Source organism: Rhododendron vialii, chromosome 3a (genome assembly GCF_030253575.1).
Source record: "Rhododendron vialii isolate Sample 1 chromosome 3a, ASM3025357v1".
Taxonomy (NCBI): Eukaryota; Viridiplantae; Streptophyta; class Magnoliopsida; order Ericales; family Ericaceae; genus Rhododendron; species Rhododendron vialii.
Genome location: NC_080559.1, coordinates 10,738,695 through 10,851,045, shown reverse-complemented (window position 1 = coordinate 10,851,045; position 112,351 = coordinate 10,738,695). Strand labels below are relative to the sequence as shown.

Sequence of the window (112,351 nt, the reverse complement as noted above, 5' to 3'; positions counted from 1 at the left end):
AAGTAATGAATTTTATCCGAATATTTTGCAAAAATTATTTGACTCAAAAATATTTTACAGATACCCCAACTTATAGGAGAACTTAAAAAATCACTCAATAATGTAACTACTCTTAAACTAAAGAATATGTAGAGCATTACCAGTTATGTACTATTAAAATCCTCAAAAAAAAAAACTCACCAAATATACTATTATTGAACCTCACATGCACATAAATCAAATGATGGTTGCAAAAATTCAAAACCCTAACATTTAGATCTCAATAACATATAGATAAGAGATGGGGAAAAAAAAGTAATGAGGGATGGTTAAATCGACCTCTCACCTTGTCACCATCGGGAATGGCCTGAGGAAGAGGTAATTGTTCAGCCTTGTTGAAAGAGTATGTGAGAACTGAGAAGGGTTTCTTTGCTTTCGAGGAAACAAGGAAGAAGAAACGTCATAATAGAGGATCACGAAAGAAGAAAATGACTGAAGTCTCAGTTAGATTTTTATCATGTAAAATGGTGCTGTTTTGTTTGAGAAATAGTGAACGCTATTGTGGACCATTAGATTTCTCCATTGATGTGTTGTAAAGCCCACAACAAAGCCTCGCAAGATCCTAACAGAGGATTTGAATCCCTTAGATTCTTCCAGATTTTGTTTTTACAGGGATTATACGGTTTTGAAGAGCCACTTCATGAGTCTTTTCCGGATTTATTTAAGTGATAAAGAAATCAGTAATAATACACTTTCTATAGCTTGTCAAAAAAATTACTAAATACTTTCAAAAAAATAAACTACCAATCTTTTTCCAAAACAATTATCTCAGAAAGAACCATAGTAGTCAAAACTGTTGTTGCTCATGTAAATCTCAAAATGCATTTCTAAGAACCTAATTCACATTTTTTTGGTAATGGAGTCATTCACTTTTTTTCTTACTCGCCAATTATTTTGGCTCCACAATGGAGAAAACTTTTCCCGTGATGCAAAATCATATGCTAGCTTTTGGCCGAATCACTTTTGCAAAAAGTAAATCTTGTAGGAAAACATGAGTCTTACTACTTTCCTTAACAACTGAACACTATAAAAGTTATGAAAATTCCATCATTTCTTTTACTTTCCGGGCCGGGTAACTGAACGGGCCCTAAGAACTTTCAATTACCTAGGAATCCACCTAGAGTTTTTCTAAAATAGGTTTACGAGATGATATTGAAACCTCTTGGAGAATATTTATATACACTATAAATATATATCTTCAGATTTTAATTGCAAAATCATGTTGCTCTATATTTTAGGGTGACGCTACAACACTACACACTCCCTTTTGGATGCATATTGTAACGGCCCTGATTTTCGGTAAATAAAAAATTCGTTCAATATTTGAATTTTATTATTTGAATTTCTTTTAAATCTCTTTTAAATTCCAATAATCCGTCATAATTAGATTTTAGTCCTTTAAAAGTATATTTCTTAGCTAGAGGACCTACTTGGCAAGTCTAGTTAGCTTCTAACCGACTTGTTGGAGAAACCGAACTCCCAATCCACCTAGTTACAATTTTCTAATCCTAGATGGACCTTTTTAATCATCTTTGAGCCTTGTGAACCTTTCCAACCCTAGACTGGAAAATCATTATTTATGTTAGTTTTCTTCTTTAACCATTGGACAATAAAAGTTAGAAAAACTTTTATCCATTGGATAATAGAAACCCTAAATTTTATATTTAGGGTATTCATTGCTAGATTTGGTTAAGTACTAATATATAGTAAAAAAATAGATTTCTATGCATGCTTAAAGGACATTTTGGTTATTTTAATATGAAAAATCTCCTTATTTCTTTTGTCCATTGGTCAATAATTACTAGGGGATTTATTATCCATTGGGTAATATGGTTAATCTTTCAACTAGTACTAGGGTTTATTTAATAATTCATTTTCTAGATTTTTCATGTGATGTTATACCTATATTATATTATGTATGTACTTTTGGACTTAAAAACCCTAGATTTCCCTAGGTACACTAATATTATTTAATATTGGATTTTTGTACCAATTTGGATTAATTTAATAGGAAGTCTTGATCTACCTAGATTACATAGTACCTATGTGTATATATTTATATTTGGATGAATAAATAATTACTAGTACACATGTGCCTAAAAAAATTCTTTATTTAAAAATCTTGGCATTGGAAAATCTCCTTTGATCACTAGTACCATAAGTACATATTATTTTTATGCTTACTTGTACATGATAGTATATATATGTGTGTGCACTAATGCAAGAGAGAGAGAGAGATAGAGAGAGAGAGAGAGAAGGGCCGGGAGAGAGAGGGGAGAGAGAGAGAGAGGGCCGAAATAGGGGAGAGAGGGAGAGAGTGTTGTGTGTGCATGTGTTGCTCACTCAACCTAGTCAAATTCTTTTGGTCAATTTCTCACTCAATCTTGGTACAATCCAATCTAGATTTTTCCTTACTCTTTCATTTATTAACTAGTCTTCTATGAACTAGACAAGACTAGAAACCCTTTAGAATAACCTAAACTTGTCCTAACAAGGAAGAAGAAAAGAGATTGATTGTCCTCACCATGATCTTCTTACATCCTTTCAAATCTAAGATGATATATTTTCTTAAGTAAATTTATTTTCCAATGTCCTATTGTACTCTTTTGATCACCAAATCTTGCACAAACTATTTTTCTTTTACACAAAATCTTCCAAACCAATCCAAAGGACTAAACCTAGCCATGCAAGCCTAAGACTAGACTTTGATCTTCCAAGAAAGCTTGATTTCTTGAATAAAAAAAATGAGATATGGAGAGAGAGAGAGGGGGGCCGGCCTTGAGGGGGGAGAGGGAGAGTCTTGCCTAGAAATAGCAAGCTCACTCCAAGCTTGAACTCACACCTTCACTTCTTGCTCTCACTTCTCTCTAGAAATTCTAAGTGTTCTTAGTTCAAAAGCTCAAAGTTTCTTGAGTTTCTTGAAGTTCTTGAGAGCAACTACCAAACCACTTCCAAAACCACCACTAGATCTTTAAAGTAGCTTAGTTTAGTTAGCAAGTTGTTTCTAGGAAGAGAAAAGTCTATCTCTCTTCCTTTCGAAGCAATCCGGAGCCGTTACACTGCTGAATCGCAAAACCGAAGACCAATTCCCCTTAGCCGACCACTACCAAGAAGTAAAGTAGGAATCCTAGCCCATTAACTCTACGTATAGTATGGAATCGTATGTTGAAAGTAAATCGACCCTAGTTCAAAGTAGAAACATCTTTTATCGTTTTCTCTTAAGTAGATAAGGTTATCTTTTGTTTAAGATGTTTGAGTTGCATGATAGTTCGTAAACTTATTCTTGCCAATGAAAGTATAAGTATGTTGAAATAATCGATTTGTCACTCGGAACAAACAAGTGTTGTTTTGAACTTTCCGTAAAGGAGTAAAGAACGTTTTTCAAAAATGAACACTTTATCGTTTGATTAGAAGTATTCGTATTTTATTCAAGTGGTAATTTGAGCATGTCAAGTAATATGGAGTTGGATGATCTTGCTAGTTAAATTTCAAGATTTTGACGAATGCTTGTTTATGTGGAAAGTCCTACCGCGAAGTTTATGCATGAAAACGAGACACGGAAACCGAAGAAGTAGAAACATGACACCTAGGGTGTGGTTAATAAAGAGTTGTGTTTTGAAAGGATGAAATGTTTTAGAAACCGCAATGTGGCCAGACGTGGTAGCCCATTGTGTGGTGTGGATTTTGTGTGTGTTCTAATGGAAATCCGGAATAGCGGAACCATTGTGAGGTTGTGTGTGTTCCCATGGGAACCCGGACCGGCGGAACCATGGTGAGATATGGCTTAGTTATCCGTGGAGAGGAGCCAATGCAAGTTCTGTGTGCCAATGGGAATCCGGTGCAGCGGAACCATTGTGAGGATACTCGGGAACCGAGGTTGGGTGTGTTAAACAAATGATTTTTGGGAAATGTTGATTGGTATGTGAAAATGGTGACACGGTCTACGATAAGTCGCGTAGGAGAAACTCAGAAAATCACGAACACCAACGGTAGATGAATATCGAATGTGGATGTGTGATTGTTATACATTGTTATTTACTGTTTATAAGATTAAGGTTGGGGTAAAGATTTTCCTATTGAGCGATGTAGCTCACGGTGTTACCTTTTGGTGACCCTGACATATTATATTGGTGGTGATGCCAGTATAATGTGTCAGATCTCATAGATGAACAGGGGGAACTGTATGCGTTGGAGGCTTTTGGAGCCGAGGAGCTCGCTAGGATGGAAGAGCAGACGGAGCAGTAGTTAGGAACCCTAGCCCCCCCCCCCCCCCCCCCCCCCCCCCCCCCCCCTTGTTGAATAAATGTACCCCTTTGTTGATGATGTAATAATGAGCCAGACTCTCTTTATTTATATAATAAAATGCCTTATTAACGTACCCAAAATTTGAGGCGTTACACATATAGTGTACGTATATCCCTTTGTGTCTCATTTTGTTATAGAATTATGTGGTGATATATGGATTTTTGTGCCAAATATAATTAGTCGAATGGAATTTATTGAGGGTGAATAATAGTTTACATGACTCAAAAAAGGAATAATTCTCGTAACCTAAACATACGAGAATAAGTACTAGCTAATGGTTCCATCTACTTCAATAAATGCAATAGCAACATACCAAACCTGAGTTGCCCATGTTAATTATTGGAATGAAGTCTGTAAAATTTTCAGATTTTATGTAAGTTCCATTTAGGGGGGGACATTAAGCTGGAGTTGATCCATTAACTTGGAATTTTTTTTCAAATCCGGAATCGATGGCCGATTACAAGTTCCAAAAATGGAAAATGAAATGAATTTTTAACACTCAGTTGCTGAAAGGTTTAGACATCGATTAATAGAGCAGCGTTGACACCTCTAATAATACTTTAAACTGTTAGCGTTGCGTATGACAAACAACAAAAATGTATTTTATTGGGTGACCATTAGTCCAACATCATCTTGTTGATGTGAGGAAGCAAGACCATGAGTAATCAAAAGACTATGGTCACGAGGTAGGAATATCCATATAATAATAATAATAATAATAATAATAATATTATGCCCTTAGCAAAACTGCAAAACCTTACCTTGAAATAACGGTAGGCTTTGTTAGCATCCTAAATTTATGGAAGGATTTATAGAGGAAAGAAATTAGGGGAAAATATCGTAATCTATTTATCTTCTTCGTTATTTGGAAAAGAAACAAAAAAAAAAAATCTGTATTAAATAGTGTATGGTATTCCTCTTAAATTCATTCTCTGAAATAATCTATTCTGACGTAATTTTTTTTAATCATGAAATAATATGTACTATATACATATTATCAAATTTTGCTCTACAAGCCGACCACACATTGCAAAATAATTGACACTCATGAAAACTCAAAATCCATACCCCTAATCCTTTGTAAAAAAAACAAAAGATTTTGTTATTTAAAAAGCATTCTTTCTAGATCAGTTTCCTGGACTCAAGGAAGTTCTTCTTCTTGGGCTCACAAGATGAAATATACTTGAGAAAAGAACCGAAATCGGTGTCCATGTAACGCCTTGGATTTGATTCGTCTATGAGTTTCAGCGATGGCCGAACCACGGAGTTGTGAGGGACAGTGTGCAAAGAAGCCACAGAAATGCGAGGTTTCACTGAATTGACTATTGTTCTATGTAACACACTCTTGTATCGTCCATTGCTGCATATCTGCCACAAATTTAACCAAGTCAAATATCAGCATATATATATTGAGGATAAATAGAAATATTAGTATATTCTACACATAAACACTTTGATTAAAGTGTCCAAGACCACTAGCAAATTGCCTCTGCTTACAAGCTTTTAGATTGTGAAAAATGATGAGGTAAGAAAGGGGACCCTTTTGTCACAGAATCTCCCAAGAAATGTGAGATTTCGAGATTTGGTGAGAAAAACGAAGAGGCCAATAACAATTTTCATTTTGATACTTTTCTTTTCATTTTTCACCAAATCATTCAATCCAAACGAGAGATTTAAAGAGAAACACTTTTATTTTTTTCGTTTCTTTTCTCACCATTCACTCAGTCCCAAGAGGTTGTTAAAGATTTTACATCTTCTATACTCTCAAACAGCAATTTCATGCTCTTTCTCTTCGTAATTGGTGGTCTTTTTTAAATAGTCATGCCAACGTTTGGATAAAAGAATAACACAATTCATCCCCTTAAAACTATACAAATCCTAGATGTCAAAGATGGCGCCAAATAAAAATCACAATTTACCCCTTGTCATTCAATCATTTGCCCACTATATTCTTTTCACCTTAACCTTCACTCATAACTTTCATAAAGCCACCGCATTGAAAACCAAATTCAGTCACCACAATTCAATGAAAGCTATTCCAACCCCAATCAGATCGTCCGCGACTTCCCAATAATTGACCTCAATAGCCTGGTGTTATTTTATTCCCTTCTCAGTCTCTTTTAATTTTGTGAAATTACCCTTAGATGAAGAGAAAGGGCAACTTCGTCAAAAAAAATTATTTATCATGTCATGTTTTGGTCACACAACAAATTCCGCCAAAATCCTTTCGTTTTGCTTACGGTAGGAGTTTATTGTCAATAAATGAATGCTTCAACTGCGTTAAGTTTCAAAATTTTGAATTTAATGGAGGTTGAGTGAAAATAGGTCATGATTGAGATACTTCAAGGGATTATGTATTGTCATTAGATGAATACTTCATATACTACTGTAGATTCGATTTGGATATATTTTGATAGAAGCAGATAAGAAATATTATGGAGTTATAATTAAATTGTAGTAAAAACTGATAATATTTATAGATACCTGTGAAGAGTACATATGATTAAGCTGTGGTAAAAGCTAGGAAACATTGAAGGACGCTATTATCTATTGGAATGTATAATGGTAGGCATATGTATATATACCTCAAGGTGATCGCCGACAATGACAACAAATGAATTAGGAATGGGTTCAACCGTGACCCAATTTTCTTGAAACTGAATCTGAAGACCCGCCACGTCATCTTGTTGAAGGAGAGTGAGGAACCCATAATCCGAGTGAGGCGGCATTCCGAGGGTCAAGTTGGGTTCAGGGCAAGGTGGGTAGCAATTCAAGACCATGAGCTGGCTCCCATCCTCCAATTCTTCCAGAATATCAAACTCATCCCCTTTTGTGGTGGTGCTCTTGTTGGTTCTTGTGTTTATCAGTCCAAGGCTCTCTGTGATGGCTTCCATTAGCATTAGGAACAAATTTTTGTTCTCATTTGCGTAGGTGACCACCAATTTCCTATTTAAAAGTGTTAAAACCCCAAATCAATATTCACACTAGCTAGACCTATGTACCACAGAAGCAAAACTAGACATGGACTTGGATACTCTGCAGTCCTAAATCAAGAAGTATCAACCGGTTCGCATAATGTTCTTCAACTACTAATGATTCACATAAAGGATTTGAACTGTCCGTCGTACATGGTGCTCGTCGCTGGACTATTCATTTAAATGTATCAGGATGGTCTTACGTACATGCATTGGTAGCATCTAGCTCAATCTTAGTGCATTTATCCTAAAAGAAAGATGTGACTCTCCATTAGGTATATAAGTATCAGTATGCATGTTACTCGATCAACTTTATTTTTAGATGAATCACCTGTGGGGCATACCTATATAACAAGATGAATGACTGATCTCGTCACGTGATTTGGACAATGTAGTCCTGATTTAGAACGCTCTGAGTTATCCCCAAAAAAAAAGGTACTTGGTTTTCCAGGAAAAAAATGTTAGTATTTTTCTAAAATGTCATATAGTAATTTCAAATTACGGCATTTTAGTATATTACATGCCAGAATTTAGCTTGGCACCGTTGTTTTGGTACCAACCATCAAGGCAAGAGTAATTCTTTAACGGTCATAGAGGTCACTACTATTTTATTTTATTTTTTTGAACTGCCATTTTCACTACTCAAAAAAAATTACTTTCGTTGAATAATTGAGAGAGAAAGATAATCAAAAAAAAATTTGAGAGATAAACATGTGACACAAATGATATGTGTTGCCATCATTCAGTTAATTATTTTAGAGTATACTTTCTCATTCGTGTGGTACGATATCTGGACGTAAACTCCTATTTTATTTGAGTTAATAAACTTTAGCTCAATTTTAACGATTTATTTTCAGTGTGAAAACGACACATACATAAATAAATAAATAAATATATATATATACATATATATATACGGGACGGTTCAAGGGACACCCAAAAAAACACTTAAAAAAACACCCCAAATCTCAAACTCATAGTTTCCGATCAAATTTTTATGATCCGAACCGTTCAATGTGTGCAGAATGTGATTTTAAAAGTGCTTGCGAAAAATTAACAAAAAAAATAATTGGAAAATACTTGATTTGAACAGTTTTTATTTGAACCGTTCAATAAAAAACTGTACGTAGAAGTCAGAGAAATTAAACAACCGGTAAGTACTATAAAATTGAGTATGTTTGGTGAAGTGTCTGACCTGAAGTCGGAGGGTGAAGAAGGCCAGTGAGGAAGCATATCAGACAAGGGATGGCACATTAGCTTCAGAAAGTCCCTCCAACAGAAGACAGCATCCTTTGACTGGTTAAGGCTGGTTCCATACCGGACAGGGGAGTAGGTGTCCGAGCTCATGTACTTCTCCCTTTCCTCAAAAGGCAGCTCGAAAAACCTTTTACTTACATCCATCGTACTCCGAATCACTTCACCGGAAATTCCATGGTTCACCAGCTGCAGCCAGCAATCCAAGTCGTTTAATTCCAAAACTCGTGATATCGAAAAAAATACCAAAAAATTGAGCCAAACTTAACTTGGAATAACCCACCTGAAAACATCCATAATTTTCACAGGCATTAGCAAGGTACTTGACGGCTTGGGCCCGATTGAAACCTTGCAATTCCGAAAAATCAATGACAGGCAGCTGAATGTTACTACTGTTCCTGAATCTATACGGCTCCCCTGCCTTTGGGATATTTGGCCGGTCCGATTCCGGCAATATGTACTTCTTCGGAAGTTTTGCAATGCCTGTTTCACACAAATGCTTCACTCCTTTGTGGCACTCCCTTTCTGATATTGAATCATCATCCGCACCCTTGCTTGCGGCCGCCATTGCCAATGCAGGAGAGATACGTACACAAGTACTGCCTGTAACAAATCGAAAGGTAAATTCAGTGCTATCTGTCCTGTCCTTACGATAGTTCACCGCAACTTGAATTAGAAATTGGATTATTCGTGCAGGAGAGAGAGTTTTGAATTCATATAGTGGTAACGTGGCAACACTAGACAGGCTGGACATTAAACGGAATAGATCGACAAATCCCTCAAAATTATAAGGGCAATGTATATTTTTGCTCTCCCTTTTTATCCGATTGCACTCTTCTTCTTGTTTTTATGGACATGAAACTATACCAAGCTATCCTTACTTATTTGCTCACTTTTCACACATGAAGGGCATTTTTGTCATTTCATGTGGATAAAGATGGAATGCAAAAATCATTTTACTAATTATATTAACGGAAGAAATGGTCGGAATCTTCTATCCCTGACTCTTGTCCTACAATTACAACATGCGTCCAAAACTTGAATTCAAAAAGTAATGCGGGGAAATTTCTCTCGTCCCAATCTTTACAATATGGTCCTCAAAATTTGCATTCAAAAAGTAATCAAATAGACGCCATTAGTTTTGAATTGCAATTATGGCGACGTTCCAGAATTTAAAGAGTTCGATAAACTTTTGAGATAGAAAATGGAGTGTGCGTGTGTGTCTATATATATATATATATATATATATATATATATATATATATATATATATATATATATATATATATATATATATAGGATGATGCTATGGTGTTTCCGGTCATTTTGGGGACACCGTAATTTTTGGCATAACTTTACCATTAGAAGCATAACTAAAATCAATTACAAACATAACAGAACCCAAATAAGGAATAACCAAGGAATATCAAAAAAACCAACCAAGACGTAACTAAATCCAACCAAGGCATAACAAATAAGTTATGCCTTGCTATGGTTTTGGTTATGCCTTGCTATGGTTTTGTTATGCTTGTAATGAATTTTAGTTATACTCATAATCGTTTTGTTATATCAAAAGTTACGGTGTCTCCAAAATGACTGGGGACACCGAAGTCATTCCCATATATATATATATAGGAAATTTCCAATGAGGGATCCCGCACGGGCTTACCGTGCGGGACTCCCCTTTTTCGATCAAATTGCGACGATCCGAGCCGCTCAATGTGTTCAGAACGTGATTTTAAGGGTACCCGAGGGAAATCAGCAAAAAAAATGATCGGGAAGAACTTGATCCGAGCAGTTTTTTACTGAATCGTTCAATAAAAAATTATTCGGATCAAGCCCTTTCCGATCATTTTTTTTTGCTGATTTCTCGCGAGCACTCTTAAAATCACGTTCTGATCACTTTGACCGGCTCGGATGGTTGCAATTAGATCGGGAAAGGAGAGTCCCGCGCGGTAAGCCCGTGCGGGATCCCTTATAGGATCTGGATTTTATATATATATACTCCGGCTCTTATGAGAACCACCTTATTTTAATAAAATGCGGACCTCTGTTTTCTGATCGAATTTTGATGATCCGAGCCGCTCAATGTGTTCAGAACGTGATTTTAAGGGTATTTGTGAGGAATCGGCAAAAAAAATGATCGGGAAGGGCTTCATCCGAGAAGTTTTTGTTTTTTTTTTTATCGAACGGTTTAAACAAAAACTGCTCGGATGAAGCCTTTCCCGATCAATTTTTTTGCCAATTTTTTACAAGTACCCTTAAAATCACATTCTGAACACATTGAGCGGCTCGGATTATCGAAATTCGATCGGAAAATAGGAGAAATGAGGAGGTCTGCATTTTAACTAAAATGCGGACTCTCTCATTTGAGACTGACTATATATATATATATATATGCGTGTGTGGTGATGGGAGTAGTATACTAGTATATAAGGGAAGCTAGCTCAGAGAGTTTGGGGGAGTTGGAAATGTTTAATTACTAACCTTCTTGTTGTATGAGGAACTTGTAGAGATAGACACAGACTGATTCTAAGATCAAATGGTAAGAAGAAGTGGGGGAACTTGAGAATTGGATGGCTGTATTTATAGGACCAAAAAAATAAACCAAATGAAGTCCAGAAACCAGCTTCGGATTTCTAAATCCCAAGCCAATATATTAAAACCATTGACAAAACATGTATAGTCAGTATCAGAAAGGTGTGTAGGGACATGAGACATCCCCCATTTCCCTCCTACGAAATTTTCAACTCTCTCTCTCTCTCTCTCTCTCTCTCTCTCTCATCCACATAAATATATAGATGTGGTAGGATATCTTTCTATCTCTATTCTCTCATGCATGAATATTTCTACAATACCATGGCTGACTTTTGCAAACCATGTCATTGTGTGCAAAAAAAATCTTGAGTCATCCAACCGTGTGGAATCGTTAGTTGCATAATTTTCTACTCCGAAATTCTAATTGTCAACCATTTGCTAGTGAACCGCTGGTCCGCTGCTTATAAAAAAAAATGCTGAATTTGAAACAACTATCATTTTTGTTACTCGAAGAGATCGTACGTCTTTTAAAATGGAACGTAACATTGATGTATTTCCATGAGATCGATCGCAGTGCAATTCAGTGTAGGTGTACAGGTTGTAGTACTGCACTTGAGTATGGTTCACTTAAGTATTATTCACCGAGTGCTGCTATTGGTACATACAACATGTACATATAAATTTTGTGGGACCCAATTCGGGTCCCATAAAGATGATCCGAACCGCTCATTATTTTTAAAACATCTTTTTATGGCGCCCTGTAAAAAATCAGCTCAACCCGATATCGGTAAGGATTTTTTTTGAATTTGTAGAGGCGAAACTAAGCAGTTAAGTAGTTTTGCCTCCACAAATTAAGAAAAAATCCTTATCGATATCGGGTTGTGCTGATTTTTTACAGAGCTCCATAAAAAAATGTTTGAAAAATAATGGGTGGTTTGAATCATCTTTGTGGGATCCGAGGTGGGCCCCACAAAATTGATATGTACATAATATGTACATTTCATATGTACCCCTAGCATTTTTGATTATTCACCTAAATGCTTGCTTGGTTACGTAACTATCAATGTGTGAGGAATCTAGATTGTTCGAAACGAATGACTCAAATAGTAGTAGGTTGAAACAATTGATTGGTACGAGAAAAATCCTACCACCAAGGCGGCAGTCGAGTTGCCAAAGGTGCAAGCTGAAATCTTGTTCATTTTCACACGGTCACGGGCTTGAACCTCCTTGCACTAGTTGTTATCACGAGGGCAACTTTATTCAACTTGTATCTTAGATGGGCTGTTAAAAAACTCTATATCTAATCAAAAAACTTAGAGTCCGGTCCAGAACACTTTCTTAAAAAATAAGTTCTTATTTGACACTTTCAAACTAAAAAATAATGCAAATGAAAAATAATTTTTTAATTTTTTTTGCACCGTATTAAAGATCTCAATGAGATCTTTCAAACAAGATCCATATTACATATTTTTAGATTTTAATAAACTTATCATTTTTGAACTTGAAATTGCCTTATTAAAAAATAAGTTCTTATTTTGCGTTGCGGAACGTGGCCTTAAGCTATATATGAATAGGTTTGACACAAACTAAGCTTTCACATATTCCATACCCAAATAACGTGAGACCGGGAGCGGATTCAACAAAGGTCCAGGGTGGGCACGTGACCCCTGGACTTTTAGTTATTACTATTAGACTCCCAAATATTAGTATGAACCTGGCTCTAAAAAAGGAATTTTAGTTGTATTGTGCATCGCAAGAGACTAGAATTTCTAATTAAAACCTAGCTCTAAAAAAGGACTAACATGAAAGTTAAACTCGAGTTGTAGAAGACAAAAAACAATCCGATGGCGTTTTAGCACAAACATCATTAATAGAAGACAAAAATTAAAGTCAATTCTGTTTGTATATGGACAAAAATTAAAGTCAATTCTATTTGTATATAGGCTACAACATAGGATGATATTGAAAGAGGTTCAATCTTAATTGCCTTATAGTTGACCAAATAATAAAAGCATAAGGCTTGTCTGCGGTCCACGTTTGGAGATGTGCAGTTGGAGTGTTTATAACCGTTGGATAGTGTTTTTAACAATCGAGATCTATAAAAAAAAAATTCGATTAAACTATTGAATGCAAAGATGAACGACTGTGATCGAATTGCAGGGACTCTCTGCAGTCCAACCTCACAGAGAATCCGCCTCCATAATAAAAAGAGGTTGGTATGTCATCATTTATGAATCAGCACAAAAAACCAAGATTGTCCATGCTTAATTTACAGCCTTTGACCTTAATATATAAGGTTTAAGCATAAATAATACTCCTACTTAGATTATTTGGTAAATCGGCGTGTGCTCATATATAGCATGTGTTAATATATACTCCAGAGTTTCTGGTCTTTAAATAAATGTTCGGCACGTAAATTTAAATTTTTAAAAAGATACATTTTTTTAAAAAAAAATCAAAATTTTTCATAGGTTAAAATAACTCAATGATATCTATTGTTTTGTGAAATTTTTTTTTGATTCTTTTTACGAAAAAATGCATCTTTTTAAAGGCCTAAGTTTGCGCGGTAGCGCGTGACATTTATTTAGGGACAAAAGGAGTAGTGCCTATATATCTCTACCTTCAAATTCAGTAAACCTAATAAATTTTACATTGTAATGCTTAGTTGTTCATGGTAACAATTTTTTTTTGTGATAACTTGATTTCTGAACGAGCTTGGACTCACCTCGACTAAGTCTGAGGCTGTGAGTTAACGACCAGACAAACCTCCAGTGAACCCTGAGATTAAAGTGACATTATGGTGACTACATTTAGATACAATCTAATGTTGCATTTTACATGAACATATCCCACTATTCATCGGACTCCTTCCACAAATCACACATGATTGGTCGTAAAATGACATATCAAGTAACACTTAAATATGTTACGTACACATAATGCAAATCTCAGAACCAGCTAAGGAGTGATAAGATTGGTCCTCCAACATTAATAGAGGTGCGCGTGCATAAACTAACTCAGCGACCTGAGAACAAAATGCAAATATAGAATTACCATAACCATTATTGAGGTTGTTCTCATTCATGGTCACATGGGTCTTGTTTCCTAACTTATTTCTTGAACCAAGGTGCGCGCCCTTTTTTTTACTTCAAAAAAAGAAAAGAAAAAAAGTGGTGCATTCTAACTTAGGGTCAATGTTGCCCTAAATTACATCAAGGATTTGAGGCACAAGGGGCTACACTATTTAGAATCACATGAATGTCCTTACAAGATACAAGAATTAATATATACATAGGTATAATTAATGTCTCAATAGTTTAATTTGTACCTTTTTGTTCATAGGTCACAAGTTCTAACATATTCCTATGATACCCTCTCTATAATTCAAATATTGCAACCCTACCAACAAACAGGCTAGTGGTCATTTAATAGAGGGGAAATTTATGGGGGGGTTTTTTTTTTTTTTTTCTTGGCTGTTAGAAATTGTGTGGTTGAGGAGCTGGTCCATAGTCTGCTCCAGTGTTCCATTTGTTTCTTTGCTCTACATTCGTTGCATGTTTCAGCTCCAACGTCAGCCTTGCAATATTGAATGTAATTAGATAGATAGATACTATTTCATGTCTTTTCTCCTAGCTAGCTATAATAGTACCCATGAATATATCTAATTAGTTGGTTCTCTTACAGAGAACAGGGTCCAAATATTTATTTATTTCTTATAGAAGGTTTAAGGTAAATGGTAATGTCTATTCATACAATGAACTTCATCATTATATATATTAAGTGTGAACAATGGTTTGGTAAACTCGAAAGGATTAGTCTGGTGATCAAGGGTCTGAGATTGAGATTCTGTTCAGGTGTCAGGAATGTTGTGGGAAAAGTCCATTCTCGACAAAGGTGAAGTGAAGCAAAAAGATAAAGGGTTGAAACTTAATACAGTACTACACAATTAAGTGGCTCGCCACTTACGAGGCTTAAGTTTAATTTAAGTAAAATTGAGTTATATTTAGTGTATATCGGACCCAAATAATACGATGTACGTGGGCTATATGAATATTGCCGGTCGACGACGGATTGGGGCTACGTTCACCGGATTCCTAACACTACCTGCTCTCCACGTGAGGCTTGCTTGTGCATTATTCGGCGGCCCAACGGTGCATATAATTGGTTCAGCTCCAACGTCAGCCTGTATGTGTATAATAGTCTAATAGATACTACTTCATGAATACATCTCTAATAATTGGTTTTCTCTTTACAAAGAACAGGGTCCAATGAAAGGGTTAGCGTAATGTGTCCCTTCATATTCATGAACTCCATTAATATTAATATTAGATGCTAACAATGATTTGGTAAACTCGAAAGGATTAGTCTAGTGTTCAACTGTTGAAGACAAGACCGAAAACTTAGGCTCTATTCAACGTACTATCATGCATGAATGTTGTGTGACAAGTCTATTCACAGCAAAAGCGAAATGAAGCAAAAGGAAAAGTAAACTCTTTTCTTTTTTGCATGTATTGATCATCTTTTGACGAAGAATTTTGCAGGAGAGGTTAGAATTTCCTTTTTATTTTTTTGGACAAAGAGCTTTCCTCTAGTCAATTGCAATCACATGAGCCTCCTCTACTATATATGGCCCTCAAGGTTGTCCCTCACATTTTGAGATCCTGATGAGGGTCCCTTGTACTTTTACGACCAAATAATATGAACAGTAAATCAATCTAAAAACAAAAAAAAAACAAACATATAAGACAAATTAAAATTTTCGGAAATAATAATGATTATAAGAACGTAAATAGTAACACTTAACTATCAATCTTGAATTTTTAGCGGCATAATCAATCTTTTCCATGCTAGCATAATCAATCTTTTCCATGATCTCCTTTTCAATGGGCTCTCATATTTATATGGGTTTATTCATATTGAGCTTATTTCTTGTCCATAGTATAAAATACTACTTCCTCCGTCCCTTTTTAAGTGTCCTGCTTCGTAATTCCAACTTATTAAAAAGACATCATCATTATACTTTTCACATCAACTTTTTCCTCTACTTTCTCTACTTACCCATCATCATTACACTTTTACTCACTTACTTTTCAAGAAGAAATATACTTTTAGGGGTAAAATAGACAATGCACCAACTTTTACCCACTAACTTTACAAAATGGACACTTATTAAGGGACAACCCAAAATAGAATACCGGACTCTAAAAAAGGGACGGAGGAAGTATAAAATTTGGTGGAAAAAATTTTAGGGGCCCAACCCAATTAGGATATTTGAGTAAGAGAACAAAGAGACCATAAATCATGAAAACCCAAAACTTGGAAGTTTCCCTTGCCATATCGGACCCGGAAATCTTGTAGTGCATATCACAACTGTTGGTGAGTGTTTTCAATGATCCAAATTCAAATTAAACTTTTTCAAGGAATCCGGAAAAAATTTCATTTGAATCCGAATCGTTGAAAATACTTACGAACGGCTGAAATTTGCCCTGCCGGATCCCTAGGACCATCCCGATAGTATAATGTGGTCTGGGCGTGATAATTAGCCCCTCTTAACCTGTCCGAGGGGCATAAGAAAGTTTTGGGCCCCTCTCTCTCTCTCTCTCTCTGTGCCTCTGTTTCATATAGTACGTTTTTTATTTATTTAATTAGAAGATGTAAAAGAGTACATGCGTATGAGTTAAATCAAACAGGACTTATAAGTCCACAATCATTATAAAGTATAAACCCAACTAAAAGTTTATTATTAAGCGGCCATTCAGGAGAAGAAATAATGAATCGTTACATACGGCAAGAATGAACCCGGCCCCTGACTTCCTCTGTGGAAATACACAAGGATAACCAACCAAACTAGCCCCCAGATTTGTTTTTTTGGTATGTCGCTGCCTGATGTTTTTGAACTTCTTTAGTAGTCAATTCCGGGATAAACTCGAACTGAGTCCAAGGGCATGCATTTTTTTAAGTCTACTGCAAAGTGCAAACTATAAAAGAATTCTCGAAACGTTACGGTCTACAGACGTTGAGATCAAGTCTTTAGAAATTGACAAAAGAAATCAAATTCATCTGGAACCTAAAGAAGGCATGTTCCATTCCATGGATTCGGAAACCTTGTAATGCAGGGTGCACTACTGTACAGAACGTGTAATGCAGATCGCAATCATTCAAGAGTGTTTTGGACGATCAGGATTTAAATAAAACTCTTTCGGGTAAGAGTTGCCCTACAGGGCGCGGATCCATGTTCCATTGCTCTTGGGATCTGACTTTGCCATGAGAATCCCCTACCATGCATTTTGCTATTGGTGCCAACATTTGTGATAAAAATGATGACCTTTTCCAGCTTTAGAGCAACTCCATCCCATAGCTATTTGTCTTGCTATATTGTTACAATTTGACATATTTATTTGACAAAGTCTAAGTCCACCTATTGTCATTCGTTTGATCCAAAAAAGAAAATATTGTTATTTGTTGATGCCAAAAAATGAGAATGCCATCTTTGGTGTCAAATTTGCTATCAAATTATACAGGACTTGTCATTTCTCCCACTTCATCCAAGCCATTTGATTTGCATTGAAAAATATGATGTGTTTAATCCAATAGCCTATATTTGAGATTGTGCTAAAATAGCACTGAACTGGTGTAGCAACATTGATTTTTTTTTTTTGTGTGGCTATTTCATACTCTAGGAAGCTATATTTGAGATTGTGCTAAAATAGCACCGAACCGGTGCATCAACATTGATTTTTTTTTTTTGGCTATTTCATACTTTAGGAAGCTAAATAAATGAGTTTGACGATCTCATTGGCACCAACTAGTGGACTTGCTTTTAAAAGAATTTGGTTCCCCAATTCCTTCTTTTTTTAGTAAAAAAAAACACGTAAATCTTAGTGCCCTTGTTTGATTGCTTGTTAGTGTCAACTTCACTTCGTGATTGTCATAAAATCGTGTGTGTGTCTGTGTGTTCTTAAGTTTTTGATTTCACACTCCAGAAATTGGGATACCAGTCCATTTGTCAAGCTTGAGCTCGAGCTCAGCTCGTTTACTAAATAAGTCAAGTCGAGATTTGTCAAGTTCAAGCTCAGCTCGTTTACTAAACGAGCCAAAAACTTGAGTTTGAGCTCGGCTCGAGTCTTAACAAACCAAGCCCTTAATGAGTCGAGTTTAGTCATTTACTAAACGAGCCTCTTTAATCAAGTCAAGCCTCCCTTAACGAGCTAAGCTTTTGTCAAACGAGCAGAGCTCCAATCGGCTCGCTTACTAAACGAGCTAAAAATTTGAGCTCGAGCTCAGCTCATTAAGTAAACTAACCGAGCCAAGCTCACGAACTGCTCGGTTCTTTTACGGCCCGGGTCCTGTGCAGAAATTGTGACACCAGTCCTGAAAACTATTACTACTCTATTTACCTACTACACTGCCAAATATTTCGGCAAACAAGGGTCTTGCGCTCCAAGTATGAACAAACTAATCATTCAATTTTGCATACCAGTGGGTAGCTACGGAAATCCTAATCGTAAGGAAGATTTGCATTTTGCATACCAGTGGGTAGCTACGGAAATCCTAATTGTAAGGAAGATTTGCAGGGAATCACGTAAGGAAAAATTGGTTTGGGTACATTTCGGGTCTCATAAAAATCTAGAAAAATATCCAAAAATTTAGAACTGAGCAGTTTCGCCCCTACGAATCCAAAAGTAATACTTACCGATATCCATTAGAGTTGATTTTTTATAGGGCCCCATAAAATAATATTCAAAAATTTATGAATATTTTTTTAGATTTTTGTGGGACCCGAAATGAACCCAAATGCGTTTTTTCCTTGCGTGATTCCCTGCAAATCTTCCTTGTAAATAGCAAAGTAAAATTGAATAAGTCGAAAGATACATAACGAGTGACACACGTTGTCTTCGTCCCATCCCCTCCTTGATCCGCACCTGATAATAGCCGGACCTTAAGTCAGGTTTAGAGAAATCCGTCAATTGTAGCAGGGAAGTCTATATATAAAGATATGGAATAGTAGGCTTCTCTATCATATCCTAGCTTTGAAGACAAAATTAAAAAGTTGTAGTTTTAGAACTTTTTGTTAAGTGGAAACAGGGCCTAATTAGTTATGAGTCATGCCTTCCCGTAATGTATACTACAACACCTACCTATTTGCACAGAGATTCATGAAGAAGCACATTCTGACCTTGTGACTGCTGGACTAATACAAATTAAGCACCTACTGTACTTCAGTATATATATAAGACAACACCAGAATCTATATATTGCTGAGAAAAAGCCAAAACCAACATCATTGGAAGTGTTCATTAACTGAGATATGAATTGGGCACCAATGTAAAACATATTTACAATCATTTCTAGAGCCCTGTACAACTTATTATGTTCCACAGATGAGATCAGAAAACAAAAACAAAGAAAGGAAAAACATTTTATGTTGTGTTTATAAGGGGGTCTATAAGCTGAGAATCCTCCTGTTTCCCTCTCAAAAAGGACAGAATCCAGTAAAGAATCCCAGCAGAAAAGAAGCTACAGAACCAAGCATTGTTATAAATCACCACAAACAAATCAGGCACGTAACTCAACACTCCAGTCTTTTGCAACAAGCCCGGCACCACCGGGAAAATCCCAACCGCCAAAGCCGCCATCGCTGCCAAATTATACCCGCCCGAGTAATAGTACTCCCCACGGGGGCTCAACGAGTACAAATCATTAACGCACAGATTCATTCGCTTAATGAGATAATAATCGACCAGAATTATGCCACCAATCGGCCCCAATAGCGCGGAGTACCCGACAAGCCAAGTGTACACAAAGCTCTCACTTGACTTAAGCAGCCTCCAAGGTTGGAATGCAATGCCAAGCAATGCTGTCAAAAGCGCACCTCGTTTGAATGTGAATTTCGACGGGCTTAGATTGACAAGCGCATTGGCAGGGGCCACCACATTGGCAGCAATGTTGGTTGTGAGGGTGGCTAGGCTAATTCCGATAATCGCGAGGACTATCGTGTAAACTCCCCCGATTTGGCCCAAGAGTTGAATCGGACTCGAAATCACGTGCCCGAAAATCACCTTGGTGGACGAGGTTACGGCCAGGCCGACGAATGTGAACAAACCCATGAATACCGGGAGCCCGATTTGGCCAAGGACTTGATCCTTTTGGGTCTTGGCGTACCGGGTGAAATCGGGGATGTTAAGTGCTAAAGTTGCCCAGAAACTTATGTTGGCTGTAAGAGAAGGAAAGAAGAGGGACCAGAATTGGGAATTGGAGAGTTTGGAGGAGAGAGAGAGCATGTAGCCAAATCCACCAGCTTTGACATAAGCCCAAATTAGGAGACTAGATGTGAGAATAATGAGAATTGGGGCAGAGTATTTCTCAAGCTTTCTAATCCCCTCCATTCCTCTCCACACTATGGCCAATTGGACAAACCAAAAGACAACAAAACAAGCAAATTCAAGTGGGGAAGTACCGAGCCAAGGGAGATTTTGGGAGAGGGATTGTGATTCCTTTATCGATTTGGGCAGGAGGAGGAAAATCGCCTCGCCCCCAATCCACGTCTCGATCCCGTACCACCCGCAGCCCACCAACGCTCTCAGGAGCGTTGGGACGTGGGCCCCGCGGATCCCGAACGAGGATCGGGCCAGGACCGGGAACGGGATCCCGTAACGGGTCCCCGGGTGGCCCGTGAGGACTAGTGGGATCAAAAGGATTACGTTGGCGGCAACGACAGTGGCGATTCCCTGCCACCATGACATGCCAAGGTCAACCAGGCTGCCGGCTAGGTAATAGGTTGGAACACCCACCACAAGCCCGACCCACAAACTGGCCATCTCCAACCCGGAAAAAGTCCGGTCCGCGGGCTTCGTGGGCTTGAGATCATCGTTGGTTAGGGTCGGATCGGGGCGCGATTCGTCGAATTGGGGGCTAATTTTGGGCTGCTTTGATGCCATGGGTTGAAATTTGTGACATCTCTGAAATTTGAGAGTTGGTGTGGTTGTTAGGGGAGTTGGAGTGAGAGGAGTGGCGAGAGGGCAATTGGGTTTTGGTTTTGGGAAGATTGGAGAGGAGAGAGAGTGGTGGGGATGAGGAGAGAGATGGAGAGTGAAACATCTGGAGACCATGATGAGTGAGGATGGTGATGATACAAGAAAGTGAGATTGAGATGAGAATGGAATCTGTGGTGTCTGTTTAGGGGCTTTGAGAATGGAGGGTGAGTGGTTGGTTGGTTTGCATCCGTCTCTCTCACATGTGAATCTTAGAAAAATAGGTTGTCTAATGTTGAATTATTGAAAAATGAGGTGTTCTTTGAGACTTTTGTACATTGGATCTTGAGTGGCTCTTGCAATGACAGAAGATCATGAATGATTGTTTAGGCAGTAAAGTGTATTTACCTAACAGAAAATCTAAGGTTCCCGAAGGAGGGCTCCTGACCGGATTCCCGACGGCACGTCAGGCCCACTTCGGCCACCTGATGGTTGATTCGAGCTGTCTAAAAATTCTAAACAAAATAAAAATCAAGTGTGCCCACGCGAGAATCAACGGCATCCGACGTGTGTAGGTAGTCGATCCAAATACGCCGGAGTGGGCCCGGCGTGTCGTCGGGAATCCGGCCGGGATCCCTCCCTTCAGGAACTGTAGCACCTCTCTTTACCTAAACTAAAGTATTGAAGCAATGCTGAATAAACTTTAGGATTTTAATTTTCGTACTCCACTTTTTATTGATGGCGTTCCACTTTGTTTATGAAGTTATTAGTAACTTCACGTTAAAAATGGAGCGTCATCAGTAAAAAGTGGAGCGCGAAAATCAGTTCCTTAACTTCATTCATGTTGAAACTTTTATCTAATCTAACTACTTTTTTTTATAACTCAGAATATTTGAATCAGTTTACACACACTTCACTTCAACTAATTTGGAGGAATCGATTTTCATTGTCCGTTAGTGAGGCCCGATTAATCATGATAGTCAGATTCAGAACGGTACGAGAAAGTCTTTGATGAGCCACGACACCGAGTCCAAATAATCAACCAAAATGTACCGTAAATACCAAATAAACAAGAATTAGCTATTTTTGTTTTTAACCTTTTTAAGGAGTAGTTATTTCTATTTAGACTATCCAAACTCAGTCTTAGTCTTAGTCTTAGAAGTTACAGACTTAAGTGGATCTCGTGACATTCACTCAATAATACGGGAGCACCACCACGTGATACTTCGGATCACTCTACAATTACATTTTCGTATCCAAACTCAATCTTAGAAGTCACAAACTTAAGTGGATCTCGCGACATTTACTAAATAATCCGGGAGCACCACCATGTAATACTTCGGACCACTCCACAATCACATTTTCATACTGTCCAAGATTAAGTGTATGGGGACATAAATATGTAGCTCGGGACTACTGAATAATTACTTGTGGATTTTAGACAATATAAACTACAACCGTGCTAGAACCACCGCAAGCCATGTGGGGCCAATATTCATAAATTTTAAAATAATTATTTATGGGATCTTGTGAAAAATCAACTCCAACATTTATTAGTAGGTATATTTTTGAATTTATATGAATAAAACTGCTCAGTTTCGCAATTTTAAAACATGCAGCATGTTGTTGGGCTTTATATGCGCTTTGACCCTGTTGTTTGGACCGATGTACTATAATTACAAAACCGGCCTGTATTCGTCAATTTAGGGGTGGGCATGTTTGAAGTTAGTTTGGGTTGGATCTACTAGGGGTGTGTACGGGTCTAGTTTGGCCCCAAATTTGAACCGAACCAGTGGGAATAACCGTTCGCGTGCCCGAAATATTTTTTTGTCGGGTCGGGTCGGGTCCGACCAAAACTGAAGTAATCTATATGAATTGATCGGGTCAGGTAAGAAAAACAGTACCCCAAGCTCTGAACCGAAAACTAATTTTTTTCAAAAAATGTAACCGTACCCGACCGAACCACATGTTCGGCCCCGCCTTCGGGTCGGGTTGGGTCCGTCGGTCCACGGATTTTTTGCACACCCCTAGAATCTACATAATCCAGAACCGATTTGACTGGTCTTCTGGGCCGAACTTGCTTAACCCAACTAAACTCGAGTTGAAAAAAGGATGTTCCGTCCAAAAGCCTTGAACATTGCATAACGTACAACGGTACAACTAAACCGTTGTATTTTTGCACAACGTACAACAGTTTAGTTGTATTTTTGCACAACGTACGTACAAACGATTTAGTTGTATTTTATGTTATGTACTTAGTTTTGACACTAACCAAAACAGTACTCATTTTTTAATCTTTATTCACATAAATGTGTAACAATGACCTTTATGTGTGAGAATTTTAACTAATTGAAGGACCATATTGTAAATTTGTATGGATAATTAAAGACAAAACAAGATAGTACAAAATAGAATAGTGTGTAAATGATTATCATGAGTGTTTTTTTTTTTTTTGATACATGTGAGAAATGCATCATGCAGTGGTTTTGCATTCATAACCTTGTATACTTCGGAATTTGAAGAATCTCTGGCGCAGAAGTGCTCTATAGGACTCGAGGGCATAATTACAACCGTTCAAAAGGATCTTTCATGGAAGAATTTTTCTTTAAATCCGAAACATTGATTATTGAAATAGACAGTTGACATAGTGCACTACAGTCCTGTAATGCATGTTCACTACGGAACCCCAGATCTATATACCATACTTGAAAACAAAAGTTTGTCGACTGGAATTGGGAGAATAATTTTTATACCTTTTATAGATAATATGCAAACACCTGCTCTTTTCTTCCCCTGTAGATTTAGAATAGATGGTAGACTGCCCTCTTAGTTATGGGTGCGAACGAGCGGAGCTAATTCAAGTCGAGCTTTGAGTTGTTCGAGCTCGGTTCGTTTGCTAAACGAGTCTCTATAAACGAGTTGAGCCTAAGCAAATAAGCCGAATCAAATTTTAGAATGTTGAGTTTTGCTTGTTTTATTGCACGAGCCTAATTAAACTCAAGCTCGAGCGGCTCGATTACCAAATGAGCCAAGCCTTAAGGATCGAGCCGAGCGTCAAGCTACTAGTAAGCAACTCGATTCGTTTGCAACGCTATTCCTAGGGGTACTTGACAACTTCCTTGTGCCGCATGATATCTCAAAATTTCAAGTAGTTATGTAGTGTCTTTAAGCACTGTCACGTGGTGCCCCAAATTTCTCCTCCATTATACCCATTGTGGTGAGATTCACATACTTTCGCCAAGGGTCCCAACACAATTTATGTTGCAAAGAAGGTCTGACGCACCATAATGCGAGACCCAGGACCCTTGAATAATTTTTCAACAAAATTCCGATGAGAATTGGCCTCCATGTAACCCCAAGATGAATTGGCCTCCTTAGCTTAAATAATTTCCCATTGCGTGGTCGTGTGCTCTTGTTCGTTTTTAGGTTTTCGAGTCTTTTGTTTTGGGATTTTGAATTTAAATTTGAATGTAATGAGTAGAAAGAGAAATAAAATAATAATTAAAAATAAAAATAATAATTAGAAAGAAACAAAGAGAAAAATAGAAGTAATGATTAGAGAAAAATAGAATAATGATTAGAATTCAAAATCATTAACGGAACAAGGTTAAAATTCTTGAATATGATCTCCAATAAATTTTCTCTATCTACTTATCTCTCCTAATTATTCTAAAAAAATCTTTCTCAAAACCAAAACGGCCAGGTGTCAGCCATTCACCAAGTCAAATTTCTTGTTGCGATTTAGGTAAGTACTAACAATTAACTCGGCCAAACGACGACTCCACCTGTCCTAACATGTGCCCTAAATTACGTAAGCTGAGGTCCATAGAAATCGTCTTTCCCCACGTGTCGCCAGTCCCACTGTACAAATAGCAAAAATGACACGTGTGCGACGACATTTTAAACTTCCGAGGCAAACAATCCCCTACATCCTTGGAAGGACCTAAAGTAAGAGATATTTTTGCAGCGACCACCATAGTTTCATGTCTTTTCAGAATATCACCGACGGAGTCCATTCATTTCACTTACACCCGAAGACGAGAGGTTATGTTAATCGAAAGGTCACTAATGTTAAGCGATACACCGTTTGAGACTACTTGAAAAATTTTATGGCACAGGGTCAATGTATGAGATACATGTGCAGTCATTTGTTTCATTAACTTGAATTCAACAAGATGTTTCATAATTAAGAACTTCAATATAATTACAAGAAAATGTATTGAATGCCTTGCCCATTTCTTTTAAAACCTACTCTAGGTTTTGATAGGAGTATTATAACCAATCAATAATATATCATCGCCAAAGGGGTGGTATGAGCATAGCTTAGTCTTAGTCACATAATTCTTAAAATACCACCTCTGCACTCCTCACAGATTTTTGTAGTTTGAGATGTGACCCGAATTCGCTTTCACACGCGCCCTCTGGCTCTCGCTCTCACATTCGCGTGCAAATTATGTGACTTATGAGCAGAGTGATAAATAGGTATAGGGGGGCCACAGTTTCAGTAGTATTTTAAGAGCAGTTATTTTGTACATATTATCAAATATTAGGTTTATTTCTTATCCTCCCCCGCCCATACCTCCAATAATTGGGGACTAAATAGGTTCTATTGTTGTTGTTGTGACGAGCAAATTGACATAAATAACAACGAAGGGGGAAGATGCAAATTTTCATCAAAAACAAGGACCACATGCAAACTTTAAGACAAATAGACCCAAATAAACAAAAAAAAACACAAGAAATACTCCATTATTGAGTAGTAAAACTGTCCCATAAGGCACTCCACAACTACCACACATACGCACACCCAAAACAACATAAAACCCCCCAAAGAAATCACAAGCTAGCAGCAGCCTGAGACCAACTCGATCGAGAGCTGATCCCCACAGACGATGCTAGAAAAATGGACAACATGGCCACAAACCCCAACTTCTCCAAACAAGTTTCCACTCCCTTGCTCATCTCCCTCATCGGCATAGCCGCCACAGCTCTAGCCATAGCCATCTACAACTTCGTCGTGACCAAGTGCTGTGCCGCCGCCAGGAGCCGCCAACCCACCAACACGCCGCCGTACTCCTCCGACACCGACAGCCCGTCCCGAGGGCTCGACCCGAAGCTCCTCGAAACCATCCCCGTGGTCTCTTACTCGGGCCTCGAATCCGACGTCGACCGGGCCGAGTGCGCGATCTGCCTCGCCGAGTTAGAGGAGGGCGAGTCGGTTCGGCTGCTGCCCAATTGCCGGCACGCGTTCCACGTGGCCTGCGTGGACCGATGGCTCGCGGGCCACACGAATTGCCCCGTCTGTCGATCCCCGGTTGTTGCGCCGGTGGGTCCAATGCTGACAACAACAACGAGCGGTGGTGAAGTTGGGCCTGCGGTTTTCGTTCAGGAAACGAGCAGGCCCAGCAACATCCCGCACAAGCGTCTGGCATCGCAGCACCCTCGCGATTGCGACAGATTAACGGGTCGTGGTGGGGGGTTGCTCAGGCATTGCGCGTCGGTGGATTTGCCCGCGGGGGCGCACGGGTTGGGGTTGTTGAAGCTGAAGCGATCGTACTCGATGGATCAGTCGTTTCTTGTTGTGATTGAAATGGTGGGGAGAGAGAGCCATGAGATCAGGGGTGTTTGTTCGTCGTCGTCGTTGTCATCTTCTTCTTCTGCTTCTTGTTCGAATAAATTTGATCGATCAGTTAGGCATTTGGACCGTGTGTCGGCCAGGTTGTTGAGGTCTTTCTCGCGGTTGAGGATGGGGAGGGGTGGGACCGGTAACGGAATGCTTCTGCCTTACTGAGCTGTTTTATTTTTATCTCTTATAGTAATTTTTTGGGAAATTGTGTTGTTTTGGTACTATGGTTTAAGCAGCACCATGCAAAGCGGTTACGTCGGTCGTCAATTCGGCCGTTCATCTCGATAATCGATGGTTTGGATCTTAACTGAGTAATGAACGGTTCAAATTTGTATATACTTAGATTTCAATCCAAAGTCCAAAATGTCCGTGCCGAGATAAACGACTGGATTAACCGCTCAGCACCGCTTTGCCGGGATGCTGCCCCTCTTTGTTCTTATGAACTTAATTTAAACTTAACTTAAATCTGATAATTTTGTCCTTATTTGAATTTTTTTCGCATTTGTTAGTTTTGTGCCAAATTTTTGTGTGTTATTGATTTGTCTCGACGAGAGGAATCGGCAAAAGTAAATTTTTTTTACTTTACCCAAATATTTTGAGAAATAACTATTTTTTAGCCCAAAAAATCACATTTTTTTGCTAAAAAATGGTTATTTCTCAAAATACTTGGATAAAAGTTAAAAAAATTTACTTTTCTGATTCCTCTCGTCGAGATGAATTAATAACTGATAAAAGTTTTTGACAAAACTAACAAATGCGAAAAAAATTTAAATAAAGATAAATTTTTTAGATTTAAATTAAATTAAAGTTAAATTCATAAAAACACAAAGTTTATGGTGGCTTGTAGAAATGAATGAGTATATTATTAAGGTTATGCTTTAGTTTCTATTTGCTTTATTTCTCTGTGTTTTTCCCCCCTCCTTTCTTCACGCAATTGGGTTGAGGTCATCTCTGATTCTCTATATCTCTATCCAGCAACTCCCTCCAAGCCTCAACGTTTTTTGGTCTTGCCGTAGGTGGGGTCATAACAGTGATCTGAACTGTTCATTAATTTCATACGTCTTGCAAAGACAAGTATATTTTAAAAATCTAAGCTTCATCGATCGAACGTTGATGAATACATGGACCAATTGTATCAAATGGACTGTTTATGTCCAAAATCATGTCGGCCCTGATCAAATTTGCTCATGTATTAATTGACCTTTAATCAAGCTGATTTTTTCCCACTCACGTTCCAAATGAACGACTCGAATCACTAATATTGCTGACCTAAGATGGGTCCTAAAAAATTGAGGTTCGGAGGAATTTCGCGAATAGAGCCACAGAGGTGGGAAGTGAGCTGAATCCATTCCAAAACATAGTTGGAAGAAATGTCCTACAACCAAATCTTTTGTGGAGAAAAATGATGGTCTCATTGCTCTACAAAAACATTGTTCATCTAATTAATAATTTGAAGATTATAATTATCACATCATTTGCAATAACTCTATGATAATTTGAGAGATGTCAAAGTCATTTTTCTCTTGTAATTGATATATAATGAATATTCTTCAATTAATTAGAGCTTGTATGGTTAAAACTAACTTCTACTCTTTTTCTTTTATAATCGGATTGATGTCCGGGCCTTGTAGTTAATGATCTAGAAAAACCCTCTAATGACTTTAAGGTTTGGAATGTTTGGTTTTTGTGAGAATATTCAAACATGCGAACTCATAAAAGACAAACACTTATTGCTTTTCTCATTTTCATTTGACCAAACCCCTTTCAGGCCCGTTTCCTAACATATTTTCGTATTGCTTATTTTTAGCAATAAACAAATAAGATGAATTCTTGCCTGCTGGATGAGCGAAAATTTCCAACACTGAAGGAGAAATATTGGAGTGCATTTATAATGATGTGGCTAGCTCCATTCCATGAAAAGAACAAGGGCACTAATAATACTCACTCCGTCCCGATTCTTTAGTCTTTTTTGAAAATCCGTGCCACTTTTTAATTGATAATATCTTGCAATCTATATTATTTTAGGTGATTTTGAAAATATCATTTAAAAGAGCTCATTGATATCAGTATCAAATAAGATCCATATTTATATATAAATAGTATTACCAATTAAAAGTTATAATTACTTTTTTATCTGATTGGGATAGGACGAATGACAAAATAATGGGGACGGAGGGAGTATTCAGAAAGAATGGAGAAAATCCAAAATCCACCTAAATGTTTTTTTCGATATTTAATTTATTAAATCAACTTCAATTACCCATATCACTCCAGATTTAATAGAGTACGTACATGTGCAAAATGTGTTGCATTCTCCATCTTTCCCGTTAAAAAAATCGGCCTGGGGCACAAGTTTTTTTTTTTTTTTTGGGGCAATAGAACGTTAGTGTTAGTAAAGTTAGATTACTACGAGGGCCAACCTCCTCTTAGATCACTAGAGCCAGAAATTCGGTATAGGGGGGACACTTTTTACTTTTCAGTCATGGTCTCGAATTTTTTTTACCGCGATCGAAGTACTATATGTTTTTTTGCAGTCTTGTTTCATATGTTTTGGAGATGGTTTGTAATTCAAAACGGAAGATCTTAAATTTTAACATGCAATCTACACACGAATTAATAAGAATCAAAAGCTGTATCTTCCATGAAGGTAATATAGGCAATAGATTCAACATAAAAATTGAAGAGACGGAAGCCTAGGTATAGAATATATATTCATGAGAAAACAAAAAATAATAGTAATTGTCTTGTAGAATTTAAAAAGAAAAACAGGAGAGGCGATATTTAACAGAAAAGAAAATGGTGAAATAAATTAATTTAGGGGCTTCTTTTATTACTTTTGAGGGTTGTAAGAGCTGATATGTTATGCTGTGTTCGGATGAGTTTTTGAAATTTTTTTAATGAGAGTATTAATTGGAAATAGGGATAATGAGTGGAGAGATAGAGAAAGAAATGAGAATAATGATTTGAGATATGGGTACTGAATGAAGAGTAATGATTGGAAGTACGAGTAATGAGTATTTTTTGAGTTTGAATTTTTTTTTCAAAAAGGAAAACGAACAAGGCAAATTCTAGGAGCTCTTTTGTAATATTGCATCTGTCTTGTTTGCAGTCCAGTGCAGTCTAAGTGATCGCAACCATCAGATGGTATACAAGACTTTTATCTCGATAAAAATTCAGCAAATCAAAACCATTGATTATCAAGATGAACGGTTCAGATTAAACCGTTCTCTGCAGTCAACTGCAGAGAAGCCGGATTCTGTAATTTTAGGAGATAGTAAATGAAAAAGTATTGCCAATTTTGAACTCTCGTCTACCTCATAAAAACACAAGGGCGTGAGACCACACAAATACAAGTTGAAAGAATGACTGAGATTTATTTAATCCAAGGGCTGATGTGTGCTCTCCAATTCTCTTAAGAAAACACCCACACTCTTACAAATATATTACAAAAATACCATCAAAAAATAGATAGTGCCATAGGCACGGACAAACACTAGCGTAAGTAATAACCAAAGACAGCTCATTTCCTTCCCATCTGAACATCTTAAGAAAGCTTTCTCAAATACCATTGGTTCAGCCCAAAAGTAGCCGTTAGAGACTTAAACGTTAAGCCTACCGTTAGTTGCAACTTACTTTAAAGTCGACTTCTTCTCCACTGGACTGGAGTATTACGCGTAGAGAATCTAGTACTTTCAAAATCATAAGCAATCTCGAGAGAGAGACTTCCTATTTAGTCTATCCCGTCTCCCCCCTACTAGCTGCATCTCTCTCTCTAGCGCTCTCTCTCTCTCTCTCTCTCTCTCTCTCTCTCTCTCTAGAGATCTCTGTCTCTCTCTCACTCATACTTGTTTCTTGTTTCTTGAAGAGAGCTAGCTGGAAATGGGTATGGTAGTGGTGATATCATTGCCATTTATTCTCTTCTCAATACTACTTGGTTTTGGGTGTTATTTCCTTGGCAGAGCCAAAGGAAGAAAAGAAATGTACACCAATGCTCAAGTCTTTGGATCCCCTACGCCACCACCAGGTAGCAGTACTAGTGCTGCTGCAGCCGCTGCTTCTTACCCTTCACCCTATTTCAAACCACAAAACTCAGCCAATGTTTGATTGAGCGATTCATACATCCCTTGAAGCAGGATAGGCTGGAAAAAAGGGTCACATTCTTTGATTTTGTGTTGGATAAGCATTGCATATTAATTTTCTGTTAATCTACAGATTTGTGTCTGGTAATTCGTCGTGATTATAAACATTCAATCTCTTGTGTTCCTCGATGTTGTAAAGCCCAATTGAGATGGGTCATATATATGTGAATTGGTTCTATATATGGTGATCAGTGAGATTGGTTAATTAAAGTTTAATTCTTTTGGGATCTTAGAATTAGCCAATTTTATATTTTGTTTTAGGAACTGGAACACTCTGGAAAAAAGTTGTGAAAGGAGGCAAATGAAGTCATTCGTTTTGGTCTTTAGGGAAAATTTTCCTTTCAATTTGGTTCCTTTCTTATTTAACAAGTTCAAGTGGAAAAATACAGGATTGATGAAGATGAGAAGGATGCGATAGATACAGGATTGAACAAGTTCAGGTTCCTTTCTTATTTAACAAGTTCAAGCAATTCCAAATTAACGTGCAAAATTCGAGACAACTGATCCGTCATTACCAAACATTATCTTGGGTGAGAGCTAAGTTATGGGATGAGAAAGTGTTAGGCACTCATCCCGCCTAACCAAAATGGTTAGTTTCTACTTAAAATTGATGGGATTTTTACAGAATTTTCAAAATGAATTAATCAACTATGGGGATGGGGAACCAAGCAAATATATAAAATAAAAGATTCAAGATGCGTGATGCTAGATGTAAAGTATAGAAATATTACCGAAAATTGTAAAGTAAGCGGAGGATTGAACTTCTTTGAACGATGTCCCGATATTCCTCTCAAAAGCATGAAGTTTGGCGAATGAGTAGAATATCGCCGCAGAATGAAACTTTTCTTGACTAATGCTTCGACGACTTGGATTCAAATGACAAGGTTTTGGGGGGTTTTTTTTTTTTTCTAGATTTAAGGATTGGTTTGAAAGGGATTTGCAATGCTAAAGCTAAAAAGAGGAATAGCCGAATAGGGATTTTATGCTAGGACTTTTTCGTGGATTTTATGCTAGGGAAGAAGAGATTTAGGCCTCGTTTGATAACAGTAATAGATGGATGAGATTTGTAATCGTTTGATAACGGTAATAGATGGATGAGATTTGTAAGGAGATGAGATTATGTTTGGAATTCGTAATGAGAAGGGATTCGTAATGAGAAGGGATTGATAATGAGCATGTTTGTTTGGGATGTGATTAGATGATGAGATTGAATTGATAGAAGAAATTGGTAATGAGAAGGGATTGGTAATGAGAAGGGGTTGAGTTCGGACTATGAATACCAAGTCCCACGGGGTATTGCTAATACCTCATAAAGTCCAGCTTCCTCATCCCAACGGACTACGAATCCGAACCAATTTTGGAAACCAAACGCAGTATTGTTAATACCTTCGGCTTAGTAATCCAATCCTATCTCCTAAGAGCTTTATCAAACAGGGCCTTAGGGTCTTATTTATAGTTTTATAATTTTATAGGAGAGGTCAACGGAAAAAATTTCGTAGCATTATTTTGTTAGAAAATTGGAACTTAGTAGGCTCCATTCCGCTAAGGTTATTATTTTTTAAGTACTTATTTATCGGGAGATATGCCATTCTCTCATAATACATCACATTTAATTAAAAAGATAAGTACTTTTTTTTAGTTAACGGAACGAGCCTAAGAAAACAACACAGAGGTAATTGCTTAGATGTATTAAAGTGTTTCAAAAAAAGCTTTGTTCACTTAAAAGACAAAGATATCAAATAGAGAGAGAGAGAGATCAAACTATGTTTTACTCTATCCGTCCTAATTTACTAGTCTCTTTTGAGAATTCATGTTACTTTTCATTCGATTATATTTTGTAATATATAATCTTTGAGGTGATTTCGAAAATATTGTTTAAAAAAATTGATTGTGATTTATCAGATCCATATTGCACATAAAAATTAATTGAGATCTATCAAATCTATATTGCACATAAAAAATATTACCAATTGAAAAATATAATTAATTTTTTATCCGATTAAGATGCAAGGAGAGACTAAAAAAATAAGGATGGGTAGCATTCTTTTGAAAAATAACATATACATGTTCAAGTTGGAGATTAAATTGTTTACACATGTCACATGCTGTCGGTGTAAACATTTGTTTTTTTCAAATCAATTACATTGCGCTACATCGTTATATTCTATTAATTGAGACTATTATTTTAATGATGTGGAATAATGTAATTGATTTGAAAAATGTATATATATATATATATAGACACACTAGTATATTTGAAAAATGTTTACACCACTAGTGTGTGTGTATACTAGTATATTTGAAAAATGTTTACACCACTAGTGTGTGTGTCTATATATATATATATATATATATATATATATATATATATATATATTTTTAATCTCTTCAAGTTGTTGGAGCAATTAGAACTGCAAAAATATATTTTAATCTCTTCGAGTTGTTGGAGCAATTAGAACTGCAAAAGGGACAAGCTGATGACACATTCCATTTCCAAAACCCAGTTTCAGAGCACTGCATTTGGACTAAAGCAGAGACGCTCTTCTGATCTCTTCCAACTTTCGTTCAAGGTATTATGCTCTCAACTTCTTTCTTGCCTTCATATCTCTTATAGTCTTATGGGTTGTGAAATTAGGTGTATTTTCGTTTCATAAGTGCATGGATTGGTCAACTATGAACTGTTTTTTTTTTTTTTTTGGTTCATTTCCTGTTTTTAATTGGGTCATCATCGTCTAATCTTTGATTCCTGCGTTGGATGAATTTACTTCTCAATCTGGATTATTTCTGCGTTTGACCCAAGTTTTGCATTTGATGTGGGTGTCAACTGTCAATAAACTGTGTGGATGTTAACTTCAAGAAAAAAAAATTTGTGTTGGGCCTGTCTGCTGTACCTCATGCAAACTGTTGTTGGACGAGTTATGATCTCCTTTGATGAAGTGACTGGTAACCCCGGAGTGAAGGATTTCCCCAACACTAGCATAAAAAACATGAAAGTCAAAATTTCGGATGGCAAATACAACAGCTTGACTCACTAGACTCTTATTGTAAAGTTTGGTCCTGGCCTCCTGGGTTGCCACAACTGATAGAACGGCAATAAATGGATTCTATATCAATGAGCTGGTTCAAAGGAATACTTGCCCAAATGAAAGCTTGTTACAGATCTATTTGAGAATCAGAACAGCGATACTGCTTACCTGAACTTTGACCGGAAAAAGGTTGGATTAATGGTAAGTTCGCCCGCATCACTCAGCCTTGAATCTGGGCCATTAGATCCATTCCCTGGGTAAAGCCCTTGGTACACAGAAGGCCTGTCAATGGATCGGACCGGATCCGAAAAATCCGATCCGAACCCGATAACGTCGATCCGATAATCCGAATCCGGTAATCCAAATTCGGATCGGATCGGATCGGACTAAATCCGTTATCGATCCGAATCTGACTTTTAATTTTTTTAATTTTAAATTTTTTTAAAAAAAACAGTAAATTTTTTATTTTGAAAAAAAAAATGTTTTAAGAAGTTGTATTTTTATTTTAAATTTTTTATTGGAAAATATATATATATATATATATATATATATATTTTTTTTTTTTTGCTAAAATTTTTCAAGTAAAAAAGTTTTCGGATCGGATTCGGATCCGGATTACCACTATCGGATTTGAGTCTTATTGGATCTGGATCGGATTCGAGTCTTATTGGATCTGGATCGGATTCGAGTCTTATTAGATTCGGATTTGTCGGATCCGGCCCATTGACAAACCTAGTACGTAGTGTTAAAAATGTGTAAAGTATCGTATATGTATAAGCTTTGTACACAGAATCCTTTCTGTTGCCTCCTGAACTCTTGACTTCTCTGTGCTAGTTAGTCTTTTTCATCTTTGTAGTATGGGACAGCTAGTAACATCACTGGGGAAGGAGAATGAGGATCGCAATCCAGACCTAAGAGTTTTGGGCAGGGGTTTCCCACTGCCGGGCTACCTCTTGGGCTTCAGTTATTTTAAGTAGTGAGATGTTTCATATTCTGTAATTACCTTGCATCCAGCCTCTATGACGGAATTCACTAACGTGATGATGTTTTGATCCATATCTTATCTTAAATATACTAAGTTCTTATTCTGTAATTAGTGAGATGTTTCATATTCTGTAATTACCTTGCATCCAGCCTCTGTGACGGAATTCACTAACGTGATGATGTTTTGATCCATATCTTATCTTAAATATACTAAGTTCTTAGTTTTAGGTTCTCAAGCATACAACTCAAATGGCTCGTTCTGCACTGGACGAGATGTCGGACACTGGTGCCTTTTTAAGAACTCCTTCAACATTCCGTAATTTTATTTCCCGCGACCCAAATTCTCCTTTTCCACCAGAAGCTGGAAGATATCACCTGTATATATCATATGCTTGTCCCTGGGCATCAAGATGTCTTGCATACTTGAAAATCAAAGGTCTCGACAAAGCTATCAGTTTCGCAGTAAGTTAATCATAAGCTTTTTTTTATGGTTGCCATTCGGGACTATGTTTTCCAGAGAATTTTTAAGGTAACTTGTTTATTGACTGATTTCGGAACTTGTTTTAAAGAATACTTTCTTAGGAAAAACAACCACTTTTATGATAGTCGAAAAGATGCTTTTGAATTCGAGAAATCCATGTTTGCCCAAAATTAAACACAATGTGCAAACTATTTTTGTTATGTTCGCAAGACAGTTTTCTTACGAACGAATTGCAAAAGAAAAATGACCAAATAGTCGACCAAGACTATTACTTCGTGCAGTTATCAAACTTTATTTTTACCTAAATTTTTTGTGTATTTTTGATATCTCAGTCGGTCAAACCCATATGGGAGGGAACAAAAGACACCGATGAGCACATGGGATGGGTCTTTCCTGCATCAGAAACAGAAGAACCAGGAGCTGAACCCGACCCTTTGAATGGAGCAAAATCTATAAGAGAACTATATGAAATTGCAAGTACAAACTACTCCGGAAAATATACAGTTCCTGTATGTAATCACTCATCTGCATTTGTAATTTATCTTTTCTCTTGATATAAGATATATTTTGTTCTTGAATCTCTTGGAGTATTTGATAGATCGATATTTGTTGATAGGTCCTTTGGGATAAGAAGCTTAAAACAATTGTGAGCAACGAGAGTGGAGAGATTATCCGCATGTTCAATACTGAATTCAATGAGATAGCAGAGAATGCGGCTTTGGACCTTTATCCTCCTCACTTGCAAGCCCAGATCAATGAAGTTAATGAGTGGATATATGACGGAATAAATAGTGGTGTTTACAAATGTGGGTTTGCTAAAAAGCAAGGGCCTTACGAAGAGGTACTAGTTTATTGTGCTTTTTGGCCCCTTTTCAGGTTTGAGAAAGGGTTACAAAACCGGTATACTTCTGAGATGCTTTCTTGGACCCTGTATTTGAAGAATGCTTTCATTACTTATTTGTAGGCTGCGAAGAAGTTGCACGAGGCTTTGGAAAAATGTGAGGAAATACTAGGCAAGCAGCGGTACTTATGTGGAAACACAGTTTCTGAAGCAGATATCCGATTGTTTGTGACCCTTATTAGATTTGACGAGGTATGAATACTTGTCTTGAGAAGAAATACTTGTGGCTGGTTCTTACCTTCCGTGTTTTCATCCTTTTATACATTTCATGGAGTTTAGTATGAAGAATATGTTTTACACATCAAAAGCAACATTGAACTTGATATCCTTTCATTCTTTAGTTGTCTTGACATGGATCAAAATTTCAGGTTTCCTTCAAAATGGCTTTAACGATTGTGTCGCTTGTGTGTTTTGAAACTATAAAGAAGCATAAAAGGAATGTCCAAATGACAATGATATTGTTGTCATTTCTCTTTTTGACAGTCAGCAAGAAACACTGCACCTTTAGCGATAATCCAACCTTATCAATGAACTTAGCTAAATTGAAATGTGGTAACAACTGTAGCTTGATAGTGACATAATGGAGCGGGTTCAGGGTTCAACTGTTGATCTAAATGCAGGTGGGACCATTTTACGTATCATACTGTTCACGTATGGCCTTAGATGAAGGGCGGTAGAGAGTCGATCTTTGTGTTGATAGCAAAGTATTGCATACTATCCTTTGTTCAGTTTCTGGACATTTTTCATCTCAATTAACTCGTTAAGGAAATTGAATTTTTTTTTTCTTTTTTGCAGGTTTATGCTGTTCACTTCAAGTGCAACAAGAAACTGCTCCGCGAGTTCCCTAACCTGTTCAATTACACCAAAGACATATTCCAAATTCCGGGCATGAGTAGTTCGGTCAAGATGGAACACATCAAGCGGCATTATTATGGCAGCCATCCATCCATTAATCCCTTTGGGATCATTCCTATTGGTCCTGACATTGATTTTTCTGCTCCTCATGACAGGGAAAGGTTCTCCAACTAGAATAATGTACCTGCAAGTTTTAAATTGAGGTGTTTGTTGCTGAGAATAATTTTGTTCACTTGTTTGTTGCTTGGTTTGTATGTGTTGTTTTTCTTTCAACACGAAGAGCACTGAGAGTAATCCCTGAAAGCCAGGATAACTGGGCGATCAAGTGTTTGTGAAATACTGGATTTGATATCGTTATGGTGTCGAATCGGTCAAATAATGAGATATGGACATGCCATGCATCTCCTCTCTCACACACGCTTCAAACATCTACAAATCTGCTGTGTGTTGAATTCCCAATATTTGAGAGCATGTTGATGAAGCTCATATTTTCAGGGTAAATCCTTGCTTTCAATTCGTTCGTTATTTGCCATTTTATTTTTTAAATACCGCGGTTAATATGTAGTTGTCGACCAAATGTATTGGTTTCTTTGGCCTTCCAATAGGAGTACAGCTTTAGTATTCCGGGGACAAAGAGAATTGCTTGTGTAACCATCAAATTTATGATTTTTTTCGGTCCTGGTTCGTAGCTGATGTAGTTGCTAGGGCTTCTCTAATGTTCTGTTATCGCTGACTATGATTTCAAAAGTGATACCCAATTCGTATTGGTTGATAATATGAATACTGTAACTCTAGGATTGTTACTGTCACATCTACGGCTGTTAAAAATCCCGTCTATTTTTGCAATGTTTTTGCATTTTTTTAATGATAGTCTCCTTTAATATGGGAATGAGTGATCAGGAGAGATTATTCAGTGCCCATAGCCTCTTTTGCACGATACAAACACATTGTACGTGGTGGGTTCCAAACACTTCATTTTGTGTCCCACCACAATGTTTGGTGAAAAAGGAGCTTGGGGCACCATGCTGGTGCACATAAAAAGTGACATTTTGGCAAGCTAATGATTAAGGAAAAACGACTTGACCTATTGTCAGTTTTTTGGCAATAAAGAGTGACATTTTGCTTTAATCGGCATTGTTGGTGCAATGCCATTTGCAAAGCTGCAGCTGCTGCTGCTGCTTCTTTTTTTCTCCAAAATTCGTCGGCATCCTTTTCTCAACTAATTTCCATAAACTAAAATTCTCGAACAACGAGGGAGTGAATGAATTGATTGTTGGGTTTGTGGGTATGGCACAAACGGCGAAGTCTGCCATTTTTGGGAGGAGATGGCAAGGCAAATGGCTAAAGCCAGATAATGGCATCACAAATGGAGGACCATTGGGGCACCATTTTTGGCCATTTCTGTCATTTTTTGGCGATGGCTCAAGGCATTTTTGTACTGTTGAACTTGCTCTCAACTCTGAAATGAGGCATTCACTATCGTATATGCATAGTAGAATGTAATCCAAAACAAGACTACCACAAAATTAACGTGTGATTCATATACTTTGTTTTGAGCTGCACATCAATCGGGCGGTAGAGGCGTAGGGCATCAGATTATGGTGTTAGGCTACCCATGAGAGCATTGAATAAATTTTCCCTACCCACACGAAAAAAATATTCTAAGGGTGTTTGAGAGCCAATTGTTTTTTATATTCTGGATTGTGCAGTGTATGGTAAATTATAAATTTCTTTTATTATAACTAGCTAGCTATCGCTAGCGAGGAGCCGAGGACATTGTTCGAAGGGAGGGGAGAGAGGCGGTGGGCATAAATTTCGGTTCCAAGAGAGAGAGAGAGAGAGAGAGAGAGAGGGTTTTATGGGAATGAACGTGAAAATAGGAACCTAGTAGGATTCAATTGGGATTGCCCAATCCCAGTAATTGTGGGAATTACATAAGGGGTATGAATATCTATACATACAATTAAAGGTGTAACGGAATTACATAAGGGGTATGAATATCTATACATACAATTAAAGGTATAACGGGCCAAAAATGCATTTTGAGGATGTAATATAAGTATTCAAACCCATATGGATGGACAACTAAATAAGTCTTCCATTTAGAATGCCCGTTTAATATATTTCTTCTTTTTTAAAATACCTGGAATCAAGATTTTTTAAATTTGATTTGAATTACAGACTATTTCTACGATTCTTAACGAGGTCAGAAGACAAACCGTTGGGAAAGACTACAATACACACAATTTATTTGGGTGTGTATCATATGCACCCCAAAAATGTTACGAATTATAGAGAAAATGTTACAAATCGTATTGCTAAAAAGTTACGAATCATATAAAAGTTACGAGATACACCAAAATGTTATGAATCATAATGAAAATGTTACGAATCGTACTACTAAAAGGTTATGAATTCTAGAACAAAAGTTACGAAACACACTAAAATGTTATGAATGAACCATAAAATAGATGCATATGGTACGACCTTTTAAGGGATATGTATTATAGACTTTCCCTTTGTATTTTGTTGAACTTATTAATAAGACAAACAATCTTTTTATTTTGTTAAACTCGTTAGAAAACCATTCTGATTAGTAGTATATAGTAGGCCGGCCAGGATGCACGGCGAATCGTAATGGATCACAGAAGGTTGAAAAAGGTTACGAAATTTGAGATCGAGTTAGATTTCATACATTATCAAAAAAATGATAATTTTAATCTAATCATAGTTGTCGTATAATTAATATAAATCTTCTGCCCGATAAATAATTGGTATCTTAATTAAACATCAAAGACGTCTGAAATCATCATCTCAATTTTTGTTTTCTCTCCTTCCCATTTAATTAAGATATTATTTTAATTCTGTAACCTTTTGTTGCATCTGATAACGAAAAGTTTAGAAGAGCTATATAAAGTAATTAATAGGAGGCCCCATATTTTTCGGGGTTTTTTTTTTTATCAGCAACAAGAATTTTATATACCCCTTCCCCTAAGGACCACCTTAACTTAATAAAATAAGGACCTCCATTTCCCGATAGAATTTCGATGATCCAAGCCGCTCAATGTATTCAAAACGTGATTTTAAGGGTACCCAAGAGAAATTAGCAAAAAAAAAATGACCGGAGAGGCTTCATCCGAACAGTTTTTGTTTGTTTTTTATCGAACGGTTCAAATAAAAATTGCTCAGATGAAGCCCTTCCCGGTCATTTTTTTTGCTGATTCCTCGCGGGTACTCTTAAAATCACGTTCTGAATACATTGAGCGGCTCGGATCATTGAAATTCGAACGGAAAATGGGAGGAATGGAGAGGTCCTTATTTTAACTAAAATAAGGACCTCTTTATTTGAAAATGACTGTGTGTGTGTCTGTGTGTGTGTATATATATATATATATATATCCAATTTACTATTTACCATTTACTATTTCAAAAGTAGAAAATAGTTATACCCCCTAACAAAGGCCTAGGAAAGTAGTACAATAGTCAATATCAGTGCCTTTTTGGCAACACAAGGTACCGGCAAACGGATCCGGATCCTCTATGACAACATACTTGTTAGCTCCAAGGTTCTTGATTTTGACGATAGCAAACACACCTTGGTTAAAGTTATTATTTGTCTTTGAAGGGACTCATGAGCAATTTCCTCAAGTTTAGAATTCTCTAAGTTGTGTTTGATATTGGGTAGTATTATTTTGGGAAAATTTTAAAATACGCCCCAAACTTTATACTCAATGTCTAATAGACACTGGTATTTCAATAAACTTCAATTGGCCAAGGATTTGTGTTGATCTTGATTTTTATTGGATCAAATATATTCAAAGATCCTGATATGTTCCAACCTACCGTCATCACATCTCGATGAATAGGCAACATGAATCCATATAGTCTATGCAGCCATGCAGGTAGTTAAACTGGTCTCTTCTATCAATGACATGATCTTTCCTAACCAGGTAGCTCATTAGTTTTTATATGTTTCTATTGATGGGAGAGTCGGCCAACATCAGAGTGCCGATCAAAGAAAAAAAAAATGGTATCAGAGTAAACGGCCGGCAAAGTGTTTCTTCATGTTTTAGCATTTTCGGGTCAACGTCAACCAATTGTTTCGTATTTTTATTTGATTGTGTTGTTGGCCGGGCTAACTCCTTTGTAACATATATTTTTTGGAATCACCAACGATATGAGATGATCGATACTGGCTGTTTTTGTGGTTGAGCTTAATCAGATTAGCACTTACCAAAAAAAAAGGAGATCGATAGTTTCTATATAAGAGGCTCTCAAAGCCATTCCATCTAGACACTGGAATGGCATCAATTCAATGTCTCTTGCTTCTTACCTTCCTTTCTATACTAGTTTCCAGTTACCATCGGGTTGACGCAAATCTCCAACCCACTGCTGGGACTAAAGATGGTTCAGAACAATGGGGATACGTTGAAGTTCGACCTAGTATGTCAATGACTTCGAAATATTATTCGTGTTGTTGGTTTTTATCAGTCGTTGAAGGCGGTGGTGGTAGGGGTCGAATTCTCAGTATTTATCGGCTTTTGGGTATGTTATATTCATTGTTTTGCGTTTGTAATGTAGAGGCTCACATGTTTTGGTGGTACTATCGAAGCCCTTCAAGAGTCGACGATCCTTCCAATCCGTGGCCTATAATTTTGTGGCTTCAAGGTGGTCCTGTAAGTAGTATTAATCCCACTAAATGAATACAAGAAAGAACAAATTATAATCGAACTTTCAGAACTGTATCAACTTACAATCTGATTCTAAGAAACGATTTTTTTCTTGAATCAAGGGGTCTTCCGGAGTTGGCTTTGGAAATTTCTTAGAAATTGGACCGTTGGACTTGAATTTGAAGCCACGAAATTCGACATGGCTCATCAAAGCTGATCTCTTATTTGTGGTAACACTTGCACTTGCATGTTCTCTTTTCGCTTTTGGTGTATTAAATTTCGCGGTAAAATGGGTCTTACTACTTTCTTTGGTTTTTTTTTTTTGCATTTTTTTGCATTTTTATGTGCTCTACTTGTGCGGGAGCAGGATAGTCCGGTCGCAACAGGCTTTAGTTATGTGGAAGATGAGAATTTGGTAGTCAAGACTGATGAAGAGGCTGCCACTGATTTAACTACCTTTTTGAAGGCCCTGTTCAACGGCAATGAGACCCTGCAAAAGAGTCCTCTCTTCATTGTTGCAGAGTCTTATGGAGGAAAATTCGCGGTTACGCTTGGCGTATCGGCTCTTCGTGCCATTGAAGCAGGGGAGCTAAAGCTACAACTAGGAGGTAATCGTCCCGTTTCTGGATGCCGGTTTTCCTCTGTTTCTCAGTATCGAGAAACGGAGTAAAATCGGCACAGATACAAGAAAGAAATACCAAAAATGACAGCTTTATTTTGCCTGATTCTGAACTGTGTGCTTAATTAAAAATATAGGAGTTGCTTTAGGGGACAGTTGGATTTCTCCTGAAGATTTTGTGGTACACAATCGCAATTAAATTCTCTATGTTTGATTAAGTTATACTAGAACAATTTGATTTAATTTTAGTTAGGTATCTGAATTGTAAATATAATGCGCGCAGTTTTCATGGGGGCCGCTTTTGAAGGATGTTTCAAGATTGGATAACAATGGCTTGAGCGGATCAAACAGGTTATCTTAAATTTACCTTCGGAAAGTTACTTCTTAAAGGCTCAGTTTAGTTGCCCGTAATCTTTTGTAAGAATAGGAATTTGATTACCAGGTAATTCGGTATCGGAGTAATTTTATTCCGACGTTTGGATTAATTAAGTAATTTTTTCTAGAAATTATTTATTTTGGAAATATCCTAAAGTCAAACGTTTCTTTTTTATATTGATTGAGTCAAGAATCCAAGATTTTCACGGGGGTGGGAGGGATCAGATTCCTCCTGTATTTAGGGATGTGATTCCTCGTGGATTGAGAGATCAGTAATCTCATTCTCATTCCTACTTTTCACAAACATAGGAATGTTAGAGTTTTGGAATCATATTTTCATTCCCCCAAGATACCTGTCATCCAAATACAGTCTAAAAAAATATTAGAATAATTGTAAAATAACCCGGCCCCCATCTCATGCATAACAGATTAGCGCGAATAATTCAGCAGCAGATTGAAGATGGAAAGTACGAAGACGCAACATCCACTTGGGAAGATCTTGAGGGTTTTGTTACTGAAAATAGCAACGGAGTGGTACTACATCAATCTCCTATTACTCTCTTCGTTTCATTTTGATTGTTCATTATTCTTTTTTTCTTTTTTTTTTGCCAAAACGATAACAAATAATATTATAGATCCAAAAAATAATATATCAAGACGAAACTTCATTCCTAAACAAAGGATCAAGAAACCAAAAAGGAAGGGACTCAGTTCAAAGACTACACCCAACTCTAATTAAACCCACCTCTCTAAAGAGACGGAGTACTATAGAAAACAACCAAAAACACCCACACAGGGGTGAAAGAAGCCTCATAATCAGGGAGAAATCCCACATAGGGGACACCAAAGAAGAGAACTAGAGAAAAAGAAAAAGAAAAAGAAAAATCGATGACTACGTCCGGTGTATCAGAGTAGATTTCATCTACCAACCTAGATCTCCCACTTCGGCGGGGGGAGGATGCCGCCAGCAATCACGATCTGCAAAGCACTGCCTCGAATAGCCGTCGGACACACAACGGAGGAGGGGCGACGGATGTTGGTTTGGGGAGCAGGAGGATGGGGGTGAAGGGGAAAGAAGAGAAAACCTCAGAGATCTAAGATCAGGAGATGAAAAAACCCCACAAGAAAAAGTAATCCCTCCCCTCCCGTCACTCACTGGGGTGTAAAACCCTGGGGGAGGGGAAGGAGGGAGATGGGGGCGGCAGCTTCTTTTCCATTATCCATTATTCTGTTTGTCTCTTTTATGTCTTTTACCTATATCTTTTAGTGTAGATCTTGAAAAATATGTAATATGAATCATGTTCTATAGATCTCAATTAGTTCTATAATACAAAGTTTTCAAAATTATGAAAAACATTATAGATTGAAAGATATAAGCAACTAAAAAATGACACGCAATTCAAAATGAACGGTGAAAATGGGACGGAATGAGTAGTATTTTAATCATAACACCACTTTCTGTGTGAAGTGTGAACAACAATTTTGAGGCTGACTCACATTTTAATTTTTTCCTAATTGTGCCATTTTAGCTGCACCCATAAAGTGGATACGTCTTTTCTACAGCTCAAGTAATTGCAACCGTCAATTAGCATTTTCAATGGTCCAGATTTATTTTTGACATTATTACCGGTAATAAAATATTTTTACCAATAAAAGTATTCAACAGATCTGAACTATTAACTGTCAATATGAACGGTACAAATTGAACTATACACCTTTCTTTGCAGACAAGTGCAGAGAAGCTGAACCTAGGCCTGTCAATGGGCCAGATCCGAATCCGATATGACCCAAATCCGATCCGAATCCGATAAGACTCAAATCCGATAATGGTAATCAGGATCCGGATCCGATCCGAAAACTTTTTTACTTCAAAAATTTTTGCAAAAAAAAAAATCATATTTTTAAAAAAAATATTCAATTTTTTTTTCAAAAAAAAATATTTAAAAAAAATAAAAACACAACTTCTTAAACATTTTTTTTCAAAAATAAAAAATTTACTATTTTTAAAAAAAAATTAAAAAAAATTAAAAAAATAAAGTTCGGATTCGGATCGATAACGGATTTAATCCAATCCGATCCGTATTTGGATTACCGGATTTGGATTATCGGATTATCGGATCGACATTATCGGATTCGGATTCGGATCCGGATCGAATCCGGTCCATTGACAGGCCTAGCTGAACCCTAGAGTAAACTGTCACTTAAAAAAGGCATTAAAAATTGTCACTCCCATTTCACACGATCCCACTTTCAGATCTTTAATTTGATTCACCACATATTAATTTCTAGCAATTGAAGATTTTTTTTTCCTCTCCCCATTTTGTGATGGAAATGCAGGACTTTTATAACTTCATGTTGTATTACTCTCAAGATCTTACTGCTTCACAATCAAGTGAAGTACCGAAATCGTTGATGGTGGAGGTGTACTCGAAATTTATTGGCGCGAAAACGTTTTCATCGGTCAAGGGCGCATCGAGTCCCGACCTTGGAAGCTTGATGAACGGGCCTATAAAACAGAAGCTTAAGATTATTCCCAACAATGTAACGTAAGTTAATTATTTTGACAATTTGAACCGTTCATTTTGTAGCTTCATTCAGGCGAAAAAATCAGTTTGATCGGATATCGATAAGTGACTGATTCCAATCAATTGATTGACGGGAAGAATTTAATTACCAACAATTTTTCTCTCAAGAAAGATATAAAATCTTTAAAATTGATACAAATGTCCGATCAACCTGTTTTTTCGCTTGAATAATGTGCTTGTCGAGACTACAAAAAGAACAGATTGGATTGTAAAAATGTGTTGTGAAACTTACTCTATGATTAGGTGGTGTGTATTAGTGGAATTATGTATATTCCTTTAGATGCGTGACTAGATCTATATAAGTAATTTTTTGTGCTTTAGATGGGGAGGACAGGGAGGACTTGTTTTCTCAGCCATGGTTGGTGATTTCATGAAACCAAGAATTGATGAGGTGAGTATACTAATTTTAAAGTTATGTCCGGAAGGACTTACCCTATTTCGCTAAGGTTCTTATTTTTTAAGTACATATTATTCATTTTATGAGACAGCTCATTCTTTCATAATACATCACCTTCAATTCAAAAAATAAGTACTTATTTTCCTTAGCGGAATGGGTAATTAGTTGTCATCTTATTTGTTCCCTGGTCTATTTTAATTTTTTCCTTTATCACCTTGGTCTATTTTAATTTCCCAAAGGTACGTATTTGTTTCTCCACTTGAATTTTAAGTTAAGGATCCTTTTTCAGGTTGATGAGCTCCTAGCTAAAGGTATAAATGTGACTATTTACAATGGACAGGTACTATGGATATTTCATAGTTTTCCCAGACAACAATTAATGGGTATTAGCTGTTTTTTATTTATTTATTGAGAGTATTTATGTAACAAAAGTTATTTAGAGATTAACAGCTGAAACTTCAAATTTCCAGTTGATATGGTTTGATATATGGTTGCGCACGACAGGTTGATCTCATATGCGCGACCAAAGGAACTGAAGCGTGGGTCAACAAACTCAAGTAATAGTTCTATCTTCGATCTCTGTATTATACTTTTTTGAGGAGAATGTATGTGTTTTTCTGACATCGATAGAGCAATGCGCACAACTCGATCTCCAGATGGGATGGGCTGAAAACATACTTGGAGTCGGACAGAACTCCTTTGTACTGTGGGGAAGATGGTACAGTCACAAAAGGGTTCGTTAGGTCCTACAAAAACTTTTTCTTCTATTGGATTCTTGGAGCTGGCCACTTCGTAAGCCATCTTATTCCATCACAATTATACGATCGTCATCCTTATTCTATCGTATTTTGATTATTTTGTTCTAACTTGAAGCGCGATAGTGCTATGGAACTTATATATATGATCTAAACAACCAGAAACAAATATGTACGCAGGTTGCGGTAGATCAGCCATGTGTTGCTCTGCAAATGGTGGGAAGCATCGCTCGATCACCAAATGCAAATTCGTCCTTCTAGCAAGAATTTGGCAAATTTATGAAGTTCTATGTAATAATTAACCACATGTAATCACCAAAGTAGAAACGAACCGGAGAATGAAAACGTTATTATTTTACCCATGAATTTACACATGTAAAATATTTAACCTAAAAAATTTTCATGAGTAATGTTTACATCAAAACAAACGGAACTTAAAGATGTGGGGTTTTTTTTTTTCAAAAGTGAGAGGATTGTATTGATAAACGCCCAGCAGTACTTACAAAACGGAAATCATTACATAGAACTTGGACAAAACCAAACTAATCGTCTAACAAATACATGTGGTTGCTAATTGAAATATCGCTTGTGAGACAAATTTGTAATTAAAGAAGTATTTTGGGCCAAACGTTTTCAATAAATCAGACATGACACTCCTTTTCCAATTTCACTCCATTTCCCATTCAAGATAGGGAAAATGACGGTCCATGGCGTATTTTGATAATTAATACCCGTCAAGAACATTTTAAGTATTAACAAATATTTTCAACATGTTTTTAACGAATATTAATTATCAAAACACGTTCTGAGCCGTCTCATTTTTCCTTTAAGGTACCTTATTTCGAACGTCTTCTCATTGTCTTTTGAGGAAACTATATGCCTTGGATGTTTCTTTAGCACCTGGGGCGTTTGACCAATAATAGTACGCCCTGTGTGCATATGTCTTGTTAATGAATTTTTTTCCCCTAAAAAACATGTGCACCAGATTAGGAAAACCAACTTTATAGCTATTTTCAAAAGAGACAAAATTTGAAAAAAGCACAAGTGGAGTGATAAGTATCATATAATTTTCAGGAAAACGACGGCAAATGACGTATTTTGATATTTAATACCCGCTAAGGACATTTTCAGCATTAACAAATGTTCTTAACTTGTTCTTGACGAGTATTAATTATCAAAACACGTCCTGGGCCGTCATTTTCCCTATATTCTCCTACATTTATGATTACAAATTACTAAAGGTGGAATTCCTTTTGAAATTGTAATTATTATTTTTTAATTTTAAAAAAAGGTAATTCGATTAATATTTTAAATTTGTTACTAATACTTGAATTATTCTAAAAAATTGTTTTAAAGTACGTAACCTATCAATTTAGGAAAAATTTCAAAATACCCACAAAACTTTACACTTATTGTCTAATAGACACTTATACTTTAATAAACTTCAAGTTTATGCTAAACTATTTTTCCGTTAATGAATTAGCCCTTTACCATCAAATTTTGTCAAATTGTAAACAAAATGTTGACATGGACGTAAACGATGGGAGGATATCGTTAGAGAACTAATTTGGCACTAAAATCTTTCAAAATGCCCCCCAAACTTTGACTTCAATGTCTAATAGACACGCAAACTTAAATAAAATTCAATTAGACACCTAAACGAAGTCATTTTTCAATTAACCCCCTAATGTCTACATCCGTCTAATTACTATTGGAAATTGCTGAGTTGGACAAATATAGCCCTTACCCAGCAAGTAAGACTATGAGATGGCTTAAATTGGGAGAAAATATGGATGACTCACCCTTTTTTTTAGAGGAAAATTTCCCAAACTCTAACTCTCTTTTCTCCAATTTTCATTTCCTTGCACTTTCATGAAAACATAGAATCATTCACTCCTTTAAATTCTGATTTATACCTCCATAATGAGCCTCAAATCCTCTTCTACACCTGAACACTTTTATAACCCATCCAAACCACCAAGTTCTACCCTCAATCCCATTCTTCTCCGTATTAACAACTAACACATAGCAGAAGAGAGAGAGAGAGAGAGAGAGAGAGAGAGAGAGAGAGAGAGAGAGAGATCATGTTCCAAACAAGCATATAACGAGAAAAATAACTCAAGTCAATCATTTCTATTAGTGTAATTTGACGGATTTAAATAGTAGGGGGTTAATTGAATAATGACTTCATAGTTTCGTTGCCTAATTGAATTTTATTAAAGTTTGGATATCTATTAGATATTGAGATCGAAGTTTGGGGTTATCTCTAACGTTTTCTGCCAACCGCTTACGTCCACGTTAGCAAATTACAAACGGAATTTGATAGAATTAGACAGTAGGAGGCTAATTGAATTATGGAAGAATAGTTTAGTAGTAAAATTGAAGTTTACTAAAGTATAGGTAGATGTGGCAATTCTAACTCATATTTGTGAACCCGTCCAAATCCGTCCACTTATAACCCAACCCAATCCGCCCATATTGTATAATAGGTTGATATGGATTGAACCCATATTTATATGGATTTAGATGGGTTGAAAATGGGTTTAATATGAGCTAGAATAAAAAGGACCCAGCTTTTTTTCTATCGCTTGTTTGATTTACGAACGATTGTTGCGTGTCAGCTGCGCGTTGTTTGGAACATGAGAAAGCTAGTTTATTTGGATATCAAACTTCTTTCTTCTGATTCCTTCTACGGTTTTCTTTTACGGTAAATTATTTTTTTATTTTAATCTGTAAGGTAAAAGTTTTTTTACATTGTTCTTTTTAATAAATACCAGCGAACTCTATATAATCGTGAAACATGATTTTGACACGTGGGTAAAATCAACAAGTAGTGAAGGTATCATCGGTCCTTGATTGTGGTTTGCAAAACAGAGTATTTTTTGGAAACATCCAAGATAAAGCCCCAAAAGCCGATTGTTGGGATTTATCTTGAATATTACAAAAAATATTAAGGTAAAAATAAAAAAAATTTACTTTTTCGATTCTCCCATCGAGACGAACTAATAGGTATAAAAAAAGGACATTATTGTACAATCAGTGCAATCATCGCCTTTCAGACAATTCTTTGATGCGGCCTTTAACTCCTCGTCAAAATTGCGTTACTATTTGGAAATAAAAAAAAGAAGTAAAAATATGATTTTTTTAAAAGTTTTTTTTGCCTCTAATTGCTTCATTTTTATTCAAAACAAAAGAAAAATTGAGTTTTAATCATTAAAATTTTGAGAAGAGAGGGGAAGGGAAACAAAAACCCAAAAAAAAAGGGAAAACAGGTCAGGGCGGGTGTGTTTGGGTTCGACTTGACACATATTCGACCTGATCCATTTCAACCCGTTTTATTTTTTGACCCATATTCAACCTGCCCATATTTGACCCACGACCCGTTTTTAACCCTCTCAAGCCCGTCTGTATGCCATCTCTAAGTACATTAATGCTACAAGCACAGCAACTGTGCACAGATTTTTTGTGGGGCCCATTACGGGCCCCACACAAATAATCCGAGCCGTTCATTAAATGTAAAACATGTTTTCAAGGCCCCCCACCAAAAATCAACTCAATCCGATATCTATAAGTGTTTGATTCAATCATTTAACTTTTCATTATCCTGAGATTCGAATGAAAAGTTAAATGATTGAATCAGGCATCTATGAGTATCAGATTGAGCTGATTTTTTGCGAGGGCCCTTGAAAAAATATTTTACATTTAATGAACGGCTCGGATTATTTGTGTGGGACCCGTAGTGAGCCCCACAAAAAAACTGTGCACAGTTGCTGTGCGTGTAGCATTACTCCTCTAAGTATAGGTATCTATTAGACATTAAGTGTAAAGTTTTGGGTATTGCAGAAAGTCTATTGGCACAACAAATTTGTGCACAGATTGTGTACAGATTTCTACGTGGGGTCTACTAAGGGTCTTACACGAATGATCCGAGCCGTTCATTATGTTTAAAATATTTTTTCAAGTGCCCTCACTAAAAATCAGCTCAATCCGATAGCTATAAGTACTTGATCTAATCGTCTAACTTTTCATTCTCTAAAAACTTGAATGAAGAGTTAGATGATTAAATCAAGCACTTATAGCTATTGGATTAAGCTGATTTTTCACGGAGTCTCTTGAAAAAATGTTTTAAACATAATGAACAGCTCGGATCACTTGTATATGAGCCATAATGGACCCCATATAAAAATCTATGCACAAATTTGCTGTACTGGTTCTTTGAAAATTTTCCATCAATTTACTGCAACAGGCTCGTTGTTTTCCTTGGGGCACAGACAGACCAAAAGTGCTGTACACACTAAGGTCGTGTAAAACACAGTACATAACCAATCTTTAGCTGTCCATTATCTCAATAAATGGTCAGGATTCATTCAAACTCTTTCCCATAAAAGTGAGGCTTTTCTTTTGAAGAGTTTTTTTAAAATCTAGACCGTCCAAATACATCTAGACGTTCAGAATTACGCACAAGTCCAATAGTGCAAGTAGCATTTTTGCAGACCGACCAAATTATATATTCTAGAGAGAGAGAGAGAGAGAGAGAGAGAGAGAGCGCGTTCCATGTTCTTGGTTTTGATCTCTGATTACTTCCTGATTTTTTCCAAATCGGTTGAATCAATTAACTATCGACGTCATGTTCAAGTCGTTCTGGTAAGTCTTGCTACTTTTAATTGGATCCAATCCTATTCGTTTAGTTGAATTCGACCATTCAGAAACCTAAATAGACGTTTTACGGTAATGTAATCAACTATAGACGTCATGTCCAAATTGTTCTGGTAATTTTTCCTTTTAATTGGTTGCGAACCTCGCCTGTGTTAGGGTTTTCCTTCGTATGTTAGACGTAGAGTTGAATTCGACCATTGAGAAACCTAAAAAAAGAGGGGTTTACTTTTATGTATGTATTGAAACTCTGCTCATGATGTTCTCGAATTTCATATGTACTTCCATTTAGGGTTTTTTTTTTTTGTAGTGAGATAGGTTTGGTTTAGCTGCTGATAAGCGTTGTAATTCGGGCATTTTGTGTGCGATCGTGTCTTTGTTTGGGTTGGGTGGGAACTTTTGTGCTCTGGTTGTTGCGTGAGAATGGAGTTGGATCGGTGTTCTAAAAGTTGGCCGCCTAGGCGCTAGGCGGTGGTCCAACACCTAGATTAGGCAAAGCCTAGTCCTCCTAGTTGCTAGGCAGCCAACTAGTTGGCGCCCCTCTTCCACCTGACTAGGCTGTAGCACTTTTTAGAACATTGAGTTGGATAAATGCCGATAGAGAATGGCCCAAATGGATATGGCCACAGTTGGATAAATACATGGTGATTTTTTTTTTTTCCTTCTTTTAAGATCAGTGTTTCAGGTTTTAGCTTTTGCTAGAGTCAATCTATACATGCTTCATTATTTTTCCTAGATGAAATTTGGGTTGTATCAGCTTTTGAATTTCTGTAGATTGTTGGCCTCTCTATGCACTTTCATATACTGCCTTCTGTTGCTTTGGATTGGAGCAATTTGCATTCTACTTTTGGTAGTTGTACAAGTTTTACACGTGATAACAGTTGAAGTTCTTAAGCATAATCTTGGTTTTCTATCGATTCTTCTTGTTTGCACTTCATCTATGAATTGCAAGCAGACTAATCAGTAATTCAGTTTTGATTTGCTGTTATAAACATAGTATGATTTACGGTTAACTGTATCTATATTAATAGGGGTTCTCAAGAGCAGGAAGCTCAGCCACATTCACAGGGGATTCCTACAAATTCATGGTATCCCCCATCTGTAATTAGCTCTCCAACATCTTCCCGCCCTGCTACACCTAGTAGCACCTCTTCTAGTAGCTTCAGTCTGCAGAGGCCTGCAGATAGGCCCCAGTCACCATCTCATGTTTCGCCTGCAGAGGCTGCTGGCATTATTGTTCTGTTGAAGGATAAGAGGTAAGGCTCATGTTTAGAACCATACTAAAAAATAATAACATTGCTTAGTGTTAGTGTTATTCGTTCATGATTTGTTGCCTATTGTTATCTGGTGTTTCCAGGGAGAGAACTCACAAAATTGATGGTTTTATGTCCCGATTCGTTACCTCTAACTTTTTTCCCCTTTCCAGTGGTTGGCAAGATTCTAACGTATCATCTTTTCTAGACGTGCTAGTTAGAGTTGTAAATGATTTTTTGGAGGACCATGCCGTGGACATGTTGAAGCTGGATGCCATGCATGCTAAATACATGATGCCCAATGAAAAAAAAAAAACATGTCCTTTGTTATCCTTCCACCAGGAAGAAAAGTTCCATTGAGGACAATCTCGGACCATGACTTCGTTTTTTTGATCCTTGTCTTCGACCATGACTTGATGCATGCAATTTTATTTAGTTCGGGTTGCTGGAAAATGAACATCATGTAGCTTAGGATATTTGTGGATTCTAGTTCATCTTGTTCTGGACGGTTTATGCCATGACTTTTGGGTGATACACACTCTGGCAAAGAAATGGCGTGCTTAACAGTTAAACACTGAAATTTCAAAAATTGTCTGGCGTGTCTTTGAATTTTGTTTTATTTAGATTGAATTTGCATAGGTCCCCTGATGATAACATTAAATGATTGTGCTATTCTCATCTTTAGAAAGGAAAATGTCGGAGACATTATTGGACAGAACACTTATCTATAGTTCGGACTTTGGACTCCTTTCAAAGTTCCCCTGTATGTGAGAATATGGCATGCTTATGACATTAATGATAGACACGTGATTGTTGTAAGCGCGTGATGGTTGTTCAGGTACTCCAGTTTTTAGGGAAGTGAGCATTAGATTAGCATGCCAGTGGGATACGTATGTTGTATTTATTGGGAGTAATAGAAATGATCAAGATTGAGTAGTGAATTGTCATTCTTAGAGCATCCACAGTGGAATAAGCAAAACCATAAGGTTGTTAAAGTTAGCAATGTTCCCTCAAAAAAGTGCTCACAGTGGCATAACCAAATTTAACAACCTCTTAGCAACTCATCAAATTTTGGCCCTTGGATAATCAAAACTAGCAACCTTTTGCCAATAACCAAAACCTTCTCTGTCTTTCTCTCTCAACAATGTTTCTAAGAAAAACATTTTTGAAAGAAGTTTTTTTTTTTTTTTTCCTGCAAAAACAGTTAAAAAACTTTTTTTTAGAACTTTTTTTTTTTCAAAAACTGTTATTTAAAAAAAAGTCTTTTTTTCAAAATCTGTTTTTTTTTAAACTTTTTCGGAAAAGTGTTTTTTCAAAATAAAAGTTTTCAAAAAATTATTTCCTATTTCTAATAACTTGTTTTTATTAGTTTGAAAACTATTTAAAATTTTTTTTTTTATATGGTGACAATTTTTTATAGGTTGAAAAGGTGATGTGGCAAGTTTTGATTATTCAATGTTGATTATGTCAATGTGGATATCTACATTGTTAACTTTAGCAACCCTTAAATAGATAATCAAAAGGTGATGTGAAAACTTTTAATTATCCAGTTTTGATTAGTCCATTGTGGATGCTCTTAGGACATACAAATAGGTAGATATATTTTCGTACATTGGTAAGCACCATGGTTTTAACCGTGGTATCCGTTGGAGTTGGTGTAACGGTTGCGGTCGCGAGTAACGGGTATTGGAAGTATCGGTCAATGTGTAACGGGAATAGGACACCGCACTCGTGAATTTTTTCCAAGCACTAGCAAATGTTGAAAAAATCATTGATACACATGCCCTAACCTTATTTATGACTACATTGAATATTTGAATAATCTTTTGACTTTTCGAAGTAGTTTTAAGTAAGATTTTATCAAATGTTGCAATTTAAGAACAAAATTGAAGGGTTTTTTTTTTTTTCCTCTCATTCTCTCTGACCCAGTTTGAAATAATGAGAAATTGGTTCTCAAAATACTGCTTTGTGTGGGCAGAAGAATCTCACAAAGTTACAAAGAATACATTGTAGGATCACATGGAGGTATGAGAAACGAACCAACAAAATAGAAGAAAAGTTGTTCTCAGTGTTCTGCAGGTGTAACGGTCGCGAAACAGGGTGTAATGGCTGTTACGCAATACGTAATGGTCGTAACGGCCAATACGCACGTGAATTTTCGTAACGCCGTTATTTTCACCTGTAACAGTATCGAACCTTTGAAAAACCGTTACATTACATAACAGCCGTTACGTTATGCAACGACTGTTTTTTAAAACCCTGGTAAGAACTAAAATAGACGTGGCATAGTTCCTTTCCCTCTCATGTCCCAAGCTACCCCCTTTCTTCATTTCTCTTTCTTTCTTTATTTATTAAAATTTTTTTTTTGGGGGAGAGGTTCCCAATAGGCTGTGCTGTGGGGTATAAGAATGGCAACAAGGTCTTGGACTTGTTGCTTTTGTTTTTGTGGTGTCTGACGATTTCCTTCCTTTCTTGTTTCATTGATTAAGCATTGATGAGTTGCGGAAGCTTTTGTCAGACAAAGATGCGTACCACCAGTTCTTTCTTTCAGTTGACCAGGTTAAAATTCAAAACAATGTAAGTTGAGTTTGGTTTTTATACTTCTACGATGTCTTGCACCTTGCTTGTTTTTTTTCAGCAGCAAGAACAAAATGCTGGCTCTAGTTCACTCTGCTATTTTTCCGAATTCGTATTTGCTTTGGAATTTGTGTGCAAGTTTAGTTGTCATCTTATTTGTTCACCCGCTCTTATCTCCTATTAGTCTCACCTTCATATTTTTCTTGTCACAAAAATCAGCTGAGAGACGAACTTCGGAAGGAAACATTGCAGCTTGCGAGTGAGTCCTACTATTCTCCTAGTTACCTTATTTCTCTGGCAAACATACAGATGCACATAGAGACATAAAGAGTTATATCTAATACGATGTTGGACCATATTAGGAGATATACTGAATAATCTCTTTATGTAGGGGAAAATTTGGAGAAAGAACCACGCATAATGGAACTGCGGAATCAGGTGAACTTATCTAGCTTTGTTAGTTTTTTACTCTTGACATGAACATCGGAACACTGATTGTAAATATTTATCATCCTCTGTTTTTTATTCTGCAGTGCAGAATTATTAGGACAACTGAATTGGCTGCTGCTCAAGAAAAGCTACACGAGCTTGAGAGGCAAAAAGAAGAGATCCTTAAATTCTACTCCCCGGCATCCCTTGTCCGTAGGCTTCAAGGTAAAATTCCGGTAACTATTATTTGGAGACTTTTCAGGTCACCACTTGGTTCACTGTTCAGAAACTCAGCCTGCTAACCTCTAGGTTGTGGGTTCAAGTTTGAGAACAGCTATTTTGTGCATGTATTGACAAAAGTCAAATATGTACCCAATTTACCCGAGTTCTGGTCTGAGAACGACCCTGTCCATTTAATGCCTGAGGTTTAGTTCTGTACCCATTTTATCCTTCCTAGACACCCATTGGTGAAATCTGTACCATTTTATTCAATGGATGTACACTCGTCATTGAGAGACGGTTGAGAAATTTTGGTTGTGTGGGTAATCTAAAAGACGTGTTTGGTGCTTTCAGAGGCAATGAACACAACGGAGGAGGAATCTGAGGCCTTGCACAGGCAGCTTCTAGATGGGGAGATTGAAGTAGGAGTTTTCTTGCAAAAATACAAGAAGCTTCGTACCACTTACCACAGGCGTGCTCTCACCCATCTCGCAGCCAAGACTTCTTTGACTGGATGACCCCGTGCATTTTGAGAAGTGTATGAGTATGTCAATATACTCACATTTATACTCTTGTTTTTGTATATGGTCTACCCTCGAATTGTAAGAGGGCACCTTTCTTTTATCTCACCTTTGTTCTGTGTAAACTCAATTACAAATTGACAATTTGCCTAATGTGTTGCATTTGTTTGTGTCGTTATTATCTTGGACTTTTGTCTATGTATTAGCTGTCGGATTTTATGTACGGAGTACCTGTTTAGATTCATGGCAATGTTTGTTGGATATAGAGGCATGTTTCTTTTTAGTTCCATTTATTGTACGCCTGGCTTGCATTTATGGGCTTAGATTCTGTCCATTAGAGGGTCCACAACCCATTTCTGTCTGAGTAATGCTAAGCACAAAACTTTAAAACACGACTCCGAACATAATTGTGTCTAGGATTGTACGATGCACAAGGATCCACATGCATTGAACGGTTTCAGACACAGTTGTGTCTAAAATTGTGTTCTAAAGTTGTGTGCATAGACTTTCTGTTTCGGTCATTCTAGTGCTAGAGTTAAGGGGTGGTTTTTTGCACAGCAATTAAATCAGCTAGCAAACTAAACCCATAACTTCCTACCTAGTGCAAGTGTTGATGTATTGCTAACTGACCACATTTGCTTGCATGATCGCAACTGTTGGAAACCCTCTAGCAATGAGAGAGAGAGAGAGAGAGAGAGAGAGAGAGAGAGTGAGTGTGTGTGTGTATTATCACCGGCTGCCAGTGCAGGCAAAGTGAGGAGATAGGAGACGGTATATTTTTTAAGTGGTACTTTTAATATATCACACGACAACAAATTTTACGGATGGAGCATCAACTATAGTTACTATACCCTTTTGTTGGGTTGTTGAGAGATTAGAGGTGGCCCACATAATGCGTGTGGTGATTATTCGTTGACCTAGAGTGTCACGTAAGCGATGTCACATGGTTCTGGTTCTCCAAGAGTACCTAATAACTATTCCCCAATCACTGGTCATGGTGTGCAGCCATATAATCTTATATTATTTTGCTATATGTTCTCTTATTAATAGGAGCATCAACATCAACCAACTACCCTCTACTCTTCATACCTGAGTTTTACAAACATAACATCCATGAGAACCAAAGTCCCAAAGAAGCTAAAGCCACCAAAACCTCACCCTCACAATTTTCATAGACACTGTAATACTACTGTATAGATAGATGAAAGAAGTAGAACCTAGAAGACTCTTGCAACTAATTTTGGAAATGAGGTCTGCTGATGTAGTATTCAAGAGATAAGGTCGAATCCCTGTTGAAGGAGAGCTTGTGCTATGACTTTGTTCGCTGCTTCAGAGGGATGGAATCCATCCCAGAACACATACTGTGTTGCATTTGAGCATGTTCCAACGGACCTGGCATTGCAAAGCATGGATGTTTCGATCGTACCCGTACCACAGCATGCCTTCCTTGACTCAAAGAACCCTAGATCATACCATTGTCGAAAAAATCGAATCAGGAGAGAGAGAGAGAGAGAGACGCATATAAGTATGCATGGCTGTATATGCATGTGTATAGGGTCATAATACCTTGATCACTGGGCTTTGTGATTAAGTCCAGGAGAGGTTGGTAGATATCAAAGACCACAACTTTGAGACCAGGAAAGTTGCTCTTCAAATACTGGGCTGTGGTGCTTAGTTTGTTGTTGAAGGCAACAGCATCTTGATTCAGCCTCCCAATACATTGGTTACTTCCTCCCCCAAACAGTGTGATGGCTGCTGGCAAACATCCAGTTGGTGGTAGTGTTGTCACCCCAATCCTTCTTACTCCCACTCCATACAAATTCTGTCGAAAAGGTGATCTTGGTTTCAGAGAGATGCTCACTGTGGTTTTGGGCTAGACAAGATCTCAATAGTCGTAGCCCGGGCTCAACGAGTCCGAAGAACAATTTTCATGCCCCTAAATAAAAGTACTATTACAAATTATCATACTTGGGTATCACTTGATTCTGTTGTCTTACGCGACACTAACCTCGTTAGTTGATGGGCATTACAGTCGTGTATTTGTGTGGAAGGGTTCTTCAAGATTGAACAGAAATCGGCAGGTTGAGATTTTGTCCGTGACAGCATTGTGAGAACTCATATACTCTCTCTGAAACCCTCTCATGCATTTCTTTTCCTATTGTATCGAATTCATGTTTTGCTCTTTTATGCTTAAAATGAAAGTTCCCTTTTCTGTTACATAATTTTTTTTTTTTTTCCTGTTAGAGTTTTTGTTCATGTTTTCCTGTTTTCTAAACACGAACAGAAGTATCAAGTACCAAAAAAACAAAACAGTAAAGATACAAGTACAGCAAACCATGATTCAAATGTGTCTGTGCAATATCAGTGTACAAGCGGAAAAATTCTTTACCCACCTATGGGTTGCCCCAGTGGGAAGGACGAACCTGCGCCTGCAACATGGCAGGATTCGATTCCCCCCGGAAGCAAACCATGATTTAAGTGGGAGGCCATAGCGGTGGGTTGATATGCTAGTCTCCCCTGACGATTTAGTCAAGATGCGCGTAAGCTGGTCCGAATACCTCGGTTACCAAAAAAAAAAGGAAAAAAGAGAGAAGAAAGTTATATAACCTGGACAAAAGCAGAAAAGGATCTGATGAGGATATCAGAGAACTGATCAGGAGTGTAGGTTCTCTGGAGCATGGGGTTGATGTAGTAGTTCTGAATGAAATCACTGCTTCCTGCACTCAAGAGGTGGATGCCACCTGAGAACATGGTGTTTGCTGAGGCTTTTCCCACCATGCTCACCACTTTGTCTTGGTACTCCTTGTAGTATGCTAGCTGCTGGGTCAGTGAAATTGCTCTCTACAAATTCCAAACACCACCACTCACACTTTCAATAAAATCTTACATAGAGGGTACTTTATTATAACATGGTGTTTGTGCTAACTTATGCACATTTCGATTAATCTTGTCACTGAAAAATCAACAAGGGCCCGGGGGCAAACTTATCCGATTGAGAGTCCCAATCGGAACTTAGTCTATTGCCAATGGCGTCCAATTCAAGGTTTTAAATAACAGTAACGGGACAAGTAACGCGAGCAATATTGAGAGTATCGAATGATACGCAGTGGGAAAGCCATCATGAAGTTTTTAAAAATTGGTTTTGACCAAAAAAAAAAATTGAAGTGTCTAAATCAGTCGTAACGGTCGAATGCCGAGTGCCGTGAACCGGTCTGTGAATCGAAAACAGCGAGATATGTTACAAAAACTGGTCCATATGCATGCGATTTTCGATCTCACCAGTGTATTGGGGTTTGACGGTATCGGAAGGTGCAAAACCGATACAAATCGGAATTCCGTGCCGATATTTAAAACGTTAGTCCAAATTCACAGACTCCCAGCTTTTCAACGACCCAATCAAATAGGCATATTGTAATGGTTTGGTACTACTGCAGCCAGTGCTCAAAACACATGAACCTTGAGAAATAATCGAAGGACAATCAGTAAATGGAGACATCAGAACTGGGAAAACTGGGGACAAGGAATCCAATCCTAACCCATAATGTTTTTCATATTGGATGATCATGCAACTAAGAACGCATTTGAACGTAAACATTTGGGGATACCCACATAAACTTGAGAGAGAGAGAGAGAGAGAGAGAGAGAGAGAGAGAGAGAGAGAGAGAGAGAGAGAGAGATTATTTACATAGAACTGTGCTGTCCTGTCATAAAAACCAGAACCAGCCGAGGCAAAGTTAGCACCAATTAATAGGTTCTTCCCTCTGGCATCCTGGCTAAGGTAAGCTGGAGGGTACGAATCAAACCCAAGGTATTCAGCTGCACAAATCACATCAAAAAAAACAACATACCCACATGAGAGAGAGAGAGAGAGAGAGAGAGAGAGAGAGAGAGAGAGAGAAGACTAGTCTATTAATTTGGAGAACTACTTCTCCATACACAAAAATAACACATGTGCATGCATATGTACATACCAGTGAAGTCAGTGGCAAGCTTTCCATTGCAGAACCTCCCAGTGGGCGTGTGGGTGACAAAGTCCCTGCCGTAAGGAGGGAAGTTTGATTTGATCAAAGTGTTGAGGTGGTTGTTGTTGCCCACATCCACCACCGAGTCCCCGAACACACACAGCATTGGAACCAGAGGGTCCCCTCGAGCCACCGAGGCCACCATAATAGCTACAACACCAACATAGATACTCAGGAGAAACCCCATTGTTGTTGGGTTTTTTGGCCTTTGTTCTAACAGTGATTAAAAACCTCAGATAAGAGACAGAGAGAGAGCCAAAGGGTTATTATAGGGTTGAGGGAGGGAGTAAATGGATTGTGGAAAGGGGGCAGGTGGGAGAATTTAAGGAAGGTCCAAGAATTCTCACTTCCCAATGAATTTGTACTGTTCTGCCCCAGATCATGAGGCAGGCCTGGATAGTCATGAGGATTGGTTCAGTTAAAAAGCAGCCCATTTCCGGGGGAGGAGGCATGTTTAGCACCCCAGAAAGGCTATGTGCCGTTATTGTTGTTGTGCTTTTTTGAATCAGTTGTTGTTTTTAGGCTCAAAAAATAAAGTGCTTCCCAAATTTAGGCTCAAATAAAGTGCTTCTCTTATGGGTACAGATTATCTCCAGTCCAAGTTTCAGACCGGAGACCGGACGGAATAGTTGAGATCTGGAGCATACATCGTATAATCAATGGTTTGGATTTACTGAGTCTCTAACAGGTAAAAGTATCAAAGCAAATTCTAAACCATTAATTGCGGCAACAGACAGCAATGGACGATCCAGATTTTGTCATAACTGAGAACCGGATAGGATCCCATTCTCTATGTTATAGGGTTAGAGCTTACCATGTTTGGTACCCCGTAACGGATGTCTTATGTCATCTTTTGTAGTTAGGATTGGAACTGAAAAGTGCTTTTTGAATTTGTGACACGCGCGAGTTTGTAGTTAGTTTTAGAGGGGTCCGATCGCCTCTGTCCCGAAAATTTCTGTGCCAGTGTTGATGGGTTTTCCGGCTGTATGATTGTGTGATTTTTTTTATTTGTTCTAAATTCAACGGCCGAAAAATCTCCCGACACAGAAGCACATAAATTTTCATCACAAAAGATCCTGCCTCGTTTTGGAGAGCTAGAAAAGGATGAAGGGATTCCCATTATGCTGAGCACAATGGCAAAAGCAATTGCTCCACATGATATGCCCATTCTACACAACTAAAGATAATCTTGGAAAACAAATCTTGTACAAATTCCCACAATCATGCACAATGTTACATTTGTACAAAATAATAGTCAGCTTATGTGCACCTCGACTAGACATTGGATGACCAATCTTATCAATCACTAATGAGACCCAAGTAAAATCGAGACAAAGTAAAAGTAAAAAGATATGCATATAACGATATACATTTCTTTATTAGGATGTGTATGGCATTGGTCATCCCGAAATTACCACAATGCCATCGGATGGAGCCATCATCGAGCAGTTACCCTTTTTTTTTTGTTTGCAAATGAGATATGAAAGGAAACACTTTGGTTTCTTTTTTACTTGACGAAAGTCAGCATCGTCAATTGTAATAACTGAAGTTTCAACTTCGAACCCCAGTCAAACGTATGGAAAAACATGGTGATTACTAGTAATTAATTGGCTAATGCTCCGGTTGCGGCACCTGGCGGTTTTAAATCCTGGCCTCATAGAATCTCTGATGCAGAGCTTGGAGTTAAATGCACCTCTTCGTTTGGGGTTGTGAACCCTCCCCTCAATTTTGTTGGTTAGCAAAATACTCTCTTTCAAAAAAAAATCCTAACCCCCCCTTCTCTCGTCTTCCCCTCCCTTCCCCTAGAGTTTCCATCACCCTAATGCAGCGGTGGGAGGTGAGGGCTTTACCCGTAGTGGGTGTTTTCCTTCCTCCCAGATGATGATTTTTTTCGTTTTCAATAATCCCTCTTTTCCCGTAGGGGTGTTTCTCTCTCGATCTCAAATCTGATAGTTTCTCTGTGGTTTTTTTTTTTTTTTTTTTTTCTGTTTCGCTTGGCTTCTCGTTTATCATTGAGATGTCGTTTGACGTTATGATTAAGCAAGTAGTGATTGTCGTTTGAATTTTGATGAAGCAAGTGGGGGTGGTGGTGGTTCAATCTGTTTCAGGTTACGATTAAGGTGGTAGTGATGGTCGTTTGATGAAGCAAGGCAGAGGCAATGGTGGTTCAATCAAATCGGTTGGATTGACCTCCCATGAGTGTGTGGTCTCACCCTACAAAAGTGGAAATTGTCATCAACGATATTCGCTGCAGAGTTGATCGGTTAGGATTTATGATTTCCTTTTCATTCGTAAATCGGCGAATGTAGTTGAATATACTTTGAAAACTTCAGGTTTACGAGGTTGTGGTATTCATACTTGGAAAGCTAAACCTCCTTATTAATTATTGAATCCTCTGTGGAATAATAATTGTCCTCTTTGATGCACTGTTATTCTTATTTTCATCAATAAAAGTTTCTTACCAATGCTGAGAAAAATAAAACTCTCCCCTCCGAAAAATTATTCCATGGTCTTGGACCAATGCTCCAGGACACTTCTAACATCAACACTCCGAAAAATCAGTCCTAAAGTGTATGAATCTCACACTAATGTGCAATAGATAAGGCCGCTAGAACATGACTTCAGAAGCATAGAATTAATTTCACCTCATCTCCTCCCAAGGCGGCAACACAAAATGCACCCCTCAACCGAGTGCCCATCGTGACTTTAAGTCAAAGAACTCTCGTGCATGAACTCAACCGAGAGATCCACACCTCTCCCAAGGTATCTACACCGCCACCAATCGGAATGCCAAAGAAAAGAACTGGCCTTTATGCACCATTACCGTCATCCGCCTGGATTTCTATGACCTGGAGCTGTCATGTGAACGTCTAGCCATCCGTGACTTGCCTATTTACGGGCACATTTTTTCTTCTTTTCCTTTTGTGTTGTAGGAACTGATAGGTGCCAAAAAGCACCTAATTATACTTCCTAATTCATGCGTTGTTAGCCCGTTTGCATTATTATTTGATGAATTGGTGTTTAAAGCCTTGGAAGATGATTAACGCTTAAATGTGCAAAGTAGGAGTGATAAGGATGCGCGAATGCAAAGTAGAAAGTTGCAGGAGTTTCCCGGAAGCAAAGGAAGCATTGCTGAAAATTCCGCCGGACGCACTTCTGCCCGGGCGTTTGAATACTTGGTGGCTGGCCAAACCGCCGTCCAACAAGGGCTTGCAAGCCTTCAACAGCAACACGCCGCATAGGTTACCGCCAAAGTGACTTAGATTGTGGAATTGATTGAGATTTTTTCTCCCCCTAATAAAATTAGTGGTTGAGTTGGGCTTATAGTTACTGAAGTTATTGTGGAGTTGTTTTCCGTTAAATGTAATCCTTATATTTGTATTCTTCTTCCGCTTAACCCAAAAAATAAAAGTTTTCGGATTAAGAAAATCACACATGTCCGATCAGGGCCCAGATCTCGTCCATGGGCCGGATCACGACTTTGAGGCACCATCACTTTTTTTTGTTGTTGATGGTATTGGATCATGCTCATTTGGGTTTTGATTAGAACCATTTGCAAATGTGGATGAAATTGTGAATGTTATCCTTCTCTCTCTCCCCCCCACCTCTCTCTCTCTCTCTACAAAATCAAGAAAACTGATTTATGTACATTTCCTTCGTTTCATAACTGCCACTCCAATTGACCCCCAATTCCCCTATGGAACTCTCCCTCCTCCATTACCACCATCACATACCCACCTCCATCCACCCCTCCCTCAACTCTTTTTCCATCCCAAGTAATTCTCTCTCTCTCTCTCTCATACGTATCAGTATATATGGGTTAAACATACCAAGAAATTATTTGAATCAACAGGGACGAGAACCTTGAACAGGAATGCATCGCAATTGTCATGTCGTTGCTCTTCATCTTCCTCAGAGAAAACAGCAAAGGGACCCACACTAGCTCTGCAATGCGCCGGAAGGAGGGCATTGGTGGGTTGTTTTATAGCATCAGGTTTGTCCACTGCTCTCATGGATTTTTGCTTAGTGAATATGATTACTTGCATTTGGACTTCTGCATTCTTCTCATGGACTTTTGATTGAATTGTTTTGAGAATCCAAGCTATGCACATATAGAAAGTACTGGAAAGTAATGGATTATTAACCACCAACTCATCTAAAAGCTTAAACTATTAATTAGAAGGAAGGTTCACTTTATTGTTGGTTGAATTGTGAACTTTAGTTGTGTGGGTCTATGTGTTTGTGGGTTGAGAGACCAAGAATTGGAATGGAGTTTAAGAGAGGGGGTCAAGGCTCACGTCACATGTTGTGCCCGGTACTCCCTCCATCTCGATTTGTTTGTCCATTTTCACTGTTTGGCACCTCGAAAAAGTGGAGTGCAAAAATTATTTCCCGAAAACAACTACCCTATACCCTTTCATGGTTGAATCTGCTTATCCGTTTGCGTATTAAACTATCATGCTTTGCATGGTGGATCGTAGATTATCAAATGCTGTGTTCAATTTCGTTCCAATTCAGGTGGCCGTCACGATTTTGAATAATTTGATCATAGGAGATGTGCGAAAATTGACCAACCCATCATTGGTTTCTTATCTGTATATCAGTATACGTCTGGTCGTTCTCCATTTTTCCTGCGAGTTGCAAGACTTAGTATCATTCGCCGTCGTCTTCTCCAGTTTTCTCCTTCTTGCTTTGTTAGTTTTCCTAAAACTCATTCAATTTTTTACCTCTCTTGTGTCTTGATTCTTAATTTCCGAATTGGTTCTCCAGCTATCTAATGAACTATTATTATGACGCAGCTGTTGGCATTTGTGTCTCTGACATGGCTGGTGCAGTGAGCACAAGCAGGAGAGCTGTAAGATTCTTCTAATGTATTCACCTAGTCTTTATTGCTTTTAATTGGACCATCATAGCGTTTAAATAAGTAATATCGGCTGTACAGTGAATTCTTTTGTTTGCTGCAGCTTAAAGGAGCAAAGATACCTGAGGAAGACTTTGTCACCCTTCCTAATGGCTTAAAGTCAGTAAGCAATAACGAGCTTTAATACCCTCTGTCTCATACTTACTCATTTCCTTCCGATGTCCATTCTCATGGTGCTTAAACTGGCCATATCACTTCTACATGTAACTTCTATTATCTCATACTCATAGCGCACTTGTATATATTGTGCAATAAGCAATTCTCAGAAGTTCAGAACCAGAAACTGTTGGTTTCTTGAAGTTATATGCATATTCAACTCAATTCCATGGAAAATAATATGCACATCCATCTAATGACTTTCGATTCTAAAGCCGTCTCTTGATGTTTGTGCATTCTTCATTTGTTTACCAAGAAGCAAATTTCTGATGGCTTCAGGTATTATGATTTGAAGGTCGGGGGTGGAGCTGAAGCTGTGAAGGGATCTCGAGTTGCAGTATGGTTGTGGCCTATTTAAGTTTTAATTCCCAACTTCAAGCTTTGAACTAGCTTAAAGAACTATCCTACGCCACACAGTACATTTGTTACCAATAATGTTTTGCTCTAATGCTCTTAGTACAAACTCATTCTCATGCATCCACTAGGTCCAGAAGTTTCTTCCTTGGAACTAGTATATAGAATTTCTGAAATTTGTTTCTCAAAGGTGTAATACGTATCTTGACATTACTAGTCTATCAGATACTGTAATCCTCTTATGAGTTATTCTGCAAATTTTCATCCTTGTTTACTCGTTAACATTGCGAGGATTTTTTTATTCCTGCTATCATTTTGACCTAGAAAACTTCCCTGAATGATGTTCAAATTCATGCTGTAGGTACATTATGTTGCTAAATGGAAGGGCATCACTTTTATGACAAGTAGACAGGGAATGGGTGTTAGTGGCGGGACAGTAAGATTGCTCTCATGCACCTTCTCTTCACTCCATCTTTTCTTGATTTTGTTTCTGAGGCCACTTTTACACAGATAATCAATTTTATTTGGCAATGCCTCATACTGCAACTAATCGAGTTTGATGAGTTATTCCCATTGATCAGCCGAATCTATGTCTGTGTCCGGTGAAATTTGGTGACCGTTTTTTCTTTGAGGTTTATTCACATTCAACTGGCATTCTTGTCTGGCTTCTGCGCATTTTCTTCTCCACATTTTCAACTCCATAGTCCCGGTAAAGAAATGGGAAATCTTCCCGTAGTTGTGCCTCTAGCTTGCCATAAATATATTGTATTCCAACATTTTGCAGCTATATCGGTTCTGTACCTCCATCTTACTTGGCCACAGCATGAAACTTGGCTACTTCACCATGTACAAAGGAACGAGTATTATTGGATTACTTGGAATATCTCTCTCTCTCTCTCTCTCTCTCTCTCTCTCTCTCTCTCTCTCCTAGCAAAGACTTCTATGGGGAGGCAATAGTTTCTTCCACATGTAGAATCACTTTCTTCTTTCCTTCACAGGCATCTAACTGTCCCCTGTAGTAGCTATTCCACTCGATTTAAACTTTGGTTCAATCGCCATGTGGAGGAAACTAATTTCTATGCTTGGAGAATTGTCATTCTGTACACCCATGCCTACTGCACTTCTCTGATTATTATAAACTGGTTACGTATGGATAATTTTCACTCTCCATTGTTACTGTATTAAGAGATGTGGCCAAAGTAGTCTTCAGAATATTGGACAATTTTCTGTGTATCCAATATCCCAAATGTCCTGTTGTATTTTTTCAAGATTTCATAACGTCTCTTTTATTATGCTTATCTGCTCCAAATCCTGCAGCCTTATGGATTTGATGTTGGTCAATCAGAGCGAGGGAATGTCCTTAAAGGATTGGATTTAGGTGTTGAAGGCATGCGGGTGGGAGGACAGGTGAGATTCTGTTGCACAATATCCTTTTAACTTGTTCAAAAAGCAGCCACATCGCTTGATCTTGAGTCGAAATCTTAGGAAAGTGAATCACATTCCTTATTACCATTTGGTATCAAACTGGTATACCGGTTTTTAAAGTTCCCATGATTTCAACTTTTGTCTCACGTAATAAAAAGAATGAGAAAATCTATAGGCCAGTTTTTTGTTCTGTGTTAGAAGTCCAGTTTTGTATTTTGAGAAGGGGCAAGTTGGGTTAGTCCAACATCCTGCTGCCCGTGTGCAGCTTGGATAAATTTAAATTAGCTATCCGGATGGGTCCTGATTTACGTACTTCATAAACAGTTCAAATATCGATTTCTTGCAGCGATTGCTGATAGTTCCTCCTCAGCTAGCTTATGGAAGCAAAGGGGTACAGGAAATTCCCCCAAACGCAACAATTGAGGTAATTGTACGATATGATTAGTCTCTTCACTTTTCATTTGTCATATGAATCTCCCACAAATTAATCTATCATTTTCTTTAATTCAATGTGTTGTTCCTTGAGCCTTTTTCTTATACTTCTTCCGCTGCCTTTTCAGTCTAACTCTTTTCATGTTTCAGTTGGATGTTGAGCTACTGGCCATCAAACAAAGCCCGTTCGGGTGCGTAACCTGGGCGCTGAAAAGCACATTTAAGATTTACCTTCTGGCATGCTTTATAGTTTATATATCTCCATCTATTTGGAACTCAAATCCTGTTTATTGTTTGGTTGTTCAGGTCTCCTGTCAAAATCGTAGAAGGATAACTCAATCATATTCTCTTCCCTACTGTCATTTGGTGCACCAAAAGCAGAAGCAAACTACCTTTTCCGACCTGTTTTACTTTGCCAGTGGACTGCGGGTTTTTCTCTTTGTTCCAGGAGGAGGGCATGGTGCCCCAAATCCCCATACTGCAATTTTTCTAAGTTTGAAAAAATCAGTATCTTCATCCCTTCACTCTCAAGATTATTTAGCACATCGCATTAGAAGTTAATGGATTTCATGTGACTAGGAATGAGTACCAATATTGACAAATAAATGAAAATCCGTATCACAAGTGAGCCGCCATTGCTGTTTTTTTTTTTTCTGAAAAAGTCGCCATTGCTGTTAGATATTTCTACACCAGCTTCTTACACTCAAGAGGAAAATAGTACAACCAACTACTAAAAGAGAGAACTAGAATACAGAGGGGTCCGTTATACACTCTACTTCGTGGTTGGTTGCAACTTTAAAAGTTGGCTACTGTTTGCCGCCAATGCCGAATGACTTGGAATGACAGGATTCCTGTGAAACCAGCAAGCTGTCCTCTAAAGAAAACCATGAACAACTTCTGCCCATAGTGAATTACTCCATATCAAGTGTACAGACAATAGCCTTGTCAGAACCCAATTTGACCAGGCTTTCAGAGCCACCAACAGACGTATTGATATTTGACAAAGAATAGAAGCCAAGGCACCACATCTTTTGCACCCCCCACGGCATTTCAGCGGCGATACCGGTATCTTTTGAAGTTGAAATACACGTGCAAAATTCCTCGTTCAAAAGTGCACTTGAACCCCTTCTTGTGCGAATATTCCCATTCTTTATTGACAATCCTGAATGCCTGTATCATCACAAGAGGAGGAAATTGAGTCATCTAGGTTTACAGTGATAGTAACAAGGTACTTAAAAGCTAGACAAGGAAGACTTACTATATCCTCATACGGTGGCCCAGCATGAAACCTTATGATGCAAGTCTCAGCACTATCTCCATCCTTATCTATGGTATAAGTAGGAGCTTTTATTTTGTCAACGAGATCAGGGTAGAATATGTTGAACTTGTACCCTTGAACAATCTTTGGCGGTGGGTTGTCGTGATCATAGTGAGTTTGGTTGTATTTGTTCCACTCGTATCCAGTGTGAACACGGTTGAAGTACTTTGGCTTCCTTGGGCGGTACTTGTCATGCCACCAGTACACCTGTATCCACATCAATGTAATCTGTGAACATTGACCATATTACAAAAGGAAAGACACGAAAATACAAATATTCCCATGAATACAGGGACAAAGCGATTTCCTGTTTGAGGGGGGCCAAGAACATGTTTACAGAAAAAAAAAAAACTGACTTATAAAACGGGTTTAGCGCACAAAAGTGGGGCCATTGGTTCATATCCTTCTCGGCTCCAATTTCATACTATACACTGGGGGCTTTTAAAAACCAAGGGACACCATGCCCCATTGTGCTTCAGTCTCTGCATTAAAATAGATGATATACATATGCACATGTGGCATAAATGTAAAAGCCAAGATACCTGTGAATCGAGGTTCACTTCATCACTCGAGCCAAAAACAGCATCACCTTCCTCCATGGCTCCCATTGCTTTTATGGCCTTCATCTCCAAGTTATCTTGTGGAGTTGGCCTTGAAGCCATTGCTTCTTGGATCCGTCTCTGTTGTTCTTCCAAGACAGCTTTGCGTTTCAGTTCCTGTTAATTTACCATAGAACAGGCAAATTCTTCAACTCTGTTCACAATTACATATAAGAAAAAACAGCAAATGAAAACATCAAGACAAGTTACCAATATAGCCTTGTCCTCTTCGGGGTCAATCGCTTCTTCATTTTCATCACCATGCAACATCTGCGGTGAGTAGGATCCAGCCTCTTCTGCAGCCTCAGATGTCTCTTCCTCCAGCATGGGTTCAGGAGAGAAAGCTTGAGCATCTAATAATGTAGAGGGACTATTAGCCAAATATTCCTAGATGCAACTATCTGAAAAACAAATGTATGAGAAATGAGAGTGGTTTGTACCCTTCTCTTCGGGGTTAATATCTTCTTCTTCAGGACTCAAAGCCTGCTCTGGTTCCAAGTAATCTTCACCGACCAATGGGTGCTCAAGACGTTCTAAATGCTTCCGCAACATTTTAGTATGAATCTCCCTCAAACAAGCCTGTTATTGGAGAAATTAAGCTTGTTAATCAAACTAATAACTTTCTTGGCAGATATTTCTTAAGGTGATTTTAGTTCCTGATTACAAAATATAGATACTGGCTTTTAATCCTGGGGAGAGATTTAATCAATAGATTAAGGAACACAGTGTTGTTTGGGAGTATAATCTTGGAAATAGATTTGGAATGTGAATTTGAGGAACATACCCTTCCCCATGTGTGGAGCCATTTCTGATTGTGGAGTGAAAAATAACAATTATTTGGTGAGAAATGGCGATGGTGGTTAGTAATGGCAGGTAGTAATTAAATAAAAAGTTCGGGCAAGTTGGTTTTTCTATTCCATAATCCAAAATCTCACCAGTAAGAGTTTTTTATTCTGGCTTATAGAAAAAGAATTGGAGAATGAATTATCAATAATTTCTTCCATACAGTCCAGTAGTCCACCACTGGAGAATCAATAATCCATAATCCACCAAATAAATCCAAGCCAAAAACACTTAAATGTACCTTTGCCTTGTAGATGTGAAGCCGTTTAAGAAGAGCTTCCCAATACTCAACTACTTTGGCTGTGCCGGAACGCATCCTTGACTCAATCTCCGACTGTAGCACTTCTAACTCAGCATAAGATTTTCCTTGCAAAATAGTCTTAACATCAGCCTCAATATTTGAATGCAACCCCCTTTCTTCAGCAAGCAACTCAGGAGGAGGTTGTTCTCCACGCACTCTAGCTCGATCTAGTGCATCTTTTTTTCGAGCTTCAGCTAGTTCCCAATCACAAACCATCAACAGTGCCTGTTAAATTTCATAAGCATGACATTTGTTAGAAGTTAAAGCACAGATTTGACAGGTGGAAACTATGTATTCCAGCTCTATGGTTGTGTGGACAACAGTAATATGTTGATTAGATTGGAAATTAAGTTAGAAAATCAAGGAACTACAGAAAATGAGGACCTGCTCCACCTCAAGAGCAGGAAAACAAACACAAAGCTATGCTCTCTTTAAACCTAAAATATAAGTTCCTTTGATAAAGAGGCTACTTCTAATGGTGAAAATGCTTGAGTAAGACATGCAATGAAGAAAAGGTCTTAAATGGTCATAGAAAATTCGAGATCCTCAATGCAAGGTCTTCCACCAGCCTTGCACTCCAGAGCATTATTTTTTTCCCCCACTATTGGATACAAGGAAAGCACGCCCAAGCAGGAAGCCTTAACATAACTCTCCTTATCCCACTCATGATACTCTTGACCTGGAAATCTCTCTCACTTAGCCTAGGTTCCCCTTCACCTCAAAGTTTCCAGGTTGACGGATGGCCATCACTCTCTTTACCATGCACATCCACACATACGATGTCTGAGCCTCATGAATCCAAAGTGAAGCCTTTCCGAAACTAAAGATTTTTTGGAATATTTAAAGCATACATTCTAAAATGTTGATACTTTTAGAACCAAATCGACACCTTTGAAAAAAAAAAGTTCTGGAAAATCTAGCAATAGCAGCTAAAAAAACATGCAGAAATATTGCATACGGAGAGGTGACAACTACAACTGACACTAAAACAATGAGGAGAAGGGACAGAATACCTCCCAATACTCTATATGCGTAGGAGTAGCCCTATCTAAATCAAGATGCATTTTTATGTCCTCCCGAAGTTCTTCCATTTCTCTTACTGTCAAACCCTGCAGACAAATAAAAACAATGAGACAAAAAAAACAAATAGACAATAGTCGAAGTACTAGCCAAAAATGCACAAAACAAACGCAAAATGCTACCTATATACAATATGCATAGCTGAAATACACAAGAAGTCGTCCATACTTTCATCATTTTACTTCATTGAGAGAACAAAAGCTATTTTTTATAGAAAGGGAACTGAAGAAAGCAAATGAAATTCATCAAGTAGAAAGGGGAGTCCAAAACAACAATCACATGACAATTTTCGAGCCAATGAAAATGCTCATCAACGGCAATCAAGTGTATGAATTATGCACCAGTGTCTGTTCCTCTTCTCTTGCAGCCCAATGGGCCAATAGGTGCCACACTCCAGTGCCAGTGTTAGACGTTGTGGGGAGTTCAAGCCCCAACCAAGGAGTGAACTCAATTTGGTGGAGGAGGAGGGGAGTTCAAGTCCCACCATCCAAAGTGGGAACTAACGTTTACTTTTCTTACTCCTAGTATAGTTATAAGCATGAACCTTTTTCACATCTATCTTTCCTTGACGAGTCCTCTTCATCTACATCTTACAAGTTAAACACCAAAAGAAAGGAAAAGGAAAATAAACAAATGTGGAAAACATTTTGCATCAGTAAATATAACAACTTTGATATACACCTGACTTTACCTTGAAAACCATGTAAGGTTCGTTAATTTCTATATCAAAATCATCTGAAGGATTCAGCTGCTTGGAAAGAACATCGATGGGCTTTGTACGCCCTTCTCTCAAACGAATCTCTGACCTAAATTTGCTTTGATCAAAATGAAACTGCACACGAAAGATGTTAGAAATCAGCATATAAGGAACAGAAGCCAAAGGACAGACATAAAGCCATAAGAAGGGAAAACAACAAAACTACCATGTGTTAAACCATGAAAGAGAAAAATGAGAAAGGACTAAAATGTTGAAATCAGTGCAGTACCTCTTCTTCTTTTTTTTCCCAATCTTGGAACTCTGCACGAGCACGTTCCCTTGCCAATAATGCCTGAAAAGAAAGATAGAGTTATTCCACGTCAAAGTATTCTTGAACTCGATCCCACAGAACTTACTAAATCAACTTCATTTGACTTTCCGCTCAGAAATTACCAACAATTCTTCCCACAAACAATTCAACAAAGAACTAGTACATAAACAGGCCATCCAGACATACCATTTCCTCCTCATGCTGTGCTTTTTCAATAGCCCTCTCCTCCCTTCTCTTTTTCACTTTCTCAATCTCTGCCTGCAATATTATATTAAAAATTAACATCAGCAAAAGCACAAACTGACAACCCAGTTGAAGCTGCGGCAACCAATTAGTGTATGCTATAACCTTTTTCCACTAGGTTTTTCTTCCTGCTTCTCTTCTATTTCTTTTCAGTGAATATGAATGTCATGTAGCTTTGACTAACTAAAACTATAACAACTATCATGAAATGTTAAAGAAAATTTTATCTATAAGTTCCATGTTCAGCAAAACAGGTATAGGGGAGCCCACTGCAGTGGTATTCTGAGGGCAGCCATTTTGTGCATATTGCTGAAGGTTAGGTCTGTCCCCAATCCTCCCCCGCCCATACCCCCAATGATTGGGGACTACATGGGTTCTGTTATTGTATAAGTTCCATGTTCACAGTCCCAAACAAAGCCAAGAATAGGCCACCTTGCACCCAGCTCGTCTACTGAACACACTCCAACTAAGATCTCCAGCTCAGATCATTTCTTCGAAAGACTAAGTCCAGATAACCCAATAACCAGCTCTTCACCAGTTAGTTAATTCACAAGCAACCCTCTTTATACTATGCATACAAAAAACTTGACTATTGGCAGTTGTTCAAACTTATGGGCCTCCTGGACCTACAAATCAAAGTTCTCTAGAAATCGAACTTCATAACTAAGGGAAGAAGACAGAGAAAGAGAAATGTAGACACGAGAGTCCTGCCTTACAAACCATATTTCTTGATGTAAAGCACTTTACCAATCACCATTAAATTGGACTTGTAAGCATAGTTCGACAAAAGTTATGTATAATTGAATAACTCAGGACAATGATCATTTTCAAACTAAAATCCTAAGAGAACAACAGTGCAATGTATGCATGAGACACGCCCACAAACATTTTTTCCCCCTTTATTTTAGAGCTAAGCCTCTATTAAAAGAGATGCCAAGGGGTGCGCCCGATTTGAAAACTGAAAGGCATACACAAAATGATGTAGGACGGTTTTAGGACACGCAGAATATTGCCTCCTATAATAAGAATCGTGGTTGTTTTGGGTGGGGAAATAAGAATATTATTATTTGTGAGCTTAGAAGAAGAAAGGAAGAGTGAGAAGGAGAGTGTGCTCGAAGAAGAAAGAGAGATAAGAGGTGCTTCACCCCTGCAAGGGTCAGGCGGTTTCTACAAGGAAGGACGGCAGCCCAAGCCCCAATTACGATGGCCTCAGCCTCGTAAAACTCAATTCATTAATCAACACTATTCCAAATGAAAGATTACATCTCAATTTATAACCCATGGGAAAGACTTGTTGAATTCCTTGAACTCTAAATGAAATGAACACATCCAAAAAGATGTGTGAATGAACCTAGATATAAATGCATGCATTGAACCTACTAGCACGTGTTTAATGCTTCTAGATGAATATTAATGCAAGCACTAAATTAATGATGAACCTTTAACTACCAAACTACTATGGATGATCCTTGATCTACCAATCCTTGTACGAACCATGCAACTCTAGATTAGAGTCTCAGCAACTACCAAAATACCCTCATCTAGCAATTTATTAGTTTTTGTCGTCCTCATCACAAAAGCAACTTTAAAGACCAAAGGTTCAGCTCACCTATAAAATAAAATGGAAATATCAATGTACACTTCGCCATATCCCATATGTTTTGGAAGACAAGGTTGAAACTCAGTAGCCATAAAAGGCTCAGTGCCACAACTTTAGCCTTAAAGATAGAAGTGCAACGAAAGCAAAGCCAAAGCTGACTTTGTGGGATCATATGTTTTTCATCACAACATTTTGACGTCATTTTTTTTCTTGACAATTTGTTCCCTTTTCAGTTCTCAATTTTATATAGGTATCTTACTATCTTTACATACGAACTAAGGCCCAAGTGTAGAACAAGAAAAAGTTGAAAACACATAAAAACAATATACAGAGAGCATATTGACATGTGACAACATACCATCCTTTCTCTTTGCTTCATTTTCTCAGCTTTCATTGAATACATGTCAAGTGGCACACCTTGAGAAATATCCCGCTCAATCTTCTTTCGCCATACAAATCTGCAAACCCGATATTTTCAACAATCATTTTATCCAAATAGAAGAATAGTAGATTACATCTTAGCGATATTTCATCTTTATCTCTTGTTTATTATCGTATCACCAGACAGGAAGTTTAGCCTATGGAAGGAGTTAGGATTTCCAAGGGCAGTGAGGTAAAGTAAATAGAAAAATATCACTCATTTTGGAATCTACAAATCAAGGCTTATGCATACACTACAGTAAAGGGAATATACAAGAATTCAGAATTAAAGTATAACAAATAGTAGGTTATTTCCTTGTTCATGGGTTAACCTGCCATTTGAAATACTGTGAATATTCCAAGTTCTTGACAAATAAGTTTTCAGCACAAGTTCTATTATCATCCAGGAATATTTAGTTGTGTGACTTCTGTCATTAAGTTAACTATGAAATATGGTTTATCAAATTTAGCAAGTAATAACCAAAAGTCGCGATATTTTAGTTGAAAATTCCTAATTGGTGAAATATGGACATAAAACTCTCTTTCACAACTTCGACAGAACTTTTCAGCAAGTTATGGCTTCCTTGGATCGTATCATGCAACCAAAGGGTAAGTGTGAAACTTAAGGCCTTCTAGTAGTGGCTTCTATCACTGTCACCTGCTTTTCCTCCATTCTTTTTTTAAATTATGAACCTGTCAGAGCTCCAATGGTTGACATGCTATTTGGCTAGCTATTGCTATAACATAGAAACAAATAAATCATGTCGAATTTCCATGCTATAGGATTTTTGTTCCAATGGTGTGATTCTATTCAGTCTAACCTTTTCATTAAAGAAAATTGATGATGCTATTTCTGGGTCCCATCGAGAGAGAGAGAGAGAGAGAGAGAGAGAGAGAGAGAGAGAGAGAGAGAGAGAGAGAGGTGTGATTCTATTCAGTCTAACCTTTTCATTAAAGAAAATTGATGATGCTATTTCTGGGTCCCATCGAGAGAGAGAGAGAGAGAGAGAGAGAGAGAGAGAGAGAGAGAGAGAGAGAGAGAGAGAGAGTCCTGGTGACTTTTACCTAGTAATCTTAAGCTACAATTGGCACCAAGATTTTCTATAGCCTATAGGTACAAATGGCGCCCCAAATAGCATAGCATTGAAGCACTGAATTTTGGAACTTCATGCTAGCTGCTAGGTATAGCGATGGCATTTTCCACTTTTTGTAAACATTCGACCTTTCTCTACTAGCCTTACTCCTGTTCAGCATTACTAACCATAGAATTTCACCTCAAATTACCTCAGAACGCAACATCTAAGCAAACGTAAGCTTTTTTATATTTCTCATAAATTACAGTTCCTATCTTGGGAATTGTGAGATTTCCTATCATCTACTACTAAACCTCTAGTATCTAAATCAACCAGGGTGATCCTGTTTCCAATGCGGCTGAAGGGTAAAAAGCACCCACATAATCCAACTACAAACTATGTTCCTTTATACATTCCAGTTGCCTAATGCTACTTATAAAGCAGGTAAGCCACTCGCACTCCTTTTGTACTTATAGATATAGACTCATGCTGCCTCATCTCTTAGTCTTAGTAATGCCTAAAAAAGCCCACGTCTGTTGATCCCTGAAACACCGGCTTGGGATCCTTCGTCCCAGCTGTTTGTCCCTTCTCCCTGTCCCAGTTGCCAAAACATGGCACAAGTACTTAAAAATCTAAATAGAAGAACTCCAGTGCAAGATTTTATGTTCGGGTTTGAGTCATTACAAATATGTATTGTCTCATAATAAAGCCAGTCAGTTGTCTCATAATAAAGTCAGTCAGTTGTCTCATAATAAGTCAGTCAGTCAAACATATGTTTCCACCCACATCAACTAAAATCTACACTAGAATTGAGAACTCTTGCCGAGCAAAAGAAAAGAAAACTACAATGGACTCCATAAAGCATAACTTCTATATTCAAATTAAAATCTACACCTTTCAAGTCTCAACATTAATAAGGTAATATGCACTTCCTTGTCAACATGGACTCCGTATATCGGTTCACATATAGGCCTATAGAATATAGATGCATCTAATTTTAGGGACACAACACCAACCACACCCGCCTTCATGGCACTGCATTGTTGATAGTGAGAGAACAACAACTTTGCAACCACCAATCATGTGGTGCCATGTAGGCAGATGTGATTGGTGTTGTGGCCCGTTGTTGTTTCCATAGCATTACAACAAATAAACCGAAGTAAATAGACTTACTTTTCGTTGAGATTTGAATCACCAAAGGGGTTGGAATCGTTTAAATAACCAGACACCGGCTTCAATTTCTTTGCGACTTTAAGTGCCTAAAAAAATCACCAAACTTCAACACAACCACTAAAAAGCGCAAACCCTAAAAACCAAACACTTAAAAAAGGAGGGGTTAAAAAAGAAGAAGCAATTGAATCCTACTAACGGTACCTTCTTCTGAGCTTTCTTGGCAAGGTACTCGGCAACGTCACCATCCGTAATCTTCTTGGAAGACGATCTCTTCCTCGTCCTGCCATCGTCGCTGTCCTCGGAATCGTCGGAATCGCGGCGCCGTCGGCTGCCGCGGCTGCGACTCCGCTGCGGCGGGGAGTCCTGGCTGTCCGCGTCGGACTCAGATGCGGAGTCCAAGTCGGAGTCTGGTCGACTTCTTCTGCGTTTGCGTGAGGATGAGGTTTCTGGCTTGCTCTTGCTGCTTCCGTGCTTCCCCATGTTTGGAGCGAATGGAAGAGCGAGAGAGAGGTTCCTTCTTTGACGAATGGAGTAATGTAAATGTATGACACGGATTTCTAAAAAGGGCGGTTCGTTCTCCGGATCCGAATCCGAATCCTACACTCTGATTTGCTTATGCGTTTGGTTTGGTTTGGTTTAGGAAAGTGATTTTTACGCCTAGCTGCAAACGAGTCAAGTCGAGTCGAACCGAACTTAACAGCATTCAAGTTTATCTGGTTTACTTAACTAGCCCTAAACTCGGGCTCGAAAATGAGTGGAACCCTTAACGAGCCGCGTTTGACTAATTTATTTAACTAGCCGAGCATTTGAGTGTTGGGCTCGACTAGTTCAGTAAATGAGCTTAAAACTCAAGCTCGTACTCAGCTCGATTATTAGACGAGTCGAGCAGAGCCACAAACTACTCGTGAGCAACTCGGCTCATTTGCAGCCCTACCCCTTACAGGCTTACACTCCCCCCTCTTTTTTTCTTTTTTTTTATTCATGTGAAATTATTATTTTATTCTTTTACTAGTTCATATTTTTGCAAATGAAAGATAATATAGTAAATTTACATGAATAAAAACAAAAAGAAGAATGCAAGAAATCAATTTCCTTTCTTTGTTAGAGCATCTCCGTTACCCCTTTTTTACTCAAACACAAAAGTTCAGTAAAAATTTATTAAATCACATTTTGTTTCTTGACACAAATTAATCTAAAATTGAGTTTTATTCGAATTTTTTACTCAAATTTTGCAAGTGTATTTTCTCCTTCTCAAATTTAAAATCGTGTTATTAATGAAGATTGTACTTAAATTGGCGTTAGATTTTTTGGGATTGTCCACTAGAGCGTTTCATAACAAATGAAAATAATGTACTCAAAATTATACCCTTGTTTCTTTACTCATAATCAAAATTTAGGTAAAACCCCTTAAAATAATCAATTCCAATAATCAAACTTATTCAAATTGATTATTGAGTTTTGCTGAAATTGAGGGAGACTCAAATTTTAATTCAAATTCTTTAAGGTTATTTCTTCCCTATCAAATTTACAACTATGATGTTAATGAAACATTTACTCAAAGTTATGCTTGCCTTTTAATTTGTCCATTTAATGTGTTTCACAAAAAATAAAGCTTTTACTCGATTAATTCCTTAAAATTTGAATGAAAACTTTACCAAAGAGTAAAGGCAGAAGATGCTCTAACCATATATCTACTTGCATTCTTATATTATATTTTATCTTGTTAATTTAAAATTATAAATATCTCTGTTCATGTCTAAAAAAGTACTACTAGTTAAATAAAACTAGATTGAATTTCACAGATAAAGAGTCGAAGAAAAAAAAAGGAGTGCAAGGAATGAAGAGTGAAAATTAATTTTTCATTTATTATAAAAGTTAATACACAAAATATTTGTTGTTTGATTAATGATTACCATTAATTTAGCGGGAGGATCCTCTTGCCCCTTTGAAAGTGAATTGTCCTCTTGAGAACATTTGGGCTCTTCTAGAATTCACTTTGATAATCGAAAACGTTAGTAACTCGCTTCAAATTAGAGGGGGACAAGCAGGTATGACCCTAAACACAAAGTAATCCAGTTTGGACATTGGGGTTCATCCCGGACCTACTTGAATGGTAACTAATCGTGTAGAACACATTAAGAGTTGTAATCGTGCTAAAAGTTATGGTGATCAAATATCAATTTATACGTGATCGAATCGTGTTTATCATTCAATAAACCGACTCTAATTTGGGGCGTGACTTATTTTTCATTATAAATGAATGTTAAAAATATGCATCTGTAGGTCTCATCCCATGTGAAACGAGGATATATTACCAATAATTGTTGTATCTAAAGTTTTCTCCTTTTTGAATAAAAATACATGCAACTTTTGGAAAGTAAAAGAGTTGCCTTTTCTCCATTTTGCACTTAATTTGTAAATTAAATGTGTGAAAAAATAAGTCAAAGCAAAAAAGAAGAAGCAAACAAACAAAAAGAATATCCTTCCATTTGGGGGTTTGATGATTACTTACCAGTTGCAAGTAACAAAACATCAGTAAGAGCATCCACAATGGAATAATCAAAAGTGGATAATCAAAAGTTGCCACATTATCTTTTCGTTATTCATCATTTAAAGGTTTAGCAATGTTCTGTTCACAGTAGTACAATCAAAATTGAATAACCAAAACTTGCCACATCACCTTTTTAACTTATAAAAATCTAGAAATTGTGACATAGAAAATAATTTTTTTTAAATAGTTTTCAAACTAATAAAATAGGTTATTAGAAAAAGAGAAAATAGTTTTTTGAAAACTTTGATTAAAAAAAAACAGTTTTCTGGAAAAAGTTAAAAAAACAGTTTTTGAATAGAAAAAGTTTTTTCTTTCAAAAGAACAGTTTTTGAAAAAAAGTTTTAATAAAAACATTGTTTAAAAAAATGGGGAAAAACAGTTTTAATATAAAAAAAAAGTGTAAAAAAACTGTTTTTGCAAAAAAATAAAAACTGTTTTTAAAAGTATTTATGTTATAAACATGTTGAAAATGGAAGAAAGAAATTTTTTGTGTAATGATGGTATACTTAATTGAGAAAATGTGAAGACAATTAAATTTGATTATTGGCAAAAAGTTGATAGTTTTGATTACCAAGGGCCAAAATTTGATGAGTTGCTAAGATGTTTCTAAGTTTGGTTATTTCAATGTGAGCTCTTTTTGAGCAAATGCTGCTAACTTTATAAACCTTTTTGTTTTGATTATACTACTATGGATACATTTTCACTTTAGAGTTTAGAGACTTTAAAAGGTAAATTGAAAATTTCTGTCCTAGGCCAAGGGAATGGGGAAGAAGGCTGGAGAGCTCCTCCCATCCGAGTTGGATACCGCCACGTGATATCCAATTTAATTACACCCAAAAATTTCTGTGACGGTAGGTTTGGAAGATTCCAATTCAATTGAAAATCCAATCTTCTAAAATTCAAATGATTTGAAAAAGGTTTATTTTTCGTTTTACATACGTAAATGATTTACCGATAGTATAACTTTAAAGCCTTTTCGTGCAAAGGAAAACTAAAAGCCATTATTCAGTACAAAATCCAAACCATGGTAACTCAAAACGACCAACTAAAAAACATATGAATCCAGTTGAAGAACTTAATTTCCAACAATCTATACCAGTGCTGCCGATTAAAAAAAAAGAAAAGAAGAGAGAAACTTCTTCACGGTTGTTCCGTGAAGAAGCACTTTGCAGCACCTTAAAAACGGCGCCATTTTGGGTAGGAAAAGATGAGAAGGTAAAAGACAGACGACACGTTCTCGCAAGCCAAGCTGTTTAAATATTAGAAAATATGATTACAAATATTTAAACGGATTAAAAATTAGAGTACTTAGTTTTTTAATCATATTTTTTAATATTTGAACAGCGCTTGCGGTAACGTGTCATTTGTTTTCAACTTTTTCAGCTTTTCCTACCCAAAACGGCGCTGTTTTGGGGGCGCTGCAAAGAGCTTCTTCACAGAACAGCCACGAAGAAGTTTATCTCAAAAAAAACAAAACACAATCTATACCAGTGCTACAGATACAAATATTCAAATATAGCTCCGGATATTGCTATTTTCAAAGTTTTGCAATGCACATAGGTCCCACAAGATGCACGAAAGACCTACACATCCAACGTATCCTGACAAATCTATGTCCCAAGCATTTTTCAACAAAACCTCTTAAAACTGCATAATAAAATTATTATGCTGCACGAAATACCAATTTATTTGTCTAACTCAATTTAAGATAAAATACGGTTAAGCAGAAACAATACCATCACTTTTTATCCAAAAGACATTTGCAGCTAAAACTGAATAATCCTTATTCAGTGCTCCTGGAACACCGCCGCGTGGTGCTCCAGGACCAATTAATAATTTTCCGCTAAAACTACCCCTAAATACCAACTCCTCCTGAATCAAGTCAGGTCCCTATAATTACTTAAATATCCAATGTTCAACATAGAAAAACCCTGTGGTTGAAGTAGAATGAAATGGAGAAGTATCTATTGGCCCGAGACGCAGTTGGTTCATTGAAGTAAACTATCAAAAATCTTGCTCAATGAAGCTCTGGGCAGCATAATCTTGCCATTGAATTCTGCAAAAAACGACGCTCGGATAAAATTGTCTGTTTAATTAACCGTCACCTCAGCAGATAAGTAGCTCGAATGAAGTGAGTCCTGGCCGGAAACTTGTGTCTTTGAGAGGTCGAGCACCTTCACAGCTTCCTCCACCTTAGTAACCAACGACTCTGGCGACTCCAATAGCAGAAGCAGCTCTGCGTTGTCCATCTCCAAAATCATCCCTGTTATCTTTGCAGCGAGATCAGGCTACAACAAAAGAGTAAGAAACAAGAAATAAAAGAAAGTCAACGATTGAGCAATTCCCAGAGCCACTTATTTTGTTGGAATAGAACGAAAGAATGAATAAATAAGGCAAGTCCAACATAAGTATTGAATTTAGATTGTCCAATTCAGGCTCTCTTATTTTCCCTCGAGATAATGCTGATTGCTGCAGTACTTGATGCTTTTACAAGCAACTAGAGATTGTTACATTTTGGCATTCATCTCGAACTGTACTAAAGACAATTTTTCTTGCAATGCATCAAAAGCACCAAGAGTGTAAGTAGGCCTCCTAGGCCAATATTACCTTGTGTTTATGGACAAGAGGGTAGAGTCGCTCCCCAAGTATCTGTTTCTGCTGCTCAGGAGGAGCGGCAGAAAGCTTGCTGCTCAACATGTCTGACCCCTCAGAACCAGTTCCAACCGAGCTGGTTACAGAAGATGATATTCCCGACCCTTCGCTCATTTCACGCACACGGCCATTTGGCACATATCTTACCTGCCAACTCCGCTGCAAACAATTTATTACAGCTGTTAGAATGTGAAGCTCACGGTAAGCGTGGTGGTTGTCTCTATGCCTACCTAAATGGTCATATAAATCCCAGTAGCGTATCTTCCCTGGTTGGCATTAAATCATATGTTTATCCAAAGGGTTGGATTGTTACTTTTGAGGAGGTAAAGAAACTAGTGCACCAATTGTAAGATTTCCACAGGGTACCAAGGGTTCTCTTTCAAGTTTCAAGATCTCTTTAGGATATAAGTGTGTCTAGTGGAACTGTCTATTTCAGATGTTCAATTACACTCCCACAAGTTCATCTTATGATAGCATGTGTCCTAAGAGCCCTGAAGAACAACCAGTCCGTCTTTTATCGATGAGTGTGCCTTAAGTTATACCTACAGTGATTCTTGGAAACCATCAGGCCACAAGTGTAATATTGTTTTAAATTATGTTGATTCTATTTTATTTTTTTTCCTGAAATACGAGCATGAGAGATAAAGACCAGGAAATCAATCTGCATGGACAGGAAACAAAAGTGGAACAAGCATTATTTTCTAGCTCTAGTTCATGACATGAAATAGCCAAAAGCCAATTTGACGGGGAAGAAAAACCAGACCTGTTGGTTGCTTGAATCTTTTGATGAAGTCAGTGACTGAGAGGGTTGTTGCAATAGCGGAACATAGGAAGCAGTATGGCCACCCCCTGGTGGAAGCATATGCCCATTCATCCTTCCCCTAATTTGCCTATGTTGTCTTCGAGGAGTCTGAAATGGACAATATAAGAGGCTAACGAACAATTTGACATTGCAAATACTTCTCTACTCTTCCTAATCAACCAGTTATGTTGACTCAGAATAAACCAAATAGAACAGAACCTAGATCAATGAAGCAGAACCCACGTCAGTGAAAGAGAGTTCTGCGATATTCAAGGCTCTGTTTCGTAAGAGGTTTCAGAATTTTTTACCATAACACTTTTCAACTACGGGTTGACAATTGCTAAAACTTGTTTTCTTGATTGTCTTCAAGAAAAGAACCGGTTTCCTAAACAATATGTCCTGAAAAATAGTGAGGGTTTTGTTCTAAGAAACAATTTGTGAAAGTGTTCTGCAAAACTGATTCTAAAAACAGCAACCAAACAGAGAAGTACTTTAATCGATAGTACGGTACTAACCACCGGAAGTGGGGAATGTTGAAAACCTGGTCTTGTAGGAGGTGCAAAGCCATTAGCCGTCCATCCTGGCCTCAAACCCATAGGCTGATACATCATCCCTGGTTGTGGAGATACATGTGAGACTACAGCAGGAGGAGGTGCATAGTAAAGAGGAGGATATCCCCCAGGGATAAAAGTTGAAGGTCCAGCTAGTCCAGCCAAATGTTGCGCGTAATGAAGCTGTAATTGGGCTTGCCTCTCATCTTTCCTTTGAGCAATAGCCACATATAGTGGCTTTTTGCGAAATATGTATCCTGTAAGAAATCGAGGGTGAGATATTGGAAGTGTGTCCTGCAAAACATGTATTTCCAATCTAATTTTTAAGCTTTAATCCATATGAAAGCACATGGTTTGGTAACAACCTTTAATGATCACATGTATGCAAGTGGGAAAGGGAAGATAATAGAAACTCAAAAGTTTCTTGTCATCTCTAAGTATCATTAGCGTTCTCAATATGTTGTGGACATGTTTCAATTTTTGTTTTGTTCCAACTTATTCTATCTCCTTTTCATTAGTGGAAATGTGGAGGCAGGCACATGAATTACCGACTAAAATACACCTAGTAAAATAATTAATTGCCCTCAATTTTCAATCTCCTCATTATCAAAGGTGGTGACTAGCTAAAAAAATCAGATAGAACACTCTTTTTTAGAACACTCTTTCCTACTCCAGGCCAGTAGTAACTATGGTACGGGTTCACATTATCTACCAGTCATAGGGTAAATAATACAAACACATGAAAACCCCATAGGAACAACTAATAAAAATCCTCCAATGTGAAAAACAGCAGGAACAACGAGAAACATGCAAAATCCTTGGGAACAAATATGTGTATTCGATACGATTTACTGTGGACACATATGGCCAAGATCATGAAATGTACAAGTAAATAAAAAAGGGTAGTGATAATGTCAAAACCGTTTTTGTTGGTGCCAAAACTCCAATGCATAAAAGTCTTGTACATTGCACATGGTACAAGCCTTTTGTGCATTAGAGTTTTGGCACCAACAAAAACAGTTTTGGCATTATCATTTTCCATAAAAAATTGCATACTGGCATCTTCCACATCCAACCATATCAAGCCATTTGCATGACCCATGTAGGCAAATGTAATGCATTTTAATTTGACGGCATGCATAAGCTTACAATCTCACCATGCAAAGTGTTTACAGCTTTATAGGCCTCTTCAGGTGTAGAGAAGCAGACAAACCCGAAACCCCTGCTGATTCCTTTTTCATCTCGCATAAGTTTTGCAGAGGTGATTGTTCCACACTGACTGAAATGTTCTCTCAACTCGTCCTCAGTCACATCATCCTCGATATTCTTGACATAGACGTTTGAACCCTACATTGAAAAGTTCAAAACGAATAATTCTACTAAGAGAAAAGAACGCATGATGATTTATAAGTTCATATTCCCAATGAGAGAGAAGGATCAACAAGGGTACTTGGTATTTCAATATTTGCTCCTTTCTTTTCTCCTCAAATTGACGACGCAAAATCTGCTCACGTTCTGCTTTCTTCTGTGCTCTAGCTACATAGAGAACCTTGGAGCCTACTCAAAACATGCCCAGGAAAACTAAGAAATTGTAACCTCTCACGCAAATTGACTCTAATGAGAAACCATTACAATAGTAAATACCAAGTTGTGATCCATTCATAGCTTCCATTGCCCGCCTGGCATCGTCTGTGCTCTCAAAATTCACAAATCCAAAACCTCTAGAGTCCCCATTGTCATCCTTCGAGATAACCAAGCTAAGAACTTTCCCAAACTCTGAGAACTTGTCCTCAAGGACTTCTTCTATGATATCTGGATCCAAATTCTTCACATATAGATTTGTATACTTAGGATCGGTACTGGGTAAAATCCGATCACTCTTTTTTACAAACTTACCAACAAACCTGTGAGGTAAATTATTGTAGAAAGGTAAATTCTTTATTGACCAATTAGTTAGGCATGAAAAACTCATGACTTGACATAATTCTTTGCATGACTATTCATATAAAAGATATGACCATCAATAAGTAGGTTAAAATGAGAGTGGAACAGAGAGAAAGAGTTTCATACATCTGCTTGCCACCAACACTAGATCCATTAAGTTTTTCAATGGCAGCATTTGCAGAATCCTCGGACTCAAACTGGACAAAGCCATATCCTTTGCTCTTTCCATCATCGGACATGACTACTTTGGAAGACAAAATATTCCCAAAATTTTGGAATATCTCTTGTAGCTTTGTGTTGTCAATAGACTCACCCAAATTCTGCAATAGTAGTACAAAAACCATTTGACTTCATTCATATCTGATAATAAAATCAAAATTATTTTGAAGAAAGATAAATGTCTTGAAACTAAAGATAAAAAATAAAAGAGGAGTGATTTTCACACTCCCTTTTTTGTTTTTTAGTGAAGGGGGTGTGGACATCAAAAAGGGGAGTGTGAAAATCATTTCTCGAGTTCAAGTATATCTTTGTTGAAGCATAAACTATATTTTATTTTGGCCCAAATAAATAAAGCCCAAGTCAAGCCCAATAAACAAGCCCAAAAATTGAAGTTCTAGCTTCTAGAAGAGATCTAGAATACCCTTGAGAAATATCTAGATAATTTGTTAGTAAATATCACATGTAGTATAAATCTAGCAACTACCTAGATATTATCTTGTAGGAAAATATCTACAACCTTCCATGGGGTAGTATAAATATGGATGGGTTCTAGCCATTTTGTACTAAGCAAAAAACAAGAAGTTTGAGTTCAAGTATAATAGAAGTGTTTCTTTCATCACACTCGTCTCAAGTATTCTTCCTTGTATCAGGGATCACGATGCGACCACATAACCTTATCACTTTTCGATTCAACATAGAGTGATTCTTCACCTCAATAGCGCATATTGCTATTCAACAAATATTTTAGAAGAAGAAAAAAACACTTATGAACAGTAAACTCCAAATTCCAAAAGGTTATACCTTGACAAACAGATTCCCAATACCACTCTTCCTTGAATCAGGATCACGATGCGACCACATAACCCTTATCACTTTTCCATTCAACATAGAGTGATTCTTCACCTCAATAGCGTGTATTGCTATTCAACAAAAAATTTAGACGAAAAAAATAGTTATGAATCGTAAACTCCACATTCCAATTCAACAATAGAAACAAATACATCAACAAAATCCACACAAAGTAAAAAAATGTAGAAAATGTAACTTTCTTTTCTCCTAAAAAGTAGCTCAATCTCACAATTATGTGTATGTTATGTCCTGTATTTTGGGGAATTTCATTACACCATCAGATTTTGTTATCCAATCGGATGATGTAATGCACGCAAACAAGAAACGAACGATCAAAACATTCAAGTCGATGTGTATACAATCACATAGTGACAAAGCTAGAATTTGAACTCACTCGATTGGCGAACCATGAATATTTTTTATAAGTCTATTTTTAAAATTCTTTATTGAATTTCGAATCTTTTGTTTAAATCTCTATATGTTGTTGATACTATGTATCAACGTTCCAAAGTACCACAATACATCGGTAAATCATTGGGAGCTCATGCTAAACCCCATAATCTTGATGCATGAGTACTTTGTTTGACATATTTCAATTATGCTTGAAGTTCTCTCCTATGTAGCAAAATCATAAAAAGTACTACTCTGCCCCATATTATTTGTCCAATCTGCAAAACGAAAACATAAAAAACAATGCATCTTCGTCAAAAACAAAAAAATCAAACTTTTTGCTGCAAGTTAATAGATATCAATGACTTCTTTTTAATTTATCAATCTCAACAAGTATTTTTTTCAAGTTCTTGTTTTGCGAACCAGACAAATAATATGGGACGGAGGAAGTAATCTACCAATACTCTTGAGAGCGGGGCTAGGCCTGCGGGCCCCATAATACCTCTCTTCCTGAATCACGAAAAAAGTTTCAATGCAAATGGTTGTCTTTGGCTTTGTAACCCCATCTCACTTGATGTGCATTCCATGTATGTGTGCGTCTCGCCCCATATATCTCGCCCCATATAGAGGCGTTACAAATACCCATTTGCATTGAAAATTTTCTTAGATAAACTAGGACGATCGGATCGTCGTCAATTGCAATTTTCTGTACCGAGGAATCTATGACCGTCGAATTATGTGAAGAATTTTTTGTTTTTTAGAATTTGTATGTGATCCAACGGTCCGAGATTCCTCAGTAGAGGATCAGTGTCCTTTTTAGAGTGGGGCCGGGCCCGCCGGGCCCATAGTACCTCCGCCCCTGAATCGCATGAAACATCTCCATCAGTCATCGATAAACTTAGGACGATCGGATCGTCGTCAATTGTGATTTAAACAGAAGAGAGTGATCAAGACGGTTACCGTCGAGGGGGGAGATGTAGTTGACGTAACCGTAGCAGAGGGAGCGGCCGGTGGAGGAGTCACGGCAGACGCGGACGGAGGCGAGGGATTTGAACTCGCAGAAGTGCTCGAAGACCTGGCCGTCGGTGACGTCCGGGTGGAGATCGCCGATGTACAGGGACGCCGGTGCGGTGCCCACCGTCGGAGGAACCTCCATTGATTGTTAATGCCCACCACCACCACCGCGAACCGCTACGGCGACGACGATGTCACACACCACCACTTTCCACTGGCTAATGCCGGAGACAGAGACAAACTCTACTTTCTCACACACACACAGAGAGAGAGAGAGAGAGTGACGTTTCGTTTTGGTGTTGATTCTGGTAGTAAAGAGAGAGAGAAGGTTATTACTATTTGGGTAAATTTCGTTATACCCCCTCAAATATAGCGTGTTTTTACTTTACCCTCCTAAAGTTCAAAACTCAACACTTAGGCCCCATTCTCTTGAACTTAACTTAAATTTGAGAGTTGTCCTTATTTGAATTATTTTCTCATTTGTTAGTTTTGCATCAAATTTTTTAGGATTATTGATTCCTCTCGACAAGGGGAATCGGAAAAGTAAATTTTTCTTACTTTTACCCAATTATTTGGAGAAATAACCATTTTTTAGCCAAAAAATAACATTTTTATGCTAAAAAATAGTTATTTCTCAAAATACTTGGGTAAAAGTAATAAAAAAAATATTTTTTCGATTCCTTTCGTCGAAACGAATCAATAACCCACAAAAATTCGGCGTAAAACTAACAAATGCGAAAATAATTCAAATGAGGACAGCTTCCAAATTTAAGTTAAGTTCAAGAGAACAGGGCCTTAACCGCCTCGGACTATGAAATTCGAAAATGGTGTGGTCACCGTTGACAGAAAATAGCAATCTTCCTAGTTGCCTTCCTTTTTGGTGTAGTTGGTATGTGTGTACTTATCATTTATAAACAACTTTTAGAGGATCACATCCAAACACAACTTGAACACCACCACAACCATGAAAATTTAAAAAAAGAAGAGCCAATCCCTGCACTAAACTGTCTATACTCCCTATCCTATATCACCATCAGCCATACCACAACACTTACCGCGTGTCTTGCATAACTATCTTACCCCTAGCCCACGGCCTCCCCTTCTATATTTTAATAATTTGCACCATTATAAGTAAATCTTTTGTTCTCTCTTATTTTGGTCAAAAAATTTGGAGGATATTAGGACTTAGACATCTAGGGTTGATGGGGGAGAGGTTAGTGACGATGGTTGCGAAAACGTTAATTGTTGAATCAAAACAATAGCCGAAACAGTAATCTACAATCTCGGCTTCAAAAATGTATGTTGATTTCATTTGAATCTTGCCTTCACCAAATCCCCATTGCAACAAACACGAAATGATTATGTCTACGCGTTAATTGTAAGCCAAATAGCAAATTTATATATCCTTAGAATACATATAGACAGATAGAGTGTTTACGTGTAGGGCTGTAAATGAGCTGAGCAGCTCGCAAGTTCGGCTCGATAACGGCTCGGTTTGAAGGATAAATGAGCGAGCTCGAGCTCAATTTTGCGGCTCATTTGATAAATGAGCCGAGCTCGAACCTAGTAGGGCTTAGCTCGAACAGGTTCGTCTCGGCTCAAAATATATAGGTTCGGCTCGGCTCGAACATGACAATATATAGGTTCGTGAACAGGTTTGTCTCTGCTCGAAATATATAGGTTCGGCTCGGCTCGGCTCGAACATGCCAATATTCGGTTCGACTCGGCTCATTTAGCCAATTTTTCAATATTAAGGCTAAAAAGTTGATGAATTCGAGCCGAGCCGGCTCGTTTATTCCAGACCGAATACTAACGAGCCGAGCTCAAGCTTTGTACATGCTTGTCGAGCCGAGCTCAAGCCAGACGAATTCTAATCGAGCCGAGCTCAAACATTCCAATATTCGATTCGGCTCAGCTAGTTTACACCCCTATTTGCATGTGCTTGCATAGTGGTGGATGGTGGTGTAAGGGAGGTGATGCTCAAAAGGGGATAACTTGGGAGTTTGACTCATATCGTGCGATCAGTGGAGCTCAAATGCAAGTGGGTTGCAATTAGGAGAAAAGGGACATCAATAGAGGATGAAAGAGTGTGATGAGAAAAGAAGAAGAAGAAAGGGTTGAGAGAGAGTAGAAACTGTTTCGTGGAGGGTAACTGGGTTTATGATGGAGAAATGTTTGGTAGGAGGCAAGGCCAAGGTTGGTTTGAGTTTGAAGAATGAACAAAAAGGATGAGGGTGTTACAATCACAAAATTTGATATACCATGTCAATAATAGAAGGGGCTGAATGTCACAAAGTGATACTTCGAGGGATTGACCCATTGGGTTTTAATCTTTAGGGTGGTTAAGCGAAAACAGGTTGTAGATGAGGGGAAATTAACGTAATTTAACGCTCCTATTTTGCTATACTAGTTGGTGAATTTCCTTTTGAAGAGAAGCGCGTTTTAAATGGAGGAGAGAGAGAAGGAAATTATTGCCAAGTTTGGAGAGAGAATGGACAGGTAATTGAAAAATCATTTTCACATTCCATATGTATGCAAAAAATAATTCGTTCTTTAATTTTTTTTGGCATTTAATTATCATACAAAACTAGAAAATTCTTTTCCTTTTATTAATTCATACGGGAAATTCAAGAAGTAAATATTTTAATTAACTTTTCATAAGTGCACATTAAAAACTTGGTATGAAATTTAATCCGAATATTTTTGGAGATAGCATTAATTATAGCGAATCAGCAACAACTAATATTATTTATGGAGATAAAAGGGAGAGGGGGTTTTGTTTTGTTTGTACGCAGCTAAATGTTCTAGAACGAGAGACGGAATATATTGAACATTTTTTTCGTGCACAGACATGGCGTGTAACTACCAATTGTGACTCATAATTTCCAATTTCCGACCCGGTTATTATCAGAAAAATGGATTCGGTTTCACCTTTTCCTTTTTCTTTTTTGGTTGGTCCCACGAGAAATTATATATTAAGGTTAATTTTGATTCCTACCCAACCAGTTGAAAGTTTAATTACCATAATAACCAAAAATCATTCGGAATCCAAGATTACCTTCTAAGAACAAATCGACTACTTGGGGCCCTTATTCGGGTAAAATAGCCAAGGTAAATGGGGAAGAGGGCAAAACAAGAGCTATTTTAGAGCAAAGCAGAAAGCAAAGCGAGAGCTAGCCGGGGAAGATATCTGTAGTTATCTTTTTTTTTTTCTGATCCACGACCTTTAGAATATCATGTAAAAAATGTGACCAAGTAAAAGTACATGAACCTCTATAGCTACTATTTTTTTGCTTAAATATTCCTTAAAAAGACATAACACGTTAGTGTCATCCGATGGGCAAATCATGAATAATGAAAGGACTGGTAAGGAGGAGAGATTATTATCTACGAATGCGAGTTCATTGATCTAAGTCCAATACATGTGATAATAGACCGCTATGCATACGTGTTTTTATAGCTAGGGCATGTTTGGTTGACCCAATTCAAAAATCGGGTTGGGCTACTTATCTTAATGAAAAAACAAGTTTGATGTTTAGTTAAAATCCTTACCCGTCCTAAATATGTATTGGATATACGAGATATATGCAGAATACCCGCGAGGTGCGATATATGCCTTTACTGTCAGTCTCGCGGATCCTAAGGAATTTCGGACCAGCCAAGTTATTTTTGCATCAATGCGATATCAATTTGTTTTTGGTAACACAGAGTGTTCTCGGGCCAGCGGGCGCGCACTACGGGACTAAATTTCTACGGCCCCCACCAGCCTTTGCTAACCCAAAGAATTTTTACACATGGGTGGCCCCAAGAGTTTTTTCGGAGTGCAGGAGAGTCGAACCTGAAACCTCAGGATGATAAGCCCGTCCGTCCTGGCCAATCACCAACTGCACTATCCCTCGACGTTGAGATAGCAATTTATAGAAAGAAAGAGAAAAGAAAGGGCCGGGTTGGTTGTGGGTTGTTGGTTAAAATTATTATTTCCAGGTGGCTTTGATGGCAAAACATGATTTGTGTGTGATTTAACTGTTTACAAAAACGTCCCTTAAACCGGGGAAAGGGAAAAAGAACTACAACAATCTTAATCGGGATAACATAACCGCAAGGGATTGGCTCAGGCTTGCGACCTAAGAGTTTGCTAGCTCCATTTTAAAGTCTTACGTTTGAAACCTCTCAGACGTTATCAACTCTTTTGAGGCCATCATAGAGTACTTTTGCTCTGCCTTTAATTATTGGGACCCCTGCAGATGGGCGATGTGATTGGTCCCCAAAATTAGTTGAATTGTGCATAAGCGGGCACAGATGCCTAAATTATAAATAAAAAAAACAATCTTAGTTGGGGGCGTCCACCTGAGAGAGAGAGAGAGAGAGAGAGAGAGATGTCCTATGAGTATTATGCAAGAAAATGGGACATGTTTGTTTGATCTTGAAAAAAGGGGACACAAGACTACTTCAAAGATGAGTTGAGAATGGCTTTTCAACAGCCAGAACTCAACTTTGAGGGACCCTTTAATCCATGCACACTTGACTTCACTCCACCAGGACCACCACCTTTTTGTCCACCCAGCTGCTTTTCGTTCAACGAATTTTTCTATTATATATTTTAGTACAAATTAATCAAGAATACCCTTTTAATATTTCACAGCTCGGAAATAAAATTTACCCATGAAAATTTATAAGTACAATTGCCAAAAGTTTAAATGTTGTTAATATCGGATGCTTTCAACAAAAAGGATCATGATTTTTACGGACACCTATACATATTGGATTGAAATCGATGCTTTTTAAAAAAAAATTATTGAACGGTTCAGATCATCCATGCGGGACCCGACGTGAGCCACGCGTGCCCGTCAGTGTAGAATCGGTAGGCATATGGTCGATGGTGGTAGCAAAATCCTTTTTCAGTTTTCTTTAAATCGTCAGGATCAGGGCCAAGGTCTGACATGGAGCCGTAATATCTATGTACAGATCCAAGTGAGGAGGTGTACATAATTCAACATTTAAAATTTGATAAGTAATTTAGTAGGTTTGATAACCTCCACCAACCCGATAACATATTTATGCGATGTTCTTGCCAGCGGTGCTACTCCACCGGTCTATTTCATCGTTCAATATTCATCGCTCCATAGCTCACTGTCCAATGGCGGAGTCAGGATTTTTATCTCTGTGGGCTGTGGCCGACTTAGTAGACATATGATTTTTTATTGAAATGTATACTTATTATATCATAAAAATTTTGTTTTTCAATACATTATATTTTTACATTAAAATGATTCTAGCCTAATGCACCAATCATTTTTTTTATAGGCTACTTTAACTGTCATGTGCTTATTTTATATTTATGAAAAAAAATTGAGAAACGATAATGTAAAATAACTAATTTTTTTATCAAATCAAACCAAAATTATTAAGATTATAAGTAACTATATATGAATAATTATTAATATTATTCAAATTAGGTATATACAAAATAAAATTGTTAAAATTTGGGAGCTCGGAGGGCCGGGGGCGGGGGCCTCGCCCCCGGGCCCCAACATAGCTCCACCCCTGTCACTATGTCCGTCTCGGCAATCAATGCTCCAGACCGTCCATGGAGAGCGACGGGCGTAGACTTTCTGTTTTTGTAACGGAAAAAAGAAGAAGAAGCAATTATTAATGTATCCACGCGGATAAAATTTTAAAGCTGACGGACATACATCAAATGGTGTACCCATATGTTCTATTAACTATGCTACTATCACACACACTTACACACACAATCACACAAACTCTCGCACATCAAACATGGGGTCCACACACTGCACACACACTATGTATGTGGGCCCCATATTTAATGTGAGAGAAATTGTGTAATTGTCTGTGGAAGTGTGTGTTGCTAGAGAATTATTGATGTTTTATTGCAGTTCAAATGTTCAAATTTGTTCTTTCTACCTAGTCATGGCCGCAGACCATGTATCACATCAACTTGAATAAAGAAAAAAAATTGACTTATTGACTTATTTTTGTCTTTATTCAAAAAAAATTGAGTTTCGATCGTAATTTTTTTATGTTTTAGATTTCTCTCGTCATGACGAAGTAATAATCCTTAAAAAATTGACAAAAATTAATAAATGTGAAAAAATTTTGAATAAGAAAAAAAAAGGCTATTTGGATTATAAAGTCAAATGAGGCCTAAGTAGATTCAAAAGAATCTCATAAGAAGTGTAATCATGATATATCTCCATAAAAAAGGACAAAGTTACAATTCTTAAAAGTGTAGCAATTATGTCTCTATAGAAAGTTGAATTTACAAAATTGGACACCTAAAATCAAATATCTACTCATCCACGTCGAAAATCATCTCATAAAACATAAACACGGTTCATGCAACTTACACACGAGCTGACAAAAGGACGTACAAGCGGGGGCCCGGATCCTTGCACACACCCCAATTATCGCAATATTCTTACTACATTTAAGGGTTTGTTTCTGGATCCTTGCACACCCCCCAATTATCGCAATATTCTTACTACATTTAAGGGTTTGTTTGTAAAAATTATGAAGAAATGTCCCCTCAAAATTGTGTTGTTATTATATGGGGTGATATTTTGTTATTAATTTACGAATACATGTAATTCAATCCCCTGCATCAAGAATCTTGCGTCCGCCACTGTTTATACACAAGCCATACCTTCACTGTATAATTTTAGGAACAAACATCTCAAGATTTACGTGAATGCAACAAGCGAAATATTACATATTAGCCCCCAAACAAGTAGGGTAACTGAGAGAGAGAGAGAGAGAGAGAGAGAGAGAGAGAGAGAGAGAGAGAGCATATACGTCACAAAAATAAACAAGCTATGCAGAAACCTCTTCAAAATTTCTTGCTAAACGGAATACAACTACAGAAAATTCATTCACCAACCTCGAGGACAATGGAGTATGGAGGGAGTGCTCAAGAATGAAGATGGACCCGTATACGAGAGAAGAGTCGAATTTTTTTAGTCACGGAGAGTGAAGGGGTCCCAATCTCCAGTAACAGTAAAGACGTCAACAATAGATAAGCGGCGGGAATCAGGAAATTACCACGAGGCTGTGCTGATAGTCAAAAATAAAAACCGCAAAACTCATAAGGTATGAGGCAAAGAATAGGGCTTCAATAGCCGAGAGAATTGATGTTACAGTTAGAGGAAGCGAATGAAGAGTGATAGGTGTATTATTAGGAGAGTAATGCTAAGAGGTATCAACTTGAAGAGAGTGGTTTTTGATGATCTGCTCACACTCAGCTGCCCGGCATTGACGAATTCATCCTTGCCAAAAGTTATGGAGACATTTACAGAAGTTGAACCTGAATAAGAGAAAAATAAATGACGGTGTAGAAAAGAGCTCGGAGAAAAAGACAGGAGTTGTGACAGACTTACAATCGTAATCGGCCCATCCGAGCTGTTGACGAGCTATGTCATAAACAATGATTTTATCCTTCAGAACAAGATCTGCACAAAGAACAAAAGGATTTGGTTCAAAGGACCTAACAGGGGGGCAAAGCAATGAAACCTCTAAACGCTTGACAATATGCGAGCTTTGATTCTTGATGCTACATAAAATCAGTGATATTAAGATCACAATACGCACAGATGGACTATATGGGGATGTTTATATTTGCAACATTTGTTTTCTGGGAAAGGTGGAACCTATAATACGCACATTATGATATTAAGTTCACAATGTGCATATTTTACCAAGCTAAAGATGCTTATAAGTAAATTTCCTCAGTACCAAAAGAAAAGAAAAAAAAAAGATGCTTATAAGTTATTATGCCATCCCTATAACTACGTATATGGGGTCATAGATGTATAGTCACTAATCATACAAGAATTACTACAATACACACAAAATAGAAGAAAAGTAGATGGAGAAACCTATTGCATTACAATTAAAAAATGGAACTTTAAGAGAAGCAAAAGCAGAAGCACCCCCAATAAAATTCAACAGTATTTGAAGTCTCATTTAGATCAGGTTGTAGTATCAGTCTTACCTACTATGTGCACATTTTTGAGTGACTACAAATTTCAATGCAATGCTCACAATATACATGTTCAGGGTTGGAGAAGATGCATTATGATTACACAACTTTGCGAATATTTTGGCCCATTTGAAATAAATAATTAGGGTTCGAACCAACCTCCTAAAATAGAAACCCCTGGATCCTGAACTCTCTGAAAGCCAATGCACCACATAGGAGCACCATCCTGTTACATTAGATAGTCCATTTACAGGTTACGTAATGTGTAAAGCATGACCTATTCAAAGAAATACTCAGGAAAAGGGAGGAATTGAACTAGAGGAAAGGGTCGAGAACTCACAACAAAACCATCATGTACAAGGTAATCTACTGGTCTTAAAACCATGGATGCACCACCAGCAAAGTTTAAAGCAACTGGAGGAAATATCTCATTTATACTGTACACAAAACAAGAGTAGATAAAATTCAGGTATCGGAAAAATCAACCGTTTTTTCAACGCAAGTGTTCCAACTAAATATCAGCAAACTTCCTACAGCATGAACCTGGTGGGTACTCGATAACACTGGTTTCCTTTTGAAATGAAGGGTGTCGCAGATTGTGAAACAACAGCAGTTACCTGTACGGTCAATATAAGCAAATAAGCATCAGTCCAATGGGGCAGTGAAACTTTTAGCAATTCCTTACCATAGCTTGCCTGTGTTTCCAAACCATGACAAAAGTAAATTCTCGATCCAATCAATTGGGAAAATGTGTCCCAGTTTTCAGTAGTTTGTTCCCAAACAATACTAGCATTTCATCCAATGATATTTAAAGAGCATGAAGTCGATGAAACAGAATCCACAATAAGGAAGGATGATGTTTAGGCTTAGATTTAAAGAATTGTTATACCATCAATTTAGAAAAGTAAAACATCTGAACTGTTTATGTCCTCAGTAGTCAGGTAGACACTAACTAAAGTAGAGAGTAGAAATGACACTGGAACCCATGTTACTCAAGTACTCAACTTTGTTCAAGCCTAATATGAAAGGCCCTGCTCCTTTTTTGGTTTTATTTGGGATAAGTATATGATCTCAGATCTCTATGTTTTTGTTCACCTCACCGTTCCGCACAAGCGCTGATTTTTCTTCCTTCATTTTTCAGATCTGTACCTAAGCCATATAGTCATATACTAAAGGGGCATCTTAATGTTTGATGCAATTCACTGGCAGAAGCCACCATCTCCCCTTAACTTGTCTCTCTGTTAAACACGGAAATTTTGTAGGGAAGGAAACAATAAAATGAACTTACAGCACTGACAAAAGGATCAAAAGCTGCTTCCACCAGGTATGTCAAAGTTGTTCCAGAATCAACAATTGTTCCTCGGTTGGTAGATGTGGCAAACACTGCTGGATCAATAGGCAACAATTGCCCATTGACAGCAATGCTCTGCAGGTATAAATTATAATGAGGCCTGAAAGGTTGGACAGAAAATAATCAACACAAATAGCAAAATAAATATTTCCATCCTCCAAATTTCCACACCTTTGATAGACAGGGAAATACTCAGATATTGGACTTTACAAAATTGGAACATTGACTATATTGTTGAACAAAAAAGAAACCATACAAAAAGCATTAACTTGTTGAACTTGCGATCTAAGAACTAAATTGAAGTCCTCCGACAATCCTGGACAGAACCTACAATATCTACCGACATTTAACTTCTTTTTTTGGGACATGGAACCACGGCAAGGCACCAAGGCAGAGCCATGTTAGACCCATCCATGCACGGTAAACTTTATATACTTGCAACCATGCAAAGCCACAACTATCGGGTAAGTCAGAGTGTTGCTAGCGGGAGCTAAATACAATACCCCGGTGTATACGCTTTGGATCCAGTGAGAACCTGACCCTTAGCAATGACAAGCTAAATATCCATGCATTCATATTGTAACAAACTAAACATTCTTCTTTTATGTCAAGCGGTACGATAATTATTACATCCAAAGAGTTACATTCATGGGACATTGTATCAATCATGTGGGTTAGAAACAATCAAATCAAGCACAACACACAAAAAACCCAAGAATTAGCCGCATATGGAGAACAAATAAACTAACGACGACATATTCCTATCAGACCCTTTCAGAGAAATAGTGATCAATACTTGCCTTCCGCAATATTTGACTGTTTGACTACTCAGTAAAGACTGCACAAAAGTGGCCAACTAAGCTAAACATTCATGACACATACATGACAATGAGGTCGTCCAAATTGACAATTAACATGAGCAAATTGTATTAGTGCAATCAAACTGCATGGGATGGTTATCTGGATATGTAATAGACAGAAAAACATTAATTTAGGGAACCCTAAAGTCCTAATCAATGAAAACCCTAGTGCGCAGTATACTTGAACCTCCACTACCTCATGTAACCAAAATATCCCAAAAAAGAGCATAGAAGAAGATTTCAATGTTGAAACAATGAATACGTACTGTGATGGGACAAGGGGACTGTAGACGATACTTGAATCGAGAATTTCACCAAGAACTAGTATACCGCCACCACTGCCATCTCCTTTTAAGCAATGTGAGAATACCCTAGGAGTAACCCCATGTGATGAAAGCTGTGATATGACAGATAGATCGTGTTGACCAAACCCGAAAATCCCATCAATCGCCTTATCTATCTCAGTTAAGTCCCCGGACTGATAGGTGCTACACCTGTTACCATATTCCAAAACAGCTGTGCATAAACTTTTAAGTACCAGGCCACATAACAGGAAATCGAACATTGGAAATGGACTAAAGCAAGAACAACTGAACAAATTGAAGGCTTAAAGTTTCAAATGACATACACCATATCTTGCAGTTGCAGAGGTATTGCAGATATGAGAAACTATCTACAATAACTACTTACTACAATAGCCTCTCTTTAATACTTATCTTCTTAATTATCACTCAATTCTGCAAACCCTCTTTCTTTGCCCAATAAGGGTAGCAATGTGGTATAACCTAAGAGAACGAACACCACTAATTTGTGAAATAAAGTAGAAACTACTTGATGTCATTCAAATACAGGATTGGCTTCGTTATGTTTGGTTAGCCACTGCATTTTCCAGTTATTCTGCAAATTATGAACAATGTATAGATCTCATACTTATGGTAGCTACAACAATCATGTGTTCTACTGTTCTTCATGTGTTTAACCTAGAAAGGCTTCTCCTTCGACTCTCCAGACAATTTTCTACACCATCCAATGATCATTTTCAGGAGCAATTGATAACACCATCACTACAAGTCATATCAGCATACCCAAACACAACTGGAGCAGAAGAGTTTGCAACTAAAGAAGGCCCCATAACTGTGTCAAAAGACAGCATATCAGTTACATAATAACCAGATGTCCCGCTTCCATCTCCATACGTAAACGAGTAACTACACCGATCATTCTGGGTGGAACATTGAGCGGCCGCTGTTTGAACTACGGAGGCACATAGTTGGTCTGAACAAGAGATCAGAGATGCAGTTGATGAGCTGGCAGCATCAAAGGAATTGAGCTCAATCTGCAAACACAAAACAGTATAAGTAGTTGGACATATTTCTATATTACCCTCAATCTAACAACTCAATAGACTAAAGAAACAACAACATACGCAGAAAAGAAATACTCACACCAAGTCCACTTGAATGGGGGCAATCGCTGCAGGAATTGCAAGTAACCCACAATATGTCACTTCCAGTATCAATCTGCACATTGAATTCCCTTGGCGGTGAGCCTAATTTTACTTTCGTGAAGTAAAGCCTGAAGTAAAACACAAAACAAAAATGAAGAATATGAGTCAATCACTCTTTTAATTAGTATTAAAAAGCAAGACAAGCATGGATCAACAAAATTAAAGTTAACAGTGGAAAATTGATTAAAATAGACCAAAATACAGGAAAAGCCAGACCAGATAAATAAACAAGAATACAAGAGTTGAAGAATATAGTCAACTGAGTCACTGTCTTAAATTGATACCCACCAGGTTTTAGCCTGTTCCAAAAATATCACCATCGGAAACAAAGAACTAAAGACAATACAATTGTAACAATTTCCAAATTACCAAAAAACCACCAAGTTCTCAAACCCACGACCAAAAATGAAAATCAATCACAAAGAATACTCAAAAACCCAAAATTTATCCCTTCTACAAATCACTCAATAAAATAAAATCGTTTTATGCTACAACTTATTTTGATGTTCCTGATTCGTTCCATATTTGCAAGAGATTACGTGAAATACAGAATCGAGGTAAATCATATGAGCAATGCTACTGACACCGCATTTTTTAATCTATAGACACGTGTGGCAGGTTCCACACAAACACGTGCGGGAGTGGAACCACCACAATTGTGTCGGAGTAAAAAATGTGGTGTCGCTAGACTTTCCCAAATCATATCTTGGACAAGAACGGCTATAAATGAACTAACTGGACTAAAAGCCCATGTTTTCATGGACTTCTAAGCAGTACATATAACAGCTCTCATTTTTACATAAATATGCATTCACAACAGCAAGGTCATATACGGTGGGGGCTTAACGAATATGCAAAATATACAAAAGGAGAAGATTATAAATAAACTAATCCACACACCTAGCCTACACAAAATCAACAGAAAAATAAATCAAGAAAAATAGAGAGGCAATTTTAATTGGGGTTTTATTATAGTACTACCCGACTTTGTAGGGATCGGAAGTACCGACGACTGAGAAATCGACGACGCCGCCGACCAAGTTCTGCAAGACCCGCGAGTGCCTCGCGCGGTCCCGAGCCCTGAGCGCCTCCAGCTCCACCCTCTGGTTCAACGGAAAAGCCCTCTCCAGCGTCAAGACCCCGCCGCCGCACACCGCCGCCACCTGCACCGCCACCGCCGCCGCGAAGAACGCGGAGATCATGAATTCCGCCCGGGGCATCCCCGGCTCAGCCTCTCCGCCCCCCTAATTTTACACCCCACTCCCTCCCTCTCTCTCTCTCTCTCTATATATATATATATATATATATATATCTATGTCTGTATATATATACTGTGTGTATGGGCGTGGAGTATGGGCAATGTTAGAGAGAGGAGTAGTATAATAGAGGTGGGAGGTGAAGGTTGAGGGCCCTGCGCCTGCTTTTATGCATTACTTCTGGGGAGGGAAAAAAGGAGAGAGAGAGAGAGAGAGAGAGAGAGAGAGAGAGACGACTGAGAAAGCTGTCTGTATAGAGACAGGGCGAGAGAAGGGGAAGCTGATGATAATAACGGACAGAAACAAGTTTCTTTCAAATTTTGGGTTTTGATTAAAATAATTAATGAAAGATTACTAGTGCTTAAGATTGTAGGGGAGATTTGGGGCCCGCACGGTGGAAAGACGGGAAAGGCCTTAGTACTAGTCCGGATGAAACTAACGTACACACACGAGCTGTTTTCGTTAAACTAAAATGAGAGGGTGTTTTCGGTAGTGAATAAGTTTTGAACAAGAATTCATTGTAATCAAATTATTAGTTGTTTCTGGTAGTGAATAAGTTTTGAGAAATGTTAATTTCAGTAATGAATAAGCTGTAATGTCTATGTTAGTGAAAAAGTTGCTGAGAAAAAAGTTGTTATTGACAAGTTACGGAGTATTATTTAGTGTGAACAACAAGGTAAAATATCAAAACTTGTTGATTAATATGAACAAAATGGTAAAAAGACTTGTGTTTTTTCACAAAAAAAAATGAGTGAAAACACCACCTGAGTAGATAAATTATTTTACTTCGAATATAGACAAGTTGTTTCCACTTTTTTTAATAAATAAGTTTAGTGAAAATAAATATAGACAAGTTTAGTGAAATCAAATTGGCCTAAAGGCATAAAGTTGTAGGGAAATAATATAAAGGAAACAGACAAGTTGTTTCTACTAAACTAAAAGGAGTAGATAAGTTGCACTAAACTAGATAGACGAGTTTAGTGGAAATAAGTTTTCTAAAGACAATAAGTTATAGACAAACAACATTATTCGTGATGGAGGGCTTGAGTGGAGTGCGAAAATTAAGAGCGCGAACGCATTGCAATTTTGGAGGATTACATGTGACCAAGGAAGAAATGCTCTGTAGGAGGGTAGTTTTGGGATTATGGTGGAGGATTTAATAATTTATTAAAGTGGAAGATTTGTGTTTATCATGTTTTAAATTTCTTCTTGGGTGGAAAAGAGTGCGTAATCCACACGCTTGACCAGTTGCTGACGGGAAAGAAATAAAGAAAATTAATTGAGAACAAATATATGGGGAAGAAAGACTTTGGTTTTGGATTTGGCCAAGTCAAGCTTACAGGAAATTTCTATGTTCCTTTCTGGCGTCTGCGTTGTATGAATCGGTGTCCCACGTAATATGCTGACGTCGTGTTATGGTTCCATTCGTATTCAGTCGTGTGTGTAACTGAGGTGTGGCCCGAGGTTGAGTTGGCCGACCACTTAGCATCGTCTGCTCAACCTTAGGCACACCTTAAGCACACGTAGTTAAACATGAATGAAAATATGACACCACGCTAGCGCGTCACTCTTCCTTTTCTCCTCCTTTCATGAGGGCACTACCAAACAAGGAGGCAAAAGGGCACATGACAAAACTTCAAGATATCACTTTGGCTGTATATTCGTAGTTGTAATAGAAATTTCAATCACTATAATTCCTTGGGAAAATGACGGTCTAGAACGGATTTTTATAATTAATAGCCGTCAATGACATGTTGAGAATATTTGTTAATGTTGAAAATATCATTGGCGGGTATTAATTATCAAAACGCGTTATTGGCCGTCATTTTCTCTAATTTCTTTCCCTTCTTCATTTTTTCATAGATTAGGTGTTCAGACCAACTTACGCGCACGTCAACTAATTCTGAGGCTCAATCTCACTGCTTACTTATAGGGAGCCCAACTAAAGTCGAAGCAAAACTCTGTTCAAACTGGCTCCAAATAAATTGATAACACTTAAGAGGTTTCGAATCTGAGAATTTAGAAGTGATCAAACCTTTAAATTTCAAGACCTGACCATTAGGCGAACAACCATTGGGCTTTTCTTTCTGTTCTTCTTAGGCTGGTGTTTTCACATTTTATTTTTTAATATTTATTTACATTCTTTTTCTTTTATCATATACGGAGTATTGTTTATGTAATTTCCAACACTAATCTTTTATTTATAATGACACTGTTTTATTTATTTGTTCGGATGTATTGAATGGACAGTCACGATCACCGTTTTATTTATTTGTTCAGATTTATTAAATGGACGGTCACAATCACGACTGACACCTCAAGTCCAAAACATGGACCGGAGAGGATCCGGATCCTATTATAAATTCACAAACAAAAGCAAAAAAGGACTAGGAATATTAAAAAAAATTGAGAAAATTATTTACGTAATTAGGTTCTATCTTCCTTTATTGTTTAATGTTTATTGATGAGTCGTATTCCGACCTCTACCATGCCGACCTATTGAGAATCTTTTGTCGGCTATGTTGAACAACAGTTGCGGTTTCTAAACTTCGAAGTAGTGTTTTTTTTTTGGTTTGAAACCATGTTGGAGTTGTGTACAGAAATTATACCTGACATTCAGGGTAGATGATTGGGTTAAATGCAGTGGCGGCTCCAGAAAACTTTTGTTTTTTAGCTGAAAGCGAAAAGCTATGGTTCACCGAAGTGCATCATAGAAAAGTTACATATTTTTTGGGTTTATATTACGTCATTTTTTAGTTAGTTACACTGCCTGTTAACGCCTAATGCAAAGATGTAACTTAGAAGTATATGATGCTTATAGTTTTGGAAGATGATACACATATTTTTCAGAGTATATTACTCATTTATTTGGCTCATTAGTTGTTGATCATTTTTATGGTGTACGTTACGCGTTTTTTGGTCAATTATGTAATTTTCATGACCAATTTTTTTGGGGGGGATGTACAATAGGCTAATTATCCCATTAAATAATATTTAACCTCTACCAGTTCTATTAGCATTTAATTAGCAATAGTACAGAAACAACATTCTGGTACATGGACTTTAAGTTGGTGCGGTGTGGTGGGGTGCACAGTACCGTGCTGCACACCTTCGAGTCGTCGAATCGTGCATCTGACGGCTCGGATCTCATCTCGGCAACCAACGATCGAGAGCCGTTCATTGCCAAGATGAGATCCGAGCCGTCGGATGCACGATCCAACGGCTCAAAGGTGCACAACACGGTGCTGCGCACACCACTGCACAACACCGTCCCCAATTCCTGTTACATTAAGGTGGTGTTGTGAGAGTTGTTTGGTGTTTAACATGAGTTGGATAGGGTGTTCAATTAAGTGGGCTAAAATAAATACTATAGTTTTCTTGTGTATAATTAGTTTCTTTTAGGATATTGTTCATTTTGCGTACTCTTTTAACACCGGTGTAGAGCCAACCCTAACGGACTGTTTGGATGGGGGAGAAGGCCCCTGATTTGGGAGCTGCCCGGACTTGCAAATCCTTCCTCTCTTGTCTCCGGTCTTTGGCGGGAAAAAACGCAGGGCTTTATTGGGCAAGAAAATGCAAACAAGTGTTTGTTCTTCATGAGGTTGTATATTTGAAATTTCGAATTCCACGAGTGCCAACTATTCCAAACTATTGGGTCATTGGAGGGTTTGTGTGAGAACCCACTAGGAATTTGGAAGTCCATGGAAGTAGAAATGGTATATAAGGATTTGCGAGCAGCTGTATAATTTGAGGTTAACTTTTTGAGTCATGTGGTTAGACGAATGGTTAGCAGATTAGTTGGCACGGGTCATTACAGTTTGTTTGTTCGTTAACTTCAGGATCTCAAAATTAATCGAGATATGCGCAAACTGGCCCAGACATGTACATCTAATCATTCGTAAAAATCACCAATGCAGAGAGAGGCCTTGAACGGCTGGAATAGTTTTATGGCCTGGCAATACTACGCAAAACACGGCATAGCAAAAGTAATGTGAGTTACGTCCAAGCAAACAACGTTATAAGAATCTCATAATCATCAATTCATTCATTGATAACATCAATCATCAAACAATTACCCACAAGAAAAAACAAAAATATCCTCATTGATTAGTTAGGGGAGGGAGATTAGATTGTTTAGGGAGTGTTTTATTGGAGCTTGAGTAGGGACTCAGAAATGATAAACACCTTGTTTGGTTCTTCACTCCAAAAGTACCAACTGTTTCGCCATTCGTATTTTTTTCTTCTTTACTATCCGGTCAAAAAAAATCTAATGGAGGTATATAGCGTACTTTTATTCAAAAAATTAAAAAGTTTGTTAATTTTAAAAAAAAAAATAACTAAAGGCAAAAAGTATGCAAACCTAAGAATTTATTTATTTTACCTCCTATGTTTGGTTCATAGATCATAGTAATAATAGGAATGAGCAAGAAAAATAACGACGAATTGTGACTAGATCGATGCATCAACGGACACAAGGACTGCTGACGGAGGCCACCACACTCCCAAACTTTAGAATATCTTTTTTCTCTTGTATTTAGTATTTACAAGAAATTCTAGGGTTTTGACTCCTGTAAAATCTTAATAGTTAATTTTACTTTATTCCCTGCAAATTCTACATAATTCAATGAGAATCCACTCCAGAGCTTATGTACCGAAAGCAGAGCACTTTTTCTGTTTTAATAAGATACTGTATGTGATTTGGTCGATACCTTTCTTTTTGATTAGACTCCCCTTTTAATTTTCTAAGCTTCAAAAAGGTCCATTCTATTAGCCAGCTTATTGAGATATACAAAAGTAGTAACCCCAAGAGGTTCGTCAAAGCGAACACGAGAAAACAAATAAGTGTTTGTTCTTCATGAGATCGCAAGTTCGAATTCTGCGAAAATCAAACATTTCAAACCTTGAGGCTACTGGAGGGTTTGCTCGATCATTAAGTTCAAAACTCCAAAATTAGTCGAGATGCTTGAAAGCTAGTCTGAACATCCGGTCACTCAGAAAAAAAGATAGTACAAAAGTAGTAGTGTGTATCTTCTTTGTAGCCAGTTGGAGTTGAGTTGTCTATTGATGAATTGTTCATTACACCTTGATACTTTTAAAACCTTTTTAATTTGCAAAGGATAAGGGAAGTTTCTTACGTGAGTGAAGGGAAAGTTGCATGAAGAAAGTAATGGATGGGAAGCAATTCAAGAATTGTTACCCACCAAACTTTTAATACTATAAATTAAACCATGTGCAAAGGTCATAGGCTACAATGATTGGGAGAACATCTCCCTTGCCATCTTTAAGATTATTTATTGTGATAAGGTTGCATTGTCACATCATTCTCTACCAACATTATCACTATTTGATAAATCCTTATTGTTGGTGGGGCCCATTTCACTGAGGGAAGTAAAGATAATGTATTATGAGAGAATAAATTGAATCTCTAATCGAGGAATAGGCATTGAACACTAATTAACAAAATTATCTCCTTACATTTTAAAATGCTGCTGAAAAATTATTCACAAATATTAAATTACGAAAATCCAAAGCTTAGTTGATTTGCAATAATCACTATAAAAAAAACCAAAATAATAGCGTCGTCGTGAACCTTTTAAAACCAATATCATCATCAACCTTTCAAAATTCAAAAAATAAATACAAAGTCATGAACCTTTAACTTCAAAGGACTAAAATCAGTTTTGAAAACTACTAAACAGCCAAAAAGCCATAACAATTACAATATAATCAAGGGTACAAAAGGTAAATTAAATAAGGTAAACCCGCCTCCAACCTGTTCCCCGGTTTCTTCCGCGGACCTTCCCCGAATCCAAGTTTATCCCAAAAAATTCCCTAAACCTCCAATTGGGTGATGAACCGGGGGCAGATGGTACCGACGGGTTGACTAGAATTGCCATCCCTACGTGGATGACTTCACTCAGCTATGGTCACTCTTCTATATACTATTACTCCGTACTACATAAAATTACAAACTCACATTCCTAGAAATCAGGCTTTTCTTGAGAAAACGGATTGCGTTCCACTTCCACAACTCCACCCTATTGTGTAAAAATGAGATATTACCTCCATCCAACAAAAAATGTCCATTTTGGAGATAAATTTATTCACAGCGGAGCCGTGAATAGGATCTTTACAGCAACAACCAATCATGACCGTCCAAAAGTATTATGGACTATCCGGATTCTAATGAGTTTAACTTTTTTCAGGAAAAAGTTCATTAACATCCGGACCTCTTTTGAACGGCCGCGATTAGCACCATAAGCAATTATTCATGGCGGAAGGGTGAAAAAAAATTTCTCCTCAAAGAAATTTCTTCATTTTGTAGTTTATCACATTCTTAATGATTAAATTTTTTTTTTAACGAAACTAAGTTAGATCTATCGAAGATCCATTTTTCATATAAAAAGACTTAAAAATTGAATATATAGCTCATTTTACGAGAGGTATGAATAGTAAAAATAGATATTCTTTCTAGGACGAACGAAGTATATTTTGCTTCGTCAAAAATTTTGTTCGTTTGGGAGTCTCAAAACCTCTTCGTATGGGGTCTCCAAATATATTCTCTGTCTATATATCTCTCTCCATCCAAAACCCTCCAAATGAACAACGCCGCAAACCTAAGCCCAACCCATATAAGATGGGCCTGAACCGGTACTTTTTTCGGTAACCGCCCACCCTTATTGGCTCCTTTAGCTTCATTTTCAAGCATTGATTTCCGATAAATAAAAAAAAAAAGCGCGCTTAATTTCCAAGCGAACTACACGTCGGTTACAAAGCGAACCTATATATATACACCGCTAGAAACTCCTCAATGTTTCCAGTTTCCACTGATAGAACCCTCATCGGTCGACATCACCGCCTCTTCCGCTCCTCTCCTCTCCCAATGGCCGACACCACCGCCACCTCTCCCGTCGCTAACACCGCCGCCGTCGAGGAGGTGGCGGTAGCCCAACCTCAGGAAACCAAACGGTCTTGGGGCGACGAAGCCGGAGCCGAACCGGACCACGCCGCGCCGACCTCCGACGACAAATCTGTCTCGGCTCTCAACCTCGAGTCTCTAGCCATAGACGAGACTAAGAAAAAAGCCAATAATTTCCTCGACGACCCCGATGACTCCAACATCAAATCCGTACTCTCTCTCGCTCGATGGAAATTCAGTTGCTTATTAGGGCTATAGTTTCTGATTTTGGAAGTGCTAAGTGGGCTGTGGAAGGCGTTTAAAAAGTGTATCGAGATATGGAAAATAGTGTTTTGATATTGGTAAAAGCGTATTTGTTATATGTGGGATGTGTATTGATATTTGAACTTGTTCGGCATTGTATGCACGTTTGTAAATCCGAAGTCAACGAGGGTACTACCGTGAAGAAATTGAAACCTTAAGCTCGAGCTACAGGCCGTTGTTAATGGGTAATAAATGGGTCCATGATGCACTGGCACTGGAAATCAAGATATTAGGATTGAACTTATCAATGATTTGAGCGGATATAAGATTTTTAGTTAAGATTACTGAGTCGTTAGAAGTAAATGATTAAATCAAAAAAAGATGACTATGAGAGTTCCTCAGAACCAGGAGTTTTTTGAAGGCTTCCCTCAAGAACAAAGCTCTTTGTGCTAGATGGGATGTTTCTGAAAGGATTTTAAAAGCTGTATAGCTAGGCGTATAGGTTGTTTTGTTTCGCTGATTTTCTTAGCCGTTTTTTTTCTGTTGTGTTGTAATAGGGGATGCTATCCCTAACTTTGTTGATTCTTTGGTTGTGCTTAATAAAGTCTGCACTTTTCAAAAATAAAATAAAATGATTAAATCCAATTTCTTGTTAGGTCTAGTTTCTAATTTTTAGGGGTTTTTAATTTGTATCTGCAGATTACAGTAGGTGATACCATGTAAACCTCTGCGATAGTTGAAGCTAATGAATTGTTGACACTAATTGATTAAATTCAATTTCATATTAGGGCTGTACTTTCTAATTTTTAGGGTTTTAATTTGGTTCTACAGGTAACAGTAGGGGATACCATGTACACCTCTGCGAAAACATTTGAGGAGTTGAATCTGTCGCCTGATTTGTTGAAGGGTTTGTACGTGGAGATGAAGTTTGAGAGGCCGAGTAAAATTCAAGCACACAGTTTGCCCATGATTTTATCACCTCCATATAAGCACTTAATCGCTCAAGCGCAGAATGGTTCTGGAAAGACCACTTGTTTCATACTAGGCATGTTGAGCCGTGTTGATCCCAAACTTGGTGCTCCTCAGGCACTCTGTATTTGCCCTACACGAGAATTGGCTATCCAGGTCTCCTTCATATGCAATTCTATTTAATTTGTTTCCGTGTTTTGATGTTCTTGTTTTGTATCTAAACGCTTTTAGATTTTAGCTTTCAAAAAGCAATTGTTTGTGTTTGCTATTGCGATTATTTTTTTAGATTTTATCTGTAGAAAGCAAGCAATTATTTTGTAACTAGATGATCATTCGTGGGCTTCTTGAGTTCAGGGTTTGCCTGAATAACTATTTAAGGTGTCGTTTGAGGGTTCAACCGGGGACAATCGAGGGACAGCGAAGTGACTGTGTGCATCTGTGATGGGTTGTCTTGTTTTCCGTAGTGTTTCTGAGTTTAGGCTTGAATAGGTAGTGTGTGGTTCAGTAAACTATTTGTCGTTTCATACTTTGTTGATGGTGTACACCACTCTGGGAGAGTAACATTTTTGGTGCTAGTTTGAGTAGTTTCTATCTGACGTGTTCCCGCATGTAGTGTTTTAACTAGATGTATTTGTCATAGATGATTCTTTTGTGTGTACATAATTTTAGAGTGCAAACATTGGCTTCACGTAATGTGTAGTTTAATGTTGGTCATTGACTCATTTATAGGAATGGGATTTTGTATCTGCACTGCGTTTGTCTTTCGGTATGAGGTGTTTGTTAGTTTATACTTTAGCTGATAATGGTTGTTTACGATGCAGAACATGGAAGTTCTTAAGAAGATGGGGAAGTATACAGGAATTACTTCGGAATGTGCAATACCAATGGATAGCACCAATTATATACCAGTATCGCAGAGGGCACCAGTTTCAGCGCAAGTAGTGATTGGCACTCCTGGTACCATCAATAAATGGGTGACGGCTAAGAAATTGAGCATGAGTTATTTGAAGATTCTGGTTTTTGATGAAGCTGACCACATGTTGGCAGAGGTAATATCATAATATCCTATGTTGGTAGCAACTTTCTCGATTTAACATTTGTCCAACTTTTGTGTTTAGGCAACATATCAGCAGCCTTTGACTAATTATCTATGGAATCTCCTTAATCTACATGCTATCAGTAGCTTTCCATTTATTCACAGTGTGATATCAGGTTGTATAGAAGGGTTGCAATTTGCAGATGTAAGCAGAGGCAACTTGTTGGTTGTGTGAGTGTTCTTGGTCAACTTAGATGATGCTTAATCTGTGCTTGAGCTTGGGAAATTTTGGTTGAAGGGTGAAAAAATAAAATAAGATTAAAAGCACTCAGTGGAAGAGGGGTTATTATTGTTGTGAATTAAATGGAGGTCTGAGGAAGTGCTTTGTTGGAAGCAACAAATTCGCATGTGCTAGTTATGTACTCTTCGTCTTCCTCTTTCTCTTTCCCAAATCCCTCTTTTCCTCACTCCCCTTTCATGTTTTGTTGAAAGATCTATGGAGGTGCACTTACAAGACTTGCATTTTCATGACCTGTCTTGGAGTTTTTTATGATAAAAAGTTACAAGATTAGAAGTTTTAAATGTGGTGTTATGTTTTTAAGAAGCCTGAGGTCAGCTCTTATGGATATTGGTTTGTTTATTTCAAAATAAGCAAGAAAAAAATGTTAGGTACAAGCAAGAGAAAATGCTCGAGGATCGGAATTTGGGCTGTAAGGTTTTTATTGCCAAGTTCCTTACCAACTGTGTAATTTATATGTGGTACAAGCAAGATAAAATGTTTGAGGTAGATGGACGAAACAGAGAGATTGTGTGTGCGTGTAAGGTCTCATTTACCTTTTTTTTTTTTTTTTTGACAAGTAAATTTCATTAGAAAAGCTCAAAACTCATACAACTTCAAAGGGGTATACCCCAGTAAACAGGAGAAAATAAACCCTCCCTATCTCTAACACGATACACCACCTGGACAAAACTTGAAAACAGAAAAATCCCCACTACCAGAACATTGCACCCGATCAAACTAGCAAAAAGGGCTAAGAGAAAATACACATAGGCAATTTCCGACCAACACCTAACACCTTATTAAGAGCTGTTTGCTTAACACACCCCTTCTAAAACTCAAGAGTCTCTAATAGCATTCACTGACTGAGTTGAGACTTGGTCCACCACAGAAGCTTGGCCTTGAAAGGTCCTCAGATTCCTTTCCCTCTATATCACATTCACAGCCATAAACAGCTGGAGCAAGGATACTTCTCACGATTAGACATTTTAAACCCCTTCCCTATGCGTTCCCGTTACCAAACCACCACATCCTCCAGACTACTAGGGACACCAGAAGTTCGTATAGGAGAGGGGAATCGATTTCTAATAACCTCCCAAGCTGACTTTGCAGATAAACAGCCATTGGAATGAGGCTGCCACACTATGGTATCCTCCCTCGTAACATCTGGTGGGGAGAGGGGATTAACAATAGTCTGAGTAACTCGGTTTCTAGATCTAGGTCATCTCCAATCCCCCTGGAAAATGATGGAGGAGATCCTAGCCTGCAAAGATATTCCAAGATTAAAAACCACCTCACTGCCAAATCTTTCATATAGGGGCCCCATCGGAGTCTCATTTACCTTTCTTGTAATGTCACCCATATTGTGTAATCCTTGAATTATTAGGCCCTCTATTCTGTTTCCTAAAGATAACCTTCTTTTAATGTGAGCAAGTAAGGATGCCATTTGTTTTACAGTAATGCAGTGAGTAGTTTTAAAGTTTGTAAATTTACTGTCTACAAAAATTTCATGGGTTTTGCTACCGAGTTTTGGGAACGACTTTTATGCTGTGTAGCTGATTACTATTTTTTGATGCAGAGTGGCTTTAAAGACGACTCTTTGAGAATAATGAAGGCAATCAACAGAAGCAATCCAGATTGCCAGGTTTGTTTGTCGCCCTCTAGTTTTTGTCATACTTAATAAATTCAAAGCTGAGCTTGGTTTGCAGTTCTAGTTTAGCCTTGTTTCTTTGTAGGTTATACATTTTTCCAGTACAGGAAATTTTGAGCAATCTAGTTTCTTCTTAGGGTTTACACTGTTTATATTTTTGTTTTGACCAAAAAGGC

At 37.7% G+C, this 112,351-nt stretch overlaps 13 protein-coding genes across 18 annotated transcripts in view; 7 read left to right on the top strand and 6 right to left on the bottom strand.

The window, feature by feature from the left end:
• Positions 1–5,278: 5,278 nt before the first annotated feature.
• LOC131318439 (probable 2-oxoglutarate-dependent dioxygenase SLC1) lies at positions 5,279–9,342 on the bottom strand. Its single transcript, XM_058348179.1, has 4 exons — positions 8,857–9,342; positions 8,515–8,762; positions 6,930–7,290; positions 5,279–5,712 (listed from the first exon to the last, which is right to left on the bottom strand). Exons 1-4 carry the CDS (start codon positions 9,325–9,327, stop codon positions 5,467–5,469), a joined length of 1,326 nt encoding a protein of 441 aa, XP_058204162.1. The 5' UTR covers positions 9,328–9,342; the 3' UTR covers positions 5,279–5,466.
• Positions 9,343–19,377: 10,035 nt separating this feature from the next.
• On the bottom strand, positions 19,378–21,464 carry LOC131318438 (purine-uracil permease NCS1). The gene has a single exon (XM_058348178.1). The coding sequence runs from the start codon at positions 21,218–21,220 to the stop codon at positions 19,532–19,534; it is 1,689 nt and encodes a 562-aa protein (XP_058204161.1). The 5' UTR covers positions 21,221–21,464; the 3' UTR covers positions 19,378–19,531.
• Positions 21,465–25,866: 4,402 nt separating this feature from the next.
• On the top strand, positions 25,867–27,043 carry LOC131318437 (RING-H2 finger protein ATL8-like). Its single transcript, XM_058348177.1, has one exon. The coding sequence runs from the start codon at positions 25,986–25,988 to the stop codon at positions 26,871–26,873; it is 888 nt and encodes a 295-aa protein (XP_058204160.1). The 5' UTR covers positions 25,867–25,985; the 3' UTR covers positions 26,874–27,043.
• Positions 27,044–30,389: 3,346 nt separating this feature from the next.
• LOC131318435 (uncharacterized) lies at positions 30,390–31,057 on the top strand. The gene has a single exon (XM_058348176.1). The coding sequence runs from the start codon at positions 30,588–30,590 to the stop codon at positions 30,810–30,812; it is 225 nt and encodes a 74-aa protein (XP_058204159.1). The 5' UTR covers positions 30,390–30,587; the 3' UTR covers positions 30,813–31,057.
• A 2,183-nt stretch (positions 31,058–33,240) lies between these two features.
• On the top strand, positions 33,241–37,595 carry LOC131318434 (uncharacterized). Of its 4 annotated transcripts, none has more exons than XM_058348172.1 (6): positions 33,241–33,417; positions 35,086–35,319; positions 35,671–35,847; positions 35,955–36,179; positions 36,303–36,431; positions 37,035–37,595. In XM_058348172.1, the coding sequence occupies exons 1-6, from the start codon at positions 33,325–33,327 to the stop codon at positions 37,266–37,268; spliced, it is 1,092 nt and encodes a 363-aa protein (XP_058204155.1). In that variant the 5' UTR covers positions 33,241–33,324; the 3' UTR covers positions 37,269–37,595. The 4 variants fall into 4 exon arrangements, with proteins under 4 accessions (XP_058204155.1, XP_058204156.1, XP_058204158.1 ...); XM_058348173.1 differs by having other exon boundaries at positions 33,261–33,417; positions 35,095–35,319; XM_058348175.1 differs by having other exon boundaries at positions 33,287–33,417; positions 35,080–35,319.
• A 3,805-nt stretch (positions 37,596–41,400) lies between these two features.
• LOC131318433 (serine carboxypeptidase-like 51) lies at positions 41,401–46,857 on the top strand. The gene is made up of 13 exons (XM_058348171.1): positions 41,401–41,537; positions 41,676–41,770; positions 41,887–41,994; positions 42,132–42,372; positions 42,521–42,564; positions 42,667–42,734; positions 43,187–43,292; positions 45,096–45,304; positions 45,665–45,734; positions 46,030–46,080; positions 46,245–46,297; positions 46,397–46,532; positions 46,676–46,857. Exons 2-13 carry the CDS (start codon positions 41,684–41,686, stop codon positions 46,754–46,756), a joined length of 1,254 nt encoding a protein of 417 aa, XP_058204154.1. The 5' UTR covers positions 41,401–41,537; positions 41,676–41,683; the 3' UTR covers positions 46,757–46,857.
• Positions 46,858–50,961: 4,104 nt separating this feature from the next.
• LOC131318432 (vacuolar protein-sorting-associated protein 37 homolog 1-like) lies at positions 50,962–56,391 on the top strand. Its single transcript, XM_058348170.1, has 7 exons — positions 50,962–51,139; positions 52,180–52,404; positions 54,891–54,978; positions 55,198–55,237; positions 55,370–55,416; positions 55,512–55,632; positions 55,981–56,391. The coding sequence occupies exons 1-7, from the start codon at positions 51,123–51,125 to the stop codon at positions 56,142–56,144; spliced, it is 702 nt and encodes a 233-aa protein (XP_058204153.1). The 5' UTR covers positions 50,962–51,122; the 3' UTR covers positions 56,145–56,391.
• Positions 56,392–57,150: 759 nt separating this feature from the next.
• On the bottom strand, positions 57,151–60,544 carry LOC131318431 (GDSL esterase/lipase At5g03810-like). The gene is made up of 5 exons (XM_058348169.1): positions 60,119–60,544; positions 59,833–59,963; positions 58,755–58,988; positions 57,714–57,969; positions 57,151–57,609 (listed from the first exon to the last, which is right to left on the bottom strand). Exons 1-5 carry the CDS (start codon positions 60,354–60,356, stop codon positions 57,416–57,418), a joined length of 1,053 nt encoding a protein of 350 aa, XP_058204152.1. The 5' UTR covers positions 60,357–60,544; the 3' UTR covers positions 57,151–57,415.
• Positions 60,545–63,565: 3,021 nt separating this feature from the next.
• Positions 63,566–68,092, top strand: LOC131318430 (peptidyl-prolyl cis-trans isomerase FKBP16-4, chloroplastic). The gene is made up of 10 exons (XM_058348167.1): positions 63,566–63,945; positions 64,023–64,163; positions 64,969–65,024; positions 65,134–65,189; positions 65,526–65,583; positions 65,962–66,036; positions 66,918–67,007; positions 67,372–67,449; positions 67,608–67,648; positions 67,764–68,092. Exons 1-10 carry the CDS (start codon positions 63,867–63,869, stop codon positions 67,789–67,791), a joined length of 702 nt encoding a protein of 233 aa, XP_058204150.1. The 5' UTR covers positions 63,566–63,866; the 3' UTR covers positions 67,792–68,092.
• Positions 68,030–77,709, bottom strand: LOC131318429 (splicing factor Cactin). Its single transcript, XM_058348166.1, has 13 exons — positions 77,337–77,709; positions 77,136–77,221; positions 74,828–74,927; positions 72,813–72,884; positions 72,585–72,647; positions 72,290–72,430; positions 71,532–71,627; positions 70,459–70,743; positions 69,815–69,953; positions 69,585–69,727; positions 69,318–69,491; positions 68,716–68,982; positions 68,030–68,627 (listed from the first exon to the last, which is right to left on the bottom strand). Exons 1-13 carry the CDS (start codon positions 77,613–77,615, stop codon positions 68,508–68,510), a joined length of 1,965 nt encoding a protein of 654 aa, XP_058204149.1. The 5' UTR covers positions 77,616–77,709; the 3' UTR covers positions 68,030–68,507.
• A 3,646-nt stretch (positions 77,710–81,355) lies between these two features.
• LOC131318427 (polyadenylate-binding protein 7) lies at positions 81,356–88,413 on the bottom strand. Of its 2 annotated transcripts, none has more exons than XM_058348165.1 (10): positions 88,054–88,413; positions 86,656–86,774; positions 85,762–85,955; positions 85,336–85,595; positions 85,142–85,248; positions 84,849–85,038; positions 83,656–83,948; positions 83,102–83,248; positions 82,294–82,497; positions 81,356–81,974 (listed from the first exon to the last, which is right to left on the bottom strand). In XM_058348165.1, exons 1-10 carry the CDS (start codon positions 88,247–88,249, stop codon positions 81,777–81,779), a joined length of 1,908 nt encoding a protein of 635 aa, XP_058204148.1. In that variant the 5' UTR covers positions 88,250–88,413; the 3' UTR covers positions 81,356–81,776. The 2 variants fall into 2 exon arrangements, with proteins under 2 accessions (XP_058204148.1, XP_058204147.1); XM_058348164.1 differs by having other exon boundaries at positions 85,142–85,251; positions 88,054–88,407.
• A 6,343-nt stretch (positions 88,414–94,756) lies between these two features.
• On the bottom strand, positions 94,757–101,336 carry LOC131318426 (aspartic proteinase 36-like). The gene is made up of 10 exons (XM_058348163.1): positions 100,806–101,336; positions 99,763–99,892; positions 99,403–99,653; positions 98,584–98,811; positions 97,395–97,557; positions 96,650–96,723; positions 96,447–96,543; positions 96,266–96,332; positions 95,505–95,576; positions 94,757–95,431 (listed from the first exon to the last, which is right to left on the bottom strand). The coding sequence occupies exons 1-10, from the start codon at positions 101,042–101,044 to the stop codon at positions 95,268–95,270; spliced, it is 1,485 nt and encodes a 494-aa protein (XP_058204146.1). The 5' UTR covers positions 101,045–101,336; the 3' UTR covers positions 94,757–95,267.
• A 6,515-nt stretch (positions 101,337–107,851) lies between these two features.
• The window catches only part of LOC131318425 (DEAD-box ATP-dependent RNA helicase 38-like), a 7,704-nt gene continuing 3,204 nt past the window's right edge, over positions 107,852–112,351 (top strand). Inside the window, exons 1-4 of one of the 2 annotated variants that reach the window (XM_058348161.1) lie at positions 107,852–108,209; positions 109,074–109,367; positions 110,033–110,260; positions 112,104–112,169. In XM_058348161.1, coding sequence (XP_058204144.1) covers positions 107,892–108,209; positions 109,074–109,367; positions 110,033–110,260; positions 112,104–112,169 — 906 coding nt within the window. In that variant the 5' untranslated portion in view covers positions 107,852–107,891. Of the gene's footprint in view, positions 108,745–109,073; positions 109,368–110,032; positions 110,261–112,103; positions 112,170–112,351 lie in introns of both variants that reach the window. The other variant, XM_058348162.1, reaches the window with a different exon arrangement.

Excerpts from the sequence above, each read along its gene's own strand:
- LOC131318432 (XM_058348170.1), top strand. Across the intron at positions 52,405-54,890 it reads GTTCTGTTGAAGGATAAGAG|CATTGATGAGTTGCGGAAGC; the intron begins GTAAGGCTCATG and ends TCATTGATTAAG. Across the intron at positions 54,979-55,197 it reads AGGTTAAAATTCAAAACAAT|CTGAGAGACGAACTTCGGAA; the intron begins GTAAGTTGAGTT and ends CACAAAAATCAG.
- LOC131318435 (XM_058348176.1), top strand. The coding sequence starts at position 30,588 with ATGGGTATGGTAGTGGTGATATCATTGCCATTTATTCTCTTCTCAATA.
- LOC131318437 (XM_058348177.1), top strand. The coding sequence starts at position 25,986 with ATGGACAACATGGCCACAAACCCCAACTTCTCCAAACAAGTTTCCACT.
- LOC131318426 (XM_058348163.1), bottom strand. The coding sequence starts at position 101,044 with ATGCCCCGGGCGGAATTCATGATCTCCGCGTTCTTCGCGGCGGCGGTG. Across the intron at positions 98,812-99,402 it reads TCTGCTCCAGTTGTGTTTGG|GTGTAGCACCTATCAGTCCG; the intron begins GTATGCTGATAT and ends ATATGGTAACAG. Across the intron at positions 96,724-97,394 it reads TTGATCCTTTTGTCAGTGCT|GTAACTGCTGTTGTTTCACA; the intron begins GTAAGTTCATTT and ends TTGACCGTACAG.
- LOC131318429 (XM_058348166.1), bottom strand. The coding sequence starts at position 77,615 with ATGGGGAAGCACGGAAGCAGCAAGAGCAAGCCAGAAACCTCATCCTCA. Across the intron at positions 72,648-72,812 it reads CACAGCATGAGGAGGAAATG|GCATTATTGGCAAGGGAACG; the intron begins GTATGTCTGGAT and ends CTTTCTTTTCAG. Across the intron at positions 71,628-72,289 it reads AACCTTACATGGTTTTCAAG|GGTTTGACAGTAAGAGAAAT; the intron begins GTAAAGTCAGGT and ends ATTTGTCTGCAG.
- LOC131318438 (XM_058348178.1), bottom strand. The coding sequence starts at position 21,220 with ATGGTCTCCAGATGTTTCACTCTCCATCTCTCTCCTCATCCCCACCAC.
- LOC131318433 (XM_058348171.1), top strand. The coding sequence starts at position 41,684 with ATGTTTTGGTGGTACTATCGAAGCCCTTCAAGAGTCGACGATCCTTCC. Across the intron at positions 41,995-42,131 it reads AAGCTGATCTCTTATTTGTG|GATAGTCCGGTCGCAACAGG; the intron begins GTAACACTTGCA and ends GTGCGGGAGCAG. Across the intron at positions 46,298-46,396 it reads GCGTGGGTCAACAAACTCAA|ATGGGATGGGCTGAAAACAT; the intron begins GTAATAGTTCTA and ends CTCGATCTCCAG.
- LOC131318431 (XM_058348169.1), bottom strand. The coding sequence starts at position 60,356 with ATGGGGTTTCTCCTGAGTATCTATGTTGGTGTTGTAGCTATTATGGTG. Across the intron at positions 57,970-58,754 it reads CCTTTTCTGCTTTTGTCCAG|AATTTGTATGGAGTGGGAGT; the intron begins GTTATATAACTT and ends CCTTTTCGACAG. Across the intron at positions 57,610-57,713 it reads CACAAAGCCCAGTGATCAAG|GGTTCTTTGAGTCAAGGAAG; the intron begins GTATTATGACCC and ends GGTATGATCTAG.
- LOC131318439 (XM_058348179.1), bottom strand. The coding sequence starts at position 9,327 with ATGTCCAGCCTGTCTAGTGTTGCCACGTTACCACTATATGAATTCAAA. Across the intron at positions 8,763-8,856 it reads AAAATTATGGATGTTTTCAG|CTGGTGAACCATGGAATTTC; the intron begins GTGGGTTATTCC and ends TGCTGGCTGCAG. Across the intron at positions 5,713-6,929 it reads TTGTCGGCGATCACCTTGAG|ATATGCAGCAATGGACGATA; the intron begins GTATATATACAT and ends AATTTGTGGCAG.
- LOC131318434 (XM_058348172.1), top strand. The coding sequence starts at position 33,325 with ATGACACATTCCATTTCCAAAACCCAGTTTCAGAGCACTGCATTTGGA. Across the intron at positions 35,320-35,670 it reads ACAAAGCTATCAGTTTCGCA|TCGGTCAAACCCATATGGGA; the intron begins GTAAGTTAATCA and ends TTGATATCTCAG. Across the intron at positions 35,848-35,954 it reads CCGGAAAATATACAGTTCCT|GTCCTTTGGGATAAGAAGCT; the intron begins GTATGTAATCAC and ends ATTTGTTGATAG.
- LOC131318427 (XM_058348164.1), bottom strand. The coding sequence starts at position 88,249 with ATGGAGGTTCCTCCGACGGTGGGCACCGCACCGGCGTCCCTGTACATC. Across the intron at positions 85,039-85,141 it reads AGCAAATATTGAAATACCAA|GGTTCAAACGTCTATGTCAA; the intron begins GTACCCTTGTTG and ends TTTTCAATGTAG. Across the intron at positions 82,498-83,101 it reads AAGATTCAAGCAACCAACAG|CGGAGTTGGCAGGTAAGATA; the intron begins GTCTGGTTTTTC and ends AATTGTTTGCAG.
- LOC131318430 (XM_058348167.1), top strand. The coding sequence starts at position 63,867 with ATGGAACTCTCCCTCCTCCATTACCACCATCACATACCCACCTCCATC. Across the intron at positions 65,025-65,133 it reads TGAGCACAAGCAGGAGAGCT|CTTAAAGGAGCAAAGATACC; the intron begins GTAAGATTCTTC and ends TGTTTGCTGCAG. Across the intron at positions 67,649-67,763 it reads ATCAAACAAAGCCCGTTCGG|GTCTCCTGTCAAAATCGTAG; the intron begins GTGCGTAACCTG and ends TTGGTTGTTCAG.